Below are 144179 nucleotides of genomic sequence, written 5' to 3' on the forward strand. Positions count from 1 at the left end.
ATACACTACTTTGTACTTCCCTTCTCCATACCTCTCTTTGTATGGCCACCCAAGTTCCTAAACCACCTCCCCCCACAATCACACAATTACTATTCATCTGCATTGAGCTCATTATTTGACTCACCAACACTCCACCTTCTTTTGCTTCTATTCAATGCTGCCGCATGCTGAGCATGCTATTTACACTGTACACATTGTCTGCTTTAATTGCATACTTCACATCACATGCACAACATGTGAAGCTCTTCACACAGACAGACTGTGTAGGCTAGTGGGTATGGTCTGTACTTTGTACCTTGAGGGTTAGGGTTCGAATTATGGAAGGGGAGTTTTTTTCCTTTTCTTTTTAATCTTTATTATTAGATTAAAAATAAATCACTTGGTGGTGTGTGTCAATTCTGTTATGGCATGGTGTGACTCAGTAGTGCGAGCATTTTTATGCATTTTTTTACCTTCAAATGCATCTGAATCATACAGCAAATGAATTTGATAGCACAAGCAGCTTTTGCTGATGAAAACAATATGCAGCATGCCTATAATCTGTGAGCCAGTTCAAGTGTTTCAGCATGTTTTATGTTACGTAACACTAATAGCGACTATAACACTTTAACGTAGTGATTTTCTTGAAAATACACCTGTACTGGATCACAGAACATAGGCATGCTGCATATCATTTTAATCTGCAGAAGCAGATTGTTCTAATAAGATGCATTTTAGGGTAAAAAGATGCATTAAAATATTCACAATGCTACCAAGTCACACAGCACTCCTATGACCTTAGACTCAAAACATTTCTCTCAACATCCTATCACTTGACATTTCTACTATACAGTAGACATTGTATTGTACACATAACAGGGGGCAAGTTTCATATAATGAGAGATCATTTTAGGTTCAATACTTTTAAAATACACTACTTTGTACTTACCTTCTCCATTCCTCTCTTTGTATGGCCACCCAAGTGCCTAAACCACCTTCCCCCACCATCACACAATTACTATTCATCTGCATTGAGCTCATTATATGGCTCACCAACACCCCACCTTCTTTTGCTTCTATTCAATGCAGCCGCATGCAGAGCCTGCTATTGAGACTGTACACATTGTCTGCTTGAATTACATACTTCACATCACATGCACAACATGTGAAGCTCTCCACACGGAAAGACTGTGTAGGCTAGTGGGTATGGTCTGTACTTTGTACCTTGAGGGTTGTGGTTCGAATTATGGAAGGGGATTTTTTTTCCTTTTCTTTTTAATCTTTATTATTAGAATAAAAATAAATCACTTGGTGGTGTGTGTCAATTGTGTTATGGCATGGTGTGACTCGGTAGCGTGAGCATTTTTATGCATCTTTTTACCTTCAAATGCATCTGAATCATACAGCAAATCAATTTGATAGCACGAGCAGCTTTTGCTGATGAAAACAATATGCAGCATGCCTATAATCAGTGAGCCAGTTCAAGTGTTTCAGCATGTTTTATGTTACGTAACACTAATAGCGACTATAACACTTTAAAGTAGTGATTTTCTTGAAAATACACCTGTACTGGATCACAGAACATAGGCATGCTGCATATCATTTTAATCTGCAGAATCAGATTGTTCTAATAAGATGCATTTTAGGGTAAAAAGATGCATTAAAATATGCACAATGCTACCATGTCACACAGCACTCCTATGACCTTAGACTCAAAACATTTCTCTCAACATCCTATCACTTGACATTTCTGCTATACAGTAGACATTGTATTGTACACATAACAGGGGGCAAGTTTCACATAATGAGAGATCATGTTAGGTTCAATACTTTTAAAATACACTACTTTGTTCTTCCCTTCTCCATTCCTCTCTTTGTATGGCCACCCAAGTTCCTAAACCACCTCCCCCCACCATCACACAATTACTATTCATCTGCATTGAGCTCATTATATGGCTCACCAACACCCCACCTTCTTTTGCTTCTATTCAATGCTGCCGCATGCTGAGCCTGCTATTGACACTGTACACATTGTCTGCTTTAATTGCATACTTCACATCACATACACAACAGGTGAAGCTCTCCACACGGACATACTGTGTAGGCTAATGGGTATGGTCTGTGCTTTGTATCTTGAGGGTTGGGGTTCGAATCATGGAAGGGGAGTTTTTTTCCCTTTTCTTTTTAATCTTTATTATTAGATTAAAAATAAATCACTTGGTGGTGTGTGTCAATTCTGTTATGGCATGGTGTGACTCGGAAGCGCGAGCATTTTTATGCATCTTTTTACCTTCAAATGCATCTGAATCATACAGCAAATCAATTTGATAGCACAAGCAGCTTTTGCTGATGAAAACAATATACAGCATGCCTATAATCTGTGAGCCAGTTAAAGTGTTTCAGCATGTTTTATGTTACGTAACACTAATAGCGACTATAACACTTTAACGTAGTGATTTTCTTGAAAATACACCTGTACTGGATCACAGAACATAGGCATGCTGCATATCATTTTAATCTGCAGAAGCAGATTGTTCTAATAAGATTCATATTAGGGTAAAAAGATGCATTAAAATATGAACGATGCTACCAAGTCACACAGCACTCCTTTGACCTTAGACTCAAAACATTTCTCCCATTTTCCTATCACTTCACATTTCTGCTAAACAGTAGACATTGTACTGTACACATAACAGGGGGCAAGTTTCACATAATGAGAGATCATGTTAGGTTCAATACTTTTAAAATACACTACTTTGTACTTCCCTTCTCCATTCCTCTCTTTGTATGGCAACCCAAGTTCCTAAACCACCTCCCCCCACCATCACACAATTACTATTCATCTGCATTGAGCTCATTATATGGCTCACCAACACCCCACATTCTTTTGCTTATATTCAATGCTGCCGCATGCTGAGCCTGCTATTGACACTGTACACATTGTCTGCTTTAATTGCATACTTCACATCACATACACAACAGGTGAAGCTCTCCACACTGGCAGACTGTGTAGGCTAGTGGGTATGGTCTGTGCTTTGTACCTTGAGGGTTGGGGTTCGAATCATGGAAGGGGAGTTTTTTTTCCTTTTCTTTTTTAATCTTTATTATTAGATTAAAAATAAATCACTTGGTGGTGTGTGTCAATTCTGTTATGGCATGGTGTGACTCAGGAGCACGAGCATTTCTATGCATCTTTTTACCTTCAAATGAATCTGAATCATACAGCAAATCAATTTGATAGCACAAGCAGCTTTTGCTGATGTAAACAATATGCAGCATGCCTATAATCTGTGAGCCAGTTCAAGTGTTTCAGCATGTTTTATGTTACGTAACACTAATAGCGACTATAACACTTTAATGTAGTGATTTTCTTGAAAATACACCTGTACTGGATCACAGAACATAGGCATGCTGCATATCATTTTAATCTGCAGAAGCAGATTGTTCAAATAAGATGCATTTTAGGGTAAAAGATGCATTAAAATATGCACAATGCTACCAAGTCACACAGCACTCCTATGACCTTAGACTCAAAACATTTCACTCAACATCCTATCACTTGACATTTCTGCTATACAGTAGACATTGTATTGTACACATAACAGGGGGCAAGTTTCACATAATGAGAGATCATGTTAGGTTCAATACTTTTAAAATACACTACTTTGTACTTCCCTTCTCCATAACTCTCTTTGTATGGCCACCCAAGTTCCTAAACCACCTCCCCCCACAATCACACATTTACTATTCATCTGCATTGAAATCATTATTTGACTCACCAACACTCCACCTTCTTTTGCTTCTATTCAATGCTGCCGCATGCTGAGCATGCTATTGACACTGTACACATTGTCTGCTTTAATTGCATACTTCACATCACATACACAACAGGTGAAGTTCTCCACATGGACATACTGTGTAGGCTAATGGGTATGGTCTGTGCTTTGTACCTTGAGGGTTGGGGTTCGAATCATGGAAGGGGAGTTTTTTTTCTCAATTCTTTTTAACCTTTATTATTAGATTAAAAATAAATCACTTGGTGGTGTGTGTCAATTCTGTTAAGGCATGGTGTGACTCGGTAACGCGAGCATTTTTATGCACCTTTTTAACTTCAAATGCATCTGAATCATACAGCAAATCAATGTAATAGTACAAGCAGCTTTTGCTGATGAAAACAATATGCAGCATGCCTATAATCTGTGAGCCAGTTCAAGTGTTTCAGCATGTTTTATGTTAAGTAACACTAATAGCGACTATAACACTTTAACGTAGTGATTTTCTTGAAAATACACCTGTACTGGATCACAGAACATAGGCATGCTGCATATCATTTTAATCTGCAGAAGCAGATTGTTCTAATAAGATGCATTTTAGGGTAAAAAGATGCATTAAAATATGCACAATGCTACCAAGTCACACAGCACTCCTATGACCTTAGACTCAAAACATTTATCTCAACATCCTATCACTTGACATTTCTGCTATACAGTAGACATTGTATTGTACACATAACAGGGGGCAAGTTTCACATAATGAGAGATCATGTTAGGTTCAATACTTTAAAAATACACTACTTTGTTCTTCCCTTCTCCATTCCTCTCTTTGTATGGCCACCCAAGTTCCTAAACCACCTCCCCCCACCATCACACAATTACTATTCATCTGCATTGAGCTCATTATATGGCTCACCAACACCCCACCTTCTTTTGCTTCAATTCAATGCTGCCGCATGCTGAGCCTGCTATTGACACTGTACACATTGTCTGCTTGAATTACATACTTCACATCACATGCACAACATGTGAAGCTCTCCACACGGAAAGACTGTGTAGGCTAGTGGGTATGGTCTGTACTTTGTACCTTGAGGGTTGTGGTTCGAATTATGGAAGGGGAGTTTTTTTCCTTTTCTTTTTAATCTTTATTATTAGATTAAATATAAATCACTTGGTGGTGTGTGTCAATTCTGTTATGGCATGGTGTGACTCGGTAGCGCGAGCATTTTTATGCATCTTTTTACCTTCAAATGCATCTCAATCATACAGCAAATCAATTTGATAGCACAAGTAGCTTTTGCTGATGAAAACAATATGCAGCATGCCTATAATCAGTGAGCCAGTTCAAGTGTTTCAGCATGTTTTATGTTACGTAACACTAATAGCGACTATAACACTTTAAAGTAGTGATTTTCTTGAAAATACACCTGTACTGGATCACAGAACATAGGCATGCTGCATATCATTTTAATCTGCAGAAGCAGATTGTTCTAATAAGATGCTTTTTAGGGTAAAAAGATGCATTAAAATATGCACAATGCTACCATGTCACACAGCACTCCTATGACCTTAGACTCAAAACATTTCTCTCAACATCCTATCACTTGACATTTCTGCTATACAGTAGACATTGTATTGTACACATAACAGGGGGCAAGTTTCACATAATGAGAGATCATGTTAGGTTCAATACTTTTAAAATACACTACTTTGTTCTTCCCTTCTCCATTCCTCTCTTTGTATGGCCACCCAAGTTCCTAAACCACCTCCCCCCACCATCACACAATTACTATTCATCTGCATTGAGCTCATTATATGGCTCACCAACACCCCACCTTCTTTTGCTTCTATTCAATGCTGCCACATGCTGAGCCTGCTATTGACACTGTACACATTGTCTGCTTTAATTGCATACTTCACATCACATACACAACAGGTGAAGCTCTCCACACGGGCATACTGTGTAGGCTAATGGGTATGGTCTGTGCTTTGTACCTTGAGGGTTGTGGTTCGAATCATGGAAGGGGATATTTTTTCCCTTTTCTTTTTAACCTTTATTATTAGATTAAAAATAAATCACTTGGTGGTGTGTGTCAATTCTGTTAAGGCATGGTGTGACTCGGTAGCGCGAGCATTTTTATGCACCTTTTTAACTTCCAATGCATCTGAATCATACAGCAAATCAATTTGATAGTACAATCAGCTTTTGCTGATGAAAACAATATGCAGCATGCCTATAATCTGTGAGCCAGTTCAAGTGTTTCAGCATGTTTTATGTTATGTAACACTAATAGCGACTATAACACTTTAACGTAGTGATTTTCTTGAAAATACACCTGTACTGGATCACAGAACATAGGCATGCTGCATATCATTTTAATCTGCAGAAGCAGATTGTTCTAATAAGATGCATTTTAGTGTAAAAAGATGCATTAAAATATGCACAATGCTACCAAGTCACACAGCACTCCTATGACCTTAGACTCAAAACATTTATCTCAACATCCTATCACTTGACATTTCTGCTATACAGTAGACATTGTATTGTACACATAACAGGGGGCAAGTTTCACATAATGAGAGATCATGTTAGGTTCAATACTTTAAAAATACACTACTTTGTACTTCCCTTCTCCATAACTCTCTTTGTATGGCCACTCAAGTTCCTAAACCACCTCCACCCACAATCACACAATTACTATTCATCTGCATTGAGCTCATTATTTGACTCACCAACACTCCACCTTCTTTTGCTTCTATTCAATGCTGCCGCATGCTGAGCATGCTATTGACACTGTACACATTGTCTGCTTTAATTGCATACTTCACATCACATACACAACAGGTGAAGCTCTCCACACGAACATACAGTGTAGGCTAATGGGTATGGTCTGTGCTTTGTACCTTGAGGGTTGGGGTTTCTAAACATGGAAGGGGAGTTTTTTTCTCTTTTCTTTTTAATCTTTATTATTAGATTAAAAATAAATCACTTGGTGGTGTGTGTCAATTCTGTTATGGCATGGTGTGACTCAGTAGTGTGAGTATTTTTATGCATTTTTTTACCTTCAAATGCATCTGAATCATACAGCAAATGAATTTGATAGCACAAGCAGCTTTTGCTGATGAAAACAATATGCAGCATGCCTATAATCTGTGAGCCAGTTCAAGTGTTTCAGCATGTTTTATGTTACGTAACACTAATAGTGACTATAACACTTTAACGTAGTGATTTTCTTGAAAATACACCTGTACTTGATCACAGAACATAGGCATGCTGCATATCATTTTAATCTGCAGAAGCAGATTGTTCTAATAAGATGCATTTTAGGGTAAAAAGATGCAATAAAATATTCACAATGCTACCAAGTCACACAGCACTCCTATGACCTTAGACTCAAAACATTTCTCTCAACATCCTATCACTTGACATTTCTACTATACAGTAGACATTGTATTGTACACATAACAGGGGGCAAGTTTCACATAATGAGAGATCATGTTAGGTTCAATACTTTTAAAATACACTACTTTGTACTTACCTTCTCCATTCCTCTCTTTGTATGGCTACCCAAGTGCCTAAACCACCTTCCCCCACCATCACACAATTACTATTCATCTGCATTGAGCTCATTATATGGCTCAACAACACCCCACCTTCTTTTGCATCTATTCAATGCTGCCGCATGCTGAGCCTGCTATTGACACTGTACACATTGTCTGCTTTAATTGCATACTTCACATCACATACACAACAGGTGAAGCTCTCCACACGGACATACTGTGTAGGCTAGTGGGTATGGTCTGTGCTTTGTATCTTGAGGGTTGGGGTTCGAATCATGGAAGGGGAGTTTTTTTCCCTTTTCTTTTTAATCTTTATTATTAGATTAAAAATAAATCACTTGGTGGTGTGTGTCAATTCTGTTATGGCATGGTGTGACTCCTTAGTGCGAGCATTTTTATGCATCTTTTTACCTTCAAATGCATCTGAATCATACAGCAAATCAATTTGATAGCACAAGCAGCTTTTGCTGATGAAATCAATATGCAGCATGCCTATAATCTGTGAGCCAGTTCAAGTGTTTCAGCATGTTTTATGTTACGTAACACTAATAGTGACTATAACTCTTTAACATAGTGATTTTCTTGAAAATACACCTGTACTGGATCACAGAACATAGGCATGCTGCATATCATTTTAATCTGCAGAAGCAGTTTGTTCTAATAAGTTGCATTTTAGGGTAAAAAGATGCATTAAAATATGCACAATGCTACCAAGTCACACAGCACTCCTATGACCTTAGACTCAAAACATTTCTCTCAACATCCTATCACTTGACATTTCTGCTATACAGTAGACATTGTATTGTACACATAACAGGGGGCAAGTTTCACATAATGAGAGATCATGTTAGGTTCAATACTTTTAAAATACACTACTTTGTTCTTCCCTTCTCCATTCCTCTCTTGTATGGCCACCCAAGTTCCTAAACCACCTCCCCCCACCATCACACAATTACTATTCATCTGCATTGAGCTCATTATATGGCTCACCAACACCCCACCTTTTTTTGCTTCTATTCAATGCTGCCGCATGCTGAGCCTGCTATTGACACTGTACATATTGTCTGCTTTAATTGCATACTTCACATCACATACACAACAGGTGAAGCTCTCCACACGGACATACTGTGTAGGCTAATGGGTATGGTCTGTGCTTTGTATCTTAAGGGTTGGGGTTCAAATCATGGAAGGGGAGTTTTTTTCCCTTTTCTTTTTAATCTTTATTATTAGATTAAAAATAAATCACTTGGTGGTGTGTGTCAATTCTGTTATGGCATGGTGTGACTCGGTAGCGCGAGCATTTTTATGCATCTTTTTACCTTCAAATGCATCTGAATCATACAGCAAATCAATTTGATAGCACAAGCAGCTTTTGCTGATGAAAACAATATGCAGCATGCCTATAATCTGTGAGCCAGTTCAAGTGTTTCAGCATGTTTTATGTTACGTAACACTAATAGCGACTATAACACTTTAACGTAGTGATTTTCTTGAAAATACACCTGTACTGGATCACAGAACATAGGCATGCTGCATATCATTTTAATCTGCAGAAGCAGATTGTTCTAATAAGATGCATTTTAGGGTAAAAAGATGCATTAAAATATGCACAATGCTACCAAGTCACACAGCACTCCTATGACCTTAGACTCAAAACATTTCTCTCAACATCCTATCACTTGACATTTCTGCTATACAGTAGACATTGTATTGTACACATAACAGGGGGCAAGTTTCACATAATGAGAGATCATGTTAGGTTCAATACTTTTAAAATACACTACTTTGTTCTTCCCTTCTCCATTCCTCTCTTTGTATGGCCACCCAAGTTCCTAAACCACCTCCCCCCACCATCACACAATTACTATTCATCTGCATTGAGCTCATTATATGGCTCACCAACACCCCACCTTCTTTTGCTTCTATTCAATGCTGCCGCATGCTGAGCCTGCTATTGACACTGTACACATTGTCTGCTTTAATTGCATACTTCACATCACATACACAACAGGTGAAGCTCTCCACACGGACATACTGTGTAGGCTAATGGGTATGGTCTGTGCTTTGTATCTTGAGGGTTGGGGTTCGAATCATGGAAGGGGAGTTTTTTTCCCTTTTCTTTTTAATCTTTATTATTAGATTAAAAATAAATCACTTGGTGGTGTGTGTCAATTCTGTTATGGCATGGTGTGACTCGGAAGCGCGAGCATTTTTATGCATCTTTTTACCTTCAAATGCATCTGAATCATACAGCAAATCAATTTGATAGCACAAGCAGCTTTTGCTGATGAAAACAATATACAGCATGCCTATAATCTGTGAGCCAGTTAAAGTGTTTCAGCATGTTTTATGTTACGTAACACTAATAGCGACTATAACACTTTAACGTAGTGATTTTCTTGAAAATACACCTGTACTGGATCACAGAACATAGGCATGCTGCATATCATTTTAATCTGCAGAAGCAGATTGTTCTAATAAGATTCATATTAGGGTAAAAAGATGCATTAAAATATGAACGATGCTACCAAGTCACACAGCACTCCTTTGACCTTAGACTCAAAACATTTCTCCCATTTTCCTATCACTTCACATTTCTGCTAAACAGTAGACATTGTACTGTACACATAACAGGGGGCAAGTTTCACATAATGAGAGATCATGTTAGGTTCAATACTTTTAAAATACACTACTTTGTACTTCCCTTCTCCATTCCTCTCTTTGTATGGCAACCCAAGTTCCTAAACCACCTCCCCCCACCATCACACAATTACTATTCATCTGCATTGAGCTCATTATATGGCTCACCAACACCCCACATTCTTTTGCTTATATTCAATGCTGCCGCATGCTGAGCCTGCTATTGACACTGTACACATTGTCTGCTTTAATTGCATACTTCACATCACATACACAACAGGTGAAGCTCTCCACACTGGCAGACTGTGTAGGCTAGTGGGTATGGTCTGTGCTTTGTACCTTGAGGGTTGGGGTTCGAATCATGGAAGGGGAGTTTTTTTTCCTTTTCTTTTTTAATCTTTATTATTAGATTAAAAATAAATCACTTGGTGGTGTGTGTCAATTCTGTTATGGCATGGTGTGACTCAGGAGCACGAGCATTTCTATGCATCTTTTTACCTTCAAATGAATCTGAATCATACAGCAAATCAATTTGATAGCACAAGCAGCTTTTGCTGATGTAAACAATATGCAGCATGCCTATAATCTGTGAGCCAGTTCAAGTGTTTCAGCATGTTTTATGTTACGTAACACTAATAGCGACTATAACACTTTAATGTAGTGATTTTCTTGAAAATACACCTGTACTGGATCACAGAACATAGGCATGCTGCATATCATTTTAATCTGCAGAAGCAGATTGTTCAAATAAGATGCATTTTAGGGTAAAAGATGCATTAAAATATGCACAATGCTACCAAGTCACACAGCACTCCTATGACCTTAGACTCAAAACATTTCACTCAACATCCTATCACTTGACATTTCTGCTATACAGTAGACATTGTATTGTACACATAACAGGGGGCAAGTTTCACATAATGAGAGATCATGTTAGGTTCAATACTTTTAAAATACACTACTTTGTACTTCCCTTCTCCATAACTCTCTTTGTATGGCCACCCAAGTTCCTAAACCACCTCCCCCCACAATCACACATTTACTATTCATCTGCATTGAAATCATTATTTGACTCACCAACACTCCACCTTCTTTTGCTTCTATTCAATGCTGCCGCATGCTGAGCATGCTATTGACACTGTACACATTGTCTGCTTTAATTGCATACTTCACATCACATACACAACAGGTGAAGTTCTCCACATGGACATACTGTGTAGGCTAATGGGTATGGTCTGTGCTTTGTACCTTGAGGGTTGGGGTTCGAATCATGGAAGGGGAGTTTTTTTTCTCAATTCTTTTTAACCTTTATTATTAGATTAAAAATAAATCACTTGGTGGTGTGTGTCAATTCTGTTAAGGCATGGTGTGACTCGGTAACGCGAGCATTTTTATGCACCTTTTTAACTTCAAATGCATCTGAATCATACAGCAAATCAATGTAATAGTACAAGCAGCTTTTGCTGATGAAAACAATATGCAGCATGCCTATAATCTGTGAGCCAGTTCAAGTGTTTCAGCATGTTTTATGTTAAGTAACACTAATAGCGACTATAACACTTTAACGTAGTGATTTTCTTGAAAATACACCTGTACTGGATCACAGAACATAGGCATGCTGCATATCATTTTAATCTGCAGAAGCAGATTGTTCTAATAAGATGCATTTTAGGGTAAAAAGATGCATTAAAATATGCACAATGCTACCAAGTCACACAGCACTCCTATGACCTTAGACTCAAAACATTTATCTCAACATCCTATCACTTGACATTTCTGCTATACAGTAGACATTGTATTGTACACATAACAGGGGGCAAGTTTCACATAATGAGAGATCATGTTAGGTTCAATACTTTAAAAATACACTACTTTGTTCTTCCCTTCTCCATTCCTCTCTTTGTATGGCCACCCAAGTTCCTAAACCACCTCCCCCCACCATCACACAATTACTATTCATCTGCATTGAGCTCATTATATGGCTCACCAACACCCCACCTTCTTTTGCTTCAATTCAATGCTGCCGCATGCTGAGCCTGCTATTGACACTGTACACATTGTCTGCTTGAATTACATACTTCACATCACATGCACAACATGTGAAGCTCTCCACACGGAAAGACTGTGTAGGCTAGTGGGTATGGTCTGTACTTTGTACCTTGAGGGTTGTGGTTCGAATTATGGAAGGGGAGTTTTTTTCCTTTTCTTTTTAATCTTTATTATTAGATTAAATATAAATCACTTGGTGGTGTGTGTCAATTCTGTTATGGCATGGTGTGACTCGGTAGCGCGAGCATTTTTATGCATCTTTTTACCTTCAAATGCATCTCAATCATACAGCAAATCAATTTGATAGCACAAGTAGCTTTTGCTGATGAAAACAATATGCAGCATGCCTATAATCAGTGAGCCAGTTCAAGTGTTTCAGCATGTTTTATGTTACGTAACACTAATAGCGACTATAACACTTTAAAGTAGTGATTTTCTTGAAAATACACCTGTACTGGATCACAGAACATAGGCATGCTGCATATCATTTTAATCTGCAGAAGCAGATTGTTCTAATAAGATGCTTTTTAGGGTAAAAAGATGCATTAAAATATGCACAATGCTACCATGTCACACAGCACTCCTATGACCTTAGACTCAAAACATTTCTCTCAACATCCTATCACTTGACATTTCTTCTATACAGTAGACATTGTATTGTACACATAACAGGGGGCAAGTTTCACATAATGAGAGATCATGTTAGGTTCAATACTTTTAAAATACACTACTTTGTTCTTCCCTTCTCCATTCCTCTCTTTGTATGGCCACCCAAGTTCCTAAACCACCTCCCCCCACCATCACACAATTACTATTCATCTGCATTGAGCTCATTATATGGCTCACCAACACCCCACCTTCTTTTGCTTCTATTCAATGCTGCCACATGCTGAGCCTGCTATTGACACTGTACACATTGTCTGCTTTAATTGCATACTTCACATCACATACACAACAGGTGAAGCTCTCCACACGGGCATACTGTGTAGGCTAATGGGTATGGTCTGTGCTTTGTACCTTGAGGGTTGTGGTTCGAATCATGGAAGGGGATATTTTTTCCCTTTTCTTTTTAACCTTTATTATTAGATTAAAAATAAATCACTTGGTGGTGTGTGTCAATTCTGTTAAGGCATGGTGTGACTCGGTAGCGCGAGCATTTTTATGCACCTTTTTAACTTCCAATGCATCTGAATCATACAGCAAATCAATTTGATAGTACAATCAGCTTTTGCTGATGAAAACAATATGCAGCATGCCTATAATCTGTGAGCCAGTTCAAGTGTTTCAGCATGTTTTATGTTATGTAACACTAATAGCGACTATAACACTTTAACGTAGTGATTTTCTTGAAAATACACCTGTACTGGATCACAGAACATAGGCATGCTGCATATCATTTTAATCTGCAGAAGCAGATTGTTCTAATAAGATGCATTTTAGTGTAAAAAGATGCATTAAAATATGCACAATGCTACCAAGTCACACAGCACTCCTATGACCTTAGACTCAAAACATTTATCTCAACATCCTATCACTTGACATTTCTGCTATACAGTAGACATTGTATTGTACACATAACAGGGGGCAAGTTTCACATAATGAGAGATCATGTTAGGTTCAATACTTTAAAAATACACTACTTTGTACTTCCCTTCTCCATAACTCTCTTTGTATGGCCACTCAAGTTCCTAAACCACCTCCACCCACAATCACACAATTACTATTCATCTGCATTGAGCTCATTATTTGACTCACCAACACTCCACCTTCTTTTGCTTCTATTCAATGCTGCCGCATGCTGAGCATGCTATTGACACTGTACACATTGTCTGCTTTAATTGCATACTTCACATCACATACACAACAGGTGAAGCTCTCCACACGAACATACAGTGTAGGCTAATGGGTATGGTCTGTGCTTTGTACCTTGAGGGTTGGGGTTTCTAAACATGGAAGGGGAGTTTTTTTCTCTTTTCTTTTTAATCTTTATTATTAGATTAAAAATAAATCACTTGGTGGTGTGTGTCAATTCTGTTATGGCATGGTGTGACTCAGTAGTGTGAGTATTTTTATGCATTTTTTTACCTTCAAATGCATCTGAATCATACAGCAAATGAATTTGATAGCACAAGCAGCTTTTGCTGATGAAAACAATATGCAGCATGCCTATAATCTGTGAGCCAGTTCAAGTGTTTCAGCATGTTTTATGTTACGTAACACTAATAGTGACTATAACACTTTAACGTAGTGATTTTCTTGAAAATACACCTGTACTTGATCACAGAACATAGGCATGCTGCATATCATTTTAATCTGCAGAAGCAGATTGTTCTAATAAGATGCATTTTAGGGTAAAAAGATGCAATAAAATATTCACAATGCTACCAAGTCACACAGCACTCCTATGACCTTAGACTCAAAACATTTCTCTCAACATCCTATCACTTGACATTTCTACTATACAGTAGACATTGTATTGTACACATAACAGGGGGCAAGTTTCACATAATGAGAGATCATGTTAGGTTCAATACTTTTAAAATACACTACTTTGTACTTACCTTCTCCATTCCTCTCTTTGTATGGCTACCCAAGTGCCTAAACCACCTTCCCCCACCATCACACAATTACTATTCATCTGCATTGAGCTCATTATATGGCTCAACAACACCCCACCTTCTTTTGCATCTATTCAATGCTGCCGCATGCTGAGCCTGCTATTGACACTGTACACATTGTCTGCTTTAATTGCATACTTCACATCACATACACAACAGGTGAAGCTCTCCACACGGACATACTGTGTAGGCTAGTGGGTATGGTCTGTGCTTTGTATCTTGAGGGTTGGGGTTCGAATCATGGAAGGGGAGTTTTTTTCCCTTTTCTTTTTAATCTTTATTATTAGATTAAAAATAAATCACTTGGTGGTGTGTGTCAATTCTGTTATGGCATGGTGTGACTCCTTAGTGCGAGCATTTTTATGCATCTTTTTACCTTCAAATGCATCTGAATCATACAGCAAATCAATTTGATAGCACAAGCAGCTTTTGCTGATGAAATCAATATGCAGCATGCCTATAATCTGTGAGCCAGTTCAAGTGTTTCAGCATGTTTTATGTTACGTAACACTAATAGTGACTATAACTCTTTAACATAGTGATTTTCTTGAAAATACACCTGTACTGGATCACAGAACATAGGCATGCTGCATATCATTTTAATCTGCAGAAGCAGTTTGTTCTAATAAGTTGCATTTTAGGGTAAAAAGATGCATTAAAATATGCACAATGCTACCAAGTCACACAGCACTCCTATGACCTTAGACTCAAAACATTTCTCTCAACATCCTATCACTTGACATTTCTGCTATACAGTAGACATTGTATTGTACACATAACAGGGGGCAAGTTTCACATAATGAGAGATCATGTTAGGTTCAATACTTTTAAAATACACTACTTTGTTCTTCCCTTCTCCATTCCTCTCTTGTATGGCCACCCAAGTTCCTAAACCACCTCCCCCCACCATCACACAATTACTATTCATCTGCATTGAGCTCATTATATGGCTCACCAACACCCCACCTTTTTTTGCTTCTATTCAATGCTGCCGCATGCTGAGCCTGCTATTGACACTGTACATATTGTCTGCTTTAATTGCATACTTCACATCACATACACAACAGGTGAAGCTCTCCACACGGACATACTGTGTAGGCTAATGGGTATGGTCTGTGCTTTGTATCTTAAGGGTTGGGGTTCAAATCATGGAAGGGGAGTTTTTTTCCCTTTTCTTTTTAATCTTTATTATTAGATTAAAAATAAATCACTTGGTGGTGTGTGTCAATTCTGTTATGGCATGGTGTGACTCGGTAGCGCGAGCATTTTTATGCATCTTTTTACCTTCAAATGCATCTGAATCATACAGCAAATCAATTTGATAGCACAAGCAGCTTTTGCTGATGAAAACAATATGCAGCATGCCTATAATCTGTGAGCCAGTTCAAGTGTTTCAGCATGTTTTATGTTACGTAACACTAATAGCGACTATAACACTTTAACGTAGTGATTTTCTTGAAAATACACCTGTACTGGATCACAGAACATAGGCATGCTGCATATCATTTTAATCTGCAGAAGCAGATTGTTCTAATAAGATGCATTTTAGGGTAAAAAGATGCATTAAAATATGCACAATGCTACCAAGTCACACAGCACTCCTATGACCTTAGACTCAAAACATTTCTCTCAACATCCTATCACTTGACATTTCTGCTATACAGTAGACATTGTATTGTACACATAACAGGGGGCAAGTTTCACATAATGAGAGATCATGTTAGGTTCAATACTTTAAAAATACACTACTTTGTTCTTCCCTTCTCCATTCCTCTCTTTGTATGGCCACCCAAGTTCCTAAACCACCTCCCCCCACCATCACACAATTACTATTCATCTGCATTGAGCTCATTATATGGCTCATCAACACCCCACCTTCTTTTGCTTCTATTCAATGCTGCCGCATGCTGAGCATGCTATTGACACTGTACACATTGTCTGTTTTAATTGCATACTTCACATCACATACACAACAGGTGAAGCTCTCCACACGAACATACAGTGTAGGCTAATGGGTATGGTCTGTGCTTTGTACCTTGAGGCTTGGGGTTCGAATCATGGAAGGGGAGTTTTTTTCCCTTTTCTTTTTAATCTTTATTATTAGATTAAAAATAAATCACTTGGTGGTGTGTGTCAATTCTGTTATGGCATGGTGTGACTCAGTAGTGCGAGCATTTTTATGCATTTTTTTACCTTCAAATGCATCTGAATCATACAGCAAATGAATTTGATAGCACAAGCAGCTTTTGCTGATGAAAACAATATGCAGCATGCCTATAATCTGTGAGCCAGTTCAAGTGTTTCAGCATGTTTTATGTTACGTAACACTAATAGCGACTATAACACTTTAACGTAGTGATTTTCTTGAAAATACACCTGTACTGGATCACAGAACATAGGCATGCTGCATATCATTTTAATCTGCAGAAACAGATTGTTCTAATAAGATGCATTTTAGGGTAAAAAGATGCATTAAAATATTCACAATGCTACCAAGTCACACAGCACTCCTATGACCTTAGACTCAAAACATTCCTCTCAACATCCTATCACTTGACATTTCTACTAAACAGTAGACATTGTATTGTACACATAACAGTGGGCAAGTTTCATATAATGAGAGATCATTTTAGGTTCAATACTTTTAAAATACACTACTTTGTACTTACCTTCTCCATTCCTCTCTTTGTATGGCCACCCAAGTGCCTAAACCACCTTCCCCCACCATCACACAATTACTATTCATCTGCATTGAGCTCATTATATGGCTCACCAACACCCCACCTTCTTTTGCTTCTATTCAATGCTGCCGCATGCTGAGCCTGCTATTGACACTGTACACATTGTCTGCTTGAATTACATACTTCACATCACATGCACAACATGTGAAGCTCTCCACATGGAAAGACTGTGTAGGCTAGTGGGTATGGCCTGTACTTTGTACCTTGAGGGTTGTGGTTCGAATTATGGAAGGGGAGTTTTTTTCCTTTTCTTTTTAATCTTTATTATTAGATTAAAAATAAATCACTTGGTGGTGTGTGTCAATTCTGTTATGACATGGTGTGACTCGGAAGCGCGAGCATTTTTATGCATCTTTTTACCTTCAAATGCATCTGAATCATACAGCAAATCAATTTGATAGCACAAGCAGCTTTTGCTGATGAAAACAATATGCAGCATGCCTATAATCAGTGAGCCAGTTCAAGTGTTTCAGCATGTTTTATGTTACGTATCACTAATAGCGACTATAACACTTTAAAGTAGTGATTTTCTTGAAAATACACCTGTACTGGATCACAGAACATAGGCATGCTGCATATCATTTTAATCTGCAGAAGCAAATTGTTCTAATAAGATGCATTTTAGGGTAAAAAGATGCATTAAATATGCACAATGCTACCAAGTCACACAGCACTCCTATGACCTTAGACTCAAAACATTTATCTCAACATCCTATCACTTGACATTTCTGCTCTACAGTAGACATTGTATTGTACACATAACAGGGGGCAAGTTTCACATAATGAGAGATCATGTTAGGTTCAATACTTTAAAAATACACTACTTTGTTCTTCCCTTCTCCATTCCTCTCTTTGTATGGCCACCCAAGTTCCTAAACCACCTCCCCCCACCATCACACAATTACTATTCATCTGCATTGAGCTCATTATAAGGCTCATCAACACCCCACCTTCTTTTGCTTCTATTCAATGCTGCCGCATGCTGAGCCTGCTATTGACACTGTACACATTGTCTGCTTTAATTGCATACTTCACATCACATACACAACAGGTGAAGCTCTCCACACAAACATACAGTGTAGGCTAATGGGTATGGTCTGTGCTTTGTACCTTGAGGGTTGGGGTTCGAATCATGGAAGGTGAGTTTTTTTCCCTTTTCTTTTTAATCTTTATTATTAGATTAAAAATAAATCACTTGGTGGTGTGTGTCAATTCTGTTATGGCATGGTGTGACTCAGTAGTGCGCGCATTTTTATGCATTTTTTTACCTTCAAATGCATCTGAATCATACAGCAAATCAATTTGATAGCACAAGCAGCTTTTGCTGATGAATACAATATGCAGCATGCCTATAATCTGTGAGCCAGTTCAAGTGTTTCAGCATGTTTTATGTTATGTAACACTAATAGCGACTATAACACTTTAAAGTAGTGATTTTCTTGAAAATACACCTGTACTGGATCACAGAACATAGGCATGCTGCATATCATTTTAATCTGCAGAAGCAGATTGTTCTAATAAGATGCATTTTAGGGTAAAAAGATGCATTAAAATATTCACAATGCTACCAAGTCACACAGCACTCCTATGACCTTAGACTCAAAACATTTCTCTCAACATCCTATCACTTGACATTTCTACTATACAGTAGACATTGTATTGTACACATAACAGGGGGCAAGTTTCATATAATGAGAGATCATGTTAAGTTCAATACTTTTAAAATACACTACTTTGTACTTACCTTCTCCATTCCTCTCTTTGTATGGCCACCCAAGTGCCTAAACCACCTTCCCCCACCATCACACAATTACTATTCATCTGCATTGAGCTCATTATATGGCTCACCAACACCCCACCTTCTTTTGCTTCTATTCAATGCTGCTGCATGCTGAGCCTGCTATTGACACTGTACACATTGTCTGCTTGAATTACATACTTCACATCACATGCACAACATGTGAAGCTCTCCACACGGAAAGACTGTGTAGGCTAGTGGGTATGGTCTGTACTTTGTTCCTTGAGGGTTGTGGTTCGAATTATGGAAGGGGAGTTTTTTTCCTTTTCTTTTTAATCTTTATTATTAGATTAAAAATAAATCACTTGGTGGTGTGTGTCAATTCTGTTATGGCATGGTGTGACTCTGTAGCGCGAGCATTTTTATGCATCTTTTTACCTTCAAATGCATCTGAATCATACAGCAAATCAATTTGATAGCACAAGTAGCTTTTGCTGATGAAAACAATATGCAGCATGCCTATAATCAGTGAGCCAGTTCAAGTGTTTCAGCATGTTTTATGTTATGTAACACTAATAGCGACTATAACACTTTAAAGTAGTGATTTTCTTGAAAATACACCTGTACTGGATCACAGAACATAGGCATGCTGCATATCATTTTAATCTGCAGAAGCAGATTGTTCTAATAAGATGCATTTTAGGGTAAAAAGATGCATTAAAATATGCACAATGCTACCATGTCACACAGCACTCCTATGACCTTAGACTCAAAACATTTCTCTCAACATCCTATCACTTGACATTTCTGCTATACAGTAGACATTGTATTGTACACATAACAGGGGGCAAGTTTCACATAATGAGAGATCATGTTAGGTTCAATACTTTTAAAATACACTACTTTGTTCTTCCCTTCTCCATTCCTCTCTTTGTATGGCCACCCAAGTTCCTAAACCACCTCCCCCCACCATCACACAATTACTATTCATCTGCATTGAGCTCATTATATGGCTCACCAACACCCCACCTTCTTTTGCTTCTATTCGATGCTGCCACATGCTGAGCCTGCTAATGACACTGTACACATTGTCTGCTTTAATTGCATACTTCACATCACATACACAACAGGTGAAGCTCTCCACACGGGCATACTGTGTAGGCTAATGGGTATGGTCTGTGCTTTGTACCTTGAGGGTTGTGGTTCGAATCATGGAAGGGGAGTTTTTTTCCCTTTTCTTTTTAACCTTTATTATTAGATTAAAAATAAATCACTTGGTGGTGTGTGTCAATTCTATTAAGGCATGGTGTGACTCGGTAGCGCGAACATTTTTATGCACCTTTTTAACTTCAAATGCATCTGAATCATACAGCAAATCAATTTGATAGTACAAGCAGCTTTTGCTGATGAAAACAATATGCAGCATGCCTATAATCTGTGAGCCAGTTCAAGTGTTTCAGCATGTTTTATGTTACGTAACACTAATAGCGACTATAACACTTTAACGTAGTGATTTTCTTGAAAATACACCTGTACTGGATCACAGAACATAGGCATGCTGCATATCATTTTAATCTGCAGAAGCAGATTGTTCTAATAAGATGCATTTTAGGGTAAAAAGATGCATTAAAATATGCACAATGCTACCAAGTCACACAGCACTCCTATGACCTTAGACTCAAAACATTTATCTCAACATCCTATCACTTGACATTTCTGCTATACAGTAGACATTGTATTGTACACATAACAGGGGGCAAGTTTCACATAATGAGAGATCATGTTAGGTTCAATACTTTTAAAATACACTACTTTGTTCTTCCCTTCTCCATTCCTCTCTTTGTATGGCCACCCAAGTTCCTAAACCACCTCCCCCCACCATCACACAATTACTATTCATCTGCATTGAGCTCATTATATGGCTCATCAACACCCCACCTTCTTTTGCTTCTATTCAATGCTGCCACATGCTGAGCCTGCTATTGACACTGTACACATTGTCTGTTTTAATTGCATACTTCACATCACATACACAACAGGTGAAGCTCTCCACATGAACATACAGTGTAGGCTAATGGGTATGGTCTGTGCTTTGTACCTTGAGGGTTGGGGTTCGAATCATGGAAGGGGAGTTTTTTTCCCTTTTTTTTTAATCTTTATTATTAGATTAAAAATAAATCACTTGGTGGTGTGTGTCAATTCTGTTATGGCATGGTGTGACTCGGTAGCGCGAGCATTTTTATGCATCTTTTTACCTTCAAATGCATCTGAATCATACAGCAAATCAATTTGATAGCACAAGCAGCTTTTGCTGATGAAAACAATATGCAGCATGCCTATAATCTGTGAGCCAGTTCAAGTGTTTCAGCATGTTTTATGTTACGTAACACTAATAGCGACTATAACACTTTAACGTAGTGATTTTCTTGAAAATACACCTGTACTGGATCACAGAACATAGGCATGCTGCATATCATTTTAATCTGCAGAAGCAGATTGTTCTAATAAGATGCATTTTAGGGTAAAAAGATGCATTAAAATATGCACAATGCTACCAAGTCACACAGCACTCCTATGACCTTAGACTCAAAACATTTCTCTCAACATCCTATCACTTGACATTTCTGCTATACAGTAGACATTGTATTGTACACATAACAGGGGGCAAGTTTCACATAATGAGAGATCATGTTAGGTTCAATACTTTAAAAATACACTACTTTGTTCTTCCCTTCTCCATTCCTCTCTTTGTATGGCCACCCAAGTTCCTAAACCACCTCCCCCCACCATCACACAATTACTATTCATCTGCATTGAGCTCATTATATGGCTCATCAACACCCCACCTTCTTTTGCTTCTATTCAATGCTGCCGCATGCTGAGCATGCTATTGACACTGTACACATTGTCTGTTTTAATTGCATACTTCACATCACATACACAACAGGTGAAGCTCTCCACACGAACATACAGTGTAGGCTAATGGGTATGGTCTGTGCTTTGTACCTTGAGGGTTGGGGTTCGAATCATGGAAGGGGAGTTTTTTTCCCTTTTCTTTTTAATCTTTATTATTAGATTAAAAATAAATCACTTGGTGGTGTGTGTCAATTCTGTTATGGCATGGTGTGACTCAGTAGTGCGAGCATTTTTATGCATTTTTTTACCTTCAAATGCATCTGAATCATACAGCAAATGAATTTGATAGCACAAGCAGCTTTTGCTGATGAAAACAATATGCAGCATGCCTATAATCTGTGAGCCAGTTCAAGTGTTTCAGCATGTTTTATGTTACGTAACACTAATAGCGACTATAACACTTTAACGTAGTGATTTTCTTGAAAATACACCTGTACTGGATCACAGAACATAGGCATGCTGCATATCATTTTAATCTGCAGAAACAGATTGTTCTAATAAGATGCATTTTAGGGTAAAAAGATGCATTAAAATATTCACAATGCTACCAAGTCACACAGCACTCCTATGACCTTAGACTCAAAACATTCCTCTCAACATCCTATCACTTGACATTTCTACTAAACAGTAGACATTGTATTGTACACATAACAGTGGGCAAGTTTCATATAATGAGAGATCATTTTAGGTTCAATACTTTTAAAATACACTACTTTGTACTTACCTTCTCCATTCCTCTCTTTGTATGGCCACCCAAGTGCCTAAACCACCTTCCCCCACCATCACACAATTACTATTCATCTGCATTGAGCTCATTATATGGCTCACCAACACCCCACCTTCTTTTGCTTCTATTCAATGCTGCCGCATGCTGAGCCTGCTATTGACACTGTACACATTGTCTGCTTGAATTACATACTTCACATCACATGCACAACATGTGAAGCTCTCCACATGGAAAGACTGTGTAGGCTAGTGGGTATGGCCTGTACTTTGTACCTTGAGGGTTGTGGTTTGAATTATGGAAGGGGAGTTTTTTTCCTTTTCTTTTTAATCTTTATTATTAGATTAAAAATAAATCACTTGGTGGTGTGTGTCAATTCTGTTATGACATGGTGTGACTCGGAAGCGCGAGCATTTTTATGCATCTTTTTACCTTCAAATGCATCTGAATCATACAGCAAATCAATTTGATAGCACAAGCAGCTTTTGCTGATGAAAACAATATGCAGCATGCCTATAATCAGTGAGCCAGTTCAAGTGTTTCAGCATGTTTTATGTTACGTATCACTAATAGCGACTATAACACTTTAAAGTAGTGATTTTCTTGAAAATACACCTGTACTGGATCACAGAACATAGGCATGCTGCATATCATTTTAATCTGCAGAAGCAAATTGTTCTAATAAGATGCATTTTAGGGTAAAAAGATGCATTAAATATGCACAATGCTACCAAGTCACACAGCACTCCTATGACCTTAGACTCAAAACATTTATCTCAACATCCTATCACTTGACATTTCTGCTCTACAGTAGACATTGTATTGTACACATAACAGGGGGCAAGTTTCACATAATGAGAGATCATGTTAGGTTCAATACTTTAAAAATACACTACTTAGTTCTTTCCTTCTCCATTCCTCTCTTTGTATGGCCACCCAAGTTCCTAAACCACCTCCCCCCACCATCACACAATTACTATTCATCTGCATTGAGCTCATTATAAGGCTCATCAACACCCCACCTTCTTTTGCTTCTATTCAATGCTGCCGCATGCTGAGCCTGCTATTGACACTGTACACATTGTCTGCTTTAATTGCATACTTCACATCACATACACAACAGGTGAAGCTCTCCACACAAACATACAGTGTAGGCTAATGGGTATGGTCTGTGCTTTGTACCTTGAGGGTTGGGGTTCGAATCATGGAAGGTGAGTTTTTTTCCCTTTTCTTTTTAATCTTTATTATTAGATTAAAAATAAATCACTTGGTGGTGTGTGTCAATTCTGTTATGGCATGGTGTGACTCAGTAGTGCGCGCATTTTTATGCATTTTTTTACCTTCAAATGCATCTGAATCATACAGCAAATCAATTTGATAGCACAAGCAGCTTTTGCTGATGAAAACAATATGCAGCATGCCTATAATCTGTGAGCCAGTTCAAGTGTTTCAGCATGTTTTATGTTATGTAACACTAATAGCGACTATAACACTTTAAAGTAGTGATTTTCTTGAAAATACACCTGTACTGGATCACAGAACATAGGCATGCTGCATATCATTTTAATCTGCAGAAGCAGATTGTTCTAATAAGATGCATTTTAGGGTAAAAAGATGCATTAAAATATTCACAATGCTACCAAGTCACACAGCACTCCTATGACCTTAGACTCAAAACATTTCTCTCAACATCCTATCACTTGACATTTCTACTATACAGTAGACATTGTATTGTACACATAACAGGGGGCAAGTTTCATATAATGAGAGATCATGTTAAGTTCAATACTTTTAAAATACACTACTTTGTACTTACCTTCTCCATTCCTCTCTTTGTATGGCCACCCAAGTGCCTAAACCACCTTCCCCCACCATCACACAATTACTATTCATCTGCATTGAGCTCATTATATGGCTCACCAACACCCCACCTTCTTTTGCTTCTATTCAATGCTGCTGCATGCTGAGCCTGCTATTGACACTGTACACATTGTCTGCTTGAATTACATACTTCACATCACATGCACAACATGTGAAGCTCTCCACACGGAAAGACTGTGTAGGCTAGTGGGTATGGTCTGTACTTTGTTCCTTGAGGGTTGTGGTTCGAATTATGGAAGGGGAGTTTTTTTCCTTTTCTTTTTAATCTTTATTATTAGATTAAAAATAAATCACTTGGTGGTGTGTGTCAATTCTGTTATGGCATGGTGTGACTCTGTAGCGCGAGCATTTTTATGCATCTTTTTACCTTCAAATGCATCTGAATCATACAGCAAATCAATTTGATAGCACAAGTAGCTTTTGCTGATGAAAACAATATGCAGCATGCCTATAATCAGTGAGCCAGTTCAAGTGTTTCAGCATGTTTTATGTTATGTAACACTAATAGCGACTATAACACTTTAAAGTAGTGATTTTCTTGAAAATACACCTGTACTGGATCACAGAACATAGGCATGCTGCATATCATTTTAATCTGCAGAAGCAGATTGTTCTAATAAGATGCATTTTAGGGTAAAAAGATGCATTAAAATATGCACAATGCTACCATGTCACACAGCACTCCTATGACCTTAGACTCAAAACATTTCTCTCAACATCCTATCACTTGACATTTCTGCTATACAGTAGACATTGTATTGTACACATAACAGGGGGCAAGTTTCACATAATGAGAGATCATGTTAGGTTCAATACTTTTAAAATACACTACTTTGTTCTTCCCTTCTCCATTCCTCTCTTTGTATGGCCACCCAAGTTCCTAAACCACCTCCCCCCACCATCACACAATTACTATTCATCTGCATTGAGCTCATTATATGGCTCACCAACACCCCACCTTCTTTTGCTTCTATTCGATGCTGCCACATGCTGAGCCTGCTAATGACACTGTACACATTGTCTGCTTTAATTGCATACTTCACATCACATACACAACAGGTGAAGCTCTCCACACGGGCATACTGTGTAGGCTAATGGGTATGGTCTGTGCTTTGTACCTTGAGGGTTGTGGTTCGAATCATGGAAGGGGAGTTTTTTTCCCTTTTCTTTTTAACCTTTATTATTAGATTAAAAATAAATCACTTGGTGGTGTGTGTCAATTCTATTAAGGCATGGTGTGACTCGGTAGCGCGAGCATTTTTATGCACCTTTTTAACTTCAAATGCATCTGAATCATACAGCAAATCAATTTGATAGTACAAGCAGCTTTTGCTGATGAAAACAATATGCAGCATGCCTATAATCTGTGAGCCAGTTCAAGTGTTTCAGCATGTTTTATGTTACGTAACACTAATAGCGACTATAACACTTTAACGTAGTGATTTTCTTGAAAATACACCTGTACTGGATCACAGAACATAGGCATGCTGCATATCATTTTAATCTGCAGAAGCAGATTGTTCTAATAAGATGCATTTTAGGGTAAAAAGATGCATTAAAATATGCACAATGCTACCAAGTCACACAGCACTCCTATGACCTTAGACTCAAAACATTTCTCTCAACATCCTATCACTTGACATTTCTGCTATACAGTAGACATTGTATTGTACACATAACAGGGGGCAAGTTTCACATAATGAGAGATCATGTTAGGTTCAATACTTTTAAAATACACTACTTTGTACTTCCCTTCTCAATTCCTCTATTTGTATGGCCACCCAAGTTCCTAAACCACCTCCCCCCACCATCACACAATTACTATTCATCTGCATTGAGCTCATTATATGGCTCATCAACACCCCACCTTCTTTTGCTTCTATTCAATGCTGCCACATGCTGAGCCTGCTATTGACACTGTACACATTGTCTGTTTTAATTGCATACTTCACATCACATACACAACAGGTGAACTTCTCCACATGAACATACAGTGTAGGCTAATGGGTATGGTCTGTGCTTTGTACCTTGAGGGTTGGGATTCGAATCATGGAAGGGGAGTTTTTTTCCCTTTTCTTTTTAATCTTTATTATTAGATTAAAAATAAATCACTTGGTGGTGTGTGTCAATTCTGTTATGGCATGGTGTGACTCAGTAGTGCGAGCATTTTTATGCATTTTTTTACCTTCAAATGCATCTGAATCATACAGCAAATGAATTTGATAGCACAAGCAGCTTTTGCTGATGAAAACATTGTGCAGCATGCCTATAATCTGTGAGCCAGTTCAAGTGTTTCAGCATGTTTTATGTTGCATAACACTAATAGCGACTATAACACTTTAACGTAGTGATTTTCTTGAAAATACACCTGTACTGGATCACAGAACATAGGCATGCTGCATATCATTTTAATCTGCAGAAGCAGATTGTTCTAATAAGATGCATTTTAGGGTAAAAAGATGCAATAAAATATTCACAATGCTACCAAGTCACACAGCACTCCTATGACCTTAGACTCAAAACATTTCTCTCAACATCCTATCACTTGACATTTCTACTATACAGTAGACATTGTATTGTACACATAACAGGGGGCAAGTTTCACATAATGAGAGATCATGTTAGGTTCAATACTTTTAAAATACACTACTTTGTACTTACCTTCTCCATTCCTCTCTTTGTATGGCCACCCAAGTGCCTAAACCACCTTCCCCCACCATCACACAATTACTATTCATCTGCATTGAGCTCATTATATGGCTCAACAACACCCCACCTTCTTTTGCTTCTATTCAATGCTGCCGCATGCTGAGCATGCTATTGACACTGTACACATTGTCTGCTTTAATTGCATACTTCACATCACATACACAACAGGTGAAGTTCTCCACACGGACATACTGTGTAGGCTAATGGGTATGGTCTGTGCTTTGTACCTTGAGGGTTGGGGTTCGAATCATGGAAGGGGAGTTTTTTTCCCAATTCTTTTTAACCTTTATTATTAGATTAAAAATAAATCACTTGGTGGTGTGTGTCAATTCTGTTAAGGCATGGTGTGACTCGGTAGCGCGAGCATTTTTATGCACCTTTTTAACTTCAAATGCATCTGAATCATACAGCAAATCAATTTGATAGTACAAGCAGCTTTTGCTGATTAAAACAATATGCAGCATGCCTATAATCTGTGAGCCAGTTCAAGTGTTTCAGCATGTTTTATGTTACGTAACACTAATAGCGACTATAACACTTTAACGTAGTGATTTTCTTGAAAATACACCTGTACTGGATCACAGAACATAGGCATGCTGCATATCATTTTAATCTGCAGAAGCAGATTGTTCTAATAAGATGCATTTTAGGGTAAAAAGATGCATTAAAATATGCACAATGCTACCAAGTCACACAGCACTCCTATGACCTTAGACTCAAAACATTTCTCTCAACATCCTATCACTTGACATTTCTGCTATACAGTAGACATTGTATTGTACACATAACAGGGGGCAAGTTTCACATAATGAGAGATCATGTTAGGGTCAATACTTTAAAAATACACTACTTTGTTCTTCCCTTCTCCATTCCTCTCTTTGTATGGCCACCCAAGTTCCTAAACCACCTCCCCCCACCATCACACAATTACTATTCATCTGCATTGAGCTCATTATATGGCTCATCAACACCCCACCTTCTTTTGCTTCTATTCAATGCTGCCGCATGTTGAGCCTGCTATTGACACTGTACACATTGTCTGTTTTAATTGCATACTTCACATCACATACACAACAGGTGAAGCTCTCCACATGAACATACAGTGTAGGCTAATGGGTGTGGTCTGTGCTTTGTACCTTGAGGGTTGGGGTTTGAATCATGGAAGGGGAGTTTTTTTCCCTTTTCTTTTTAATCTTTATTATTAGATTAAAAATAAATCACTTGGTGGTGTATGTCAATTCTGTTATGGCATGGTGTGACTCAGTAGTGTGAGCATTTTTATGCATTTTTTTACCTTCAAATGCATCTGAATCATACAGCAAATGAATTTGATAGCACAAGCAGCTTTTGCTGATGAAAACAATATGCAGCATGCCTATAATCTGTGAGCCAGTTCAAGTGTTTCAGCATGTTTTATGTTACGTAACACTAATAGCGACTATAACACTTTAACGTAGTGATTTTCTTGAAAATACACCTGTACTGGATCACAGAACATAGGCATGCTGCATATCATTTTAATCTGCAGAAGCAGATTGTTCTAATAAGATGCATTTTAGGGTAAAAAGATGCAATAAAATATTCACAATGCTACCAAGTCACACAGCACTCCTATGACCTTAGACTCAAAACATTTCTCTCAACATCCTATCACTTGACATTTCTACTATACAGTAGACATTGTATTGTACACATAACAGGGGGCAAGTTTCACATAATGAGAGATCATGTTAGGTTCAATACTTTTAAAATACACTACTTTGTACTTACCTTCTCCATTCCTCTCTTTGTATGGCCATCCAAGTGCCTAAACCACCTTCCCCCACCATCACACAATTACTATTCATCTGCATTGAGCTCATTATATGGCTCAACAACACCCCACCTTCTTTTGCATCTATTCAATGCTGCCGCATGCTGAGCCTGCTATTGACACTGTACACATTGTCTGCTTTAATTGCATACTTCACATCACATACACAACAGGTGAAGCTCTCCACATGGACATACTGTGTAGGCTAATGGGTATGGTCTGTGCTTTGTATCTTGAGGGTTGGGGTTCGAATCATGAAAGTGGAGTTTTTTTCCCTTTTCTTTTTAATCTTTATTATTAGATTAAAAATAAATCACTTGGTGGTGTGTGTCAATTCTGTTATGGCATGGTGTGACTACGTAGTGCGAGCATTTTTATGCATCTTTTTAACTTCAAATGCATCTGAATCATACAGCAAATCAATTTGATAACCCAAGCAGCTTTTGCTGATGAAAACAATATGCAGCATGCCTATAATCTGTGAGCCAGTTCAAGTGTTTCAGCATGTTTTATGTTACGTAACACTAATAGCAACTATAACACTTTAACATAGTGATTTTCTTGAAAATACACCTGTACTGGATCACAGAACATAGGCATGCTGCATATCATTTTAATCTGCAGAAGCAGTTTGTTCTAATAAATTGCATTTTAGGGTAAAAAGATGCATTAAAATATGCACAATGCTACCAAGTCACACAGCACTCCTATGACCTTAGACTCAAAACATTTCTCTCAACATCCTATCACTTGACATTTCTGCTATACAGTAGACATTGTATTGTACACATAACAGGGGGCAAGTTTCACATAATGAGAGATCATGTTAGGTTCAATACTTTTAAAATACACTACTTTGTACTTCCCTTCTCCATACCTCTCTTTGAATGGCCACCCAAGTTCCTAAACCACCTCCCCCCACCATCACACAATTACTATTCATCTGCATTGAGCTCATTATTTGACTCACCAACACTCCACCTTCTTTTGCTTCTATTCAATGCTGCCGCATGCTGAGCCTGCTATTGACACTGTACACATTGTCTGCTTTAATTGCATACTTCACATCACATACACAACAGGTGAAGCTCTCCACACGGACAGACTGTGTAGGCTAGTTGGTATGGTCTGTACTTTGTACCTTGAGGGTTGGGGTTCGAATCATGGAAGGGGAGATTTTTTTCCTTTTCTTTTTAATCTTTAATATTAGATAAAAAATAAATCACTTGGTGGTGTGTGTCAATTCTGGTAAGGCATGGTGTGACTCGGTAGCGCGAGCATTTTTATGCACCTTTTTACCTTCAAATGCATCTGAATCATACAGCAAATCAATTTGATAGTACAAGCAGCTTTTGCTGATGAAAACAATATGCAGCATGCCTATAATCTGTGAGCCAGTTCAAGTGTTTCAGCATGTTTTATGTTACGTAACACTAATAGCGACTATAACACTTTAACGTAGTGATTTTCTTGAAAATACACCTGTACTGGATCACAGAACATAGGCATGCTGCATATCATTTTAATCTGCAGAAGCAGATTGTTCTAATAAGATGCATTTTAGGGTAAAAAGATGCATTAAAATATGCACAATGCTACCAAGTCACACAGCACTCCTATGACCTTAGACTCAAAACATTTCTCTCAACATCCTATCACTTGACATTTCTGCTATACAGTAGACATTGTATTGTACACATAACAGGGGGCAAGTTTCACATAATGAGAGATCATGTTAGGTTCAATACTTTTAAAATACACTACTTTGTACTTCCCTTCTCCATTCCTCTATTTGTATGGCCACCCAAGTGCCTAAACGACCTCCCCCCACCATCACACAATTACTATTCATCTGCATTGAGCTCATTATATGGCTCACCAACACTCCTCCTTCTTTTGCTTCTATTCAATGCTGCCGCATGCTGAGCCTGCTATTGACACTGTACACATTGTCTGCTTGAATTACATACTTCACATCACATGCACAACAGGTGAAGCTCTTCACATGGACAGACTGTGTAGGCTTGTGGGTATGGTCTATACTTTGTACATTGAGGGTTGGGGTTCGAATCATGGAAGGGGAGTTTTTTTTCCTTTTCTTTTTGATCTTTATTATTAGATTAAATATAAATCACTTGGTGGTGTGTGTCAATTCTGTTATGGCATGGTGTGACTCGGTAGCGCGAGCATTTTTATGCATCTTTTTACCTTCAAATGCATCTGAATCATACAGCAAATCAATTTGATAGCACAAGCAGCTTTTGCTGATGAAAACAATATGCAGCATGCCTATAATCTGTGAGCCAGTTCAAGTGTTTCAGCATGTTTTATGTTACGTAACACTAATAGCGACTATAACACTTTAACGTAGTGATTTTCTTGAAAATACACCTGTACTGGATCACAGAACATAGGCATGCTGCATATCATTTTAATCTGCAGAAGCAGTTTGTTCTAATAAATTGCATTTTAGGGTAAAAAGATGCATTAAAATATGCACAATGCTACCAAGTCACACAGCACTCCTATGACCTTAGACTCAAAACATTTCTCTCAACATCCTATCACTTGACATTTCTGCTATACAGTAGACATTGTATTGTACACATAACAGGGGGCAAGTTTCACATAATGAGAGATCATGTTAGGTTCAATACTTTTAAAATACACTACTTTGTACTTCCCTTCTCCAATCCTCTATTTGTATGGCCACCCAAGTGCCTAAACGACCTCCCCCCACCATCACACAATTACTATTCATCTGCATTGAGCTCATTATATGGCTCACCAACACTCCTCCTTCTTTTGCTTCTATTCAATGCTGCCGCATGCTGAGCCTGCTATTGACACTGTACACATTGTCTGCTTGAATTACATACTTCACATCACATGCACAACAGGTGAAGCTCTTCACATGGACAGACTGTGTAGGCTTGTGGGTATGGTCTATACTTTGTACATTGAGGGTTGGGGTTCGAATCATGGAAGGGGAGTTTTTTTTCCTTTTCTTTTTGATCTTTATTATTAGATTAAATATAAATCACTTGGTGGTGTGTGTCAATTCTGTTATGGCATGGTGTGACTCGGTAGCGCGAGCATTTTTATGCATCTTTTTACCTTCAAATGCATCTGAATCATACAGCAAATCAATTTGATAGCACAAGCAGCTTTTGCTGATGAAAACAATATGCAGCATGCCTATAATCTGTGAGCCAGTTCAAGTGTTTCAGCATGTTTTATGTTACGTAACACTAATAGCGACTATAACACTTTAACGTAGTGATTTTCTTGAAAATACACCTGTACTGGATCACAGAACATAGGCATGCTGCATATCATTTTAATCTGCAGAAGCAGTTTGTTCTAATAAATTGCATTTTAGGGTAAAAAGATGCATTAAAATATGCACAATGCTACCAAGTCACACAGCACTCCTATGACCTTAGACTCAAAACATTTCTCTCAACATCCTATCACTTGACATTTCTGCTATACAGTAGACATTGTATTGTACACATAACAGGGGGCAAGTTTCACATAATGAGAGATCATGTTAGGTTCAATACTTTTAAAATACACTACTTTGTACTTCCCTTCTCCATACCTCTCTTTGAATGGCCACCCAAGTTCCTAAACCACCTCCCCCCACCATCACACAATTACTATTCATCTGCATTGAGCTCATTATTTGACTCACCAACACTCCACCTTCTTTTGCTTCTATTCAATGCTGCCGCATGCTGAGCCTGCTATTGACACTGTACACATTGTCTGCTTTAATTGCATACTTCACATCACATACACAACAGGTGAAGCTCTCCACACGGACAGACTGTGTAGGCTAGTTGGTATGGTCTGTACTTTGTACCTTGAGGGTTGGGGTTCGAATCATGGAAGGGGAGATTTTTTTCCTTTTCTTTTTAATCTTTAATATTAGATAAAAAATAAATCACTTGGTGGTGTGTGTCAATTCTGGTAAGGCATGGTGTGACTCGGTAGCGCGAGCATTTTTATGCACCTTTTTACCTTCAAATGCATCTGAATCATACAGCAAATCAATTTGATAGTACAAGCAGCTTTTGCTGATGAAAACAATATGCAGCATGCCTATAATCTGTGAGCCAGTTCAAGTGTTTCAGCATGTTTTATGTTACGTAACACTAATAGCGACTATAACACTTTAACGTAGTGATTTTCTTGAAAATACACCTGTACTGGATCACAGAACATAGGCATGCTGCATATCATTTTAATCTGCAGAAGCAGATTGTTCTAATAAGATGCATTTTAGGGTAAAAAGATGCATTAAAATATGCACAATGCTACCAAGTCACACAGCACTCCTATGACCTTAGACTCAAAACATTTCTCTCAACATCCTATCACTTGACATTTCTGCTATACAGTAGACATTGTATTGTACACATAACAGGGGGCAAGTTTCACATAATGAGAGATCATGTTAGGTTCAATACTTTTAAAATACACTACTTTGTACTTCCCTTCTCCATTCCTCTATTTGTATGGCCACCCAAGTGCCTAAACGACCTCCCCCCACCATCACACAATTACTATTCATCTGCATTGAGCTCATTATATGGCTCACCAACACTCCTCCTTCTTTTGCTTCTATTCAATGCTGCCGCATGCTGAGCCTGCTATTGACACTGTACACATTGTCTGCTTGAATTACATACTTCACATCACATGCACAACAGGTGAAGCTCTTCACATGGACAGACTGTGTAGGCTTGTGGGTATGGTCTATACTTTGTACATTGAGGGTTGGGGTTCGAATCATGGAAGGGGAGTTTTTTTTCCTTTTCTTTTTGATCTTTATTATTAGATTAAATATAAATCACTTGGTGGTGTGTGTCAATTCTGTTATGGCATGGTGTGACTCGGTAGCGCGAGCATTTTTATGCATCTTTTTACCTTCAAATGCATCTGAATCATACAGCAAATCAATTTGATAGCACAAGCAGCTTTTGCTGATGAAAACAATATGCAGCATGCCTATAATCTGTGAGCCAGTTCAAGTGTTTCAGCATGTTTTATGTTACGTAACACTAATAGCGACTATAACACTTTAACGTAGTGATTTTCTTGAAAATACACCTGTACTGGATCACAGAACATAGGCATGCTGCATATCATTTTAATCTGCAGAAGCAGATTGTTCTAATAAGATGCATTTTAGGTTAAAAAGATGCATTAAAATATGCACAATGCTACCAAGTCACACAGCACTCCTATGACCTTAGACTCAAAACATTTCTCTCAACATCCTATCACTTGACATTTCTGCTATACAGTAGACATTGTATTGTACACATAACAGGGGGCAAGTTTCACATAATGAGAGATCATGTTAGGTTCAATACTTTTAAAATACACTACTTTGTACTTCCCTTCTCCATACCTCTCTTTGTATGGCCACCCAAGTTCCTAAACCACCTCCCCCCACAATCACACAATTACTATTCATCTGCATTGAGCTCATTATTTGACTCACCAACACTCCACCTTCTTTTGCTTCTATTCAATGCTGCCGCATGCTGACCATGCTATTGACACTGTACACATTGTCTGCTTTAATTGCATACTTCACATCACATGCACAACAGGTGAAGCTCTCCACATGGACAGACTGTGTATGCTAGTGGGTATGGTCTATACTTTGTACCTTGAGGGTTGGGGTTCGAATCATGGAAGGGGAGTTTTTTTTCCTTTTCTTTTTGATCTTTATTATTAGATTAAATATAAATCACTTGGTGGTGTGTGTCAATTCTGTTATGTCATGGTGTGACTCGGTAGCGCGAGCATTTTTATGCATCTTTTTACCTTCAAATGCATCTGAATCATACAGCAAATCAATTTGATAGCACAAGCAGATTTTGCTGATGAAAACAATATGCAGCATGCCTATAATCTGTGAGCCAGTTCAAGTGTTTCAGCATGTTTTATGTTACGTAACACTAATAGCGACTATAACACTTTAACGTAGTGATTTTCTTGAAAATACACCTGTACTGGATCACAGAACATAGGCATGCTGCATATCATTTTAATCTGCAAAAGCAGTTTGTTCTAATAAGATGCATTTTAGGGTAAAAAGATGCATTAAAATATGCACAATGCTACCAAGTCACACAGCACTCCTATGACCTTAGACTCAAAACATTTCTCTCAACATCCTATCACTTGACATTTCTGCTATACAGTAGACATTGTATTGTACACATAACAGGGGGCAAGTTTCACATAATGAGAGATCATGTTAGGTTCAATACTTTTAAAATACACTACTTTGTACTTCCCTTCTCCATACCTCTCTTTGTATGGCCACCCAAGTTCCTAAACAACCTCCCCCCACAATCACACAATTACTATTCATCTGCATTGAGCTCATTATTTGACTCACCAACACTCCACCTTCTTTTGCTTCTATTCAATGCTGCCGCATGCTGAGCATGCTATTGACACTGTACACATTGTCTGCTTTAATTGCATACTTCACATCACATGCACAACAGGTGAAGCTCTCCACACGGACAGACTGTGTAGGCTAGTGGGTATGGTCTATACTTTGTACCTTGAGGGTTGGGGTTCGAATCATGAAAGGGGAGTTTTTTTTCCTTTTCTTTTTGATCTTTATTATTAGATTAAATATAAATCACTTGGTGGTGTGTGTCAATTCTGTTATGGCATGGTGTGACTCGGTAGCGCGAGCATTTTTATGCATCTTTTTACCTTCAAATGCATCTGAATCATACAGCAAATCAATTTGATAGCACAAGCAGCTTTTGCTGATGAAAACAATATGCAGCATGCCTATAATCTGTGAGCCAGTTCAAGTGTTTCAGCATGTTTTATGTTACGTAACACTAATAGCGACTATAACACTTTAACGTAGTGATTTTCTTGAAAATACACCTGTACTGGATCACAGAACATAGGCATGCTGCATATCATTTTAATCTGCAGAAGCAGATTGTTCTAATAAGATGCATTTTAGGGTAAAAAGATGCATTAAAATATGCACAATGCTACCAAGTCACACAGCACTCCTATGACCTTAGACTCAAAACATTTCTCTCAACATCCTATCACTTGACATTTCTGCTATACAGTAGACATTGTATTGTACACATAACAGGGGGCAAGTTTCACATAATGAGAGATCATGTTAGGTTCAATACTTTTAAAATACACTACTTTGTACTTCCCTTCTCCATTCCTCTCTTTGTATGGCCACCCAAGTTCCTAAACCACCTCCCCCCACCATCACACAATTACTATTCATCTGCATTGAGCTCATTATATGGCTCACCAACACCCCACCTTCTTTTGCTTCTATTCAATGCTGCCGCATGCTGAGCCTGCTATTGACACTGTACACATTGTCTGCTTGAATTACATACTTCACATCACATGCACAACAGGTGAAGCTCTCCACACGGACAGACTGTGTAGGTTAGTTGGTATGGTCTGTACTTTGTACCTTGAGGGTTGGGGTTTGAATCATGGAAGGGGAGTTTTTTTTCCTTTTCTTTTTAATCTTTATTATTAGATTAAAAATAAATCACTTGGTGGTGTGTGTCAATTCTGTTATGGCATGGTGTGACTCGGTAGCGCGAGCATTTTTATGCATCTATTTACCTTCAAATGCATCTGAATCATACAGCAAATCAATTTGATAGCACAAGCAGCTTTTGCTGATGAAAAGAATATGCAGCATGCCTATAATCTGTGAGCCAGTTCAAGTGTTTCAGCATGTTTTATGTTACGTAACACTAATAGCGACTATAACACTTTAACGTAGTGATTTTCTTGAAAATACACCTGTACTGGATCACAGAACATAGGCATGCTGCATATCATTTTAATCTGCAGAAGCAGATTGTTCTAATAAGATGCATTTTAGGGTAAAAAGATGCATTAAAATATGCACAATGCTACCAAGTCACACAGCACTCCTATGACCTTAGACTCAAAACATTTCTCTCAACATCCTATCACTTGACATTTCTGCTATACAGTAGACATTGTATTGTACACATAACAGGGGGCAAGTTTCACATAATGAGAGATCATGTTAGGTTCAATACTTTTAAAATACACTACTTTGTACTTCCCTTCTCCATACCTCTCTTTGTATGGCCACCCAAGTTCCTAAACCACCTCCCCCCACAATCACACAATTACTATTCATCTGCATTGAGCTCATTATTTGACTCACCAACACTCCACCTTCTTTTGCTTCTATTCAATGCTGCCGCATGCTGAGCATGCTATTGACACTGTACACATTGTCTGCTTTAATTGCATACTTCACCTCACATGCACAACAGGTGAAGCTCTCCACACGGACATACTGTGTAGGCTAGTGGGTATGGTCTATACTTTGTACCTTGAGGGTTGGGGTTCGAATCATGAAAGGGGAGTTTTTTTTCCTTTTCTTTTTGATCTTTATTATTAGATTAAATATAAATCACTTGGTGGTGTGTGTCAATTCTGTTATGGCATGGTGTGACTCGGTAGCGCGAGCATTTTTATGCATCTTTTTACCTTCAAATGCATCTGAATCATACAGCAAATCAATTTGATAGCACAAGCAGCTTTTTCTGATGAAAACAATATGCAGCATGCCTATAATCTGTGAGCCAGTTCAAGTGTTTCAGCATGTTTTATGTTACGTAACACTAATAGCGACTATAACACTTTAACGTAGTGATTTTCTTGAAAATACACCTGTACTGGATCACAGAACATAGGCATGCTGCATATCATTTTAATCTGCAGAAGCAGATTGTTCTAATAAGATGCTTTTTAGGGTAAAAAGATGCATTAAAATATGCACAATGCTACCAAGTCACACAGCACTCCTATGACCTTAGACTCAAAACATTTCTCTCAACATCCTATCACTTGACATTTCTGCTATACAGTAGACATTGTATTGTACACATAACAGGGGGCAAGTTTCACATAATGAGAGATCATGTTAGGTTCAATACTTTTAAAATACACTACTTTGTACTTCCCTTCTCCATACCTCTCTTTGTATGGCCACCCAAGTTCCTAAACCACCTCCCCCCACAATCACACAATTACTATTCATCTGCATTGAGCTCATTATTTGACTCACCAACACTCCACCTTCTTTTGCTTCTATTCAATGCTGCCGCATGCTGAGCATGCTATTGACACTGTACACATTGTCTGCTTTAATTGCATACTTCACCTCACATGCACAACAGGTGAAGATCTCCACACGGACATACTGTGTAGGCTAGTGGGTATGGTCTATACTTTGTACCTTGAGGGTTGGGGTTCGAATCATGGAAGGGGAGTTTTTTTTCCTTTTCTTTTTGATCTTTATTATTAGATTAAATATAAATCACTTGGTGGTGTGTGTCAATTCTGTTATGACATGGTGTGACTCGGTAGCGCAAGCATTTTTATGCATCTTTTTACCTTCAAATGCATCTGAATCATACAGCAAATCAATTTGATAGCACAAGCAGCTTTTGCTGATGAAAACAATATGCAGCATGCCTATAATCTGTGAGCCAGTTCAAGTGTTTCAGCATGTTTTATGTTACGTAACACTAACAGCGACTATAACACTTTAACGTAGTGATTTTCTTGAAAATACACCTGTACTGGATCACAGAACATAGGCATTCTGCATATCATTTTAATCTGCAGAAGCAGATTGTTCTAATAAGATGCTTTTTAGGGTAAAAAGATGCATTAAAATATGCACAATGCTACCAAGTCACACAGCACTCCTATGACCTTAGACTCAAAACATTTCTCTCAACATCCTATCACTTGACATTTCTGCTATACAGTAGACATTGTATTGTACACATAACAGGGGGCAAGTTTCACATAATGAGAGATCATGTTAGGTTCAATACTTTTAAAATACACTACTTTGTACTTCCCTTCTCCATTCCTCTATTTGTATGGCCACCCAAGTGTCTAAACGACCTCCCCCCACCATCACACAATTACTATTCATCTGCATTGATCTCATTATATGGCTCACCAACACCCCACCTTCTTTTGCTTCTATTCAATGCTGCCTCATGCTGAGCCTGCTATTGACACTGTACACATTGTCTGCTTGAATTACATACTTCACATCACATGCACAATAGGTGAAGCTCTCCACACGGACAGACTGTGTAGGCCAGTTGGTATGGTCTGTACTTTGTACCTTGAGGGTTGGGGTTTGAATCATGGAAGGGGAGTTTTTTTTCCTTTTCTTTTTAATCTTTATTATTAGATTAAAAATAAATCACTTGGTGGTGTGTGTCAATTCTGTTATGGCATGGTGTGACTCGGTAGCGCGAGCATTTTTATGCATCTATTTACCTTCAAATGCATCTGAATCATACAGCAAATCAATTTGATAGCACAAGCAGCTTTTGCTGATGAAAAGAATATGCAGCATGCCTATAATCTGTGAGCCAGTTCAAGTGTTTCAGCATGTTTTATGTTACGTAACACTAATAGCGATTATAACACTTTAACGTAGTGATTTTCTAGAAAATACACCTGTACTGGATCACAGAACATAGGCATGCTGCATATCATTTTAATCTGCAGAAGCAGATTGTTCTAATAAGATGCATTTTAGGTTAAAAAGATGCATTAAAATATGCAAAATGCTACCAAGTCACACAGCACTCCTATGACCTTAGACTCAAAACATTTCTCTCAACATCCTATCACTTGACATTTCTGCTATACAGTAGACATTGTATTGTACACATAACAGGGGGCAAGTTTCACATAATGAGAGATCATGTTAGGTTCAATACTTTTAAAATACACTACTTTGTACTTCCCTTCTCCATACCTCTCTTTGTATGGCCACCCAAGTTCCTAAACCACCTCCCCCCACAATCACACAATTACTATTCATCTGCATTGAGCTCATTATTTGACTCACCAACACTCCACCTTCTTTTGCTTCTATTCAATGCTGCCGCATGCTGAGCATGCTATTGACACTGTACACATTGTCTGCTTTAATTGCATACTTCACCTCACATGCACAACAGGTGAAGATCTCCACACGGACATACTGTGTAGGCTAGTGGGTATGGTCTATACTTTGTACCTTGAGGGTTGGGGTTCGAATCATGGAAGGGGAGTTTTTTTTCCTTTTCTTTTTGATCTTTATTATTAGATTAAATATAAATCACTTGGTGGTGTGTGTCAATTCTGTTATGACATGGTGTGACTCGGTAGCGCAAGCATTTTTATGCATCTTTTTACCTTCAAATGCATCTGAATCATACAGCAAATCAATTTGATAGCACAAGCAGCTTTTGCTGATGAAAACAATATGCAGCATGCCTATAATCTGTGAGCCAGTTCAAGTGTTTCAGCATGTTTTATGTTACGTAACACTAACAGCGACTATAACACTTTAACGTAGTGATTTTCTTGAAAATACACCTGTACTGGATCACAGAACATAGGCATTCTGCATATCATTTTAATCTGCAGAAGCAGATTGTTCTAATAAGATGCTTTTTAGGGTAAAAAGATGCATTAAAATATGCACAATGCTACCAAGTCACACAGCACTCCTATGACCTTAGACTCAAAACATTTCTCTCAACATCCTATCACTTGACATTTCTGCTATACAGTAGACATTGTATTGTACACATAACAGGGGGCAAGTTTCACATAATGAGAGATCATGTTAGGTTCAATACTTTTAAAATACACTACTTTGTACTTCCCTTCTCCATTCCTCTATTTGTATGGCCACCCAAGTGTCTAAACGACCTCCCCCCACCATCACACAATTACTATTCATCTGCATTGATCTCATTATATGGCTCACCAACACCCCACCTTCTTTTGCTTCTATTCAATGCTGCCTCATGCTGAGCCTGCTATTGACACTGTACACATTGTCTGCTTGAATTACATACTTCACATCACATGCACAATAGGTGAAGCTCTCCACACGGACAGACTGTGTAGGCCAGTTGGTATGGTCTGTACTTTGTACCTTGAGGGTTGGGGTTTGAATCATGGAAGGGGAGTTTTTTTTCCTTTTCTTTTTAATCTTTATTATTAGATTAAAAATAAATCACTTGGTGGTGTGTGTCAATTCTGTTATGGCATGGTGTGACTCGGTAGCGCGAGCATTTTTATGCATCTATTTACCTTCAAATGCATCTGAATCATACAGCAAATCAATTTGATAGCACAAGCAGCTTTTGCTGATGAAAAGAATATGCAGCATGCCTATAATCTGTGAGCCAGTTCAAGTGTTTCAGCATGTTTTATGTTACGTAACACTAATAGCGATTATAACACTTTAACGTAGTGATTTTCTAGAAAATACACCTGTACTGGATCACAGAACATAGGCATGCTGCATATCATTTTAATCTGCAGAAGCAGATTGTTCTAATAAGATGCATTTTAGGTTAAAAAGATGCATTAAAATATGCAAAATGCTACCAAGTCACACAGCACTCCTATGACCTTAGACTCAAAACATTTCTCTCAACATCCTATCACTTGACATTTCTGCTATACAGTAGACATTGTATTGTACACATAACAGGGGGCAAGTTTCACATAATGAGAGATCATGTTAGGTTCAATACTTTTAAAATACACTACTTTGTACTTCCCTTCTCCATACCTCTCTTTGTATGGCCACCCAAGTTCCTAAACCACCTCCCCCCACAATCACACAATTACTATTCATCTGCATTGAGCTCATTATTTGACTCACCAACACTCCACCTTCTTTTGCTTCTATTCAATGCTGCCGCATGCTGAGCATGCTATTGACACTGTACACATTGTCTGCTTTAATTGCATACTTCACATCACATGCACAACAGGTGAAGCTCTCCACACGGACAGACTGTGTAGGCTAGTGGGTATGGTCTATACTTTGTACCTTGAGGGTTGGGGTTCGAATCATGAAAGGGGAGTTTTTTTTCCTTTTCTTTTTGATCTTTATTATTAGATTAAATATAAATCACTTGGTGGTGTGTGTCAATTCTGTTATGGCATGGTGTGACTCGGTAGTGCGAGCATTTTTATGCATCTTTTTACCTTCAAATGCATCTGAATCATACAGCAAATCAATTTGATAGCACAAGCAGCTTTTGCTGATGAAAACAATATGCAGCATGCCTATAATCTGTGAGCCAGTTCAAGTGTTTCAGCATGTTTTATGTTACGTAACACTAATAGCGACTATAACACTTTAACGTAGTGATTTTCTTGAAAATACACCTGTACTGGATCACAGAACATAGGCATGCTGCATATCATTTTAATCTGCAGAAGCAGATTGTTCTAATAAGATGCTTTTTAGGGTAAAAAGATGCATTAAAATATGCACAATGCTACCAAGTCACACAGCACTCCTATGACCTTAGACTCAAAACACTACTTTTAACATCCTATCACTTGACATTTCTGCTATACAGTAGACATTGTATTGTACACATAACAGGGGGCAAGTTTCACATAATGAGAGATAATGTTAGGTTCAATACTTTTAAAATACACTACTTTATACTTCCCTTCTCCATTCCTCTCTTTGTATGGCCACCCAAGTTCCTAAACCACCTCCCCCCACCATCACACAATTACTATTCATCTGCATTGAGCTCTTTATATGGCTCACCAACACCCCACCTTCTGTTGCTTCTATTCAATGCTGCCGCCTGCTGAGCATGCTATTGACACTGTACACATTGTCTGCTTGTATTACATACTTCACATCACATGCACAACATGTGAAGCTCTCCACATGAACAGACTGTGTAGGCTAGTTGGTATGGTCTGTACTTTGTAACTTGAGGGTTGGGGTTTGAATCATGGAAGGGGAGTTTTTTTTCCTTTTCTTTTTAATCTTTATTATTAGATTAAAAATAAATCACTTGGTGGTGTGTGTCAATTCTGTTATGGCATGGTGTGACTCGGTAGCGCGAGCATTTTTATGCATCTATTTATCTTCAAATGCATCTGAATCAAACAGCAAATCAATTTGATAGCACAAGCAGCTTTTGCTGATGAAAAGAATATGCAGCATGCCTATAATCTGTGAGCCAGTTCAAGTGTTTCAGCATGTTTTATGTTACGTAACACTAATAGCGACTATAACACTTTAACGTAGTGATTTTCTTGAAAATACACCTGTACTGGATCACAGAACATAGGCATGCTGCATATAATTTTAATCTGCAGAAGCAGATTGTTCTAATAAGATGCATTTTAGGGTAAAAAGATGCATTAAAATATGGACAATGCTACCAAGTCACACAGCACTCCTATGACCTTAGACTCAAAACATTTCTCTCAACATCCTATCACTTGACATTTCTGCTATAAAGTAGACATTGGATTGTACACATAACAGGGGGCAAGTTTCACATAATGAGAGATCATGTTAGGTTCAATACTTTTAAAATACACTACTTTGTACTTCCCTTCTCCATACCTCTCTTTGTATGGCTACCCAAGTTCCTTAACCACCTCCCCCCACAATCACACAATTACTATTCATCTGCATTGAGCTCATTATTTGACTCACCAACACTCCACCTTCTTTTGCTTCTATTCAATGCTGCCGCATGCTGAGCATGCTATTTACACTGTACACATTGTCTGCTTTAATTGCATACTTCACATCACATACACAACAGGTGAAGCTTTCCACACGGACAGACTGTGTAGACTAGTGGGTATCGTCTGTACTTTGTACCTTGAGGGTTGGGGTTCGAATCATGGAAGCAGAGTTTTTTTTCCTTTTCTTTTTGATCTTTATTATTAGATTAAATATAAATCACTTGGTGGTGTGTGTCAATTCTGTTATGGCATGGTGTGACTCGGTAGCGCGAGCATTTTTATGCATCTTTTTACCTTCAAATGCATCTGAATCATACAGCAAATCAATTTGATAGCACAAGCAGCTTTTGCTGATGAAAACAATATGCAGCATGCCTATAATCTGTGAGCCAGTTCAAGTGTTTCAGCATGTTTTATGTTACGTAACACTAATAGCGACTATAACACTTTAACGTAGTGATTTTCTTGAAAATACACCTGTACTGGATCACAGAACATAGGCATGCTGCATATCATTTTAATCTGCAGAAGCAGATTGTTCTAATAAGATGCTTTTTAGGGTAAAAAGATGCATTAAAATATGCACAATGCTACCAAGTCACACAGCACTCCTATGACCTTAGACTCAAAACATTTCTCTCAACATCCTATCACTTGACATTTCTGCTATACAGTAGACATTGTATTGTACACATAACAGGGGGCAAGTTTCACATAATGAGAGATCATGTTAGGTTCAATACTTTTAAAATACACTACTTTGTACTTCCCTTCTCCATTCCTCTCTTTGTATGGCCACCCAAGTTCTTAAACCACCTCCCCCCACCATCACACAATTACTATTCATCTGCATTGAGCTCATTATATGGCTCACCAACACCCCACCTTCTGTTGCTTCAATTCAATGCTGCCGCATGCTGAGCCTGCTATTGACACTGTACACATTGTCTGCTTGTATTACATACTTCACATCACATGCACAACATGTGAAGCTCTCCACATGGACAGACTGTGTAGGCTAGTTGGTATGGTCTGTACTTTGTACCTTGAGGGTTGGGGTTTGAATCATGGAAGGGGAGTTTTTTTTCCTTTTCTTTTTAATCTTTATTATTAGATTAAAAATAAATCACTTGGTGGTGTGTGTCAATTCTGTTATGGCATGGTGTGACTCGGTAGCGCGAGCATTTTTATGCATCTTTTTACCTTCAAATGCATCTGAATCAAACAGCAAATCTATTTGATAGCACAAGCAGCTTTTGCTGATGAAAAGAATATGCAGCATGCCTATAATCTGTGAGCCAGTTCAAGTGTTTCAGCATGTTTTATGTTACGTAACACTAATAGCGACTATAACACTTTAACGTAGTGATTTTCTTGAAAATACACCTGTACTGGATCACAGAACATAGGCATGCTGCATATCATTTTAATCTGCAGAAGCAGATTGTTCTAATAAGATGCATTTTAGGGTAAAAAGATGCATTAAAATATGCACAATGCTACCAAGTCACACAGCACTCCTATGACCTTAGACTCAAAACATTTCTCTCAACATCCTATCACTTGATATTTCTGCTATACAGTAGACATTGTATTGTACACATAACAGGGGGCAAGTTTCACATAATGAGAGATCATGTTAGGTTCAATACTTTTAAAATACACTACTTTGTACTTCCCTTCTCCATACCTCTCTTTGTATGGCCACCCAAGTTCCTAAACCACCTCCCCCCACAATCACACAATTACTATTCATCTGCATTGAGCTCATTATTTGACTCACCAACACTCCACCTTCTTTTGCTTCTATTCAATGCTGCCGCATGCTGAGCATGCTATTGACACTGTACACATTGTCTGCTTTAATTGCATACTTCACATCACATGCACAACAGGTGAAGCTCTCCACACGGACAGACTGTGTAGGCTAGTGGGTATGGTCTATACTTTGTACCTTGAGGGTTGGGGTTCGAATCATGGAAGGGGAGTTTTTTTTCCTTTTCTTTTTGATTTTTATTATTAGATTAAATATAAATCACTTGGTGGTGTGTGTCAATTCTGTTATGTCATGGTGTGACTCGGTAGCGCGAGCATTTTTATGCATCTTTTTACCTTCAAATGCATCTGAATCATACAGCAAATCAATTTGATAGCACAAGCAGCTTTTGCTGATGAAAACAATATGCAGCATGCCTATAATCTGTGAGCCAGTTCAAGTGTTTCAGCATGTTTTATGTTACGTAACACTAATAGCGACTATAACACTTTAACGTAGTGATTTTCTTGAAAATACACCTGTACTGGATCACAGAACATAGGCATGCTGCATATCATTTTAATCTGCAGAAGCAGATTGTTCTAATAAGATGCATTTTAGGGTAAAAAGATGCATTAGAATATGCACAATGCTACCAAGTCACACAGCACTCCTATGACCTTAGACTCAAAACATTTCTCTCAACATCCTATCACTTGACATTTCTGCTATACAGTAGACATTGTATTGTACACATAACAGGGGGCAAGTTTCACATAATGAGAGATCATGTTAGGTTCAATACTTTTAAAATACACTACTTTGTACTTCCCTTCTCCATTCCTCTCTTTGTATGGCCACCCAAGTTCCTAAACCACCTCCCCCCACCATCACACAATTACTATTCATCTGCATTGAGCTCATTATATGGCTCACCAACACCCCACCTTCTTTTGCTTCTATTCAATGCTGCGCATGCTGAGCCTGCTATTGACACTGTACACATTGTCTGCTTTAATTGCATACTTCACATGACATGCACAACAGGTGAAGCTCTCCACACGGACAGACTGTGTAGGCTAGTGGGTATGGTCTATACTTTGTACCTTGAGGGTTGGGGTTCGAATCATGGAAGGGGAGTTTTTTTTCCTTTTCTTTTTGATTTTTATTATTAGATTAAATATAAATCACTTGGTGGTGTGTGTCAATTCTGTTATGTCATGGTGTGACTCGGTAGCGCGAGCATTTTTATGCATCTTTTTACTTCAAATGCATCTGAATCATACAGCAAATCAATTTGATAGCACAAGCAGCTTTTGCTGATGAAAACAATATGCAGCATGCCTATAATCTGTGAGCCAGTTCAAGTGTTTCAGCATGTTTTATGTTACGTAACACTAATAGCGACTATAACACTTTAACGTAGTGATTTTCTTGAAAATACACCTGTACTGGATCACAGAACATAGGCATGCTGCATATCATTTTAATCTGCAGAAGCAGATTGTTCTAATAAGATGCATTTTAGGGTAAAAAGATGCATTAGAATATGCACAATGCTACCAAGTCACACAGCACTCCTTTGACCTTAGACTCAAAACATTTCTCTCAACATCCTATCACTTGACATTTCTGCTATACAGTAGACATTGTATTGTACACATAACAGGGGGCAAGTTTCACATAATGAGAGATCATGTTAGGTTCAATACTTTTAAAATACACTACTTTGTACTTCCCTTCTCCATTCCTCTCTTTGTATGGCCACCCAAGTTCCTAAACCACCTCCCCCCACCATCACACAATTACTATTCATCTGCATTGAGCTCATTATATGGCTCACCAACACTCCACCTTCTTTTGCTTCTATTCAATGCTGCCGCATGCTGAGCCTGCTATTGACACTGTACACATTGTCTGCTTGAATTACATACTTCACATCACATGCACAACAGGTGAAGCTCTCCACACGGACAGACTGTGTAGGCTAGTTGGTATGGTCTGTACTTTGTACCTTGAGGGTTGGGGTTTGAATCATGGAAGGGGAGTTTTTTTTTCTTTTCTTTTTAATCTTTATTATTAGATTAAAAATAAATCACTTGGTGGTGTGTGTCAATTCTGTTATGGCATGGTGTGACTCGGTAGCGCGAGCATTTTTATGCATCTATTTACCTTCAAATGCATCTGAATCATACAGCAAATCAATTTGATAGCACAAGCAGCTTTTGCTGATGAAAAGAATATGCAGCATGCCTATAATCTGTGAGCCAGTTCAAGTGTTTCAGCATGTTTTAAGTTACGTAACACTAATAGCGATTATAACACTTTAACGTAGTGATTTTCTTGAAAATACACCTGTACTGGATCACAGAACATAGGCATGCTGCATATCATTTTAATCTGCAGAAGCAGATTGTTCTAATAAGATGCATATTAGGTTAAAAAGATGCATTAAAATATGCAAAATGCTACCAAGTCACACAACACTCCTATGACCTTAGACTCAAAACATTTCTCTCAACATCCTATCACTTGACATTTCTGCTATACAGTAGACATTGTATTGTACACATAACAGGGGGCAAGTTTCACATAATGAGAGATCATGTTAGGTTCAATACTTTTAAAATACACTACTTTGTACTTCCCTTCTCCATACCTCTCTTTGTATGGCCACCCAAGTTCCTAAACCACCTCCCCCCACAATCACACAATTACTATTCATCTGCATTGAGCTCATTATTTGACTCACCAACACTCCACCTTCTTTTGCTTCTATTCAATGCTGCCGCATGCTGAGCATGCTATTGACACTGTACACATTGTCTGCTTTAATTGCATACTTCACATCACATGCACAACAGGTGAAGCTCTCCACACGGACAGACTGTGTAGGCTAGTGGGTATGGTCTATACTTTGTACCTTGAGGGTTGGGGTTCGAATCATGAAAGGGGAGTTTTTTTTCCTTTTCTTTTTGATCTTTATTATTAGATTAAATATAAATCACTTGGTGGTGTGTGTCAATTCTGTTATGGCATGGTGTGACTCGGTAGCGCGAGCATTTTTATGCATCTTTTTACCTTCAAATGCATCTGAATCATACAGCAAATCAATTTCATAGCACAAGCAGCTTTTGCTGATGAAAACAATATGCAGCATGCCTATAATCTGTGAGCCAGTTCAAGTGTTTCAGCATGTTTTATGTTACGTAACACTAATAGCGACTATAACACTTTAACGTAGTGATTTTCTTGAAAATACACCTGTACTGGATCACAGAACATAGGCATGCTGCATATCATTTTAATCTGCAGAAGCAGATTGTTCTAATAAGATGCTTTTTAGGGTAAAAAGATGCATTAAAATATGCACAATGCTACCAAGTCACACAGCACTCCTATGACCTTAGACTCAAAACATTTCTCTCAACATCCTATCACTTGACATTTCTGCTATACAGTAGACATTGTATTGTACACATAACAGGGGGCAAGTTTCACATAATGAGAGATCATGTTAGGTTCAATACTTTTAAAATACACTACTTTGTACTTCCCTTCTCCATTCCTCTATTTGTATGGCCACCCAAGTGTCTAAACGACCTCCCCCCACCATCACACAATTACTATTCATCTGCATTGAGCTCATTATATGGCTCACCAACACTCCACCTTCTTTTGCTTCTATTCAATGCTGCCTCATGCTGAGCCTGCTATTGACACTGTACACATTGTCTGCTTGAATTACATACTTCACATCACATGCACAACAGGTGAAGCTCTCCACACGGACAGACTGTGTAGGCTAGTTGGTATGGTCTGTACTTTGTACCTTGAGGGTTGGGGTTTGAATCATGGAAGGGGAGTTTTTTTTCCTTTTCTTTTTAATCTTTATTATTAGATTAAAAATAAATCACTTGGTGGTGTGTGTCAATTCTGTTATGGCATGGTGTGACTCGGTAGCGCGAGCATTTTTATGCATCTATTTACCTTCAAATGCATCTGAATCATACAGCAAATCAATTTGATAGCACAAGCAGCTTTTGCTGATGAAAAGAATATGCAGCATGCCTATAATCTGTGAGCCAGTTCAAGTGTTTCAGCATGTTTTATGTTACGTAACACTAATAGCGACTATAACACTTTAACGTAGTGATTTTCTTGAAAATACACCTGTACTGGATCACAGAACATAGGCATGCTGCATATCATTTTAATCTGCAGAAGCAGATTGTTCTAATAAGATGCATTTTAGGGTAAAAAGATGCATTAGAATATGCACAATGCTACCAAGTCACACAGCACTCCTTTGACCTTAGACTCAAAACATTTCTCTCAACATCCTATCACTTGACATTTCTGCTATACAGTAGACATTGTATTGTACACATAACAGGGGGCAAGTTTCACATAATGAGAGATCATGTTAGGTTCAATACTTTTAAAATACACTACTTTGTACTTCCCTTCTCCATTCCTCTCTTTGTATGGCCACCCAAGTTCCTAAACCACCTCCCCCCACCATCACACAATTACTATTCATCTGCATTGAGCTCATTATATGGCTCACCAACACTCCACCTTCTTTTGCTTCTATTCAATGCTGCCGCATGCTGAGCCTGCTATTGACACTGTACACATTGTCTGCTTGAATTACATACTTCACATCACATGCACAACAGGTGAAGCTCTCCACACGGACAGACTGTGTAGGCTAGTTGGTATGGTCTGTACTTTGTACCTTGAGGGTTGGGGTTTGAATCATGGAAGGGGAGTTTTTTTTTCTTTTCTTTTTAATCTTTATTATTAGATTAAAAATAAATCACTTGGTGGTGTGTGTCAATTCTGTTATGGCATGGTGTGACTCGGTAGCGCGAGCATTTTTATGCATCTATTTACCTTCAAATGCATCTGAATCATACAGCAAATCAATTTGATAGCACAAGCAGCTTTTGCTGATGAAAAGAATATGCAGCATGCCTATAATCTGTGAGCCAGTTCAAGTGTTTCAGCATGTTTTAAGTTACGTAACACTAATAGCGATTATAACACTTTAACGTAGTGATTTTCTTGAAAATACACCTGTACTGGATCACAGAACATAGGCATGCTGCATATCATTTTAATCTGCAGAAGCAGATTGTTCTAATAAGATGCATATTAGGTTAAAAAGATGCATTAAAATATGCAAAATGCTACCAAGTCACACAACACTCCTATGACCTTAGACTCAAAACATTTCTCTCAACATCCTATCACTTGACATTTCTGCTATACAGTAGACATTGTATTGTACACATAACAGGGGGCAAGTTTCACATAATGAGAGATCATGTTAGGTTCAATACTTTTAAAATACACTACTTTGTACTTCCCTTCTCCATACCTCTCTTTGTATGGCCACCCAAGTTCCTAAACCACCTCCCCCCACAATCACACAATTACTATTCATCTGCATTGAGCTCATTATTTGACTCACCAACACTCCACCTTCTTTTGCTTCTATTCAATGCTGCCGCATGCTGAGCATGCTATTGACACTGTACACATTGTCTGCTTTAATTGCATACTTCACATCACATGCACAACAGGTGAAGCTCTCCACACGGACAGACTGTGTAGGCTAGTGGGTATGGTCTATACTTTGTACCTTGAGGGTTGGGGTTCGAATCATGAAAGGGGAGTTTTTTTTCCTTTTCTTTTTGATCTTTATTATTAGATTAAATATAAATCACTTGGTGGTGTGTGTCAATTCTGTTATGGCATGGTGTGACTCGGTAGCGCGAGCATTTTTATGCATCTTTTTACCTTCAAATGCATCTGAATCATACAGCAAATCAATTTCATAGCACAAGCAGCTTTTGCTGATGAAAACAATATGCAGCATGCCTATAATCTGTGAGCCAGTTCAAGTGTTTCAGCATGTTTTATGTTACGTAACACTAATAGCGACTATAACACTTTAACGTAGTGATTTTCTTGAAAATACACCTGTACTGGATCACAGAACATAGGCATGCTGCATATCATTTTAATCTGCAGAAGCAGATTGTTCTAATAAGATGCTTTTTAGGGTAAAAAGATGCATTAAAATATGCACAATGCTACCAAGTCACACAGCACTCCTATGACCTTAGACTCAAAACATTTCTCTCAACATCCTATCACTTGACATTTCTGCTATACAGTAGACATTGTATTGTACACATAACAGGGGGCAAGTTTCACATAATGAGAGATCATGTTAGGTTCAATACTTTTAAAATACACTACTTTGTACTTCCCTTCTCCATTCCTCTATTTGTATGGCCACCCAAGTGTCTAAACGACCTCCCCCCACCATCACACAATTACTATTCATCTGCATTGAGCTCATTATATGGCTCACCAACACTCCACCTTCTTTTGCTTCTATTCAATGCTGCCTCATGCTGAGCCTGCTATTGACACTGTACACATTGTCTGCTTGAATTACATACTTCACATCACATGCACAACAGGTGAAGCTCTCCACACGGACAGACTGTGTAGGCTAGTTGGTATGGTCTGTACTTTGTACCTTGAGGGTTGGGGTTTGAATCATGGAAGGGGAGTTTTTTTTCCTTTTCTTTTTAATCTTTATTATTAGATTAAAAATAAATCACTTGGTGGTGTGTGTCAATTCTGTTATGGCATGGTGTGACTCGGTAGCGCGAGCATTTTTATGCATCTATTTACCTTCAAATGCATCTGAATCATACAGCAAATCAATTTGATAGCACAAGCAGCTTTTGCTGATGAAAAGAATATGCAGCATGCCTATAATCTGTGAGCCAGTTCAAGTGTTTCAGCATGTTTTATGTTACGTAACACTAATAGCGATTATAACACTTTAACGTAGTGATTTTCTTGAAAATACACCTGTACTGGATCACAGAACATAGGCATGCTGCATATCATTTTAATCTGCAGAAGCAGATTGTTCTAATAAGATGCATTTTAGGTTAAAAAGATGCATTAAAATATGCAAAATGCTACCAAGTCACACAGCACTCCTATGACCTTAGACTCAAAACATTTCTCTCAACATCCTATCACTTGACATTTCTGCTATACAGTAGACATTGTATTGTACACATAACAGGGGGCAAGTTTCACATAATGAGAGATCATGTTAGGTTCAATACTTTTAAAATACACTACTTTGTACTTCCCTTCTCCATACCTCTCTTTGTATGGCCACCCAAGTTCCTAAACCACCTCCCCCCACAATCACACAATTACTATTCATCTGCATTGAGCTCATTATTTGACTCACCAACACTCCACCTTCTTTTGCTTCTATTCAATGCTGCCGCATGCTGAGCATGCTATTGACACTGTACACATTGTCTGCTTTAATTGCATACTTCACATCACATGCACAACAGGTGAAGCTCTCCACACGGACAGACTGTGTAGGCTAGTGGGTATGGTCTATACTTTGTACCTTGAGGGTTGGGGTTCGAATCATGGAAGGGGAGTTTTTTTTCCTTTTCTTTTTGATTTTTATTATTAGATTAAATATAAATCACTTGGTGGTGTGTGTCAATTCTGTTATGTCATGGTGTGACTCTGTAGCGCGAGCATTTTTATGCATCTTTTTACCTTCAAATGCATCTGAATCATACAGCAAATCAATTTGATAGCACAAGCAGCTTTTGCTGATGAAAACAATATGCAGCATGCCTATAATCTGTGAGCCAGTTCAAGTGTTTCAGCATGTTTTATGTTACGTAACACTAATAGCGACTATAACACTTTAACGTAGTGATTTTCTTGAAAATACACCTGTACTGGATCACAGAACATAGGCATGCTGCATATCATTTTAATCTGCAGAAGCAGATTGTTCTAATAAGATGCATTTTAGGGTAAAAAGATGCATTAGAATATGCACAATGCTACCAAGTCACACAGCACTCCTATGACCTTAGACTCAAAACATTTCTCTCAACATCCTATCACTTGACATTTCTGCTATACAGTAGACATTGTATTGTACACATAACAGGGGGCAAGTTTCACATAATGAGAGATCATGTTAGGTTCAATACTTTTAAAATACACTACTTTGTACTTCCCTTCTCCATTCCTCTCTTTGTATGGCCACCCAAGTTCCTAAACCACCTCCCCCCACCATCACACAATTACTATTCATCTGCATTGAGCTCATTATATGGCTCACCAACACCCCACCTTCTTTTGCTTCTATTCAATGCTGCGCATGCTGAGCCTGCTATTGACACTGTACACATTGTCTGCTTTAATTGCATACTTCACATGACATGCACAACAGGTGAAGCTCTCCACACGGACAGACTGTGTAGGCTAGTGGGTATGGTCTATACTTTGTACCTTGAGGGTTGGGGTTCGAATCATGGAAGGGGAGTTTTTTTTCCTTTTCTTTTTGATTTTTATTATTAGATTAAATATAAATCACTTGGTGGTGTGTGTCAATTCTGTTATGTCATGGTGTGACTCGGTAGCGCGAGCATTTTTATGCATCTTTTTACTTCAAATGCATCTGAATCATACAGCAAATCAATTTGATAGCACAAGCAGCTTTTGCTGATGAAAACAATATGCAGCATGCCTATAATCTGTGAGCCAGTTCAAGTGTTTCAGCATGTTTTATGTTACGTAACACTAATAGCGACTATAACACTTTAACGTAGTGATTTTCTTGAAAATACACCTGTACTGGATCACAGAACATAGGCATGCTGCATATCATTTTAATCTGCAGAAGCAGATTGTTCTAATAAGATGCATTTTAGGGTAAAAAGATGCATTAGAATATGCACAATGCTACCAAGTCACACAGCACTCCTTTGACCTTAGACTCAAAACATTTCTCTCAACATCCTATCACTTGACATTTCTGCTATACAGTAGACATTGTATTGTACACATAACAGGGGGCAAGTTTCACATAATGAGAGATCATGTTAGGTTCAATACTTTTAAAATACACTACTTTGTACTTCCCTTCTCCATTCCTCTCTTTGTATGGCTACCCAAGTTCCTAAACCACCTCCCCCCACCATCACACAATTACTATTCATCTGCATTGAGCTCATTATATGGCTCACCAACACCCCACCTTCTTTTGCTTCTATTCAATGCTGCCGCATGCTGAGCCTGCTATTGACACTGTACACATTGTCTGCTTGAATTACATACTTCACATCACATGCACAACAGGTGAAGCTCTCCACACGGACAGACTGTGTAGGCTAGTTGGTATGGTCTGTACTTTGTACCTTGAGGGTTGGGGTTTGAATCATGGAAGGGGAGTTTTTTTTTCTTTTCTTTTTAATCTTTATTATTAGATTAAAAATAAATCACTTGGTGGTGTGTGTCAATTCTGTTATGGCATGGTGTGACTCGGTAGCGCGAGCATTTTTATGCATCTATTTACCTTTAAATGCATCTGAATCATACAGCAAATCAATTTGATAGCACAAGCAGCTTTTGCTGATGAAAAGAATATGCAGCATGCCTATAATCTGTGAGCCAGTTCAAGTGTTTCAGCATGTTTTAAGTTACGTAACACTAATAGCGATTATAACACTTTAACGTAGTGATTTTCTTGAAAATACACCTGTACTGGATCACAGAACATAGGCATGCTGCATATCATTTTAATCTGCAGAAGCAGATTGTTCTAATAAGATGCATATTAGGTTAAAAAGATGCATTAAAATATGCAAAATGCTACCAAGTCACACAACACTCCTATGACCTTAGACTCAAAACATTTCTCTCAACATCCTATCACTTGACATTTCTGCTATACAGTAGACATTGTATTGTACACATAACAGGGGGCAAGTTTCACATAATGAGAGATCATGTTAGGTTCAATACTTTTAAAATACACTACTTTGTACTTCCCTTCTCCATACCTCTCTTTGTATGGCCACCCAAGTTCCTAAACCACCTCCCCCCACAATCACACAATTACTATTCATCTGCATTGAGCTCATTATTTGACTCACCAACACTCCACCTTCTTTTGCTTCTATTCAATGCTGCCGCATGCTGAGCATGCTATTGACACTGTACACATTGTCTGCTTTAATTGCATACTTCACATCACATGCACAACAGGTGAAGCTCTCCACACGGACAGACTGTGTAGGCTAGTGGGTATGGTCTATACTTTGTACCTTGAGGGTTGGGGTTCGAATCATGAAAGGGGAGTTTTTTTTCCTTTTCTTTTTGATCTTTATTATTAGATTAAATATAAATCACTTGGTGGTGTGTGTCAATTCTGTTATGGCATGGTGTGACTCGGTAGCGCGAGCATTTTTATGCATCTTTTTACCTTCAAATGCATCTGAATCATACAGCAAATCAATTTCATAGCACAAGCAGCTTTTGCTGATGAAAACAATATGCAGCATGCCTATAATCTGTGAGCCAGTTCAAGTGTTTCAGCATGTTTTATGTTACGTAACACTAATAGCGACTATAACACTTTAACGTAGTGATTTTCTTGAAAATACACCTGTACTGGATCACAGAACATAGGCATGCTGCATATCATTTTAATCTGCAGAAGCAGATTGTTCTAATAAGATGCTTTTTAGGGTAAAAAGATGCATTAAAATATGCACAATGCTACCAAGTCACACAGCACTCCTATGACCTTAGACTCAAAACATTTCTCTCAACATCCTATCACTTGACATTTCTGCTATACAGTAGACATTGTATTGTACACATAACAGGGGGCAAGTTTCACATAATGAGAGATCATGTTAGGTTCAATACTTTTAAAATACACTACTTTGTACTTCCCTTCTCCATTCCTCTATTTGTATGGCCACCCAAGTGTCTAAACGACCTCCCCCCACCATCACACAATTACTATTCATCTGCATTGAGCTCATTATATGGCTCACCAACACTCCACCTTCTTTTGCTTCTATTCAATGCTGCCTCATGCTGAGCCTGCTATTGACACTGTACACATTGTCTGCTTGAATTACATACTTCACATCACATGCACAACAGGTGAAGCTCTCCACACGGACAGACTGTGTAGGCTAGTTGGTATGGTCTGTACTTTGTACCTTGAGGGTTGGGGTTTGAATCATGGAAGGGGAGTTTTTTTTCCTTTTCTTTTTAATCTTTATTATTAGATTAAAAATAAATCACTTGGTGGTGTGTGTCAATTCTGTTATGGCATGGTGTGACTCGGTAGCGCGAGCATTTTTATGCATCTATTTACCTTCAAATGCATCTGAATCATACAGCAAATCAATTTGATAGCACAAGCAGCTTTTGCTGATGAAAAGAATATGCAGCATGCCTATAATCTGTGAGCCAGTTCAAGTGTTTCAGCATGTTTTATGTTACGTAACACTAATAGCGATTATAACACTTTAACGTAGTGATTTTCTTGAAAATACACCTGTACTGGATCACAGAACATAGGCATGCTGCATATCATTTTAATCTGCAGAAGCAGATTGTTCTAATAAGATGCATTTTAGGGTAAAAAGATGCATTAAAATATGCAAAATGCTACCAAGTCACACAGCACTCCTATGACCTTAGACTCAAAACATTTCTCTCAACATCCTATCACTTGACATTTCTGCTATACAGTAGACATTGTATTGTACACATAACAGGGGGCAAGTTTCACATAATGAGAGATCATGTTAGGTTCAATACTTTTAAAATACACTACTTTGTACTTCCCTTCTCCATACCTCTCTTTGTATGGCCACCCAAGTTCCTAAACCACCTCCCCCCACAATCACACAATTACTATTCATCTGCATTGAGCTCATTATTTGACTCACCAACACTCCACCTTCTTTTGCTTCTATTCAATGCTGCCGCATGCTGAGCATGCTATTGACACTGTACACATTGTCTGCTTTAATTGCATACTTCACATCACATGCACAACAGGTGAAGCTCTCCACACGGACAGACTGTGTAGGCTAGTGGGTATGGTCTATACTTTGTACCTTGAGGGTTGGGGTTCGAATCATGAAAGGGGAGTTTTTTTTCCTTTTCTTTTTGATCTTTATTATTAGATTAAATATAAATCACTTGGTGGTGTGTGTCAATTCTGTTATGGCATGGTGTGACTCGGTAGCGCGAGCATTTTTATGCATCTTTTTACCTTCAAATGCATCTGAATCATACAGCAAATCAATTTGATAGCACAAGCAGCTTTTGCTGATGAAAACAATATGCAGCATGCCTATAATCTGTGAGCCAGTTCAAGTGTTTCAGCATGTTTTATGTTACGTAACACTAATAGCGACTATAACACTTTAACGTAGTGATTTTCTTGAAAATACACCTGTACTGGATCACAGAACATAGGCATGCTGCATATCATTTTAATCTGCAGAAGCAGATTGTTCTAATAAGATGCTTTTTAGGGTAAAAAGATGCATTAAAATATGCACAATGTTACCAAGTCACACAGCACTCCTATGACCTTAGACTCAAAACACTTCTTTTAACATCCTATCACTTGACATTTCTGCTATACAGTAGACATTGTATTGTACACATAACAGGGGGCAAGTTTCACATAATGAGAGATAATGTTAGGTTCAATACTTTTAAAATACACTACTTTATACTTCCCTTCTCCATTCCTCTCTTTGTATGGCCACCCAAGTTCCTAAACCACCTCCCCCCACCATCACACAATTACTATTCATCTGCATTGAGCTCATTATATGGCTCACCAACACCCCACCTTCTGTTGCTTCTATTCAATGCTGCCGCCTGCTGAGCATGCTATTGACACTGTACACATTGTCTGCTTGTATTACATACTTCACATCACATGCACAACATGTGAAGCTCTCCACACGAACAGACTGTGTAGGCTAGTTGGTATGGTCTGTACTTTGTAACTTGAGGGTTGGGGTTTGAATCATGGAAGAGGAGTTTTTTTTCCTTTTCTTTTTAATCTTTATTATTAGATTAAAAATAAATCACTTGGTGGTGTGTGTCAATTCTGTTATGGCATGGTGTGACTCGGTAGCGCGAGCATTTTTATGCATCTATTTACCTTCAAATGCATCTGAATCAAACAGCAAATCAATTTGATAGCACAAGCAGCTTTTGCTGATGAAAAGAATATGCAGCATGCCTATAATCTGTGAGCCAGTTCAAGTGTTTCAGCATGTTTTATGTTACGTAACACTAATAGCGACTATAACACTTTAATGTAGTGATTTTCTTGAAAATACACCTGTACTGGATCACAGAACATAGGCATGCTGCATATAATTTTAATCTGCAGAAGCAGATTGTTCTAAAAAGATGCATTTTAGGGTAAAAAGATGCATTAAAATATGCACAATGCTACCAAGTCACACAGCACTCCTATGACCTTAGACTCAAAACATTTCTCTCAACATCCTATCACTTGACATTTCTGCTATACAGTAGACATTGTATTGTACACATAACAGGGGGCAAGTTTCACATAATGAGAGATCATGTTAGGTTCAATACTTTTAAAATACACTACTTTGTACTTCCCTTCTCCATTCCTCTATTTGTATGGCCACCCAAGTGTCTAAACGACCTCCCCCCACCATCACACAATTACTATTCATCTGCATTGAGCTCATTATATGGCTCACCAACACCCCACCTTCTTTTGCTTCTATTCAATGCTGCCTCATGCTGAGCCTGCTATTGACACTGTACACATTGTCTGCTTGAATTACATACTTCACATCACATGCACAACAGGTGAAGCTCTCCACACGGACAGACTGTGTAGGCTAGTTGGTATGGTCTGTACTTTGTACCTTGAGGGTTGGGGTTTGAATCATGGAAGGGGAGTTTTTTTTCCTTTTCTTTTTAATCTTTATTATTAGATTAAAAATAAATCACTTGGTGGTGTGTGTCAATTCTGTTATGGCATGGTGTGACTCCGTAGCGCGAGCATTTTTATGCATCTATTTACCTTCAAATGCATCTGAATCATACAGCAAATCAATTTGATAGCACAAGCAGCTTTTGCTGATGAAAAGAATATGCAGCATGCCTATAATCTGTGAGCCAGTTCAAGTGTTTCAGCATGTTTTATGTTACGTAACACTAATAGCGATTATAACACTTTAACGTAGTGATTTTCTTGAAAATACACCTGTACTGGATCACAGAACATAGGCATGCTGCATATCATTTTAATCTGCAGAAGCAGATTGTTCTAATAAGATGCATTTTAGGTTAAAAAGATGCATTAAAATATGCAAAATGCTACCAAGTCACACAGCACTCCTATGACCTTAGACTCAAAACATTTCTCTCAACATCCTATCACTTGACATTTCTGCTATACAGTAGACATTGTATTGTACACATAACAGGGGGCAAGTTTCACATAATGAGAGATCATGTTAGGTTCAATACTTTTAAAATACACTACTTTGTACTTCCCTTCTCCATACCTCTCTTTGTATGGCCACCCAAGTTCCTAAACCACCTCCCCCCACAATCACACAATTACTATTCATCTGCATTGAGCTCATTATTTGACTCATCAACACTCCACCTTCTTTTGCTTCTATTCAATGCTGCCGCATGCTGAGCATGCTATTGACACTGTACACATTGTCTGCTTTAATTGCATACTTCACATCACATGCACAACAGGTGAAGCTCTCCACACGGACAGACTGTGTAGGCTAGTGGGTATGGTCTATACTTTGTACCTTGAGGGTTGGGGTTCGAATCATGAAAGGGGAGTTTTTTTTCCTTTTCTTTTTGATCTTTATTATTAGATTAAATATAAATCACTTGGTGGTGTGTGTCAATTCTGTTATGGCATGGTGTGACTCGGTAGCGCGAGCATTTTTATGCATCTTTTTACCTTCAAATGCATCTGAATCATACAGCAAATCAATTTCATAGCACAAGCAGCTTTTGCTGATGAAAACAATATGCAGCATGCCTATAATCTGTGAGCCAGTTCAACTGTTTCAGCATGTTTTATGTTACGTAACACTAATAGCGACTATAACACTTTAACGTAGTGATTTTCTTGAAAATACACCTGTACTGGATCACAGAACATAGGCATGCTGCATATCATTTTAATCTGCAGAAGCAGATTGTTCTAATAAGATGCTTTTTAGGGTAAAAAGATGCATTAAAATATGCACAATGCTACCAAGTCACACAGCACTCCTATGACCTTAGACTCAAAACATTTCTCTCAACATCCTATCACTTGACATTTCTGCTATACAGTAGACATTGTATTGTACACATAACAGGGGGCAAGTTTCACATAATGAGAGATCATGTTAGGTTCAATACTTTTAAAATACACTACTTTGTACTTCCCTTCTCCATTCCTCTATTTGTATGGCCACCCAAGTGTCTAAACGACCTCCCCCCACCATCACACAATTACTATTCATCTGCATTGAGCTCATTATATGGCTCACCAACACTCCACCTTCTTTTGCTTCTATTCAATGCTGCCTCATGCTGAGCCTGCTATTGACACTGTACACATTGTCTGCTTGAATTACATACTTCACATCACATGCACAACAGGTGAAGCTCTCCACACGGACAGACTGTGTAGGCTAGTTGGTATGGTCTGTACTTTGTACCTTGAGGGTTGGGGTTTGAATCATGGAAGGGGAGTTTTTTTTCCTTTTCTTTTTAATCTTTATTATTAGATTAAAAATAAATCACTTGGTGGTGTGTGTCAATTCTGTAATGGCATGGTGTGACTCGGTAGCGCGAGCATTTTTATGCATCTATTTACCTTCAAATGCATCTGAATCATACAGCAAATCAATTTGATAGCACAAGCAGCTTTTGCTGATGAAAACAATATGCAGCATGCCTATAATCTGTGAGCCAGTTCAAGTGTTTCAGCATGTTTTATGTTACGTAACACTAATAGCGACTATAACACTTTAACGTAGTGATTTTCTTGAAAATACACCTGTACTGGATCACAGAACATAGGCATGCTGCATATAATTTTAATCTGCAGAAGCAGATTGTTCTAATAAGATGCTTTTTAGGGTAAAAAGATGCATTAAAATATGCACAATGCTACCAAGTCACACAGCACTCCTATGACCTTAGACTCAAAACACTTCTTTTAACATCCTATCACTTGACATTTCTGCTATACAGTAGACATTGTATTGTACACATAACAGGGGGCAAGTTTCACATAATGAGAGATAATGTTAGGTTCAATACTTTTAAAATACACTACTTTATACTTCCCTTCTCCATTCCTCTCTTTGTATGGCCACCCAAGTTCCTAAACCACCTCCCCCCACCATCACACAATTACTATTCATCTGCATTGAGCTCATTATATGGCTCACCAACACCCCACCTTCTGTTGCTTCTATTCAATGCTGCAGCCTGCTGAGCATGCTATTGACACTGTACACATTGTCTGCTTGTATTACATACTTCACATCACATGCACAACATGTGAAGCTCTCCACACGAACAGACTGTGTAGGCTAGTTGGTATGGTCTGTACTTTGTAACTTGAGGGTTGGGGTTTGAATCATGGAAGGGGAGTTTTTTTTCCTTTTCTTTTTAATCTTTATTATTAGATTAAAAATAAATCACTTGGTGGTGTGTGTCAATTCTGTTATGGCATGGTGTGACTCGGTAGCGCGAGCATTTTTATGCATCTATTTACCTTCAAATGCATCTGAATCAAACAGCAAATCAATTTGATAGCACAAGCAGCTTTTGCTGATGAAAAGAATATGCAGCATGCCTATAATCTGTGAGCCAGTTCAAGTGTTTCAGCATGTTTTATGTTACGTAACACTAATAGCGACTATAACACTTTAACGTAGTGATTTTCTTGAAAATACACCTGTACTGGATCACAGAACATAGGCATGCTGCATATAATTTTAATCTGCAGAAGCAGATTGTTCTAATAAGATGCATTTTAGGGTAAAAAGATGCATTAAAATATGCACAATGCTACCAAGTCACACAGCACTCCTATGACCTTAGACTCAAAACATTTCTCTCAACATCCTATCACTTGACATTTCTGCTATACAGTAGACATTGTATTGTACACATAACAGGGGGCAAGTTTCACATAATGAGAGATCATGTTAGGTTCAATACTTTTAAAATACACTACTTTGTACTTCCCTTCTCCATTCCTCTATTTGTATGGCCACCCAAGTGTCTAAACGACCTCCCCCCACCATCACACAATTACTATTCATCTGCATTGAGCTCATTATATGGCTCACCAACACCCCACCTTCTTTTGCTTCTATTCAATGCTGCCTCATGCTGAGCCTGCTATTGACACTGTACACATTGTCTGCTTGAATTACATACTTCACATCACATGCACAACAGGTGAAGCTCTCCACACGGACAGACTGTGTAGGCTAGTTGGTATGGTCTGTACTTTGTACCTTGAGGGTTGGGGTTTGAATCATGGAAGGGGAGTTTTTTTTCCTTTTCTTTTTAATCTTTATTATTAGATTAAAAATAAATCACTTGGTGGTGTGTGTCAATTCTGTAATGGCATGGTGTGACTCGGTAGCGCGAGCATTTTTATGCATCTATTTACCTTCAAATGCATCTGAATCATACAGCAAATCAATTTGATAGCACAAGCAGCTTTTGCTGATGAAAAGAATATGCAGCATGCCTATAATCTGTGAGCCAGTTCAAGTGTTTCAGCATGTTTTATGTTACGTAACACTAATAGCGATTATAACACTTTAACGTAGTGATTTTCTTGAAAATACACCTGTACTGGATCACAGAACATAGGCATGCTGCATATCATTTTAATCTGCAGAAGCAGATTGTTCTAATAAGATGCATTTTAGGTTAAAAAGATGCATTAAAATATGCAAAATGCTACCAAGTCACACAGCACTCCTATGACCTTAGACTCAAAACATTTCTCTCAACATCCTATCACTTGACATTTCTGCTATACAGTAGACATTGTATTGTACACATAACAGGGGGCAAGTTTCACATAATGAGAGATCATGTTAGGTTCAATACTTTTAAAATACACTACTTTGTACTTCCCTTCTCCATACCTCTCTTTGTATGGCCACCCAAGTTCCTAAACCACCTCCCCCCACAATCACACAATTACTATTCATCTGCATTGAGCTCATTATTTGACTCACCAACACTCCACCTTCTTTTGCTTCTATTCAATGCTGCCGCATGCTGAGCATGCTATTGACACTGTACACATTGTCTGCTTTAATTGCATACTTCACATCACATGCACAACAGGTGAAGCTCTCCACATGGACAGACTGTGTAGGCTAGTGGGTATGGTCTATACTTTGTACCTTGAGGGTTGGGGTTCGAATCATGAAAGGGGAGTTTTTTTTCCTTTTCTTTTTGATCTTTATTATTAGATTAAATATAAATCACTTGGTGGTGTGTGTCAATTCTGTTATGGCATGGTGTGACTCGGTAGCGCGAGCATTTTTATGCATCTTTTTACCTTCAAATGCATCTGAATCATACAGCAAATCAATTTGATAGCACAAGCAGCTTTTGCTGATGAAAACAATATGCAGCATGCCTATAATCTGTGAGCCAGTTCAAGTGTTTCAGCATGTTTTATGTTACGTAACACTAATAGCGACTATAACACTTTAACGTAGTGATTTTCTTGAAAATACACCTGTACTGGATCACAGAACATAGGCATGCTGCATATCATTTTAATCTGCAGAAGCAGATTGTTCTAATAAGATGCTTTTTAGGGTAAAAAGATGCATTAAAATATGCACAATGCTACCAAGTCACACAGCACTCCTATGACCTTAGACTCAAAACACTTCTTTTAACATCCTATCACTTGACATTTCTGCTATACAGTAGACATTGTATTGTACACATAACAGGGGGCAAGTTTCACATAATGAGAGATAATGTTAGGTTCAATACTTTTAAAATACACTACTTTATACTTCCCTTCTCCATTCCTCTCTTTGTATGGCCACCCAAGTTCCTAAACCACCTCCCCCCACCATCACACAATTACTATTCATCTGCATTGAGCTCATTATATGGCTCACCAACACCCCACCTTCTGTTGCTTCTATTCAATGCTGCCGCCTGCTGAGCATGCTATTGACACTGTACACATTGTCTGCTTGTATTACATACTTCACATCACATGCACAACATGTGAAGCTCTCCACACGAACAGACTGTGTAGGCTAGTTGGTATGGTCTGTACTTTGTACCTTGAGGGTTGGGGTTTGAATCATGGAAGGGGAGTTTTTTTTCCTTTTCTTTTTAATCTTTATTATTAGATTAAAAATAAATCACTTGGTGGTGTGTGTCAATTCTGTAATGGCATGGTGTGACTCGGTAGCGCGAGCATTTTTATGCATCTATTTACCTTCAAATGCATCTGAATCATACAGCAAATCAATTTGATAGCACAAGCAGCTTTTGCTGATGAAAAGAATATGCAGCATGCCTATAATCTGTGAGCCAGTTCAAGTGTTTCAGCATGTTTTATGTTACGTAACACTAATAGCGATTATAACACTTTAACGTAGTGATTTTCTTGAAAATACACCTGTACTGGATCACAGAACATAGGCATGCTGCATATCATTTTAATCTGCAGAAGCAGATTGTTCTAATAAGATGCATTTTAGGTTAAAAAGATGCATTAAAATATGCAAAATGCTACCAAGTCACACAGCACTCCTATGACCTTAGACTCAAAACATTTCTCTCAACATCCTATCACTTGACATTTCTGCTATACAGTAGACATTGTATTGTACACATAACAGGGGGCAAGTTTCACATAATGAGAGATCATGTTAGGTTCAATACTTTTAAAATACACTACTTTGTACTTCCCTTCTCCATACCTCTCTTTGTATGGCCACCCAAGTTCCTAAACCACCTCCCCCCACAATCACACAATTACTATTCATCTGCATTGAGCTCATTATTTGACTCACCAACACTCCACCTTCTTTTGCTTCTATTCAATGCTGCCGCATGCTGAGCATGCTATTGACACTGTACACATTGTCTGCTTTAATTGCATACTTCACATCACATGCACAACAGGTGAAGCTCTCCACATGGACAGACTGTGTAGGCTAGTGGGTATGGTCTATACTTTGTACCTTGAGGGTTGGGGTTCGAATCATGAAAGGGGAGTTTTTTTTCCTTTTCTTTTTGATCTTTATTATTAGATTAAATATAAATCACTTGGTGGTGTGTGTCAATTCTGTTATGGCATGGTGTGACTCGGTAGCGCGAGCATTTTTATGCATCTTTTTACCTTCAAATGCATCTGAATCATACAGCAAATCAATTTGATAGCACAAGCAGCTTTTGCTGATGAAAACAATATGCAGCATGCCTATAATCTGTGAGCCAGTTCAAGTGTTTCAGCATGTTTTATGTTACGTAACACTAATAGCGACTATAACACTTTAACGTAGTGATTTTCTTGAAAATACACCTGTACTGGATCACAGAACATAGGCATGCTGCATATCATTTTAATCTGCAGAAGCAGATTGTTCTAATAAGATGCTTTTTAGGGTAAAAAGATGCATTAAAATATGCACAATGCTACCAAGTCACACAGCACTCCTATGACCTTAGACTCAAAACACTTCTTTTAACATCCTATCACTTGACATTTCTGCTATACAGTAGACATTGTATTGTACACATAACAGGGGGCAAGTTTCACATAATGAGAGATAATGTTAGGTTCAATACTTTTAAAATACACTACTTTATACTTCCCTTCTCCATTCCTCTCTTTGTATGGCCACCCAAGTTCCTAAACCACCTCCCCCCACCATCACACAATTACTATTCATCTGCATTGAGCTCATTATATGGCTCACCAACACCCCACCTTCTGTTGCTTCTATTCAATGCTGCCGCCTGCTGAGCATGCTATTGACACTGTACACATTGTCTGCTTGTATTACATACTTCACATCACATGCACAACATGTGAAGCTCTCCACACGAACAGACTGTGTAGGCTAGTTGGTATGGTCTGTACTTTGTAACTTGAGGGTTGGGGTTTGAATCATGGAAGGGGAGTTTTTTTTCCTTTTCTTTTTAATCTTTATTATTAGATTAAAAATAAATCACTTGGTGGTGTGTGTCAATTCTGTTATGGCATGGTGTGACTCGGTAGCGCGAGCATTTTTATGCATCTATTTACCTTCAAATGCATCTGAATCAAACAGCAAATCAATTTGATAGCACAAGCAGCTTTTGCTGATGAAAAGAATATGCAGCATGCCTATAATCTGTGAGCCAGTTCAAGTGTTTCAGCATGTTTTATGTTACGTAACACTAATAGCGACTATAACACTTTAACGTAGTGATTTTCTTGAAAATACACCTGTACTGGATCACAGAACATAGGCATGCTGCATATAATTTTAATCTGCAGAAGCAGATTGTTCTAATAAGATGCATTTTAGGGTAAAAAGATGCATTAAAATATGCACAATGCTACCAAGTCACACAGCACTCCTATGACCTTAGACTCAAAACATTTCTCTCAACATCCTATCACTTGACATTTCTGCTATACAGTAGACATTGTATTGTACACATAACAGGGGGCAAGTTTCACATAATGAGAGATCATGTTAGGTTCAATACTTTTAAAATACACTACTTTGTACTTCCCTTCTCCATTCCTCTATTTGTATGGCCACCCAAGTGTCTAAACGACCTCCCCCCACCATCACACAATTACTATTCATCTGCATTGAGCTCATTATATGGCTCACCAACACCCCACCTTCTTTTGCTTCTATTCAATGCTGCCTCATGCTGAGCCTGCTATTGACACTGTACACATTGTCTGCTTGAATTACATACTTCACATCACATGCACAACAGGTGAAGCTCTCCACACGGACAGACTGTGTAGGCTAGTTGGTATGGTCTGTACTTTGTACCTTGAGGGTTGGGGTTTGAATCATGGAAGGGGAGTTTTTTTTCCTTTTCTTTTTAATCTTTATTATTAGATTAAAAATAAATCACTTGGTGGTGTGTGTCAATTCTGTTATGGCATGGTGTGACTCGGTAGCGCGAGCATTTTTATGCATCTATTTACCTTCAAATGCATCTGAATCATACAGCAAATCAATTTGATAGCACAAGCAGCTTTTGCTGATGAAAAGAATATGCAGCATGCCTATAATCTGTGAGCCAGTTCAAGTGTTTCAGCATGTTTTATGTTACGTAACACTAATAGCGATTATAACACTTTAACGTAGTGATTTTCTTGAAAATACACCTGTACTGGATCACAGAACATAGGCATGCTGCATATCATTTTAATCTGCAGAAGCAGATTGTTCTAATAAGATGCATTTTAGGTTAAAAAGATGCATTAAAATATGCAAAATGCTACCAAGTCACACAGCACTCCTATGACCTTAGACTCAAAACATTTCTCTCAACATCCTATCACTTGACATTTCTGCTATACAGTAGACATTGTATTGTACACATAACAGGGGGCAAGTTTCACATAATGAGAGATCATGTTAGGTTCAATACTTTTAAAATACACTACTTTGTACTTCCCTTCTCCATACCTCTCTTTGTATGGCTACCCAAATTCCTTAACCACCTCCCCCCACAATCACACAATTACTATTCATCTGCATTGAGCTCATTATTTGACTCACCAACACTCCACCTTCTTTTGCTTCTATTCAATGCTGCCGCATGCTGAGCATGCTATTTACACTGTACACATTGTCTGCTTTATTTGCATACTTCACATCACATACACAACAGGTGAAGCTTTCCACACGGACAGACTGTGTAGGCTAGTGGGTATCGTCTGTACTTTGTACCTTGAGGGTTGGGGTTCGAATCATGGAAGCAGAGTTTTTTTTCCTTTTCTTTTTAATCTTTATTATTAGATTAAAAATAAATCACTTGGTGGTGTGTGTCAATTCTGTTAAGGCATGGTGTGACTCGGTAGCGCAAGCATTTTTATGCACCTTTTTACCTTCAAATGCATCTGAATCATACAGCAAATCAATTTGATAGTACAAGCAGCTTTTGCTGATGAAAACAATATGCAGCATGCCTATAATCTGTGAGCCAGTTCAAGTGTTTCAGCATGTTTTATGTTACGTAACACTAATAGCGACTATAACACTTTAACGTAGTGATTTTCTTGAAAATACACCTGTACTGGATCACAGAACATAGGCATGCTGCATATCATTTTAATCTGCAGAAGCAGATTGTTCTAATAAGATGCATTTTAGGGTAAAAAGATACATTAAAATATGCACAATGCTACCAAGTCACACAGCACTCCTATGACCTTAGACTCAAAACATTTCTCTCAACATCCTATCACTTGACATTTCTGCTATACAGAAGACATTGTATTGTACACATAACAGGGGGCAAGTTTCACATAATGAGAGATCATGTTAGGTTCAATACTTTTAAAATACACTACTTTGTACTTCCCTTCTCCATTCCTCTATTTGTATGGCCACCCAAGTGTCTAAACGACCTCCCCCCACCATCACACAATTACTATTCATCTGCATTGAGCTCATTATATGGCTCACCAACACTCCACCTTCTTTTGCTTCTATTCAATGCTGCCGCATGCTGAGCCTGCTATTGACACTGTACACATTGTCTGCTTGAATTACATACTTCACATCACATGCACAACAGGTGAAGCTCTCCACACGGATAGACTGTGTAGGCTAGTGGGTATGGTCTATTCTTTGTACCTTGAGGATTGGGGTTCGAATCATGGAAGGGGAGTTTTTTTTCCTTTTCTTTTTGATCTTTATTATTAGATTAAATATAAATCACTTGGTGGTGTGTGTCAATTCTGTTATGGCATGGTGTGACTTGGTAGCTCGAGCATTTTTATGCATCTTTTTACCTTCAAATGCATCTGAATCATACAGCAAATCAATTTGATAGCACAAGCAGCTTTTGCTGATGAAAACAATATGCAGCATGCCTATAATCTGTGAGCCAGTTCAAGTGTTTCAGCATGTTTTATGTTACGTAACACTAATAGCGACTATAACACTTTAACGTAGTGATTTTCTTGAAAATACACCTGTACTGGATCACAGAACATAGGCATGCTGCATATAATTTTAATCTGCAGAAGCAGATTGTTCTAATAAGATGCATTTTAGGGTAAAAAGATGCATTAAAATATGCACAATGCTACCAAGTCACACAGCACTCCTATGACCTTAGACTCAAAACATTTCTCTCAACATCCTATCACTTGACATTTCTGCTACTCAGTAGACATTGTATTGTACACATAACAGGGGGCAAGTTTCACATAATGAGAGATCATGTTAGGTTCAATACTTTTAAAATACACTACTTTGTACTTCCCTTCTCCATTCCTCTCTTTGTATGGCCACCCAAGTTCCTAAACCACCTCCCCCCACCATCACACAATTACTATTCATCTGCATTGAGCTCATTATATGGCTCACCAACACCCCACCTTCTGTTGCTTCTATTCAATGCTGCCGCATGCTGAGCCTGCTATTGACACTGTACACATTGTCTGCTTGTATTACATACTTCACATCACATGCACAACATGTGAAGCTCTCCACACGGACAGACTGTGTAGGCTAGTTGGTATGGTCTGTACTTTGTACCTTGAGGGTTGGGGTTTGAATCATGGAAGGGGAGTTTTTTTTCCTTTTCTTTTTAATCTTTATTATTAGATTAAAAATAAATCACTTGGTGGTGTGTGTCAATTCTGTTATGGCATGGTGTGACTCGGTAGCGCGAGCATTTTTATGCATCTTTTTACCTTCAAATGCATCTGAATCATACAGCAAATCTATTTGATAGCACAAGCAGCTTTTGCTGATGAAAAGAATATGCAGCATGCCTATAATCTGTGAGCCAGTTCAAGTGTTTCAGCATGTTTTATGTTACGTAACACTAATAGCGACTATAACACTTTAACGTAGTGATTTTCTTGAAAATACACCTGTACTGGATCACAGAACATAGGCATGCTGCATATCATTTTAATCTGCAGAAGCAGATTGTTCTAATAAGATGCATTTTAGGGTAAAAAGATGCATTAAAATATGCAAAATGCTACCAAGTCACACAGCACTCCTATGACCTTAGACTCAAAACATTTCTCTCAACATCCTATCACTTGACATTTCTGCTATACAGTAGACATTGTATTGTACACATAACAGGGGGCAAGTTTCACATAATGAGAAATCATGTTAGGTTCAATACTTTTAAAATACACTACTTTGTACTTCCCTTCTCCATACCTCTCTTTGTATGGCCACCCAAGTTCCTAAACCACCTCCCCCCACAATCACACAATTACTATTCATCTGCATTGAGCTCATTATTTGACTCACCAACACTCCACCTTCTTTTGCTTCTATTCAATGCTGCCGCATGCTGAGCATGCTATTGACACTGTACACATTGTCTGCTTTAATTGCATACTTCACATCACATGCACAACAGGTGAAGCTCTCCACACGGACATACTGTGTAGGCTAGTGGGTATGGTCTATACTTTGTACCTTGAGGGTTGGGGTTCGAATCATGGAAGGGGAGTTTTTTTTCCTTTTCTTTTTGATCTTTATTATTAGATTAAATATAAATCACTTGGTGGTGTGTGTCAATTCTGTTATGGCATGGTGTGACTCGGTAGCGCAAGCATTTTTATGCATCTTTTTACCTTCAAATGCATCTGAATCATACAGCAAATCAATTTGATAGCACAAGCAGCTTTTGCTGATGAAAACAATATGCAGCATGCCTATAATCTGTGAGCCAGTTCAAGTGTTTCAGCATGTTTTATGTTACGTAACACTAATAGCGATTATAACACTTTAACGTAGTGATTTTCTTGAAAATACACCTGTACTGGATCACAGAACATAGGCATGCTGCATATCATTTTAATCTGCAGAAGCAGATTGTTCTAATAAGATGCATTTTAGGTTAAAAAGATGCATTAAAATATGCAAAATGCTACCAAGTCACACAGCACTCCTATGACCTTAGACTCAAAACATTTCTCTCAACATCCTATCACTTGACATTTCTGCTATACAGTAGACATTGTATTGTACACATAACAGGGGGCAAGTTTCACATAATGAGAGATCATGTTAGGTTCAATACTTTTAAAATACACTACTTTGTACTTCCCTTCTCCATACCTCTCTTTGTATGGCCACCCAAGTTCCTAAACCACCTCCCCCCAAAATCACACAATTACTATTCATCTGCATTGAGCTCATTATTTGACTCACCAACACTCCACCTTATTTTGCTTCTATTCAATGCTGCCGCATGCTGAGCATGCTATTGACACTGTACACATTGTCTGCTTTAATTGCATACTTCACATCACATGCACAACAGGTGAAGCTCTCCACATGGACAGACTGTGTAGGCTAGTGGGTATGGTCTATACTTTGTACCTTGAGGGTTGGGGTTCAAATCATGAAAGGGGAGTTTTTTTTCCTTTTCTTTTTGATCTTTATTATTAGATTAAATATAAATCACTTGGTGGTGTGTGTCAATTCTGTTATGGCATGGTGTGACTCGGTAGCGCGAACATTTTTATGCATCTTTTTACCTTCAAATGCATCTGAATCATACAGCAAATCAATTTGATAGCACAAGCAGCTTTTGCTGATGAAAACAATATGCAGCATGCCTATAATCTGTGAGCCAGTTCAAGTGTTTCAGCATGTTTTATGTTACGTAACACTAATAGCGACTATAACACTTTAACGTAGTGATTTTCTTGAAAATACACCTGTACTGGATCACAGAACATAGGCATGCTGCATATCATTTTAATCTGCAGAAGCAGATTGTTCTAATAAGATGCTTTTTAGGGTAAAAAGATGCATTAAAATATGCACAATGCTACCAAGTCACACAGCACTCCTATGACCTTAGACTCAAAACACTTCTTTTAACATCCTATCACTTGACATTTCTGCTATACAGTAGACATTGTATTGTACACATAACAGGGGGCAAGTTTCACATAATGAGAGATAATGTTAGGTTCAATACTTTTAAAATACACTACTTTATACTTCCCTTCTCCATTCCTCTCTTTGTATGGCCACCCAAGTTCCTAAACCACCTCCCCCCACCATCACACAATTACTATTCATCTGCATTGAGCTCATTATATGGCTCACCAACACCCCACCTTCTGTTGCTTCTATTCAATGCTGCCGCCTGCTGAGCATGCTATTGACACTGTACACATTGTCTGCTTGTATTACATACTTCACATCACATGCACAACATGTGAAGCTCTCCACACGAACAGACTGTGTAGGCTAGTTGGTATGGTCTGTACTTTGTAACTTGAGGGTTGGGGTTTGAATCATGGAAGGGGAGTTTTTTTTCCTTTTCTTTTTAATCTTTATTATTAGATTAAAAATAAATCACTTGGTGGTGTGTGTCAATTCTGTTATGGCATGGTGTGACTCGGTAGCGCGAGCATTTTTATGCATCTATTTACCTTCAAATGCATCTGAATCAAACAGCAAATCAATTTGATAGCACAAGCAGCTTTTGCTGATGAAAAGAATATGCAGCATGCCTATAATCTGTGAGCCAGTTCAAGTGTTTCAGCATGTTTTATGTTACGTAACACTAATAGCGACTATAACACTTTAACGTAGTGATTTTCTTGAAAATACACCTGTACTGGATCACAGAACATAGGCATGCTGCATATAATTTTAATCTGCAGAAGCAGATTGTTCTAATAAGATGCATTTTAGGGTAAAAAGATGCATTAAAATATGCACAATGCTACCAAGTCACACAGCACTCCTATGACCTTAGACTCAAAACATTTCTCTCAACATCCTATCACTTGACATTTCTGCTATAAGGTAGACATTGGATTGTACACATAACAGGGGGCAAGTTTCACATAATGAGAGATCATGTTAGGTTCAATACTTTTAAAATACACTACTTTGTACTTCCCTTCTCCATACCTCTCTTTGTATGGCTACCCAAGTTCCTTAACCACCTCCCCCCACAATCACACAATTACTATTCATCTGCATTGAGCTCATTATTTGACTCACCAACACTCCACCTTCTTTTGCTTCTATTCAATGCTGCCGCATGCTGAGCATGCTATTTACACTGTACACATTGTCTGCTTTAATTGCATACTTCACATCACATACACAACAGGTGAAGCTTTCCACACGGACAGACTGTGTAGGCTAGTGGGTATCGTCTGTACTTTGTACCTTGAGGGTTGGGGTTCGAATCATGGAAGGGGAGTTTTTTTTCCTTTTCTTTTTAATCTTTATTATTAGATTAAAAATAAATCACTTGGTGGTGTGTGTCAATTCTGTTAAGGCATGGTGTGACTCGGTAGCGCAAGCATTTTTATGCACCTTTTTACCTTCAAATGCATCTGAATCATACAGCAAATCAATTTGATAGTACATGCAGCTTTTGCTGATGAAAGCAATATGCAGCATGCCTATAATCTGTGAGCCAGTTCAAGTGTTTCAGCATGTTTTATGTTATGTAACACTAATAGCGATTATAACACTTTAACGTAGTGATTTTCTTGAAAATACACCTGTACTGGATCACAGAACATAGGCATGCTGCATATCATTTTAATCTGCAGAAGCAGATTGTTCTAATAAGATGCATTTTAGGTTAAAAAGATGCATTAAAATATGCAAAATGCTACCAAGTCACACAGCACTCCTATGACCTTAGACTCAAAACATTTCTCTCAACATCCTATCACTTGACATTTCTGCTATACAGTAGACATTGTATTGTACACATAACAGGGGGCAAGTTTCACATAATGAGAGATCATGTTAGGTTCAATACTTTTAAAATACACTACTTTGTACTTCCCTTCTCCATACCTCTCTTTGTATGGCCACCCAAGTTCCTAAACCACCTCCCCCCAAAATCACACAATTACTATTCATCTGCATTGAGCTCATTATTTGACTCACCAACACTCCACCTTCTTTTGCTTCTATTCAATGCTGCCGCATGCTGAGCATGCTATTGACACTGTACACATTGTCTGCTTTAATTGCATACTTCACATCACATGCACAACAGGTGAAGCTCTCCACACGGACAGACTGTGTAGGCTAGTGGGTATGGTCTATACTTTGTACCTTGAGGGTTGGGGTTCAAATCATGAAAGGGGAGTTTTTTTTCCTTTTCTTTTTGATCTTTATTATTAGATTAAATATAAATCACTTGGTGGTGTGTGTCAATTCTGTTATGGCATGGTGTGACTCGGTAGCGCGAGCATTTTTATGCATCTTTTTACCTTCAAATGCATCTGAATCATACAGCAAATCAATTTGATAGCACAAGCAGCTTTTGCTGATGAAAACAATATGCAGCATGCCTATAATCTGTGAGCCAGTTCAAGTGTTTCAGCATGTTTTATGTTACGTAACACTAATAGCGACTATAACACTTTAACGTAGTGATTTTCTTGAAAATACACCTGTACTGGATCACAGAACATAGGCATGCTGCATATCATTTTAATCTGCAGAAGCAGATTGTTCTAATAAGATGCTTTTTAGGGTAAAAAGATGCATTAAAATATGCACAATGCTACCAAGTCACACAGCACTCCTATGACCTTAGACTCAAAACACTTCTTTTAACATCCTATCACTTGACATTTCTGCTATACAGTAGACATTGTATTGTACACATAACAGGGGGCAAGTTTCACATAATGAGAGATAATGTTAGGTTCAATACTTTTAAAATACACTACTTTATACTTCCCTTCTCCATTCCTCTCTTTGTATGGCCACCCAAGTTCCTAAACCACCTCCCCCCACCATCACACAATTACTATTCATCTGCATTGAGCTCATTATATGGCTCACCAACACCCCACCTTCTGTTGCTTCTATTCAATGCTGCCGCCTACTGAGCATGCTATTGACACTGTACACATTGTCTGCTTGTATTACATACTTCACATCACATGCACAACATGTGAAGCTCTCCACACGAACAGACTGTGTAGGCTAGTTGGTATGGTCTGTACTTTGTAACTTGAGGGTTGGGGTTTGAATCATGGAAGGGGAGTTTTTTTTCCTTTTCTTTTTAATCTTTATTATTAGATTAAAAATAAATCACTTGGTGGTGTGTGTCAATTCTGTTATGGCATGGTGTGACTCGGTAGCGCGAGCATTTTTATGCATCTATTTACCTTCAAATGCATCTGAATCAAACAGCAAATCAATTTGATAGCACAAGCAGCTTTTGCTGATGAAAAGAATATGCAGCATGCCTATAATCTGTGAGCCAGTTCAAGTGTTTCAGCATGTTTTATGTTACGTAACACTAATAGCGACTATAACACTTTAACGTAGTGATTTTCTTGAAAATACACCTGTACTGGATCACAGAACATAGGCATGCTGCATATAATTTTAATCTGCAGAAGCAGATTGTTCTAATAAGATGCATTTTAGGGTAAAAAGATGCATTAAAATATGCACAATGCTACCAAGTCACACAGCACTCCTATGACCTTAGACTCAAAACATTTCTCTCAACATCCTATCACTTGACATTTCTGCTATAAGGTAGACATTGGATTGTACACATAACAGGGGGCAAGTTTCACATAATGAGAGATCATGTTAGGTTCAATACTTTTAAAATACACTACTTTGTACTTCCCTTCTCCATACCTCTCTTTGTATGGCTACCCAAGTTCCTTAACCACCTCCCCCCACAATCACACAATTACTATTCATCTGCATTGAGCTCATTATTTGACTCACCAACACTCCACCTTCTTTTGCTTCTATTCAATGCTGCCGCATGCTGAGCATGCTATTTACACTGTACACATTGTCTGCTTTAATTGCATACTTCACATCACATACACAACAGGTGAAGCTTTCCACACGGACAGACTGTGTAGGCTAGTGGGTATCGTCTGTACTTTGTACCTTGAGGGTTGGGGTTCGAATCATGGAAGGGGAGTTTTTTTTCCTTTTCTTTTTAATCTTTATTATTAGATTAAAAATAAATCACTTGGTGGTGTGTGTCAATTCTGTTAAGGCATGGTGTGACTCGGTAGCGCAAGCATTTTTATGCACCTTTTTACCTTCAAATGCATCTGAATCATACAGCAAATCAATTTGATAGTACATGCAGCTTTTGCTGATGAAAGCAATATGCAGCATGCCTATAATCTGTGAGCCAGTTCAAGTGTTTCAGCATGTTTTATGTTACGTAACACTAATAGCGATTATAACACTTTAACGTAGTGATTTTCTTGAAAATACACCTGTACTGGATCACAGAACATAGGCATGCTGCATATCATTTTAATCTGCAGAAGCAGATTGTTCTAATAAGATGCATTTTAGGTTAAAAAGATGCATTAAAATATGCAAAATGCTACCAAGTCACACAGCACTCCTATGACCTTAGACTCAAAACATTTCTCTCAACATCCTATCACTTGACATTTCTGCTATACAGTAGACATTGTATTGTACACATAACAGGGGGCAAGTTTCACATAATGAGAGATCATGTTAGGTTCAATACTTTTAAAATACACTACTTTGTACTTCCCTTCTCCATACCTCTCTTTGTATGGCCACCCAAGTTCCTAAACCACCTCCCCCCAAAATCACACAATTACTATTCATCTGCATTGAGCTCATTATTTGACTCACCAACACTCCACCTTCTTTTGCTTCTATTCAATGCTGCCGCATGCTGAGCATGCTATTGACACTGTACACATTGTCTGCTTTAATTGCATACTTCACATCACATGCACAACAGGTGAAGCTCTCCACACGGACAGACTGTGTAGGCTAGTGGGTATGGTCTATACTTTGTACCTTGAGGGTTGGGGTTCAAATCATGAAAGGGGAGTTTTTTTTCCTTTTCTTTTTGATCTTTATTATTAGATTAAATATAAATCACTTGGTGGTGTGTGTCAATTCTGTTATGGCATGGTGTGACTCGGTAGCGCGAGCATTTTTATGCATCTTTTTACCTTCAAATGCATCTGAATCATACAGCAAATCAATTTGATAGCACAAGCAGCTTTTGCTGATGAAAACAATATGCAGCATGCCTATAATCTGTGAGCCAGTTCAAGTGTTTCAGCATGTTTTATGTTACGTAACACTAATAGCGACTATAACACTTTAACGTAGTGATTTTCTTGAAAATACACCTGTACTGGATCACAGAACATAGGCATGCTGCATATCATTTTAATCTGCAGAAGCAGATTGTTCTAATAAGATGCTTTTTAGGGTAAAAAGATGCATTAAAATATGCACAATGCTACCAAGTCACACAGCACTCCTATGACCTTAGACTCAAAACACTTCTTTTAACATCCTATCACTTGACATTTCTGCTATACAGTAGACATTGTATTGTACACATAACAGGGGGCAAGTTTCACATAATGAGAGATAATGTTAGGTTCAATACTTTTAAAATACACTACTTTATACTTCCCTTCTCCATTCCTCTCTTTGTATGGCCACCCAAGTTCCTAAACCACCTCCCCCCACCATCACACAATTACTATTCATCTGCATTGAGCTCATTATATGGCTCACCAACACCCCACCTTCTGTTGCTTCTATTCAATGCTGCCGCCTGCTGAGCATGCTATTGACACTGTACACATTGTCTGCTTGTATTACATACTTCACATCACATGCACAACATGTGAAGCTCTCCACACGAACAGACTGTGTAGGCTAGTTGGTATGGTCTGTACTTTGTAACTTGAGGGTTGGGGTTTGAATCATGGAAGGGGAGTTTTTTTTCCTTTTCTTTTTAATCTTTATTATTAGATTAAAAATAAATCACTTGGTGGTGTGTGTCAATTCTGTTATGGCATGGTGTGACTCGGTAGCGCGAGCATTTTTATGCATCTATTTACCTTCAAATGCATCTGAATCAAACAGCAAATCAATTTGATAGCACAAGCAGCTTTTGCTGATGAAAAGAATATGCAGCATGCCTATAATCTGTGAGCCAGTTCAAGTGTTTCAGCATGTTTTATGTTACGTAACACTAATAGCGACTATAACACTTTAACGTAGTGATTTTCTTGAAAATACACCTGTACTGGATCACAGAACATAGGCATGCTGCATATCATTTTAATCTGCAGAAGCAGATTGTTCTAATAAGATGCATTTTAGGGTAAAAAGATGCATTAAAATATGCACAATGCTACCAAGTCACACAGCACTCCTATGACCTTAGACTCAAAACATTTCTCTCAACATCCTATCACTTGACATTTCTGCTACTCAGTAGACATTGTATTGTACACATAACAGGGGGCAAGTTTCACATAATGAGAGATCATGTTAGGTTCAATACTTTTAAAATACACTACTTTGTACTTCCCTTCTCCATTCCTCTCTTTGTATGGCCACCCAAGTTCCTAAACCACCTCCCCCCACCATCACACAATTACTATTCATCTGCATTGAGCTCATTATATGGCTCACCAACACCCCACCTTCTGTTGCTTCTATTCAATGCTGCCGCATGCTGAGCCTGCTATTGACACTGTACACATTGTCTGCTTGTATTACATACTTCACATCACATGCACAACATGTGAAGCTCTCCACACGGACAGACTGTGTAGGCTAGTTGGTATGGTCTGTACTTTGTACCTTGAGGGTTGGGGTTTGAATCATGGAAGGGGAGTTTTTTTTCCTTTTCTTTTTAATCTTTATTATTAGATTAAAAATAAATCACTTGGTGGTGTGTGTCAATTCTGTTATGGCATGGTGTGACTCGGTAGCGCGAGCATTTTTATGCATCTATTTACCTTCAAATGCATCTGAATCATACAGCAAATCTATTTGATAGCACAAGCAGCTTTTGCTGATGAAGAGAATATGCAGCATGCCTATAATCTGTGAGCCAGTTCAAGTGTTTCAGCATGTTTTATGTTACGTAACACTAATAGCGACTATAACACTTTAACGTAGTGATTTTCTTGAAAATACACCTGTACTGGATCACAGAACATAGGCATGCTGCATATCATTTTAATCTGCAGAAGCAGATTGTTCTAATAAGATGCATTTTAGGTTAAAAAGATGCATTAAAATATGCAAAATGCTACCAAGTCACACAGCACTCCTATGACCTTAGACTCAAAACATTTCTCTCAACATCCTATCACTTGACATTTCTGCTATACAGTAGACATTGTATTGTACACATAACAGGGGGCAAGTTTCACATAATGAGAAATCATGTTAGGTTCAATACTTTTAAAATACACTACTTTGTACTTCCCTTCTCCATACCTCTCTTTGTATGGCCACCCAAGTTCCTAAACCACCTCCCCCCACAATCACACAATTACTATTCATCTGCATTGAGCTCATTATTTGACTCACCAACACTCCACCTTCTTTTGCTTCTATTCAATGCTGCCGCATGCTGAGCATGCTATTGACACTGTACACATTGTCTGCTTTAATTGCATACTTCACATCACATGCACAACAGGTGAAGCTCTCCACACGGACATACTGTGTAGGCTAGTGGGTATGGTCTATACTTTGTACCTTGAGGGTTGGGGTTCGAATCATGGAAGGGGAGTTTTTTTTCCTTTTCTTTTTGATCTTTATTATTAGATTAAATATAAATCACTTGGTGGTGTGTGTCAATTCTGTTATGGCATGGTGTGACTCGGTAGCGCAAGCATTTTTATGCATCTTTTTACCTTCAAATGCATCTGAATCATACAGCAAATCAATTTGATAGCACAAGCAGCTTTTGCTGATGAAAACAATATGCAGCATGCCTATAATCTGTGAGCCAGTTCAAGTGTTTCAGCATGTTTTATGTTACGTAACACTAATAGCGATTATAACACTTTAACGTAGTGATTTTCTTGAAAATACACCTGTACTGGATCACAGAACATAGGCATGCTGCATATCATTTTAATCTGCAGAAGCAGATTGTTCTAATAAGATGCATTTTAGGTTAAAAAGATGCATTAAAATATGCAAAATGCTACCAAGTCACACAGCACTCCTATGACCTTAGACTCAAAACATTTCTCTCAACATCCTATCACTTGACATTTCTGCTATACAGTAGACATTGTATTGTACACATAACAGGGGGCAAGTTTCACATAATGAGAGATCACGTTAGGTTCAATACTTTTAAAATACACTACTTTGTACTTCCCTTCTCCATACCTCTCTTTGTATGGCCACCCAAGTTCCTAAACCACCTCCCCCCAAAATCACACAATTACTATTCATCTGCATTGAGCTCATTATTTGACTCACCAACACTCCACCTTCTTTTGCTTCTATTCAATGCTGCCGCATGCTGAGCATGCTATTGACACTGTACACATTGTCTGCTTTAATTGCATACTTCACATCACATGCACAACAGGTGAAGCTCTCCACACGGACAGACTGTGTAGGCTAGTGGGTATGGTCTATACTTTGTACCTTGAGGGTTGGGGTTCAAATCATGAAAGGGGAGTTTTTTTTCCTTTTCTTTTTGATCTTTATTATTAGATTAAATATAAATCACTTGGTGGTGTGTGTCAATTCTGTTATGGCATGGTGTGACTCGGTAGCGCGAGCATTTTTATGCATCTTTTTACCTTCAAATGCATCTGAATCATACAGCAAATCAATTTGATAGCACAAGCAGCTTTTGCTGATGAAAACAATATGCAGCATGCCTATAATCTGTGAGCCAGTTCAAGTGTTTCAGCATGTTTTATGTTACGTAACACTAATAGCGACTATAACACTTTAACGTAGTGATTTTCTTGAAAATACACCTGTACTGGATCACAGAACATAGGCATGCTGCATATCATTTTAATCTGCAGAAGCAGATTGTTCTAATAAGATGCTTTTTAGGGTAAAAAGATGCATTAAAATATGCACAATGCTACCAAGTCACACAGCACTCCTATGACCTTAGACTCAAAACACTTCTTTTAACATCCTATCACTTGACATTTCTGCTATACAGTAGACATTGTATTGTACACATAACAGGGGGCAAGTTTCACATAATGAGAGATAATGTTAGGTTCAATACTTTTAAAATACACTACTTTATACTTCCCTTCTCCATTCCTCTCTTTGTATGGCCACCCAAGTTCCTAAACCACCTCCCCCCACCATCACACAATTACTATTCATCTGCATTGAGCTCATTATATGGCTCACCAACACCCCACCTTCTGTTGCTTCTATTCAATGCTGCCGCCTGCTGAGCATGCTATTGACACTGTACACATTGTCTGCTTGTATTACATACTTCACATCACATGCACAACATGTGAAGCTCTCCACACGAACAGACTGTGTAGGCTAGTTGGTATGGTCTGTACTTTGTAACTTGAGGGTTGGGGTTTGAATCATGGAAGGGGAGTTTTTTTTCCTTTTCTTTTTAATCTTTATTATTAGATTAAAAATAAATCACTTGGTGGTGTGTGTCAATTCTGTTATGGCATGGTGTGACTCGGTAGCGCGAGCATTTTTATGCATCTATTTACCTTCAAATGCATCTGAATCAAACAGCAAATCAATTTGATAGCACAAGCAGCTTTTGCTGATGAAAAGAATATGCAGCATGCCTATAATCTGTGAGCCAGTTCAAGTGTTTCAGCATGTTTTATGTTACGTAACACTAATAGCGACTATAACACTTTAACGTAGTGATTTTCTTGAAAATACACCTGTACTGGATCACAGAACATAGGCATGCTGCATATAATTTTAATCTGCAGAAGCAGATTGTTCTAATAAGATGCATTTTAGGGTAAAAAGATGCATTAAAATATGCACAATGCTACCAAGTCACACAGCACTCCTATGACCTTAGACTCAAAACACTTCTTTTAACATCCTATCACTTGACATTTCTGCTATACAGTAGACATTGTATTGTACACATAACAGGGGGCAAGTTTCACATAATGAGAGATAATGTTAGGTTCAATACTTTTAAAATACACTACTTTATACTTCCCTTCTCCATTCCTCTCTTTGTATGGCCACCCAAGTTCCTAAACCACCTCCCCCCACCATCACACAATTACTATTCATCTGCATTGAGCTCATTATATGGCTCACCAACACCCCACCTTCTGTTGCTTCTATTCAATGCTGCCGCCTGCTGAGCATGCTATTGACACTGTACACATTGTCTGCTTGTATTACATACTTCACATCACATGCACAACATGTGAAGCTCTCCACACGAACAGACTGTGTAGGCTAGTTGGTATGGTCTGTACTTTGTAACTTGAGGGTTGGGGTTTGAATCATGGAAGGGGAGTTTTTTTTCCTTTTCTTTTTAATCTTTATTATTAGATTAAAAATAAATCACTTGGTGGTGTGTGTCAATTCTGTTATGGCATGGTGTGACTCGGTAGCGCGAGCATTTTTATGCATCTATTTACCTTCAAATGCATCTGAATCAAACAGCAAATCAATTTGATAGCACAAGCAGCTTTTGCTGATGAAAAGAATATGCAGCATGCCTATAATCTGTGAGCCAGTTCAAGTGTTTCAGCATGTTTTATGTTACGTAACACTAATAGCGACTATAACACTTTAACGTAGTGATTTTCTTGAAAATACACCTGTACTGGATCACAGAACATAGGCATGCTGCATATAATTTTAATCTGCAGAAGCAGATTGTTCTAATAAGATGCATTTTAGGGTAAAAAGATGCATTAAAATATGCACAATGCTACCAAGTCACACAGCACTCCTATGACCTTAGACTCAAAACATTTCTCTCAACATCCTATCACTTGACATTTCTGCTATAAGGTAGACATTGGATTGTACACATAACAGGGGGCAAGTTTCACATAATGAGAGATCATGTTAGGTTCAATACTTTTAAAATACACTACTTTGTACTTCCCTTCTCCATACCTCTCTTTGTATGGCTACCCAAGTTCCTTAACCACCTCCCCCCACAATCACACAATTACTATTCATCTGCATTGAGCTCATTATTTGACTCACCAACACTCCACCTTCTTTTGCTTCTATTCAATGCTGCCGCATGCTGAGCATGCTATTTACACTGTACACATTGTCTGCTTTAATTGCATACTTCACATCACATACACAACAGGTGAAGCTTTCCACACGGACAGACTGTGTAGGCTAGTGGGTATCGTCTGTACTTTGTACCTTGAGGGTTGGGGTTCGAATCATGGAAGGGGAGTTTTTTTTCCTTTTCTTTTTAATCTTTATTATTAGATTAAAAATAAATCACTTGGTGGTGTGTGTCAATTCTGTTAAGGCATGGTGTGACTCGGTAGCGCAAGCATTTTTATGCACCTTTTTACCTTCAAATGCATCTGAATCATACAGCAAATCAATTTGATAGTACATGCAGCTTTTGCTGATGAAAGCAATATGCAGCATGCCTATAATCTGTGAGCCAGTTCAAGTGTTTCAGCATGTTTTATGTTACGTAACACTAATAGCGATTATAACACTTTAACGTAGTGATTTTCTTGAAAATACACCTGTACTGGATCACAGAACATAGGCATGCTGCATATCATTTTAATCTGCAGAAGCAGATTGTTCTAATAAGATGCATTTTAGGTTAAAAAGATGCATTAAAATATGCAAAATGCTACCAAGTCACACAGCACTCCTATGACCTTAGACTCAAAACATTTCTCTCAACATCCTATCACTTGACATTTCTGCTATACAGTAGACATTGTATTGTACACATAACAGGGGGCAAGTTTCACATAATGAGAGATCATGTTAGGTTCAATACTTTTAAAATACACTACTTTGTACTTCCCTTCTCCATACCTCTCTTTGTATGGCCACCCAAGTTCCTAAACCACCTCCCCCCAAAATCACACAATTACTATTCATCTGCATTGAGCTCATTATTTGACTCACCAACACTCCACCTTCTTTTGCTTCTATTCAATGCTGCCGCATGCTGAGCATGCTATTGACACTGTACACATTGTCTGCTTTAATTGCATACTTCACATCACATGCACAACAGGTGAAGCTCTCCACACGGACAGACTGTGTAGGCTAGTGGGTATGGTCTATACTTTGTACCTTGAGGGTTGGGGTTCAAATCATGAAAGGGGAGTTTTTTTTCCTTTTCTTTTTGATCTTTATTATTAGATTAAATATAAATCACTTGGTGGTGTGTGTCAATTCTGTTATGGCATGGTGTGACTCGGTAGCGCGAGCATTTTTATGCATCTTTTTACCTTCAAATGCATCTGAATCATACAGCAAATCAATTTGATAGCACAAGCAGCTTTTGCTGATGAAAACAATATGCAGCATGCCTATAATCTGTGAGCCAGTTCAAGTGTTTCAGCATGTTTTATGTTACGTAACACTAATAGCGACTATAACACTTTAACGTAGTGATTTTCTTGAAAATACACCTGTACTGGATCACAGAACATAGGCATGCTGCATATCATTTTAATCTGCAGAAGCAGATTGTTCTAATAAGATGCTTTTTAGGGTAAAAAGATGCATTAAAATATGCACAATGCTACCAAGTCACACAGCACTCCTATGACCTTAGACTCAAAACACTTCTTTTAACATCCTATCACTTGACATTTCTGCTATACAGTAGACATTGTATTGTACACATAACAGGGGGCAAGTTTCACATAATGAGAGATAATGTTAGGTTCAATACTTTTAAAATACACTACTTTATACTTCCCTTCTCCATTCCTCTCTTTGTATGGCCACCCAAGTTCCTAAACCACCTCCCCCCACCATCACACAATTACTATTCATCTGCACTGAGCTCATTATATGGCTCACCAACACCCCACCTTCTGTTGCTTCTATTCAATGCTGCCGCCTGCTGAGCATGCTATTGACACTGTACACATTGTCTGCTTGTATTACATACTTCACATCACATGCACAACATGTGAAGCTCTCCACACGAACAGACTGTGTAGGCTAGTTGGTATGGTCTGTACTTTGTAACTTGAGGGTTGGGGTTTGAATCATGGAAGGGGAGTTTTTTTTCCTTTTCTTTTTAATCTTTATTATTAGATTAAAAATAAATCACTTGGTGGTGTGTGTCAATTCTGTTATGGCATGGTGTGACTCGGTAGCGCGAGCATTTTTATGCATCTATTTACCTTCAAATGCATCTGAATCAAACAGCAAATCAATTTGATAGCACAAGCAGCTTTTGCTGATGAAAAGAATATGCAGCATGCCTATAATCTGTGAGCCAGTTCAAGTGTTTCAGCATGTTTTATGTTACGTAACACTAATAGCGACTATAACACTTTAACGTAGTGATTTTCTTGAAAATACACCTGTACTGGATCACAGAACATAGGCATGCTGCATATAATTTTAATCTGCAGAAGCAGATTGTTCTAATAAGATGCATTTTAGGGTAAAAAGATGCATTAAAATATGCACAATGCTACCAAGTCACACAGCACTCCTATGACCTTAGACTCAAAACACTTCTTTTAACATCCTATCACTTGACATTTCTGCTATACAGTAGACATTGTATTGTACACATAACAGGGGGCAAGTTTCACATAATGAGAGATAATGTTAGGTTCAATACTTTTAAAATACACTACTTTATACTTCCCTTCTCCATTCCTCTCTTTGTATGGCCACCCAAGTTCCTAAACCACCTCCCCCCACCATCACACAATTACTATTCATCTGCATTGAGCTCATTATATGGCTCACCAACACCCCACCTTCTGTTGCTTCTATTCAATGCTGCCGCCTGCTGAGCATGCTATTGACACTGTACACATTGTCTGCTTGTATTACATACTTCACATCACATGCACAACATGTGAAGCTCTCCACACGAACAGACTGTGTAGGCTAGTTGGTATGGTCTGTACTTTGTAACTTGAGGGTTGGGGTTTGAATCATGGAAGGGGAGTTTTTTTTCCTTTTCTTTTTAATCTTTATTATTAGATTAAAAATAAATCACTTGGTGGTGTGTGTCAATTCTGTTATGGCATGGTGTGACTCGGTAGCGCGAGCATTTTTATGCATCTATTTACCTTCAAATGCATCTGAATCAAACAGCAAATCAATTTGATAGCACAAGCAGCTTTTGCTGATGAAAAGAATATGCAGCATGCCTATAATCTGTGAGCCAGTTCAAGTGTTTCAGCATGTTTTATGTTACGTAACACTAATAGCGACTATAACACTTTAACGTAGTGATTTTCTTGAAAATACACCTGTACTGGATCACAGAACATAGGCATGCTGCATATAATTTTAATCTGCAGAAGCAGATTGTTCTAATAAGATGCATTTTAGGGTAAAAAGATGCATTAAAATATGCACAATGCTACCAAGTCACACAGCACTCCTATGACCTTAGACTCAAAACATTTCTCTCAACATCCTATCACTTGACATTTCTGCTATAAGGTAGACATTGGATTGTACACATAACAGGGGGCAAGTTTCACATAATGAGAGATCATGTTAGGTTCAATACTTTTAAAATACACTACTTTGTACTTCCCTTCTCCATACCTCTCTTTGTATGGCTACCCAAGTTCCTTAACCACCTCCCCCCACAATCACACAATTACTATTCATCTGCATTGAGCTCATTATTTGACTCACCAACACTCCACCTTCTTTTGCTTCTATTCAATGCTGCCGCATGCTGAGCATGCTATTTACACTGTACACATTGTCTGCTTTAATTGCATACTTCACATCACATACACAACAGGTGAAGCTTTCCACACGGACAGACTGTGTAGGCTAGTGGGTATCGTCTGTACTTTGTACCTTGAGGGTTGGGGTTCGAATCATGGAAGGGGAGTTTTTTTTCCTTTTCTTTTTAATCTTTATTATTAGATTAAAAATAAATCACTTGGTGGTGTGTGTCAATTCTGTTAAGGCATGGTGTGACTCGGTAGCGCAAGCATTTTTATGCACCTTTTTACCTTCAAATGCATCTGAATCATACAGCAAATCAATTTGATAGTACATGCAGCTTTTGCTGATGAAAGCAATATGCAGCATGCCTATAATCTGTGAGCCAGTTCAAGTGTTTCAGCATGTTTTATGTTACGTAACACTAATAGCGATTATAACACTTTAACGTAGTGATTTTCTTGAAAATACACCTGTACTGGATCACAGAACATAGGCATGCTGCATATCATTTTAATCTGCAGAAGCAGATTGTTCTAATAAGATGCATTTTAGGTTAAAAAGATGCATTAAAATATGCAAAATGCTACCAAGTCACACAGCACTCCTATGACCTTAGACTCAAAACATTTCTCTCAACATCCTATCACTTGACATTTCTGCTATACAGTAGACATTGTATTGTACACATAACAGGGGGCAAGTTTCACATAATGAGAGATCATGTTAGGTTCAATACTTTTAAAATACACTACTTTGTACTTCCCTTCTCCATACCTCTCTTTGTATGGCCACCCAAGTTCCTAAACCACCTCCCCCCAAAATCACACAATTACTATTCATCTGCATTGAGCTCATTATTTGACTCACCAACACTCCACCTTCTTTTGCTTCTATTCAATGCTGCCGCATGCTGAGCATGCTATTGACACTGTACACATTGTCTGCTTTAATTGCATACTTCACATCACATGCACAACAGGTGAAGCTCTCCACACGGACAGACTGTGTAGGCTAGTGGGTATGGTCTATACTTTGTACCTTGAGGGTTGGGGTTCAAATCATGAAAGGGGAGTTTTTTTTCCTTTTCTTTTTGATCTTTATTATTAGATTAAATATAAATCACTTGGTGGTGTGTGTCAATTCTGTTATGGCATGGTGTGACTCGGTAGCGCGAGCATTTTTATGCATCTTTTTACCTTCAAATGCATCTGAATCATACAGCAAATCAATTTGATAGCACAAGCAGCTTTTGCTGATGAAAACAATATGCAGCATGCCTATAATCTGTGAGCCAGTTCAAGTGTTTCAGAATGTTTTATGTTACGTAACACTTATAGCGACTATAACACTTTAACATAGTGATTTTCTTGAAAATACACCTGTACTGGATCACAGAACATAGGCATGCTGCATATCATTTTAATCTGCAGAAGCAGATTGTTCTAATAAGATGCTTTTTAGGGTAAAAAGATGCATTAAAATATGCACAATGCTACCAAGTCACACAGCACTCCTATGACCTTAGACTCAAAACACTTCTTTTAACATCCTATCACTTGACATTTCTGCTATACAGTAGACATTGTATTGTACACATAACAGGGGGCAAGTTTCACATAATGAGAGATAATGTTAGGTTCAATACTTTTAAAATACACTACTTTATACTTCCCTTCTCCATTCCTCTCTTTGTATGGCCACCCAAGTTCCTAAACCACCTCCCCCCACCATCACACAATTACTATTCATCTGCATTGAGCTCATTATATGGCTCACCAACACCCCACCTTCTGTTGCTTCTATTCAATGCTGCCGCCTGCTGAGCATGCTATTGACACTGTACACATTGTCTGCTTGTATTACATACTTCACATCACATGCACAACATGTGAAGCTCTCCACACGAACAGACTGTGTAGGCTAGTTGGTATGGTCTGTACTTTGTAACTTGAGGGTTGGGGTTTGAATCATGGAAGGGGAGTTTTTTTTCCTTTTCTTTTTAATCTTTATTATTAGATTAAAAATAAATCACTTGGTGGTGTGTGTCAATTCTGTTATGGCATGGTGTGACTCGGTAGCGCGAGCATTTTTATGCATCTATTTACCTTCAAATGCATCTGAATCAAACAGCAAATCAATTTGATAGCACAAGCAGCTTTTGCTGATGAAAAGAATATGCAGCATGCCTATAATCTGTGAGCCAGTTCAAGTGTTTCAGCATGTTTTATGTTACGTAACACTAATAGCGACTATAACACTTTAACGTAGTGATTTTCTTGAAAATACACCTGTACTGGATCACAGAACATAGGCATGCTGCATATAATTTTAATCTGCAGAAGCAGATTGTTCTAATAAGATGCATTTTAGGGTAAAAAGATGCATTAAAATATGCACAATGCTACCAAGTCACACAGCACTCCTATGACCTTAGACTCAAAACATTTCTCTCAACATCCTATCACTTGACATTTCTGCTATAAGGTAGACATTGGATTGTACACATAACAGGGGGCAAGTTTCACATAATGAGAGATCATGTTAGGTTCAATACTTTTAAAATACACTACTTTGTACTTCCCTTCTCCATACCTCTCTTTGTATGGCTACCCAAGTTCCTTAACCACCTCCCCCCACAATCACACAATTACTATTCATCTGCATTGAGCTCATTATTTGACTCACCAACACTCCACCTTCTTTTGCTTCTATTCAATGCTGCCGTATGCTGAGCATGCTATTTACACTGTACACATTGTCTGCTTTAATTGCATACTTCACATCACATACACAACAGGTGAAGCTCTCCACACGGACATACTGTGTTGGCTAATGGGTATGGTCTGTGCTTTGTACTTTGAGGGTTGGGGTTCGAATCATGGAAGGGGAGTTTTTTTCTCTTTTCTTTTTAACCTTTATTATTAGATTAAAAATAAATCACTTGGTGGTGTGTGTCAATTCTGTTAAGGCATGGTGTGACTCGGTAGCGCGAGCATTTTTATACACCTTTTTAACTTCAAATGCATCTGAATCATACAGCAAATCAATTTGATAGTACAAGCAGCTTTTGCTGATGAAAACAATATGCAGCATGCCTATAATCTGTGAGCCAGTTCAAGTGTTTCAGCATGTTTTATGTTACATAACACTATTAGCGACTATAACACTTTAACGTAGTGATTTTCTTGAAAATACACCTGTACTGGATCACAGAACATAGGCATGCTGCATATCTTTTTAATCTGCAGAAGCAGATTGTTCTAATAAGATGCATTTTAGGGTAAAAAGATGCATTAAAATATGCACAATGCCATCAAGTCAGACAGCACTCCTATGACCTTAGACTCAAAACATTTCTCTCAACATCCTATCACTTGACATTTCTGCTATACAGTAGACATTGTATTGTACACATAACAGGGGGCAAGTTTCACATAATGAGAGATCATGTTAGGTTCAATACTTTTAAAATACACTACTTTGTACTTCCCTTCTCCATTCCTCTCTTTGTATGGCCACCCAAGTTCCTAAACCACCTCCCCCCACCATCACACAGTTACTATTCATCTGCATTGAGCTCATTATATGGCTCACCAACACCCCACCTTCTGTTGCTTCTATTCAATGCTGCCGCATGCTGAGCCTGCTATTGACACTGTACACATTGTCTGCTTGTATTACATACTTCACATCACATGCACAACATGTGAAGCTCTCCACACGGACAGACTGTGTAGGCTAGTTGGTATGGTCTGTACTTTGTACCTTGAGGGTTGGGGTTTGAATCATGGAAGGGGAGTTTTTTTTCCCTTTCTTTTTAATCTTTATTATTAGATTAAAAATAACACACTTGGTGGTGTGTGTCAATTCTGTTATGGCATGGTGTGACTCGGTAGCGCGAGCATTTTTATGCATCTATTTACCTTCAAATGCATCTGAATCATACAGCAAATCAATTTGATAGCACAAGCAGCTTTTGCTGATGAAAAGAATATGCAGCATGCCTATAATCTGTGAGCCAGTTCAAGTGTTTCAGCATGTTTTATGTTACGTAACACTAATAGCGACTATAACACTTTAACGTAGTGATTTTCTTGAAAATACACCTGTACTGGATCACAGAACATAGGCATGCTGCATATCATTTTAATCTGCAGAAGCAGTTTGTTCAAATAAGATGCATTTTAGGGTAAAAAGATGCATTAAAATATGCACAATGCTACCAAGTCACACAGCACTCCTATGACCTTAGACTCAAAACTTTTCTCTCAACATCCTATCACTTGACATTTCTGCTATACAGTAGACATTGTATTGTACACATAACAGGGGGCAAGTTTCACATAATGAGAGATCATGTTAGTTTCAATACTTTTAAAATACACTACTTTGTTTTTCCCTTCTCCATTCCTCTCTTTGTATGGCCACCCAAGTTTCTAAACCACCTCCCCCCACCATCACACAATTACTATTCATCTGCATTGAGCTCATTATATGGCTCACCAACACCCCACCTTCTTTTGCTTCTATTCAATGCGGCCGCATGCTGAGCCTGCTATTGACACTGTACACATTGTCTGCTTGTATTACATACTTCACATCACAAGCACAACAGGTGAAGCTCTCCACACGGACAGACTGTGTAGGCTAGTGGGTATGGTCTATACTTTGTACCTTGAGGGTTGGGGTTCGAATCATGGAAGGGGAGTTTTTTTTCCTTTTCTTTTTGATCTTTATTATTAGATTAAATATAAATCACTTGGTGGTGTGTGTCAATTCTGTTATGGCATGGTGTGACTCGGTAGCGCGAGCATTTTTATGCATCTTTTTACCTTCAAATGCATCTGAATCATACAGCAAATCAATTTGATAGCACAAGCAGCTTTTGCTGATGAAAACAATATGCAGCATGCCTATAATCTGTGAGCCAGTTCAAGTGTTTCAGCATGTTTTATGTTACGTAACACTAATAGCGACTATAACACTTTAACGTAGTGATTTTCTTGAAAATACACCTGTACTGGATCACAGAACATAGGCATGCTGCATATCATTTTAATCTGCAGAAGCAGATTGTTCTAATAAGATGCATTTTAGGGCAAAAAGATGCATTAGAATATGCACAATGCTACCAAGTCACACAGCACTCCTATGACCTTAGACTCAAAACATTTCTCTCAACATCCTATCACTTGACATTTCTGCTATACAGTAGACATTGTATTGTACACATAACAGGGGGCAAGTTTCACATAATGAGAGATCATGTTAGGTTCAATACTTTAAAAATACACTACTTTGTTTTTCCCTTCTCCATTCCTCTCTTTGTATGGCCACCCAAGTTTCTAAACCACCTCCCCCCACCATCACACAATTACTATTCATCTGCATTGAGCTCATTATATGGCTCACCAACACCCCACCTTCTTTTGCTTCTATTCAATGCGGCCGCATGCTGAGCCTGCTATTGACACTGTACACATTGTCTGCTTGTATTACATACTTCACATCACAAGCACAACAGGTGAAGCTCTCCACACGGACAGACTGTGTAGGCTAGTGGGTATGGTCTATACTTTGTACCTTGAGGGTTGGGGTTCGAATCATGGAAGGGGAGTTTTTTTTCCTTTTCTTTTTGATCTTTATTATTAGATTAAATATAAATCACTTGGTGGTGTGTGTCAATTCTGTTATGGCATGGTGTGACTCGGTAGCGCGAGCATTTTTATGCATCTTTTTACCTTCAAATGCATCTGAATCATACAGCAAATCAATTTGATAGCACAAGCAGCTTTTGCTGATGAAAACAATATGCAGCATGCCTATAATCTGTGAGCCAGTTCAAGTGTTTCAGCATGTTTTATGTTACGTAACACTAATAGCGACTATAACACTTTAACGTAGTGATTTTCTTGAAAATACACCTGTACTGGATCACAGAACATAGGCATGCTGCATATCATTTTAATCTGCAGAAGCAGATTGTTCTAATAAGATGCATTTTAGGGCAAAAAGATGCATTAGAATATGCACAATGCTACCAAGTCACACAGCACTCCTATGACCTTAGACTCAAAACATTTCTCTCAACATCCTATCACTTGACATTTCTGCTATACAGTAGACATTGTATTGTACACATAACAGGGGGCAAGTTTCACATAATGAGAGATCATGTTAGGTTCAATACTTTAAAAATACACTACTTTGTTCTTCCCTTCTCCATTCCTCTCGTTGTATGGCCACCCAAGTTCCTAAACCACCTCCCCCCACCATCACACAATTACTATTCATCTGCATTGAGCTCATTATATGGCTCACCAACACCCCACCTTCTTTTGCTTCTATTCAATGCTGCCGCATGCTGAGCCTGCTATTGACACTGTACACATTGTCTGCTTTAATTGCATACTTCACATCACATACACAACAGGTGAAGCTCTCCACACGGACATACTGTGTTGGCTAATGGGTATGGTCTGTGCTTTGTACTTTGAGGGTTGGGGTTCGAATCATGGAAGGGGAGTTTTTTTCTCTTTTCTTTTTAACCTTTATTATTAGATTAAAAATAAATCACTTGGTGGTGTGTGTCAATTCTGTTAAGGCATGGTGTGACTCGGTAGCGCGAGCATTTTTATACACCTTTTTAACTTCAAATGCATCTGAATCATACAGCAAATCAATTTGATAGTACAAGCAGCTTTTGCTGATGAAAACAATATGCAGCATGCCTATAATCTGTGAGCCAGTTCAAGTGTTTCAGCATGTTTTATGTTATGTAACACTATTAGCGACTATAACACTTTAACGTAGTGATTTTCTTGAAAATACACCTGTACTGGATCACAGAACATAGGCATACTGCATATCATTTTAATCTGCAGAAGCAGATTGTTCTAATAAGATGCATTTTAGGGTAAAAAGATGCATTAAAATATGCACAATGCCACCAAGTCACACAGCACTCCTTTGACCTTAGACTCAAAACATTTATCTCAACATCCTATCACTTGACATTTCTGCTATACTGTAGACATTGTATTGTACACATAACAGGGGGCAAGTTTCACATAATGAGAGATCATGTTAGGTTCAATACTTTTAAAATACACTACTTTGTACTTCCCTTCTCCATTCCTCTCTTTGTATGGCCACCCAAGTTCCTAAACCACCTCCCCCCACCATCACACAATTACTATTCATCTGCATTGAGCTCATTATATGGCTCACCAACACCCCACCTTCTGTTGCTTCTATTCAATGCTGCCGCATGCTGAGCCTGCTATTGACACTGTACACATTGTCTGCTTGTATTACATACTTCACATCACATGCACAACATGTGAAGCTCTCCACACGGACAGACTGTGTAGGCTAGTTGGTATGGTCTGTACTTTGTACCTTGAGGGTTGGGGTTTGAATCATGGAAGGGGAGTTTTTTTTCCCTTTCTTTTTAATCTTTATTATTAGATTAAAAATAAATCACTTGGTGGTGTGTGTCAATTCTGTTATGGCATGGTGTGACTCGGTAGCGCGAGCATTTTTATGCATCTATTTACCTTCAAATGCATCTGAATCATACAGCAAATCAATTTGATAGCACAAGCAGCTTTTGCTGATGAAAAGAATATGCAGCATGCCTATAATCTGTGAGCCAGTTCAAGTGTTTCAGCATGTTTTATGTTACGTAACACTAATAGCGACTATAACACTTTAACGTAGTGATTTTCTTGAAAATACACCTGTACTGGATCACAGAACATAGGCATGCTGCATATCATTTTAATCTGCAGAAGCAGATTGTTCAAATAAGATGCATTTTAGGGTAAAAAGATGCATTAAAATATGCACAATGCTACCAAGTCACACAGCACTCCTATGACCTTAGACTCAAAACTTTTCTCTCAACATCCTATCACTTGACATTTCTGCTATACAGTAGACATTGTATTGTACACATAACAGGGGGCAAGTTTCACATAATGAGAGATCATGTTAGTTTCAATACTTTTAAAATACACTACTTTGTTTTTCCCTTCTCCATTCCTCTCTTTGTATGGCCACCCAAGTTTCTAAACCACCTCCCCCCACCATCACACAATTACTATTCATCTGCATTGAGCTCATTATATGGCTCACCAACACCCCACCTTCTTTTGCTTCTATTCAATGCGGCCGCATGCTGAGCCTGCTAATGACACTGTACACATTGTCTGCTTGTATTACATACTTCACATCACAAGCACAACAGGTGAAGCTCTCCACACGGACAGAGTGTGTAGGCTAGTGGGTATGGTCTATACTTTGTACCTTGAGGGTTGGGGTTCGAATCATGGAAGGGGAGTTTTTTTTCCTTTTCTTTTTGATCTTTATTATTAGATTAAATATAAATCACTTGGTGGTGTGTGTCAATTCTGTTATGGCATGGTGTGACTCGGTAGCGCGAGCATTTTTATGCATCTTTTTACCTTCAAATGCATCTGAATCATACAGCAAATCAATTTGATAGCACAAGCAGCTTTTGCTGATGAAAACAATATGCAGCATGCCTATAATCTGTGAGCCAGTTCAAGTGTTTCAGCATGTTTTATGTTACGTAACACTAATAGCGACTATAACACTTTAACGTAGTGATTTTCTTGAAAATACACCTGTACTGGATCACAGAACATAGGCATGCTGCATATCATTTTAATCTGCAGAAGCAGATTGTTCTAATAAGATGCATTTTAGGGCAAAAAGATGCATTAGAATATGCACAATGCTACCAAGTCACACATCACTCTTATGACCTTAGACTCAAAACATTTCTCTCAACATCCTATCACTTGACATTTCTGCTATACAGTAGACATTGTATTGTACACATAACAGGGGGCAAGTTTCACATAATGAGAGATCATGTTAGGTTCAATACTTTAAAAATACACTACTTTGTTCTTCCCTTCTCCATTCCTCTCTTTGTATGGCCACCCAAGTTCCTAAACCACCTCCCCCCACCATCACACAATTACTATTCATCTGCATTGAGCTCATTATATGGCTCACCAACACCCCACCTTCTTTTGCTTCTATTCAATGCTGCCGCATGCTGAGCCTGCTATTGACACTGTACACATTGTCTGCTTTAATTGCATACTTCACATCACATACACAACAGGTGAAGCTCTCCACACGGACATACTGTGTTGGCTAATGGGTATGGTCTGTGCTTTGTACTTTGAGGGTTGGGGTTCGAATCATGGAAGGGGAGTTTTTTTCTCTTTTCTTTTTAACCTTTATTATTAGATTAAAAATAAATCACTTGGTGGTGTGTGTCAATTCTGTTATGGCATGGTGTGACTCGGTAGCGCAAGCATTTTTATGCATCTATTTACCTTCAAATGCATCTGAATCATACAGCAAATCAATTTGATAGCACAAGCAGCTTTTGCTGATGAAAAGAATATGCAGCATGCCTATAATCTGTGAGCCAGATCAAGTGTTTCAGCATGTTTTATGTTACGTAACACTAATAGCGACTATAACACTTTAACGTAGTGATTTTCTTGAAAATACACCTGTACTGGATCACAGAACATAGGCATGCTGCATATCATTTTAATCTGCAGAAGCAGATTGTTCAAATAAGATGCATTTTAGGGTAAAAAGATGCATTAAAATATGCACAATGCTACCAAGTCACACAGCACTCCTATGACCTTAGACTCAAAACTTTTCTCTCAACATCCTATCACTTGACATTTCTGCTATACAGTAGACATTGTATTGTACACATAACAGGGGGCAAGTTTCACATAATGAGAGATCATGTTAGTTTCAATACTTTTAAAATACACTACTTTGTTTTTCCCTTCTCCATTCCTCTCTTTGTATGGCCACCCAAGTTTCTAAACCACCTCCCCCCACCATCACACAATTACTATTCATCTGCATTGAGCTCATTATATGGCTCACCAACACCCCACCTTCTTTTGCTTCTATTCAATGCGGCCGCATGCTGAGCCTGCTAATGACACTGTACACATTGTCTGCTTGTATTACATACTTCACATCACAAGCACAACAGGTGAAGCTCTCCACACGGACAGAGTGTGTAGGCTAGTGGGTATGGTCTATACTTTGTACCTTGAGGGTTGGGGTTCGAATCATGGAAGGGGAGTTTTTTTTCCTTTTCTTTTTGATCTTTATTATTAGATTAAATATAAATCACTTGGTGGTGTGTGTCAATTCTGTTATGGCATGGTGTGACTCGGTAGCGCGAGCATTTTTATGCATCTTTTTACCTTCAAATGCATCTGAATCATACAGCAAATCAATTTGATAGCACAAGCAGCTTTTGCTGATGAAAACAATATGCAGCATGCCTATAATCTGTGAGCCAGTTCAAGTGTTTCAGCATGTTTTATGTTACGTAACACTAATAGCGACTATAACACTTTAACGTAGTGATTTTCTTGAAAATACACCTGTACTGGATCACAGAACATAGGCATGCTGCATATCATTTTAATCTGCAGAAGCAGATTGTTCTAATAAGATGCATTTTAGGGCAAAAAGATGCATTAGAATATGCACAATGCTACCAAGTCACACATCACTCTTATGACCTTAGACTCAAAACATTTCTCTCAACATCCTATCACTTGACATTTCTGCTATACAGTAGACATTGTATTGTACACATAACAGGGGGCAAGTTTCACATAATGAGAGATCATGTTAGGTTCAATACTTTAAAAATACACTACTTTGTTCTTCCCTTCTCCATTCCTCTCTTTGTATGGCCACCCAAGTTCCTAAACCACCTCCCCCCACCATCACACAATTACTATTCATCTGCATTGAGCTCATTATATGGCTCACCAACACCCCACCTTCTTTTGCTTCTATTCAATGCTGCCGCATGCTGAGCCTGCTATTGACACTGTACACATTGTCTGCTTTAATTGCATACTTCACATCACATACACAACAGGTGAAGCTCTCCACACGGACATACTGTGTTGGCTAATGGGTATGGTCTGTGCTTTGTACTTTGAGGGTTGGGGTTCGAATCATGGAAGGGGAGTTTTTTTCTCTTTTCTTTTTAACCTTTATTATTAGATTAAAAATAAATCACTTGGTGGTGTGTGTCAATTCTGTTAAGGCATGGTGTGACTCGGTAGCGCGAGCATTTTTATACACCTTTTTAACTTCAAATGCATCTGAATCATACAGCAAATCAATTTGATAGTACAAGCAGCTTTTGCTGATGAAAACAATATGCAGCATGCCTATAATCTGTGAGCCAGTTCAAGTGTTTCAGCATGTTTTATGTTATGTAACACTATTAGCGACTATAACACTTTAACGTAGTGATTTTCTTGAAAATACACCTGTACTGGATCACAGAACATAGGCATACTGCATATCATTTTAATCTGCAGAAGCAGATTGTTCTAATAAGATGCATTTTAGGGTAAAAAGATGCATTAAAATATGCACAATGCCACCAAGTCACACAGCACTCCTTTGACCTTAGATTCAAAACATTTCTCTCAACATCCTATCACTTGACATTTCTGCTATACAGTAGACATTGTATTGTACACATAACAGGGGGCAAGTTTCACATAATGAGAGATCATGTTAGGTTCAATACTTTTAAAATACACTACTTTGTACTTCCCTTCTCCATTCCTCTCTTTGTATGGCCACCCAAGTTCCTAAACCACCTCCCCCCATCATCACACAATTACTATTCATCTGCATTGAGCTCATTATATGGCTCACCAACACCCCACCTTCTTTTGCTTCTATTCAATGCTGCCGCATGCTGAGCCTGCTATTGACACTGTACACATTGTCTGCTTGTATTACATACTTCACATCACATGCACAACATGTGAAGCTCTCCACACGGACAGACTGTGTAGGCTAGTTGGTATGGTCTGTACTTTGTACCTTGAGGGTTGGGGTTTGAATCATGGAAGGGGAGTTTTTTTTCCTTTTCTTTTTAATCTTTATTATTAGATTAAAAATAAATCACTTGGTGGTGTGTGTCAATTCTGTTATGGCATGGTGTGACTCGGTAGCGCAAGCATTTTTATGCATCTATTTACCTTCAAATGCATCTGAATCATACAGCAAATCAATTTGATAGCACAAGCAGCTTTTGCTGATGAAAACAATATGCAGCATGCCTATAATCTGTGAGCCAGTTCAAGTGTTTCAGCATGTTTTATGTTACGTAACACTAATAGCGACTATAACACTTTAACGTAGTGATTTTCTTGAAAATACACCTGTACTGGATCACAGAACATAGGCATGCTGCATATCATTTTAATCTGCAGAAGCAGATTGTTCTAATAAGATGCATTTTAGGGTAAAAAGATGCATTAAAATATGCACAATGCTACCAAGTCACACAGCACTCCTATGACCTTAGACTCAAAACATTTATCTCAACATCCTATCACTTGACATTTCTGCTATACAGTAGACATTGTATTGTACACATAACAGGGGGCAAGTTTCACATAATGAGAGATCATGTTTGGTTCAATACTTTTAAAATACACTACTTTGTTTTTCCCTTCTCCATTCCTCTCTTTGTATGGCCACCCAAGTTCCTAAACCACCTCCCCCCACCATCACACAATTACTATTCATCTGCATTGAGCTCATTATATGGCTCACCAACACCCCACCTTCTTTTGCTTCTATTCAATGCTGCCGCATGCTGAGCCTGCTATTGACACTGTACACATTGTCTGCTTTAATTGCATACTTCACATCACATACACAACAGGTGAAGCTTTCCACATGGACACATGGTGTAGGCTAATGGGTATGGTCTGTGCTTTGTAACTTGAGGGTTGGGGTTCGAATCATGGAAGGGGAGTATTTTTCCTTTTTCTTTTTAATCTTTATTATTGGATTAAAAATAAATCACTTGGTGGTGTGTGTCAATTCTGTTATGGCATGGTGGGACTCGGTAGCGCGAGCATTTTTATGCATCTTTTTACCTTCAAATGCAACTGAATCATACAGCAAATCAATTTGATAGCACAAGCAGCTTTTGCTGATGAAAACAATATGCAGCATGCCTATAATCTGTGAGCCAGTTCAAGTGTTTCAGCATGTTTTATGTTACGTAACACTAATAGCGACTTTAACACTTTAACGTAGTGATTTTCTTGAAAATACACCTGTACTGGATCACAGAACATAGGCATGCTGCGTATCATTTTAATCTGCAGAAGCAGATTGTTCTAATAAGAAGCATTTTATGGTAAAAAGATGCATTAAAATATGCACAAAGCTACCAAGTCACACAGCACTCCTATGACCTTAGACTCAAAACATTTATCTCAACATCCTATCACTTGAAATTTCTCCTATACAGTAGACATTGTATTGTACACATAACAGGGGGCAAGTTTCACATAATGAGAGATCATGTTAGGTTCAATACTTTTAAAATACACTACTTTGTTCTTCCCTTCTCCATTCCTCTCTTTGTATGGCCACCCAAGTTCCTAAACCACCTCCCCCCACCATCACACAATTACTATTCATCTGCATTGAGCTCATTATATGGCTCATCAACACCCCACCTTCTTTTGCTTCTATTCAATGCTGCCGCATGCTGAGCCTGCTATTGACACTGTACACATTGTCTGCTTTAATTGCATACTTCACATCACATACACATCAGGTGAAGCTCTCCACACGAACATACAGTGGAGGCTAATGGGTATGGTCTGTGCTTTGTACCTTGAGGGTTGGGGTTCGAATCATGGAAGGGGAGTTTTTTTCCCTTTTCTTTTTAATCTTTATTATTAGATTAAAAATAAATCACTTGGTGGTGTGTGTCAATTCTGTTATGGCATGGTGTGACTCGGTAGCGCAAGCATTTTTATGCATCTTTTTACCTTCAAATGCATCTGAATCATACAGCAAATCAATTTGATAGTACAAGCAGCTTTTGCTGATGAAAACAATATGCAGCATGCCTATAATCTGTGAGCCAGTTCAAGTGTTTCAGCATGTTTTATGTTATGTAACACTATTAGCGACTATAACACTTTAACGTAGTGATTTTCTTGAAAATACTCCTGTACTGGATCACAGAACATAGGCATGCTGCATATCATTTTAATCTGCAGAAGCAGATTGTTCTAATAAGATGCATTTTAGGGTAAAAAGATGCATTAAAATATGCACAATGCCACCAAGTCACACAGCACTCCTATGACCTTAGACTCAAAACATTTCTCTCAACATCCTATCACTTGACATTTCTGCTATACAGTAGACATTGTATTGTACACATAACAGGGGGCAAGTTTCACATAATGAGAGATCATGTTAGGTTCAATACTTTTAAAATACACTACTTTGTACTTCCCTTCTCCATTCCTCTCTTTGTATGGCCACCCAAGTTCCTAAACCACCTCCCCCCACCATCACACAATTACTATTCATCTGCATTGAGCTCATTATATGGCTCACCAACACCCCACCTTCTTTTGCTTCTATTCAATGCTGCCGCATGCTGAGCCTGCTATTGACACTGTACACATTGTCTGCATGTATTACATACTTCACATCACATGCACAACATGTGAAGCTCTCCACACGGACAGACTGTGTAGGCTAGTTGGTATGGTCTGTACTTTGTACCTTGAGGGTTGGGGTTTGAATCATGGAAGGGGAGTTTTTTTTCCTTTTCTTTTTAATCTTTATTATTAGATTAAAAATAAATCACTTGGTGGTGTGTGTCAATTCTGTTATGGCATGGTGTGACTCGGTAGCGCGAGCATTTTTATGCATCTATTTACCTTCAAATGCATCTGAATCATACAGCAAATCAATTTGATAGCACAAGCAGCTTTTGGTGATGAAAACAATATGCAGCATGTCTATAATCTGTGAGCCAGTTCAAGTGTTTCAGCATGTTTTATGTTACGTAACACTAATAGCGACTATAACACTTTAACGTAGTGATTTTCTTGAAAATACACCTGTACTGGATCACAGAACATAGGCATGCTGCATATCATTTTAATCTGCAGAAGCAGATTGTTCTAATAAGATGCATTTTAGGGTAAAAAGATGCATTAAAATATGCACAATGCTACCAAGTCACACAGCACTCCTATGACCTTAGACTCAAAACATTTATCTCAACATCCTATCACTTGACATTTCTGCTATACAGTAGAAATTGTATTGTACACATAACAGGGGGCAAGTTTCACATAATGAGAGATCATGTTAGGTTCAATACTTTTAAAATACACTACTTTGTTCTTCCCTTCTCCATTCCTCTCTTTGTATGGCCACCCAAGTTCCTAAACCACCTCCCCCACCATCACACAATTACTATTCATCTGCATTGAGCTCATTATATGGCTCATCAACACCCCACCTTCTTTTGCTTCTATTCAATGCTGCCGGATGCTGAGCCTGCTATTGACACTGTACACATTGTCTGCTTTAATTGCATACTTCACATCACATACACAACAGGTGAAGCTCTCCACACGAACATACAGTGGAGGCTAATGGGTATTGTCTGTGCTTTGTACCTTGAGGGTTGGGGTTCGAATCATGGAAGGGGAGTTTTTTTCCCTTTTCTTTTTAATCTTTATTATTAGATTAAAAATAAATCACTTGGTGGTGTGTGTCAATTCTATTATGGCATGGTGTGACTCGGTAGCGCAAGCATTTTTATGCATCTATTTACCTTCAAATGCATCTGAATCATACAGCAAATCAATTTGATAGCACAAGCAGCTTTTGCTGATGAAAACAATATGCAGCATGCCTATAATCTGTGAGCCAGTTCAAGTGTTTCAGCATGTTTTATGTTACGCAACACTAATAGCGACTGTAACACTTTAACGTAGTGATTTTCTTGAAAATACACCTGTACTGGATCACAGAACATAGGCATGCTGCATATCATTTTAATCTGCAGAAGCAGATTGTTCAAATAAGATGCATTTTAGGGTAAAAAGATGCATTAAAATATGCACAATGCTACCAAGACACACAGCACTCCTATGACCTTAGACTCAAAACTTTTCTCTCAACATCCTATCACTTGACATTTCTGCTATACAGTAGACATTGTATTGTACACATAACAGGGGGCAAGTTTCACATAATGAGAGATCATGCTAGTTTCAATACTTTTAAAATATACTACTTTGTTTTTCCCTTCTCCATTCCTCTCTTTGTATGGCCACCCAAGTTTCTAAACCACCTCCCCCCACCATCACACAATTACTATTCATCTGCATTGAGCTCATTATATGGCTCACCAACACCCCACCTTCTTTTGCTTCTATTCAATGCGGCCGCATGCTGAGCCTGCTATTGACACTGTACACATTGTCTGCTTGTATTACATACTTCACATCACAAGCACAACAGGTGAAGCTCTCCACACGGATAGACTGTGTAGGTTAGTGGGTATGGTCTATACTTTGTACCTTGAGGGTTGGGGTTCGAATCATGGAAGGGGAGTTTTTTTTCCTTTTCTTTTTGATCTTTATTATTAGATTAAATATAAATCACTTGGTGGTGTTTGTCAATTCTGTTATGGCATGGTGTGACTCGGTAGCGCGAGCATTTTTATGCATCTTTTTACCTTCAAATGCATCTGAATCATACAGCAAATCAATTTGATAGCACAAGCAGCTTTTGCTGATGAAAACAATATGCAGCATGCCTATAATCTGTGAGCCAGTTCAAGTGTTTCAGCATGTTTTATGTTACGTAACACTAATAGCGACTATGACACTTTAACGTAGTGATTTTCTTGAAAATACACCTGTACTGGATTACAGAACATAGGCATGCTGCATATCATTTTAATCTGCAGAAGCAGATTGTTCTAATAAGATGCATTTTAGGGCAAAAAGATGCATTAGAATATGCACAATGCTACCAAGTCACACAGCACTCCTATGACCTTAGACTCAAAACATTTCTCTCAACATCCTATCACTTGACATTTCTGCTATACAGTAGACATTGTATTGTACACATAACAGGGGGCAAGTTTCACATAATGAGAGATCATGTTAGGTTCAATACTTTAAAAATACACTACTTTGTTCTTCCCTTCTCCATTCCTCTCTTTGTATGGCCACCCAAGTTCCTAAACCACCTCCCCCCACCATCACACAATTACTATTCATCTGCATTGAGCTCATTATATGGCTCACCAACACCCCACCTTATTTTGCTTCTATTCAATGCTGCCGCATGCTGAGCCTGCTATTGACACTGTACACATTGTCTGCTTGTATTACATACTTCACATCACATGCACAACATGTGAAGCTCTCCACACGGACAGACTGTGTAGGCTAGTTGGTATGGTCTGTACTTTGTACCTTGAGGGTTGGGGTTTGAATCATGGAAGGGGAGTTTTTTTTCCTTTTCTTTTTAATCTTTATTATTAGATTAAAAATAAATCACTTGGTGGTGTGTGTCAATTCTGTTATGGCATGGTGGGACTCGGTAGCGCGAGCATTTTTATGCATCTTTTTACCTTCAAATGCAACTGAATCATACAGCAAATCAATTTGATAGCACAAGCAGCTTTTGCTGATGAAAACAATATGCAGCATGCCTATAATCTGTGAGCCAGTTCAAGTGTTTCAGCATGTTTTATGTTACGTAACACTAATAGCGACTTTAACACTTTAACGTAGTGATTTTCTTGAAAATACACCTGTACTGGATCACAGAACATAGGCATGCTGCATATCATTTTAATCTGCAGAAGCAGATTGTTCTAATAAGAAGTATTTTAGGGTAAAAAGATGCATTAAAATATGCACAAAGCTACCAAGTCACACAGCACTCCTATGACCTTAGACTCAAAACATTTATCTCAACATCCTATCACTTGAAATTTCTGCTATACAGTAGACATTGTATTGTACACATAACAGGGGGCAAGTTTCACATAATGAGAGATCATGTTAGGTTCAATACTTTTAAAATACACTACTTTGTTCTTCCCTTCTCCATTCCTCTCTTTGTATGGCCACCCAAGTTCCTAAACCACCTCCCCCCACCATCACACAATTACTATTCATCTGCATTGAGCTCATTATATGGCTCATCAACACCCCACCTTCTTTTGCTTCTATTCAATGCTGCCGCATGCTGAGCCTGCTATTGACACTGTACACATTGTCTGCTTTAATTGCATACTTCACATCACATACACATCAGGTGAAGCTATCCACACGAACATACAGTGGAGGCTAATGGGTATGGTCTGTGCTTTGTACCTTGAGGGTTGGGGTTCGAATCATGGAAGGGGAGTTTTTTTCCCTTTTCTTTTTAATCTTTATTATTAGATTAAAAATAAATCACTTGGTGGTGTGTGTCAATTCTGTTATGGCATGGTGTGACTCGGTAGCGCAAGCATTTTTATGCATCTTTTTACCTTCAAATGCATCTGAATCATACAGCAAATCAATTTGATAGTACAAGCAGCTTTTGCTGATGAAAACAATATGCAGCATGCCTATAATCTGTGAGCCAGTTCAAGTGTTTCAGCATGTTTTATGTTATGTAACACTATTAGCGACTATAACACTTTAACGTAGTGATTTTCTTGAAAATACTCCTGTACTGGATCACAGAACATAGGCATGCTGCATATCATTTTAATCTGCAGAAGCAGATTGTTCTAATAAGATGCATTTTAGGGTAAAAAGATGCATTAAAATATGCACAATGCCACCAAGTCACACAGCACTCCTATGACCTTAGACTCAAAACATTTCTCTCAACATCCTATCACTTGACATTTCTGCTATACAGTAGACATTGTATTGTACACATAACAGGGGGCAAGTTTCACATAATGAGATATCATGTTAGGTTCAATACTTTTAAAATACACTACTTTGTACTTCCCTTCTCCATTCCTCTCTTTGTATGGCCACCCAAGTTCCTAAACCACCTCCCCCCACCATCACACAATTACTATTCATCTGCATTGAGCTCATTATATGGCTCACCAACACCCCACCTTCTTTTGCTTCTATTCAATGCTGCCGCATGCTGAGCCTGCTATTGACACTGTACACATTGTCTGCATGTATTACATACTTCACATCACATGCACAACATGTGAAGCTCTCCACACGGACAGACTGTGTAGGCTAGTTGGTATGGTCTGTACTTTGTACCTTGAGGGTTGGGGTTTGAATCATGGAAGGGGAGTTTTTTTTCCTTTTCTTTTTAATCTTTATTATTAGATTAAAAATAAATCACTTGGTGGTGTGTGTCAATTCTATTATGGCATGGTGTGACTCGGTAGCGCAAGCATTTTTATGCATCTATTTACCTTCAAATGCATCTGAATCATACAGCAAATCAATTTGATAGCACAAGCAGCTTTTGCTGATGAAAACAATATGCAGCATGCCTATAATCTGTGAGCCAGTTCAAGTGTTTCAGCATGTTTTATGTTACGTAACACTAATAGCGACTATAACACTTTAACGTAGTGATTTTCTTGAAAATACACCTGTACTGGATCACAGAGCATAGGCATGCTGCATATCATTTTAATCTGCAGAAGCAGATTGTTCAAATAAGATGCATTTTAGGGTAAAAAGATGCATTAAAAAAATTAAAATATGCACAATGCTACCAAGTCACACAGCACTCCTATGACCTTAGACTCAAAACTTTTCTCTCAACATCCTATCACTTGACATTTCTGCTATACAGTAGACATTGTATTGTACACATAACAGGGGGCAAGTTTCACATAATGAGAGATCATGTTAGTTTCAATACTTTTAAAATACACTACTTTGTTTTTCCCTTCTCCATTCCTCTCTTTGTATGGCCACCCAAGTTTCTAAACCACCTCCCCCCACCATCACACAATTACTATTCATCTGCATTGAGCTCATTATATGGCTCACCAACACCCCACCTTCTTTTGCTTCTATTCAATGCGGCCGCATGCTGAGCCTGCTATTGACACTGTACACATTGTCTGCTTGTATTACATACTTCACATCACAAGCACAACAGGTGAAGCTCTCCACACGGATAGACTGTGTAGGTTAGTGGGTATGGTCTATACTTTGTACCGTGAGGGTTGGGGTTCGAATCATGGAAGGGGAGTTTTTTTTCCTTTTCTTTTTGATCTTTATTATTAGATTAAATATAAATCACTTGGTGGTGTTTGTCAATTCTGTTATGGCATGGTGTGACTCGGTAGCGCGAGCATTTTTATGCATCTTTTTACCTTCAAATGCATCTGAATCATACAGCAAATCAATTTGATAGCACAAGCAGCTTTTGCTGATGAAAACAATATGCAGCATGCCTATAATCTGTGAGCCAGTTCAAGTGTTTCAGCATGTTTTATGTTACGTAACACTAATAGCGACTATAACACTTTAACGTAGTGATTTTCTTGAAAATACACCTGTACTGGATTACAGAACATAGGCATGCTGCATATCATTTTAATCTGCAGAAGCAGATTGTTCTAATAAGATGCATTTTAGGGCAAAAAGATGCATTAGAATATGCACAATGCTACCAAGTCACACAGCACTCCTATGACCTTAGACTCAAAACATTTCTCTCAACATCCTATCACTTGACATTTCTGCTATACAGTAGACATTGTATTGTACACATAACAGGGGGCAAGTTTCACATAATGAGAGATCATGTTAGGTTCAATACTTTAAAAATACACTACTTTGTTCTTCCCTTCTCCATTCCTCTCTTTGTATGGCCACCCAAGTTCCTAAACCACCTTCCCCCACCATCACACAATTACTATTCATCTGCATTGAGCTCATTATATGGCTCACCAACACCCCACCTTCTTTTGCTTCTATTCAATGCTGCCGCATGCTGAGCCTGCTATTGACACTGTACACATTGTCTGCTTAAATTGCATACTTCACATCACATACACAACAGGTGAAGCTCTCCACACGGACATACTGTGTTGGCTAATGGGTATGGTCTGTGCTTTGTACTTTGAGGGTTGGGCTTCGAATCATGGAAGGGGAGTTTATTTCTCTTTTCTTTTTAACCTTTATTATTAGATTAAAAATAAATCACTTGGTGGTGTGTGTCAATTCTGTTAAGGCATGGTGTGACTCGGTAGCGCGAGCATTTTTATACACCTTTTTAACTTCAAATGCATCTGAATCATACAGCAAATCAATTTGATAGTACAAGCAGCTTTTGCTGATGAAAACAATATGCAGCATGCCTATAATCTGTGAGCCAGTTCAAGTGTTACAGCATGTTTTATGTGACTTAACACTATTAGCGACTATAACACTTTAACGTAGTGATTTTCTTGAAAATACACCTGTACTGGATCACAGAACATAGGCATGCTGCATATCATTTTAATCTGCAGAAGCAGATTGTTCTAATAAGATGCATTTTAGGGTAAAAAGATGCATTAAAATATGCACAATGCCACCAAGTCACACAGCACTCCTTTGACCTTAGACTCAAAACATTTCTCTCAACATCCTATCACTTGACATTTCTGCTATACAGTAGACATTGTATTGTACACATAACAGGGGGCAAGTTTCACATAATGAGAGATCATGTTAGGTTCAATACTTTTAAAATACACTACTTTGTACTTCCCTTCTCCATTCCTCTCTTTGTATGGCCACCCAAGTTCCTAAACCACCTCCCCCCACCATCACACAATTACTATTCATCTGCATTGAGCTCATTATATGGCTCACCAACACCCCACCTTCTTTTGCTTCTATTCAATGCTGCCGCATGCTGAGCCTGCTATTGACACTGTACACATTGTTTGCTTGTATTACATACTTCACATCACATGCACAACATGTGAAGCTCTCCACACGGACAGACTGTGTAGGCTAGTTGGTATGGTCTGTACTTTGTACCTTGAGGGTTGGGGTTTGAATCATGGAAGGGGAGTTTTTTTTCCTTTTCTTTTTAATCTTTATTATTAGATTAAAAATAAATCACTTGGTGGTGTGTGTCAATTCTGTTATGGCATGGTGTGACTCGGTAGCGCGAGCATTTTTATGCATCTATTTACCTTCAAATGCATCTGAATCATACAGCAAATCAATTTGATAGCACAAGCAGCTTTTGCTGATGAAAACAATATGCAGCATGCCTATAATCTGTGAGCCAGTTCAAGTGTTTCAGCATGTTTTATGTTACGTAACACTAATAGCGACAATAACACTTTAACGTAGTGATTTTCTTGAAAATACACCTGTACTGGATCACAGAACATAGGCATGCTGCATATCATTTTAATCTGCAGAAGCAGATTGTTCTAATAAAATGCATTTTAGGGTAAAAAGATGCATTAAAATATGCACAATGCTACCAAGTCACACAGCACTCCTATGACCTTAGACTCAAAACATTTCTCTCAACATCCTATCACTTGACATTTCTGCTATACAGTAGACATTGTATTGTACACATAACAGGGGGCAAGTTTCACATAATGAGAGATCATGTTTGGTTCAATACTTTTAAAATACACTACTTTGTTTTTCCCTTCTCCATTCCTCTCTTTGTATGGCCACCCAAGTTCCTAAACCACCTCCCCCCACCATCACACAATTACTATTCATCTGCATTGAGCTCATTATATGGCTCACCAACACCCCACCTTCTTTTGCTTCTATTCAATGCTGCCGCATGCTGAGCCTGCTATTGACACTGTACACATTGTCTGCTTTAATTGCATACTTCACATCACATACACAACAGGTGAAGCTCTCCACATGGACACACGGTGTAGGCTAATGGGTATGGTCTGTGCTTTGTAACTTGAGGGTTGGGGTTCGAATCATGGAATGGGAGTTTTTTTCCTTTTTCTTTTTAATCTTTATTATTAGATTAAAAATAAATCACTTGGTGGTGTGTGTCAATTCTGTTATGGCATGGTGTGACTCGGTAGCGCGAGCATTTTTATGCATCTTTTTACCTTCAAATGCAACTGAATCATACAGCAAATCAATTTGATAGCACAAGCAGCTTTTGCTGATGAAAACAATATGCAGCATGCCTATAATCTGTGAGCCAGTTCAAGTCTTTCAGCATGTTTTATGTTACGTAACACTAATAGCGACTTTAACACTTTAACGTAGTGATTTTCTTGAAAATACACCTGTACTGGATCACAGAACATAGGCATGCTGCATATCATTTTAATCTGCAGAAGCAGATTGTTCTAATAAGAAGCATTTTAGGGTAAAAAGATGCATTAAAATATGCACAATGCTACCAAGTCACACAGCACTCCTATGACCTTAGACTCAAAACATTTATCTCAACATCCTATCACTTGAAATTTCTGCTATACAGTAGACATTGTATTGTACACATAACAGGGGGCAAGTTTCACATAATGAGAGATCATGTTAGGTTCAATACTTTAAAAATACACTACTTTGTTCTTCCCTTCTCCATTCCTCTCTTTGTATGGCCACCCAAGTTCCTAAACCACCTCCCCCCAACATCACACAATTACTATTCATCTGCATTGAGCTCATTATATGGCTCATCAACACCCCACCTTCTTTTGCTTCTATTCAATGCTGCCGCATGTTGAGCCTGCTATTGACACTGTACACATTGTCTGCTTTAATTGCATACTTCACATCACATACACAACAGGTGAAGCTCTCCACACGAACATACAGTGGAGGCTAATGGGTATGGTCTGTGCTTTGTACCTTGAGGGTTGGGGTTCGAATCATGGAAGGGGAGTTTTTTTCCCTTTTCTTTTTAATCTTTATTATTAGATTAAAAATAAATCACTTGGTGGTGTGTGTCAATTCTGTTATGGCATGGTGTGACTCGGTAGCGCAAGCATTTTTATGCATCTATTTACCTTCAAATGCATCTGAATCATACAGCAAATCAATTTGATAGCACAAGCAGCTTTTGCTGATGAAAAGAATATGAAGCATGCCTATAATCTGTGAGCCAGTTCAAGTGTTTCAGCATGTTTTATGTTACGTAACACTAACAGCGACTATAACACTTTAACGTAGTGATTTTCTTGAAAATACACCTGTACTGGATCACAGAACATAGGCATGCTGCATATCATTTTAATCTGCAGAAGCAGATTGTTCAAATAAGATGCATTTTAGGGTAAAAAGATGCATTAAAATATGCACAATGCTACCAAATCACACAGCACTCCTATGACCTTAGACTCAAAACATTTATCTCAACATCCTATCACTTGACATTTCTGCTATACAGTAGACATTGTATTGTACACATAACAGGGGGCAAGTTTCACATAATGAGAGATCATGTTAGTTTCAATACTTTTAAAATACACTACTTTGTTTTTCCCTTCTCCATTCCTCTCTTTGTATGGCCACCCAAGTTTCTAAACCACCTCCTCCCACCATCACACAATTACTATTCATCTGCATTGAGCTCATTATATGGCTCACCAACACCCCACCTTCTTTTGCTTCTATTCAATGCTGCCGCATGCTGAGCCTGCTATTGACACTGTACACATTGTCTGCTTGTATTACATACTTCACATCACATACACAACAGGTGAAGCTCTCCACACGAACATACAGTGGAGGCTAATGGGTATGGTCTGTGCTTTGTACCTTGAGGGTTGGGGTTCGAATCATGGAAGGGGAGTTTTTTTCCCTTTTCTTTTTAATCTTTATTATTAGATTAAAAATAAATCACTTGGTGGTGTGTGTCAATTCTGTTATGGCATGGTGTGACTCGGTAGCGCAAGCATTTTTGTGCATCTATTTACCTTCAAATGCATCTGAATCATACAGCAAATCAATTTGATAGCACAAGCAGCTTTTGCTGATGAAAAGAATATGAAGCATGCCTATAATCTGTGAGCCAGTTCAAGTGTTTCAGCATGTTTTATGTTACGTAACACTAACAGCGACTATAACACTTTAACGTAGTGATTTTCTTGAAAATACACCTGTACTGGATCACAGAACATAGGCATGCTGCATATCATTTTAATCTGCAGAAGCAGATTGTTCTAATAAGAAGCATTTTAGGGTAAAAAGATGCATTAAAATATGCACAATGCTACCAAGTCACACAGCACTCCTATGACCTTAGACTCAAAACATTTATCTCAACATCCTATCACTTGAAATTTCTGCTATACAGTAGACATTGTATTGTACACATAACAGGGGGCAAGTTTCACATAATGAGAGATCATGTTAGGTTCAATACTTTTAAAATACACTACTTTGTTCTTCCCTTCTCCATTCCTCTCTTTGTATGGCCACCCAAGTTCCTAAACCACCTCCCCCCAACATCACACAATTACTATTCATCTGCATTGAGCTCATTATATGGCTCATCAACACCCCACCTTCTTTTGCTTCTATTCAATGCTGCCGCATGTTGAGCCTGCTATTGACACTGTACACATTGTCTGCTTTAATTGCATACTTCACATCACATACACAACAGGTGAAGCTCTCCACACGAACATACAGTGGAGGCTAATGGGTATGGTCTGTGCTTTGTACCTTGAGGGTTGGGGTTCGAATCATGGAAGGGGAGTTTTTTTCCCTTTTCTTTTTAATCTTTATTATTAGATTAAAAATAAATCACTTGGTGGTGTGTGTCAATTCTGTTATGGCATGGTGTGACTCGGTAGCGCAAGCATTTTTATGCATCTATTTACCTTCAAATGCATCTGAATCATACAGCAAATCAATTTGATAGCACAAGCAGCTTTTGCTGATGAAAAGAATATGAAGCATGCCTATAATCTGTGAGCCAGTTCAAGTGTTTCAGCATGTTTTATGTTACGTAACACTAACAGCGACTATAACACTTTAACGTAGTGATTTTCTTGAAAATACACCTGTACTGGATCACAGAACATAGGCATGCTGCATATCATTTTAATCTGCAGAAGCAGATTGTTCAAATAAGATGCATTTTAGGGTAAAAAGATGCATTAAAATATGCACAATGCTACCAAATCACACAGCACTCCTATGACCTTAGACTCAAAACATTTATCTCAACATCCTATCACTTGACATTTCTGCTATACAGTAGACATTGTATTGTACACATAACAGGGGGCAAGTTTCACATAATGAGAGATCATGTTAGTTTCAATACTTTTAAAATACACTACTTTGTTTTTCCCTTCTCCATTCCTCTCTTTGTATGGCCACCCAAGTTTCTAAACCACCTCCCCCCACCATCACACAATTACTATTCATCTGCATTGAGCTCATTATATGGCTCACCAACACCCCACCTTCTTTTGCTTCTATTCAATGCTGCCGCATGCTGAGCCTGCTATTGACACTGTACACATTGTCTGCTTGTATTACATACTTCACATCACATACACAACAGGTGAAGCTCTCCACACGAACATACAGTGGAGGCTAATGGGTATGGTCTGTGCTTTGTACCTTGAGGGTTGGGGTTCGAATCATGGAAGGGGAGTTTTTTTCCCTTTTCTTTTTAATCTTTATTATTAGATTAAAAATAAATCACTTGGTGGTGTGTGTCAATTCTGTTATGGCATGGTGTGACTCGGTAGCGCAAGCATTTTTGTGCATCTATTTACATTCAAATGCATCTGAATCATACAGCAAATCAATTTGATAGCACAAGCAGCTTTTGCTGATGAAAAGAATATGAAGCATGCCTATAATCTGTGAGCCAGTTCAAGTGTTTCAGCATGTTTTATGTTACGTAACACTAACAGCGACTATAACACTTTAACGTAGTGATTTTCTTGAAAATACACCTGTACTGGATCACAGAACATAGGCATGCTGCATATCATTTTAATCTGCAGAAGCAGATTGTTCAAATAAGATGCATTTTAGGGTAAAAAGATGCATTAAAATATGCACAATGCTACCAAATCACACAGCACTCCTATGACCTTAGACTCAAAACATTTATCTCAACATCCTATCACTTGACATTTCTGCTATACAGTAGACATTGTATTGTACACATAACAGGGGGCAAGTTTCACATAATGAGAGATCATGTTAGTTTCAATACTTTTAAAATACACTACTTTGTTTTTCCCTTCTCCATTCCTCTCTTTGTATGGCCACCCAAGTTTCTAAACCACCTCCTCCCACCATCACACAATTACTATTCATCTGCATTGAGCTCATTATATGGCTCACCAACACCCCACCTTCTTTTGCTTCTATTCAATGCTGCCGCATGCTGAGCCTGCTATTGACACTGTACACATTGTCTGCTTGTATTACATACTTCACATCACATACACAACAGGTGAAGCTCTCCACACGAACATACAGTGGAGGCTAATGGGTATGGTCTGTGCTTTGTACCTTGAGGGTTGGGGTTCGAATCATGGAAGGGGAGTTTTTTTCCCTTTTCTTTTTAATCTTTATTATTAGATTAAAAATAAATCACTTGGTGGTGTGTGTCAATTCTGTTATGGCATGGTGTGACTCGGTAGCGCAAGCATTTTTGTGCATCTATTTACCTTCAAATGCATCTGAATCATACAGCAAATCAATTTGATAGCACAAGCAGCTTTTGCTGATGAAAAGAATATGAAGCATGCCTATAATCTGTGAGCCAGTTCAAGTGTTTCAGCATGTTTTATGTTACGTAACACTAACAGCGACTATAACACTTTAACGTAGTGATTTTCTTGAAAATACACCTGTACTGGATCACAGAACATAGGCATGCTGCATATCATTTTAATCTGCAGAAGCAGATTGTTCTAATAAGAAGCATTTTAGGGTAAAAAGATGCATTAAAATATGCACAATGCTACCAAGTCACACAGCACTCCTATGACCTTAGACTCAAAACATTTATCTCAACATCCTATCACTTGAAATTTCTGCTATACAGTAGACATTGTATTGTACACATAACAGGGGGCAAGTTTCACATAATGAGAGATCATGTTAGGTTCAATACTTTTAAAATACACTACTTTGTTCTTCCCTTCTCCATTCCTCTCTTTGTATGGCCACCCAAGTTCCTAAACCACCTCCCCCCAACATCACACAATTACTATTCATCTGCATTGAGCTCATTATATGGCTCATCAACACCCCACCTTCTTTTGCTTCTATTCAATGCTGCCGCATGTTGAGCCTGCTATTGACACTGTACACATTGTCTGCTTTAATTGCATACTTCACATCACATACACAACAGGTGAAGCTCTCCACACGAACATACAGTGGAGGCTAATGGGTATGGTCTGTGCTTTGTACCTTGAGGGTTGGGGTTCGAATCATGGAAGGGGAGTTTTTTTCCCTTTTCTTTTTAATCTTTATTATTAGATTAAAAATAAATCACTTGGTGGTGGGTGTCAATTCTGTTATGGCATGGTGTGACTCGGTAGCGCAAGCATTTTTATGCATCTATTTACCTTCAAATGCATCTGAATCATACAGCAAATCAATTTGATAGCACAAGCAGCTTTTGCTGATGAAAAGAATATGAAGCATGCCTATAATCTGTGAGCCAGTTCAAGTGTTTCAGCATGTTTTATGTTACGTAACACTAACAGCGACTATAACACTTTAACGTAGTGATTTTCTTGAAAATACACCTGTACTGGATCACAGAACATAGGCATGCTGCATATCATTTTAATCTGCAGAAGCAGATTGTTCAAATAAGATGCATTTTAGGGTAAAAAGATGCATTAAAATATGCACAATGCTACCAAATCACACAGCACTCCTATGACCTTAGACTCAAAACATTTATCTCAACATCCTATCACTTGACATTTCTGCTATACAGTAGACATTGTATTGTACACATAACAGGGGGCAAGTTTCACATAATGAGAGATCATGTTAGTTTCAATACTTTTAAAATACACTACTTTGTTTTTCCCTTCTCCATTCCTCTCTTTGTATGGCCACCCAAGTTTCTAAACCACCTCCCCCCACCATCACACAATTACTATTCATCTGCATTGAGCTCATTATATGGCTCACCAACACCCCACCTTCTTTTGCTTCTATTCAATGCTGCCGCATGCTGAGCCTGCTATTGACACTGTACACATTGTCTGCTTGTATTACATACTTCACATCACATACACAACAGGTGAAGCTCTCCACACGAACATACAGTGGAGGCTAATGGGTATGGTCTGTGCTTTGTACCTTGAGGGTTGGGGTTCGAATCATGGAAGGGGAGTTTTTTTCCCTTTTCTTTTTAATCTTTATTATTAGATTAAAAATAAATCACTTGGTGGTGTGTGTCAATTCTGTTATGGCATGGTGTGACTCGGTAGCGCAAGCATTTTTGTGCATCTATTTACATTCAAATGCATCTGAATCATACAGCAAATCAATTTGATAGCACAAGCAGCTTTTGCTGATGAAAAGAATATGAAGCATGCCTATAATCTGTGAGCCAGTTCAAGTGTTTCAGCATGTTTTATGTTACGTAACACTAACAGCGACTATAACACTTTAACGTAGTGATTTTCTTGAAAATACACCTGTACTGGATCACAGAACATAAGCATGCTGCATATCATTTTAATCTGCAGAAGCAGATTGTTCAAATAAGATGCATTTTAGGGTAAAAAGATGCATTAAAATATGCACAATGCTACCAAATCACACAGCACTCCTATGACCTTAGACTCAAAACATTTATCTCAACATCCTATCACTTGACATTTCTGCTATACAGTAGACATTGTATTGTACACATAACAGGGGGCAAGTTTCACATAATGAGAGATCATGTTAGTTTCAATACTTTTAAAATACACTACTTTGTTTTTCCCTTCTCCATTCCTCTCTTTGTATGGCCACCCAAGTTTCTAAACCACCTCCCCCCACCATCACACAATTACTATTCATCTGCATTGAGCTCATTATATGGCTCACCAACACCCCACCTTCTTTTGCTTCTATTCAATGCTGCCGCATGCTGAGCCTGCTATTGACACTGTACACATTGTCTGCTTGTATTACATACTTCACATCACATGCACAACAGGTGAAGCTCTCCACACGGACAGACTGTGTAGGCTAGTTGGTATGGTCTGTACTTTGTACCTTGAGGGTTGGGGTTTGAATCATGGAAGGGGAGTTTTTTTTCCTTTTCTTTTAATTTTTATTATTAGATTAAAAATAAATCACTTGGTGGTGTGTGTCAATTCTGTTATAGCATGGTGTGACTCGGTAGCGCGAGCATTTTTATGCATCTATTTACCTTCAAATGCATCTGAATCATACAGCAAATCAATTTGATAGCACAAGCAGCTTTTGCTGATGAAAACATTATGCAGCATGCCTATAATCTGTGAGCCAGTTCAAGTGTTTCAGCATGTTTTATGTTACGTAACACTAATAGCGACTATAACACTTTAACGTAGTGATTTTCTTGAAAATACACCTGTACTGGATCACAGAACATAGGCATGCTGCACATCATTTTAATCTGCAGAAGCAGATTGTTCTAATAAGATGCATTATAGGGTAAAAAGATGCATTAAAATATGCACAATGCTACCAAGTCACACAGCACTCCTATGACCTTAGACTCAAAACATTTATCTCAACATCCTATCACTTGAAATTTCTGCTATACAGTAGACATTGTATTGTACACATAACAGGGGGCAAGTTTCACATAATGAGAGATCATGTTAGGTTCAATACTTTTAAAATACACTACTTTGTTCTTCCCTTCTCCATTCCTCTCTTTGTATGGCCACCCAAGTTCCTAAACCACCTCCCCCCACCATCACACAATTACTATTCATCTGCATTGAGCTCATTATATGGCTCATCAACACCCCACCTTCTTTTGCTTCTATTCAATGCTGCCGGATGCTGAGCCTGCTATTGACACTGTACACATTGTCTGCTTTAATTGCATACTTCACATCACATACACAACAGGTGAAGCTCTCCACACGAACATACAGTGGAGGCTAATGGGTATGGTCTGTGCTTTGTACCTTGAGGGTTGGGGTTCGAATCATGGAAGGGGAGTTTTTTTCCCTTTTCTTTTTAATCTTTATTATTAGATTAAAAATAAATCACTTGGTGGTGTGTGTCAATTCTGTTATGGCATGGTGTGACTCGGTAGCGCAAGCATTTTTATGCATCTATTTACCTTCAAATGCATCTGAATCATACAGCAAATCAATTTGATAGCACAAGCAGCTTTTGCTGATGAAAAGAATATGAAGCATGCCTATAATCTGTGAGCCAGTTCAAGTGTTTCAGCATGTTTTATGTTACGTAACACTAACAGCGACTATAACACTTTAACGTAGTGATTTTCTTGAAAATACACCTGTACTGGATCACAGAACATAGGCATGCTGCATATCATTTTAATCTGCAGAAGCAGATTGTTCAAATAAGATGCATTTTAGGGTAAAAAGATGCATTAAAATATGCACAATGCTACCAAATCACACAGCACTCCTATGACCTTAGACTCAAAACATTTATCTCAACATCCTATCACTTGACATTTCTGCTATACAGTAGACATTGTATTGTACACATAACAGGGGGCAAGTTTCACATAATGAGAGATCATGTTAGTTTCAATACTTTTAAAATACACTACTTTGTACTTCCCTTCTCCATTCCTCTCTTTGTATGGCCACCCAAGTTTCTAAACCACCTCCCCCCACCATCACACAATTACTATTCATCTGCATTGAGCTCATTATATGGCTCACCAACACCCCACCTTCTTTTGCTTCTATTCAATGCTGCCGCATGCTGAGCCTGCTATTGACACTGTACACATTGTCTGCTTGTATTACATACTTCACATCACATACACAACAGGTGAAGCTCTCCACACGAACATACAGTGGAGGCTAATGGGTATGGTCTGTGCTTTGTACCTTGAGGGTTGGGGTTCGAATCATGGAAGGGGAGTTTTTTTCCCTTTTCTTTTTAATCTTTATTATTAGATTAAAAATAAATCACTTGGTGGTGTGTGTCAATTCTGTTATGGCATGGTGTGACTCGGTAGCGCAAGCATTTTTGTGCATCTATTTACCTTCAAATGCATCTGAATCATACAGCAAATCAATTTGATAGCACAAGCAGCTTTTGCTGATGAAAAGAATATGAAGCATGCCTATAATCTGTGAGCCAGTTCAAGTGTTTCAGCATGTTTTATGTTACGTAACACTAACAGCGACTATAACACTTTAACGTAGTGATTTTCTTGAAAATACACCTGTACTGGATCACAGAACATAGGCATGCTGCATATCATTTTAATCTGCAGAAGCAGATTGTTCAAATAAGATGCATTTTAGGGTAAAAAGATGCATTAAAATATGCACAATGCTACCAAATCACACAGCACTCCTATGACCTTAGACTCAAAACATTTATCTCAACATCCTATCACTTGACATTTCTGCTATACAGTAGACATTGTATTGTACACATAACAGGGGGCAAGTTTCACATAATGAGAGATCATGTTAGTTTCAATACTTTTAAAATACACTACTTTGTTTTTCCCTTCTCCATTCCTCTCTTTGTATGGCCACCCAAGTTTCTAAACCACCTCCCCCCACCATCACACAATTACTATTCATCTGCATTGAGCTCATTATATGGCTCACCAACACCCCACCTTCTTTTGCTTCTATTCAATGCTGCCGCATGCTGAGCCTGCTATTGACACTGTACACATTGTCTGTTTGTATTACATACTTCACATCACATGCACAACAGGTGAAGCTCTCCACACGGACAGACTGTGTAGGCTAGTTGGTATGGTCTGTACTTTGTACCTTGAGGGTTGGGGTTTGAATCATGGAAGGGGAGTTTTTTTTCCTTTTCTTTTAATTTTTATTATTAGATTAAAAATAAATCACTTGGTGGTGTGTGTCAATTCTGTTATGGCATGGTGTGACTCGGTAGCGCGAGCATTTTTATGCATCTATTTACCTTCAAATGCATCTGAATCATACAGCAAATCAATTTGATAGCACAAGCAGCTTTTGCTGATGAAAACAATATGCAGCATGCCTATAATCTGTGAGCCAGTTCAAGTGTTTCAGCATGTTTTATGTTACGTAACACTAATAGCTACTATAACACTTTAACGTAGTGATTTTCTTGAAAATACACCTGTACTGGATCACAGAACATAGGCATGCTGCATATCATTTTAATCTGCAGAAGCAGATTGTTCTAATAAGATGCATTTTAGGGTAAAAAGATGCATTAAAATATGCACAATGCTACCAAGTCACACAGCACTCCTATGACCTTAGACTCAAAACATTTATCTCAACATCCTATCACTTGAAATTTCTGCTATACAGTAGACATTGTATTGTAAACATAACAGGGGGCAAGTTTCACATAATGAGAGATCATGTTAGGTTCAATACTTTTAAAATACACTACTTTGTTCTTCCCTTCTCCATTCCTCTCTTTGTATGGCAACCCAAGTTCCTAAACCACCTCCCCCCACCATCACACAATTACTATTCATCTGCATTGAGCTCATTATATGGCTCACCAACACCCCACCTTCTTTTGCTTCTATTCAATGCTGCCGCATGCTGAGCCTGCTATTGACACTGTACACATTGTCTGCTTTAATTGCATACTTCACATCACATACACAACAGGTGAAGCTCTCCACACGGACATACTGTGTAGGCTAATGGGTATGGTCTGTGCTTTGTAACTTGAGGGTTGGGGTTCGAATCATGAAAGGGGAGTTTTTTTCCTTTTTCTTTTTAATCTTTATTATTAGATTAAAAATAAATCACTTGGTGGTGTGTGTCAATTCAGTTATGGCATGGTGTGACTCTGTAGCGCGAGCATTTTTATGCATCTTTTTACCTTCAAATGCATCTGAATCATACAGCAAATCAATTTGATAGCACAAGCAGCTTTTGCTGATGAAAACAATATGCAGCATGCCTATAATCTGTGAGCCAGTTCAAGTGTTTCAGCATGTTTTATGTTATGTAACACTAATAGCGACTATAACACTTTAACGTAGTGATTTTCTTGAAAATACACCTGTACTGGATCACAGAACATAGGCATGCTGCATATCATTTTAATCTGCAGAAGCAGATTGTTCTAATAAGATGCATTTTAGGGTAAAAAGATGCATTAAAATATGCACAATGCTACCAAGTCACACAGCACTCCTATGACCTTAGACTCAAAACATTTATCTCAACATCCTATCACTTGAAATTTCTGCTATACAGTAGACATTGTATTGTACACATAACAGGGGGCAAGTTTCACATAATGAGAGATCATGTTAGGTTCAATACTTTTAAAATACACTACTTTGTTCTTCCCTTCTCCATTCCTCTCTTTGTATGGCCACCCAAGTTCCTAAACCACCTCCCCCCACCATCACACAATTACTATTCATCTGCATTGAGCTCATTATATGGCTCACCAACACCCCACCTTCTTTTGCTTCTATTCAATGCTGCCGCATGCTGAGCCTGCTATTGACACTGTACACATTGTCTGCTTGTATTACATACTTCACATCACATACACAACAGGTGAAGCTCTCCACACGAACATACAGTGGAGGCTAATGGGTATGGTCTGTGCTTTGTACCTTGAGGGTTGGGGTTCGAATCATGGAAGGGGAGTTTTTTTCCCTTTTCTTTTTAATCTTTATTATTAGATTAAAAGTAAATCACTTGGTGGTGTGTGTCAATTCTGTTATGGCATGGTGTGACTCGGTAGCGCAAGCATTTTTGTGCATCTATTTACATTCAAATGCATCTGAATCATACAGCAAATCAATTTGATAGCACAAGCAGCTTTTGCTGATGAAAAGAATATGAAGCATGCCTATAATCTGTGAGCCAGTTCAAGTGTTTCAGCATGTTTTATGTTACGTAACACTAACAGCGACTATAACACTTTAACGTAGTGATTTTCTTGAAAATACACCTGTACTGGATCACAGAACATAGGCATGCTGCATATCATTTTAATCTGCAGAAGCAGATTGTTCAAATAAGATGCATTTTAGGGTAAAAAGATGCATTAAAATATGCACAATGCTACCAAATCACACAGCACTCCTATGACCTTAGACTCAAAACATTTATCTCAACATCCTATCACTTGACATTTCTGCTATACAGTAGACATTGTATTGTACACATAACAGGGGGCAAGTTTCACATAATGAGAGATCATGTTAGTTTCAATACTTTTAAAATACACTACTTTGTTTTTCCCTTCTCCATTCCTCTCTTTGTATGGCCACCCAAGTTTCTAAACCACCTCCCCCCACCATCACACAATTACTATTCATCTGCATTGAGCTCATTATATGGCTCACCAACACCCCACCTTCTTTTGCTTCTATTCAATGCTGCCGCATGCTGAGCCTGCTATTGACACTGTACACATTGTCTGCTTGTATTACATACTTCACATCACATGCACAACAGGTGAAGCTCTCCACACGGACAGACTGTGTAGGCTAGTTGGTATGGTCTGTACTTTGTACCTTGAGGGTTGGGGTTTGAATCATGGAAGGGGAGTTTTTTTTCCTTTTCTTTTAATTTTTATTATTAGATTAAAAATAAATCACTTGGTGGTGTGTGTCAATTCTGTTATAGCATGGTGTGACTCGGTAGCGCGAGCATTTTTATGCATCTATTTACCTTCAAATGCATCTGAATCATACAGCAAATCAATTTGATAGCACAAGCAGCTTTTGCTGATGAAAACATTATGCAGCATGCCTATAATCTGTGAGCCAGTTCAAGTGTTTCAGCATGTTTTATGTTACGTAACACTAATAGCGACTATAACACTTTAACGTAGTGATTTTCTTGAAAATACACCTGTACTGGATCACAGAACATAGGCATGCTGCACATCATTTTAATCTGCAGAAGCAGATTGTTCTAATAAGATGCATTATAGGGTAAAAAGATGCATTAAAATATGCACAATGCTACCAAGTCACACAGCACTCCTATGACCTTAGACTCAAAACATTTATCTCAACATCCTATCACTTGAAATTTCTGCTATACAGTAGACATTGTATTGTACACATAACAGGGGGCAAGTTTCACATAATGAGAGATCATGTTAGGTTCAATACTTTTAAAATACACTACTTTGTTCTTCCCTTCTCCATTCCTCTCTTTGTATGGCCACCCAAGTTCCTAAACCACCTCCCCCCACCATCACACAATTACTATTCATCTGCATTGAGCTCATTATATGGCTCATCAACACCCCACCTTCTTTTGCTTCTATTCAATGCTGCCGGATGCTGAGCCTGCTATTGACACTGTACACATTGTCTGCTTTAATTGCATACTTCACATCACATACACAACAGGTGAAGCTCTCCACACGAACATACAGTGGAGGCTAATGGGTATGGTCTGTGCTTTGTACCTTGAGGGTTGGGGTTCGAATCATGGAAGGGGAGTTTTTTTCCCTTTTCTTTTTAATCTTTATTATTAGATTAAAAATAAATCACTTGGTGGTGTGTGTCAATTCTGTTATGGCATGGTGTGACTCGGTAGCGCAAGCATTTTTATGCATCTATTTACCTTCAAATGCATCTGAATCATACAGCAAATCAATTTGATAGCACAAGCAGCTTTTGCTGATGAAAAGAATATGAAGCATGCCTATAATCTGTGAGCCAGTTCAAGTGTTTCAGCATGTTTTATGTTACGTAACACTAACAGCGACTATAACACTTTAACGTAGTGATTTTCTTGAAAATACACCTGTACTGGATCACAGAACATAGGCATGCTGCATATCATTTTAATCTGCAGAAGCAGATTGTTCAAATAAGATGCATTTTAGGGTAAAAAGATGCATTAAAATATGCACAATGCTACCAAATCACACAGCACTCCTATGACCTTAGACTCAAAACATTTATCTCAACATCCTATCACTTGACATTTCTGCTATACAGTAGACATTGTATTGTACACATAACAGGGGGCAAGTTTCACATAATGAGAGATCATGTTAGTTTCAATACTTTTAAAATACACTACTTTGTACTTCCCTTCTCCATTCCTCTCTTTGTATGGCCACCCAAGTTTCTAAACCACCTCCCCCCACCATCACACAATTACTATTCATCTGCATTGAGCTCATTATATGGCTCACCAACACCCCACCTTCTTTTGCTTCTATTCAATGCTGCCGCATGCTGAGCCTGCTATTGACACTGTACACATTGTCTGCTTGTATTACATACTTCACATCACATACACAACAGGTGAAGCTCTCCACACGAACATACAGTGGAGGCTAATGGGTATGGTCTGTGCTTTGTACCTTGAGGGTTGGGGTTCGAATCATGGAAGGGGAGTTTTTTTCCCTTTTCTTTTTAATCTTTATTATTAGATTAAAAATAAATCACTTGGTGGTGTGTGTCAATTCTGTTATGGCATGGTGTGACTCGGTAGCGCAAGCATTTTTGTGCATCTATTTACCTTCAAATGCATCTGAATCATACAGCAAATCAATTTGATAGCACAAGCAGCTTTTGCTGATGAAAAGAATATGAAGCATGCCTATAATCTGTGAGCCAGTTCAAGTGTTTCAGCATGTTTTATGTTACGTAACACTAACAGCGACTATAACACTTTAACGTAGTGATTTTCTTGAAAATACACCTGTACTGGATCACAGAACATAGGCATGCTGCATATCATTTTAATCTGCAGAAGCAGATTGTTCAAATAAGATGCATTTTAGGGTAAAAAGATGCATTAAAATATGCACAATGCTACCAAATCACACAGCACTCCTATGACCTTAGACTCAAAACATTTATCTCAACATCCTATCACTTGACATTTCTGCTATACAGTAGACATTGTATTGTACACATAACAGGGGGCAAGTTTCACATAATGAGAGATCATGTTAGTTTCAATACTTTTAAAATACACTACTTTGTTTTTCCCTTCTCCATTCCTCTCTTTGTATGGCCACCCAAGTTTCTAAACCACCTCCCCCCACCATCACACAATTACTATTCATCTGCATTGAGCTCATTATATGGCTCACCAACACCCCACCTTCTTTTGCTTCTATTCAATGCTGCCGCATGCTGAGCCTGCTATTGACACTGTACACATTGTCTGTTTGTATTACATACTTCACATCACATGCACAACAGGTGAAGCTCTCCACACGGACAGACTGTGTAGGCTAGTTGGTATGGTCTGTACTTTGTACCTTGAGGGTTGGGGTTTGAATCATGGAAGGGGAGTTTTTTTTCCTTTTCTTTTAATTTTTATTATTAGATTAAAAATAAATCACTTGGTGGTGTGTGTCAATTCTGTTATGGCATGGTGTGACTCGGTAGCGCGAGCATTTTTATGCATCTATTTACCTTCAAATGCATCTGAATCATACAGCAAATCAATTTGATAGCACAAGCAGCTTTTGCTGATGAAAACAATATGCAGCATGCCTATAATCTGTGAGCCAGTTCAAGTGTTTCAGCATGTTTTATGTTACGTAACACTAATAGCTACTATAACACTTTAACGTAGTGATTTTCTTGAAAATACACCTGTACTGGATCACAGAACATAGGCATGCTGCATATCATTTTAATCTGCAGAAGCAGATTGTTCTAATAAGATGCATTTTAGGGTAAAAAGATGCATTAAAATATGCACAATGCTACCAAGTCACACAGCACTCCTATGACCTTAGACTCAAAACATTTATCTCAACATCCTATCACTTGAAATTTCTGCTATACAGTAGACATTGTATTGTAAACATAACAGGGGGCAAGTTTCACATAATGAGAGATCATGTTAGGTTCAATACTTTTAAAATACACTACTTTGTTCTTCCCTTCTCCATTCCTCTCTTTGTATGGCAACCCAAGTTCCTAAACCACCTCCCCCCACCATCACACAATTACTATTCATCTGCATTGAGCTCATTATATGGCTCACCAACACCCCACCTTCTTTTGCTTCTATTCAATGCTGCCGCATGCTGAGCCTGCTATTGACACTGTACACATTGTCTGCTTTAATTGCATACTTCACATCACATACACAACAGGTGAAGCTCTCCACACGGACATACTGTGTAGGCTAATGGGTATGGTCTGTGCTTTGTAACTTGAGGGTTGGGGTTCGAATCATGAAAGGGGAGTTTTTTTCCTTTTTCTTTTTAATCTTTATTATTAGATTAAAAATAAATCACTTGGTGGTGTGTGTCAATTCAGTTATGGCATGGTGTGACTCTGTAGCGCGAGCATTTTTATGCATCTTTTTACCTTCAAATGCATCTGAATCATACAGCAAATCAATTTGATAGCACAAGCAGCTTTTGCTGATGAAAACAATATGCAGCATGCCTATAATCTGTGAGCCAGTTCAAGTGTTTCAGCATGTTTTATGTTATGTAACACTAATAGCGACTATAACACTTTAACGTAGTGATTTTCTTGAAAATACACCTGTACTGGATCACAGAACATAGGCATGCTGCATATCATTTTAATCTGCAGAAGCAGATTGTTCTAATAAGATGCATTTTAGGGTAAAAAGATGCATTAAAATATGCACAATGCTACCAAGTCACACAGCACTCCTATGACCTTAGACTCAAAACATTTATCTCAACATCCTATCACTTGAAATTTCTGCTATACAGTAGACATTGTATTGTACACATAACAGGGGGCAAGTTTCACATAATGAGAGATCATGTTAGGTTCAATACTTTTAAAATACACTACTTTGTTCTTCCCTTCTCCATTCCTCTCTTTGTATGGCCACCCAAGTTCCTAAACCACCTCCCCCCACCATCACACAATTACTATTCATCTGCATTGAGCTCATTATATGGCTCACCAACACCCCACCTTCTTTTGCTTCTATTCAATGCTGCCGCATGCTGAGCCTGCTATTGACACTGTACACATTGTCTGCTTTAATTGCATACTTCACATCACATACACAACAGGTGAAGTTCTCCACATGGACATACTGTGTAGGCTAATGGGTATGGTCTGTGCTTTGTAACTTGAGGGTTTGGGTTCGAATCATGGAAGGGGAGTTTTTTTTCCTTTTTCTTTTTAATCTTTATTATTAGACTAAAAATAAATCACTTGGTGGTGTGTGTCAATTCTGTTATGGCATGGTGTGACTCGGTAGCGCGAGCATTTCTATGCATCTTTTTACCTTCAAATGCATCTGAATCATACAGCAAATCAATTTGATAGCACAAGCAGCTTTTGCTGATGAAAACAATATGCAGCATGCCTATAATCTGTGAGCCAGTTCAAGTGTTTCAGCATGTTTTATGTTACGTAACACTAATAGCGACTATAACACTTTAACGTAGTGATTTTCTTGAAAATACACCTGTACTGGATCACAGAACATAGGCATGCTGCATATCATTTTAATCTGCAGAAGCAGATTGTTCTAATAAGATGCAGTTTAGGGTAAAAAGATGCATTAAAATATGCACAATGCTACCAAGTCACACAGCACTCCTATGACCTTAGACTCAAAACATTTATCTCAACATCCTATCACTTGAAATTTCTGCTATACAGTAGACATTGTATTGTACACATAACAGGGGGCAAGTTTCACATAATGAGAGATCATGTTAGGTTCAATACTTTTAAAATACACTACTTTGTTCTTCCCTTCTCCATTCCTCTCTTTGTATGGCCACCCAAGTTCCTAAACCACCTCCCCCCACCATCACACAATTACTATTCATCTGCATTGAGCTCATTATATGACTCACCAACACCCCACCTTCTTTTGCTTCTATTCAATGCTGCCGCATGCTGAGCCTGCTATTGACACTGTACACATTGTCTGCTTTAATTGCATACTTCACATCACATACACAACAGGTGAAGCTCTCCACACGAACATACAGTGGAGGCTAATGGGTATGGTCTGTGCTTTGTACCTTGAGGATTGGGGTTCGAATCATGGAAGGGGAGTTTTTTTCCCTTTTCTTTTTAATCTTTATTATTAGATTAAATATAAATCACTTGGTGGTGTGTGTTAATTCTGTTATGGCGTGCTGTGACTCAGTAGTGCGAGCATTTTTATGCATTTTTTTACCTTCAAATGCATCTGAATCATACAGCAAATCAATTTGATAGCACAAGCAGCTTTTGCTGATGAAAACAATATGCAGCATGCCTATAATCCGTGAGCCAGTTCAAGTGTTTCAGCATGTTTTATGTTACGTAACACTAATAGCGACTATAACACTTTAACGTAGTGATTTTCTTGAAAATACACCTGTACTGGATCACAGAACATAGGCATGCTGCATATCATTTTAATCTGCAGAAGCAGATTGTTCTAATAAGATGCATTTTAGGGTAAAAAGATGCATTAAAATATGCACAATGCTACCAAGTCACACAGCACTCCTATGACCTTAGACTCAAAACATTTATCTCAACATCCTATCACTTGAAATTTCTGCTATACAGTAGACATTGTATTGTACACATAACAGGGGGCAAGTTTCACATAATGAGAGATCATGTTAGGTTCAATACTTTTAAAATACACTACTTTGTTCTTCCCTTCTCCATTCCTCTCTTTGTATGGCCACCCAAGTTCCTAAACCACCTCCCCCCACCATCACACAATTACTTTTCATCTGCATTGAGCTCATTATATGGCTCACCAACACCCCACCTTCTTTTGCTTCTATTCAATGCTGCCGCATGCTGAGCCTGCTATTGACACTGTACACATTGTCTGCTTTAATTGCATATTTCACATCACATACACAACAGGTGAAGCTCTCCACACGGACATACTGTGTAGGCTAATGGGTATGGTCTTTGCTTTGTAACTTGAGGGTTGGGGTTCGAATCATGGAAGGGGAGTTTTTTTCCTTTTTCTTTTTAATCTTTATTATTAGACTAAAAATAAATCACTTGGTGGTGTGTGTCAATTCTGTTATGGCATGGTGTGACTCGGTAGCGCGAGCATTTTTATGCATCTTTTTACCTTCAAATGCATCTGAATCATACAGCAAATCAATTTGATAGCACAAGCAGCTTTTGCTGATGAAAACAATATGCAGCATGCCTATAATCTGTGAGCCAGTTCAAGTGTTTCAGCATGTTTTATGTTACGTAACACTAATAGCGACTATAACACTTTAACGTAGTGATTTTCTTGAAAATACACCTGTACTGGATCACAGAACATAGGCATGCTGCATATCATTTTAATCTGCAGAAGCAGATTGTTCTAATAAGATGCATTTTAGGGTAAAAAGATGCATTAAAATATGCACAATGCTACCAAGTCACACAGCACTCCTATGACCTTAGACTCAAAACATTTATCTCAACATCCTATCACTTTAAATTTCTGCTATACAGTAGACATTGTATTGTACACATAACAGGGGGCAAGTTTCACATAATGAGAGATCATGTTAGGTTCAATACTTTTAAAATACACTACTTTGTTCTTCCCTTCTCCATTCCTCTCTTTGTATGGCCACCCAAGTTCCTAAACCACCTCCCCCCACCATCACACAATTACTATTCATCTGCATTTAGCTCATTATATGGCTCACCAACACCCCACCTTCTTTTGCTTCTATTCAATGCTGCTGCATGCTGAGCCTGCTATTGACACTGTACACATTGTCTGCTTTAATTGCATACTTCACATCACATACACAACAGGTGAAGCTCTCCACATGAACATACTGTGTAGGCTAATGGGTATGGTCTGTGCTTTGTAACTTGAGGGTTTGGGTTTGAATCATGGAAGGGGAGTTTTTTTCCTTTTTCTTTTTAATCTTTATTATTAGACTAAAAATAAATCACTTGGTGGTGTGTGTCAATTCTGTTATGGCATGGTGTGACTCGGTAGCGCGAGCATTTCTATGCATCTTTTTACCTTCAAATGCATCTGAATCATACAGCAAATCAATTTGATAGCACAAGCAGCTTTTGCTGATGAAAACAATATGCAGCATGCCTATAATCTGTGAGCCAGTTCAAGTGTTTCAGCATGTTTTATGTTACGTAACACTAATAGCGACTATAACACTTTAACGTAGTGATTTTCTTGAAAATACACCTGTACTGGATCACAGAACATAGGCATGCTGCATATCATTTTAATCTGCAGAAGCAGATTGTTCTAATAAGATGCATTTTAGGGTAAAAAGATGCATTAAAATATGCACAATGCTACCAAGTCACACAGCACTCCTATGACCTTAGACTCAAAACATTTATCTCAACATCCTATCACTTGAAATTTCTGCTATACAGTAGACATTGTATTGTACACATAACAGGGGGCAAGTTTCACATAATGAGAGATCATGTTAGGTTCAATACTTTTAAAATACACTACTTTGTTCTTCCCTTCTCCATTCCTCTCTTTGTATGGCCACCCAAGTTCCTAAACCACCTCCCCCCACCATCACACAATTACTATTCATCTGCATTGAGCTCATTATATGACTCACCAACACCCCACCTTCTTTTGCTTCTATTCAATGCTGCCGCATGCTGAGCCTGCTATTGACACTGTACACATTGTCTGCTTTAATTGCATACTTCACATCACATACACAACAGGTGAAGCTCTCCACACGAACATACAGTGGAGGCTAATGGGTATGGTCTGTGCTTTGTACCTTGAGGGTTGGGGTTCGAATCATGGAAGGGGAGTTTTTTTCCCTTTTCTTTTTAATCTTTATTATTAGATTAAATATAAATCACTTGGTGGTGTGTGTTAATTCTGTTATGGCGTGGTGTGACTCAGTAGTGCGAGCATTTTTATGCATTTTTTTACCTTCAAATGCATCTGAATCATACAGCAAATCAATTTGATAGCACAAGCAGCTTTTGCTGATGAAAACAATATGCAGCATGCCTATAATCTGTGAGCCAGTTCAAGTGTTTCAGCATGTTTTATGTTACGTAACACTAATAGCGACTATAACACTTTAACGTAGTGATTTTCTTGAAAATACACCTGTACTGGATCACAGAACATAGGCATGCTGCATATCATTTTAATCTGCAGAAGCAGATTGTTCTAATAAGATGCATTTTAGGGTAAAAAGATGCATTAAAATATGCACAATGCTACCAAGTCACACAGCACTCCTATGACCTTAGACTCAAAACATTTATCTCAACATCCTATCACTTGAAATTTCTGCTATACAGTAGACATTGTATTGTACACATAACAGGGGGCAAGTTTCACATAATGAGAGATCATGTTAGGTTCAATACTTTTAAAATACACTACTTTGTTCTTCCCTTCTCCATTCCTCTCTTTGTATGGCCACCCAAGTTCCTAAACCACCTCCCCCCACCATCACACAATTACTATTCATCTGCATTGAGCTCATTATATGGCTCACCAACACCCCACCTTCTTTTGCTTCTATTCAATGCTGCCGCATGCTGAGCCTGCTATTGACACTGTACACATTGTCTGCTTTAATTGCATACTTCACATCACATACACAACAGGTGAAGCTCTCCACATGGACATACTGTGTAGGCTAATGGGTATGGTCTGTGCTTTGTAACTTGAGGGTTTGGGTTCGAATCATGGAAGGGGAGTTTTTTTCCTTTTTCTTTTTAATCTTTATTATTAGACTAAAAATAAATCACTTGGTGGTGTGTGTCAATTCTGTTATGGCATGGTGTGACTCGGTAGCGCGAGCATTTCTATGCATCTTTTTACCTTCAAATGCATCTGAATCATACAGCAAATCAATTTGATAGCACAAGCAGCTTTTGCTGATGAAAACAATATGCAGCATGCCTATAATCTGTGAGCCAGTTCAAGTGTTTCAGCATGTTTTATGTTTCGTAACACTAATAGCGACTATAACACTTTAACGTAGTGATTTTCTTGAAAATACATCTGTACTGGATCACAGAACATAGGCATGCTGCATATCATTTTAATCTGCAGAAGCAGATTGTTCTAATAAGATGCATTTTAGGGTAAAAAGATGCATTAAAATATGCACAATGCTACCAAGTCACACAGCACTCCTATGACCTTAGACTCAAAACATTTATCTCAACATCCTATCACTTGAAATTTCTGCTATACAGTAGACATTGTATTGTACACATAACAGGGGGCAAGTTTCACATAATGAGAGATCATGTTAGGTTCAATACTTTTAAAATACACTACTTTGTTCTTCCCTTCTCCATTCCTCTCTTTGTATGGCCACCCAAGTTCCTAAACCACCTCCCCCCACCATCACACAATTACTATTCATCTGCATTGAGCTCATTATATGACTCACCAACACCCCACCTTCTTTTGCTTCTATTCAATGCTGCCGCATGCTGAGCCTGCTATTGACACTGTACACATTGTCTGCTTTAATTGCATACTTCACATCACATACACAACAGGTGAAGCTCTCCACACGAACATACAGTGGAGGCTAATGGGTATGGTCTGTGCTTTGTACCTTGAGGGTTGGGGTTCGAATCATGGAAGGGGAGTTTTTTTCCCTTTTCTTTTTAATCTTTATTATTAGATTAAATATAAATCACTTGGTGGTGTGTGTTAATTCTGTTATGGCGTGGTGTGACTCAGTAGTGCGAGCATTTTTATGCATTTTTTTACCTTCAAATGCATCTGAATCATACAGCAAATCAATTTGATAGCACAAGCAGCTTTTGCTGATGAAAACAATATGCAGCATGCCTATAATCTGTGAGCCAGTTCAAGTGTTTCAGCATGTTTTATGTTACGTAACACTAATAGCGACTATAACACTTTAACGTAGTGATTTTCTTGAAAATACACCTGTACTGGATCACAGAACATAGGCATGCTGCATATCATTTTAATCTGCAGAAGCAGATTGTTCTAATAAGATGCATTTTAGGGTAAAAAGATGCATTAAAATATGCACAATGCTACCAAGTCACACAGCACTCCTATGACCTTAGACTCAAAACATTTATCTCAACATCCTATCACTTGAAATTTCTGCTATACAGTAGACATTGTATTGTACACATAACAGGGGGCAAGTTTCACATAATGAGAGATCATGTTAGGTTCAATACTTTTAAAATACACTACTTTGTTCTTCCCTTCTCCATTCCTCTCTTTGTATGGCCACCCAAGTTCCTAAACCACCTCCCCCCACCATCACACAATTACTTTTCATCTGCATTGAGCTCATTATATGGCTCACCAACACCCCACCTTCTTTTGCTTCTATTCAATGCTGCCGCATGCTGAGCCTGCTATTGACACTGTACACATTGTCTGCTTTAATTGCATACTTCACATCACATACACAACAGGTGAAGCTCTCCACACGGACATACTGTGTAGGCTAATGGGTATGGTCTTTGCTTTGTAACTTGAGGGTTGGGGTTCGAATCATGGAAGGGGAGTTTTTTTCCTTTTTCTTTTTAATCTTTATTATTAGACTAAAAATAAATCACTTGGTGGTGTGTGTCAATTCTGTTATGGCATGGTGTGACTCGGTAGCGCGAGCATTTTTATGCATCTTTTTACCTTCAAATGCATCTGAATCATACAGCAAATCAATTTGATAGCACAAGCAGCTTTTGCTGATGAAAACAATATGCAGCATGCCTATAATCTGTGAGCCAGTTCAAGTGTTTCAGCATGTTTTATGTTTCGTAACACTAATAGCGACTATAACACTTTAACGTAGTGATTTTCTTGAAAATACACCTGTACTGGATCACAGAACATAGGCATGCTGCATATCATTTTAATCTGCAGAAGCAGATTGTTCTAATAAGATGCATTTTAGGGTAAAAAGATGCATTAAAATATGCACAATGCTACCAAGTCACACAGCACTCCTATGACCTTAGACTCAAAACATTTATCTCAACATCCTATCACTTGAAATTTCTGCTATACAGTAGACATTGTATTGTACACATAACAGGGGGCAAGTTTCACATAATGAGAGATCATGTTAGGTTCAATACTTTTAAAATACACTACTTTGTTCTTCCCTTCTCCATTCCTCTCTTTGTATGGCCACCCAAGTTCCTAAACCACCTCCCCCCACCATCACACAATTACTATTCATCTGCATTGAGCTCATTATATGGCTCACCAACACCCCACCTTCTTTTGCTTCTATTCAATGCTGCCGCATGCTGAGCCTGCTATTGACACTGTACACATTGTCTGCTTTAATTGCATACTTCACATCACATACACAACAGGTGAAGCTCTCCACATGGACATACTGTGTAGGCTAATGGGTATGGTCTGTGCTTTGTAACTTGAGGGTTTGGGTTCGAATCATGGAAGGGGAGTTTTTTTCCTTTTTCTTTTTAATCTTTATTATTAGACTAAAAATAAATCACTTGGTGGTGTGTGTCAATTCTGTTATGGCATGGTGTGACTCGGTAGCGCGAGCATTTCTATGCATCTTTTTACCTTCAAATGCATCTGAATCATACAGCAAATCAATTTGATAGCACAAGCAGCTTTTGCTGATGAAAACAATATGCAGCATGCCTATAATCTGTGAGCCAGTTCAAGTGTTTCAGCATGTTTTATGTTACGTAACACTAATAGCGACTATAACACTTTAACGTAGTGATTTTCTTGAAAATACACCTGTACTGGATCACAGAACATAGGCATGCTGCATATCATTTTAATCTGCAGAAGCAGATTGTTCTAATAAGATGCATTTTAGGGTAAAAAGATGCATTAAAATATGCACAATGCTACCAAGTCACACAGCACTCCTATGACCTTAGACTCAAAACATTTATCTCAACATCCTATCACTTGAAATTTCTGCTATACAGTAGACATTGTATTGTACACATAACAGGGGGCAAGTTTCACATAATGAGAGATCATGTTAGGTTCAATACTTTTAAAATACACTACTTTGTTCTTCCCTTCTCCATTCCTCTCTTTGTATGGCCACCCAAGTTCCTAAACCACCTCCCCCCACCATCACACAATTACTATTCATCTGTATTGAGCTCATTATATGACTCACCAACACCCCACCTTCTTTTGCTTCTATTCAATGCTGCCGCATGCTGAGCCTGCTATTGACACTGTACACATTGTCTGCTTTAATTGCATACTTCACATCACATACACAACAGGTGAAGCTCTCCACACGAACATACAGTGGAGGCTAATGGGTATGGTCTGTGCTTTGTACCTTGAGGGTTGGGGTTCGAATCATGGAAGGGGAGTTTTTTTCCCTTTTCTTTTTAATCTTTATTATTAGATTAAATATAAATCACTTGGTGGTGTGTGTTAATTCTGTTATGGCGTGGTGTGACTCAGTAGTGCGAGCATTTTTATGCATTTTTTCACCTTCAAATGCATCTGAATCATACAGCAAATCAATTTGATAGCACAAGCAGCTTTTGCTGATGAAAACAATATGCAGCATGCCTATAATCTGTGAGCCAGTTCAAGTGTTTCAGCATGTTTTATGTTACGTAACACTAATAGCGACTATAACACTTTAACGTAGTGATTTTCTTGAAAATACACCTGTACTGGATCACAGAACATAGGCATGCTGCATATCATTTTAATCTGCAGAAGCAGATTGTTCTAATAAGATGCATTTTAGGGTAAAAAGATGCATTAAAATATGCACAATGCTACCAAGTCACACAGCACTCCTATGACCTTAGACTCAAAACATTTATCTCAACATCCTATCACTTGAAATTTCTGCTATACAGTAGACATTGTATTGTACACATAACAGGGGGCAAGTTTCACATAATGAGAGATCATGTTAGGTTCAATACTTTTAAAATACACTACTTTGTTCTTCCCTTCTCCATTCCTCTCTTTGTATGGCCACCCAAGTTCCTAAACCACCTCCCCCCACCATCACACAATTACTTTTCATCTGCATTGAGCTCATTATATGGCTCACCAACACCCCACCTTCTTTTGCTTCTATTCAATGCTGCCGCATGCTGAGCCTGCTATTGACACTGTACACATTGTCTGCTTTAATTGCATACTTCACATCACATACACAACAGGTGAAGCTCTCCACACGGACATACTGTGTAGGCTAATGGGTGTGGTCTTTGCTTTGTAACTTGAGGGTTGGGGTTCGAATCATGGAAGGGTAGTTTTTTTCCTTTTTCTTTTTAATCTTTATTATTAGACTAAAAATAAATCACTTGGTGGTGTGTGTCAATTCTGTTATGGCATGGTGTGACTCGGTAGCGCGAGCATTTTTATGCATCTTTTTACCTTCAAATGCATCTGAATCATACAGCAAATCAATTTGATAGCACAAGCAGCTTTTGCTGATGAAAACAATATGCAGCATGCCTATAATCTGTGAGCCAGTTCAAGTGTTTCAGCATGTTTTATGTTTCGTAACACTAATAGCGACTATAACACTTTAACGTAGTGATTTTCTTGAAAATACACCTGTACTGGATCACAGAACATAGGCATGCTGCATATCATTTTAATCTGCAGAAGCAGATTGTTCTAATAAGATGCATTTTAGGGTAAAAAGATGCATTAAAATATGCACAATGCTACCAAGTCACACAGCACTCCTATGACCTTAGACTCAAAACATTTATCTCAACATCCTATCACTTGAAATTTCTGCTATACAGTAGACATTGTATTGTACACATAACAGCGGGCAAGTTTCACATAATGAGAGATCATGTTAGGTTCAATACTTTTAAAATACACTACTTTGTTCTTCCCTTCTCCATTCCTCTCTTTGTATGGCCACCCAAGTTCCTAAACCACCTCCCCCCACCATCACACAATTACTATTCATCTGCATTGAGCTCATTATATGGCTCACCAACACTCCACCTTCTTTTGCTTCTATTCAATGCTGCCGAATGCTGAGCCTGCTATTGACACTGTACACATTGTCTGCTTTAATTGCATACTTCACATCACATACACAACAGGTGAAACTCTCCACACGGACATGCTGTGTAGGCTAATGGGTATGGTCTGTGCTTTGTAACTTGAGGGTTGGGGTTCGAATCATGGAAGGGGAGTTTTTTTCCTTTTTCTTTTTAATCTTTATTATTAGATTAAAAATAAATCACTTGGTGGTGTGTGTCAATTCTGTTATGGCATGGTGTGACTCGGTAGCGCGAGCATTTTTATGCATCTTTTTACCTTCAAATGCATCTGAATCATACAGCAAATCAATTTGATAGCACAAGCAGCTTTTGCTGATGAAAACAATATGCAGCATGCCTATAATCTGTGAGCCAGTTCAAGTGTTTCAGCATGTTTTATGTTACGTAACACTAATAGCGACTATAACACTTTAACGTAGTGATTTTCTTGAAAATACTCCTGTACTGGATCACAGAACATAGGCATGCTGCATATCATTTTAATCTGCAGAAGCAGATTGTTCTAATAAGATGCATTTTATGGTAAAAAGATGCATTAAAATATGCACAATGCTACCAAGTCACACAGCACTCCTATGACCTTAGACTCAAAACATTTATCTCAACATCCTATCACTTGAAATTTCTGCTATACAGTAGACATTGTATTGTACACATAACAGGGGGCAAGTTTCACATAATGAGAGATCATGTTAGGTTCAATACTTTTAAAATACACTACTTTGTTCTTCCCTTCTCCATTCCTCTCTTTGTATGGCCACCCAAGTTCCTAAACCACCTCCCCCCACCATCACACAATTACTATTCATCTGCATTGAGCTCATTATATGGCTCACCAACACCCCACCTTCTTTTGCTTCTATTCAATGCTGCCGCATGCTGAGCCTGCTATTGACACTGTACACATTGTCTGCTTTAATTGCATACTTCACATCACATACACAACAGGTGAAGCTCTCCACACGAACATACAGTGGAGGCTAATGGGTATGGTCTGTGCTTTGTACCTTGAGGATTGGGGTTCGAATCATGGAAGGGGAGTTTTTTTCCCTTTTCTTTTTAATCTTTATTATTAGATTAAATATAAATCACTTGGTGGTGTGTGTTAATTCTGTTATGGCGTGGTGTGACTCAGTAGTGCGAGCATTTTTATGCATTTTTTTACCTTCAAATGCATCTGAATCATACAGCAAATCAATTTGATAGCACAAGCAGCTTTTGCTGATGAAAACAATATGCAGCATGCCTATAATCTGTGAGCCAGTTCAAGTGTTTCAGCATGTTTTATGTTACGTAACACTAATAGCGACTATAACACTTTAACGTAGTGATTTTCTTGAAAATACACCTGTACTGGATCACAGAACATAGGCATGCTGCATATCATTTTAATCTGCAGAAGCAGATTGTTCTAATAAGATGCATTTTAGGGTAAAAAGATGCATTAAAATATGCACAATGCTACCAAGTCACACAGCACTCCTATGACCTTAGACTCAAAACATTTATCTCAACATCCTATCACTTGAAATTTCTGCTATACAGTAGACATTGTATTGTACACATAACAGGGGGCAAGTTTCACATAATGAGAGATCATGTTAGGTTCAATACTTTTAAAATACACTACTTTGTTCTTCCCTTCTCCATTCCTCTCTTTGTATGGCCACCCAAGTTCCTAAACCACCTCCCCCCACCATCACACAATTACTTTTCATCTGCATTGAGCTCATTATATGGCTCACCAACACCCCACCTTCTTTTGCTTCTATTCAATGCTGCCGCATGCTGAGCCTGCTATTGACACTGTACACATTGTCTGCTTTAATTGCATATTTCACATCACATACACAACAGGTGAAGCTCTCCACACGGACATACTGTGTAGGCTAATGGGTATGGTCTTTGCTTTGTAACTTGAGGGTTGGGGTTCGAATCATGGAAGGGGAGTTTTTTTCCTTTTTCTTTTTAATCTTTATTATTAGACTAAAAATAAATCACTTGGTGGTGTGTGTCAATTCTGTTATGGCATGGTGTGACTCGGTAGCGCGAGCATTTTTATGCATCTTTTTACCTTCAAATGCATCTGAATCATACAGCAAATCAATTTGATAGCACAAGCAGCTTTTGCTGATGAAAACAATATGCAGCATGCCTATAATCTGTGAGCCAGTTCAAGTGTTTCAGCATGTTTTATGTTTCGTAACACTAATAGCGACTATAACACTTTAACGTAGTGATTTTCTTGAAAATACACCTGTACTGGATCACAGAACATAGGCATGCTGCATATCATTTTAATCTGCAGAAGCAGATTGTTCTAATAAGATGCATTTTAGGGTAAAAAGATGCATTAAAATATGCACAATGCTACCAAGTCACACAGCACTCCTATGACCTTAGACTCAAAACATTTATCTCAACATCCTATCACTTGAAATTTCTGCTATACAGTAGACATTGTATTGTACACATAACAGGGGGCAAGTTTCACATAATGAGAGATCATGTTAGGTTCAATACTTTTAAAATACACTACTTTGTTCTTCCCTTCTCCATTCCTCTCTTTGTATGGCCACCCAAGTTCCTAAACCACCTCCCCCCACCATCACACAATTACTATTCATCTGCATTGAGCTCATTATATGGCTCACCAACACCCCACCTTCTTTTGCTTCTATTCAATGCTGCCGCATGCTGAGCCTGCTATTGACACTGTACACATTGTCTGCTTTAATTGCATACTTCACATCACATACACAACAGGTGAAGCTCTCCACATGGACATACTGTGTAGGCTAATGGGTATGGTCTGTGCTTTGTAACTTGAGGGTTTGGGTTTGAATCATGGAAGGGGAGTTTTTTTCCTTTTTCTTTTTAATCTTTATTATTAGACTAAAAATAAATCACTTGGTGGTGTGTGTCAATTCTGTTATGGCATGGTGTGACTCGGTAGCGCGAGCATTTCTATGCATCTTTTTACCTTCAAATGCATCTGAATCATACAGCAAATCAATTTGATAGCACAAGCAGCTTTTGCTGATGAAAACAATATGCAGCATGCCTATAATCTGTGAGCCAGTTCAAGTGTTTCAGCATGTTTTATGTTACGTAACACTAATAGCGACTATAACACTTTAACGTAGTGATTTTCTTGAAAATACACCTGTACTGGATCACAGAACATAGGCATGCTGCATATCATTTTAATCTGCAGAAGCAGATTGTTCTAATAAGATGCATTTTAGGGTAAAAAGATGCATTAAAATATGCACAATGCTACCAAGTCACACAGCACTCCTATGACCTTAGACTCAAAACATTTATCTCAACATCCTATCACTTGAAATTTCTGCTATACAGTAGACATTGTATTGTACACATAACAGGGGGCAAGTTTCACATAATGAGAGATCATGTTAGGTTCAATACTTTTAAAATACACTACTTTGTTCTTCCCTTCTCCATTCCTCTCTTTGTATGGCCACCCAAGTTCCTAAACCACCTCCCCCCACCATCACACAATTACTATTCATCTGCATTGAGCTCATTATATGACTCACCAACACCCCACCTTCTTTTGCTTCTATTCAATGCTGCCGCATGCTGAGCCTGCTATTGACACTGTACACATTGTCTGCTTTAATTGCATACTTCACATCACATACACAACAGGTGAAGCTCTCCACACGAACATACAGTGGAGGCTAATGGGTATGGTCTGTGCTTTGTACCTTGAGGGTTGGGGTTCGAATCATGGAAGGGGAGTTTTTTTCCCTTTTCTTTTTAATCTTTATTATTAGATTAAATATAAATCACTTGGTGGTGTGTGTTAATTCTGTTATGGCGTGGTGTGACTCAGTAGTGCGAGCATTTTTATGCATTTTTTTACCTTCAAATGCATCTGAATCATACAGCAAATCAATTTGATAGCACAAGCAGCTTTTGCTGATGAAAACAATATGCAGCATGCCTATAATCTGTGAGCCAGTTCAAGTGTTTCAGCATGTTTTATGTTACGTAACACTAATAGCGACTATAACACTTTAACGTAGTGATTTTCTTGAAAATACACCTGTACTGGATCACAGAACATAGGCATGCTGCATATCATTTTAATCTGCAGAAGCAGATTGTTCTAATAAGATGCATTTTAGGGTAAAAAGATGCATTAAAATATGCACAATGCTACCAAGTCACACAGCACTCCTATGACCTTAGACTCAAAACATTTATCTCAACATCCTATCACTTGAAATTTCTGCTATACAGTAGACATTGTATTGTACACATAACAGGGGGCAAGTTTCACATAATGAGAGATCATGTTAGGTTCAATACTTTTAAAATACACTACTTTGTTCTTCCCTTCTCCATTCCTCTCTTTGTATGGCCACCCAAGTTCCTAAACCACCTCCCCCCACCATCACACAATTACTATTCATCTGCATTGAGCTCATTATATGGCTCACCAACACCCCACCTTCTTTTGCTTCTATTCAATGCTGCCGCATGCTGAGCCTGCTATTGACACTGTACACATTGTCTGCTTTAATTGCATACTTCACATCACATACACAACAGGTGAAGCTCTCCACATGGACATACTGTGTAGGCTAATGGGTATGGTCTGTGCTTTGTAACTTGAGGGTTTGGGTTCGAATCATGGAAGGGGAGTTTTTTTCCTTTTTCTTTTTAATCTTTATTATTAGACTAAAAATAAATCACTTGGTGGTGTGTGTCAATTCTGTTATGGCATGGTGTGACTCGGTAGCGCGAGCATTTCTATGCATCTTTTTACCTTCAAATGCATCTGAATCATACAGCAAATCAATTTGATAGCACAAGCAGCTTTTGCTGATGAAAACAATATGCAGCATGCCTATAATCTGTGAGCCAGTTCAAGTGTTTCAGCATGTTTTATGTTTCGTAACACTAATAGCGACTATAACACTTTAACGTAGTGATTTTCTTGAAAATACACCTGTACTGGATCACAGAACATAGGCATGCTGCATATCATTTTAATCTGCAGAAGCAGATTGTTCTAATAAGATGCATTTTAGGGTAAAAAGATGCATTAAAATATGCACAATGCTACCAAGTCACACAGCACTCCTATGACCTTAGACTCAAAACATTTATCTCAACATCCTATCACTTGAAATTTCTGCTATACAGTAGACATTGTATTGTACACATAACAGGGGGCAAGTTTCACATAATGAGAGATCATGTTAGGTTCAATACTTTTAAAATACACTACTTTGTTCTTCCCTTCTCCATTCCTCTCTTTGTATGGCCACCCAAGTTCCTAAACCACCTCCCCCCACCATCACACAATTACTATTCATCTGCATTGAGCTCATTATATGACTCACCAACACCCCACCTTCTTTTGCTTCTATTCAATGCTGCCGCATGCTGAGCCTGCTATTGACACTGTACACATTGTCTGCTTTAATTGCATACTTCACATCACATACACAACAGGTGAAGCTCTCCACACGAACATACAGTGGAGGCTAATGGGTATGGTCTGTGCTTTGTACCTTGAGGGTTGGGGTTCGAATCATGGAAGGGGAGTTTTTTTCCCTTTTCTTTTTAATCTTTATTATTAGATTAAATATAAATCACTTGGTGGTGTGTGTTAATTCTGTTATGGCGTGGTGTGACTCAGTAGTGCGAGCATTTTTATGCATTTTTTTACCTTCAAATGCATCTGAATCATACAGCAAATCAATTTGATAGCACAAGCAGCTTTTGCTGATGAAAACAATATGCAGCATGCCTATAATCTGTGAGCCAGTTCAAGTGTTTCAGCATGTTTTATGTTACGTAACACTAATAGCGACTATAACACTTTAACGTAGTGATTTTCTTGAAAATACACCTGTACTGGATCACAGAACATAGGCATGCTGCATATCATTTTAATCTGCAGAAGCAGATTGTTCTAATAAGATGCATTTTAGGGTAAAAAGATGCATTAAAATATGCACAATGCTACCAAGTCACACAGCACTCCTATGACCTTAGACTCAAAACATTTATCTCAACATCCTATCACTTGAAATTTCTGCTATACAGTAGACATTGTATTGTACACATAACAGGGGGCAAGTTTCACATAATGAGAGATCATGTTAGGTTCAATACTTTTAAAATACACTACTTTGTTCTTCCCTTCTCCATTCCTCTCTTTGTATGGCCACCCAAGTTCCTAAACCACCTCCCCCCACCATCACACAATTACTTTTCATCTGCATTGAGCTCATTATATGGCTCACCAACACCCCACCTTCTTTTGCTTCTATTCAATGCTGCCGCATGCTGAGCCTGCTATTGACACTGTACACATTGTCTGCTTTAATTGCATACTTCACATCACATACACAACAGGTGAAGCTCTCCACACGGACATACTGTGTAGGCTAATGGGTATGGTCTTTGCTTTGTAACTTGAGGGTTGGGGTTCGAATCATGGAAGGGGAGTTTTTTTCCTTTTTCTTTTTAATCTTTATTATTAGACTAAAAATAAATCACTTGGTGGTGTGTGTCAATTCTGTTATGGCATGGTGTGACTCGGTAGCGCGAGCATTTTTATGCATCTTTTTACCTTCAAATGCATCTGAATCATACAGCAAATCAATTTGATAGCACAAGCAGCTTTTGCTGATGAAAACAATATGCAGCATGCCTATAATCTGTGAGCCAGTTCAAGTGTTTCA

The sequence above is a fragment of the Taudactylus pleione genome, unplaced genomic scaffold, assembly GCF_031769625.1.
Source record: "Taudactylus pleione unplaced genomic scaffold, aTauple2 ptg000399l, whole genome shotgun sequence".
Taxonomy (NCBI): Eukaryota; Metazoa; Chordata; class Amphibia; order Anura; family Myobatrachidae; genus Taudactylus; species Taudactylus pleione.